Here is a 139,642-nt window from a genome sequence, read left to right on the forward strand (position 1 = left end):
TTATGGTTGGGGTGATATGGGGAAAGAAGTAGAACTGTCTCCTACCAGTTGTTTCTGGAAGAAGGCACTTCTGAAGGACTTAGTACAAGAAAGTTTCCAGTTGATCTAAAGTAATGATGGTGTCACATTCTGTTCCCGTTCCTCAGTCTCTCCATGCACTGGTGTTTCTTACGCTGGATGTGGCTGTAGAAACAGATAGATTCTCAGTCCCCTTCCTTCTTCCTTTTCAGTCTTTTCAATTTCCAGCTGTGTTCCTAGCTTGTCACCTTTGTTATTGTAGGCCTCTGTGCGGTTGTGTTACTGTGATGTGACTATGGGCCAGTTTAGGTTGAAGTAGTTTAGGAAGTACTCCCTTCTCCTCTACTGAGCCACTTCTGGATCGAGCTGCTTTTCTGGCCTCTAGAATAGAGCAAGAAGGTATTGAACCCTTCCCACCTGAGGAGGTTTGTGATGACACAGGGCCTTGCAAGCAGGACTAAGCTGATGATGCAAAGGAGAAGGGTTTTCAGTAGAAGACACTGGAAGTGGATGTTCTTTACTAGGCTGACAACCATGGTCCACCCTGTTCGTCTTGAAATGTTCACATTTACGGGGAGGGAGGTAGACCCTAGTGACTCCAAAGTATATGAAAAGATGAAGAAAGCAGAGAGCAAACACAGGCTTTTCTCAACAAGTGAGCTTCTGGGCAAATAAAGAAGCTAGAGAAATGGTGGAGATCTTTTGCAGGGACTCGTGCTGCCCTAATGCTACTCTATGGCTCAACAGCAGGATCGGCAAATACCAGTTGTCTACTGTTTGGACCAGTCATAATTGCTGGCAAAGTATGCATGGGCAGTTCTGGCTCATGGGGTATCTTAGATCCAAAATTGTTTTCTAACAGGGCAGTGACACAGCCTTTTCCTTGGCTGCGGATCTGAACTGACTGATCAAAGAGGAGCGTGATAAGAGTGGGAGTTAAGTAAGCACGAGGTTTGATGGCAAATCTGTTTGACCCTTGCTTCTGAAAGCGAAGCACTCGGGATAATGAGTGAGCAAGGGCTGAGGTCCATACTCCTTGCTGGGCAAGGACCTGGACTTGACACAGCATCTTCCCCAGGGAAGCTCTGCTATAGTGAGGCTACAGGGGCACAGAAGGCAGTAGGAATTGCCTATGTCAGGCAGTCTTCACTGCTAGTTAAGCCTCGCTGTGGGTAGGGATGCAGTCGCTTATGAATTCCAGTAAAAGGCTGGTAGCTTTTTTGTGTAGTCATGCTGAGCCAGTTCACACAGCTGAACTTTACTTACAAAGTTTCCTGGATTAAGTAACAATGCTGCAATTCTGGCTTATTTTTCTTCCCAATCAGAAATTATGTTTTATGTGGTGACCTAAGTAACATCCACATGGTTTAGCATCTGAGCCACTCCCTCCACCATCCTGTTATTCTCACTGATGTCAACCTGTTGCTCAATCTGCACCTCCTGACTGGAGAAATGCTTTGTAAGAGAACTCATTGCAGCTGCTTCCCTTTCGGGCCTGATTTAACATCTTCACTGCTTCTCAGTGCCCTGGCATCTTGGCCAAACTCTAGGTGTTCAGCCTTTGCCGTTTCAGCACGACTCCCTGTCTGAGGAATGGCTGTCTGTGAGCTGTCTCCTCGATGTGTCTCATCTCCATCTGCCCTGCAACACTGAAGGTCCTAACCCTGCTACCACAGTGTGCTCAGTGCCTCGCTGCCATCGGAGCACATCACAGACCTGCACTGACTGACCCCTGTGAGCAAGGCTGTGGTTGCCTCCTGTTTTGTTGTTGCTTTTTTTCTTTCTTGGCTTGAAAACACACACACGCACAGAGACAGACAGACAGAGACACACAGACACACACACGAAACTTTAATTTCATTTGCGGAGGTGTTCTGGTGGGATCGTGACAGCCAGCAGAAATTCAGAGGGCTTGTCTAAACAGGAAGTTACATGGACCAAATTAGGCACAGGATTTATAGCCCATGCAGTTTTGGGAACAAACATTTTGGCCACGGCAGGTGTGAGGAAGCACCCTCTGTTTTCAGGAAGGGTGTATGCTAGCTCTCAAGGATCTGGCTGTGGCATTTGAAGCAATTAATTTCTGTCTCCCCGCTCTTCTGCTTCCCATTGCTACGGAGCTTGGCCGGCAGCCCTAATCCACCTCAGCATGAAGGCATAACCTGAATGCTTGAGCTGATCTAGCAACCTGCTGTCCTCCCACCCTGCACCTGATTCTGGAGCTTCTCAGATCCATCCATCCATTGGCCAAGCCAACCCTGGAAACTGGCCCAAAATGGTTCATTTTTCCTCCTCTGTTTTCTGCTAGGATCATGAGCTGAACTGGCCTGCAGAGACCTGGATGAACACTGAAGCTAGTGTGGGGTAAGCAGGGAGGCTGGAGACAGGGAAAAGAAGCAAATAAGGTGTGTGGGTGTGTGTATGTTTGTGTGGGTGCGTGAGGAATGCAGTCTCCCCTTTTTGACAGCCTTAGGCTGCGTGAATGTTTCAGCTGCACCCTGTAGCTTTACTCTGAGCCTACTGCTGTCCTGTGGGTGCTCTCCCCTGGTGTCCTGTGTCCTGCTGTCCCTTCACAATGGTTTTTAGAAGCAACCAAGAGCATCAAACAAAAGGCAGGGAATCCAGCCTGTGCTAAATAAGTGTGGAGCGGAAATCTTTTTTTTTTCTTGTCGGACTGGAAAGTTCCTGATTTGACTGGTTTCAGTCTTGGTCATCACTGCCTATTTAGACAGGTTTTGGGCAGTGTGGCGATGCATGACTGAGCAAGCCTACTCATAACATAGAGCAACTGAGTGGAAGAACTGATTCCTTAGACTAGGTGGAGCATTCCTCCGTCTTAAACCTGAAATGAAGCTGGCTGCTATCCTAGAAAAGTCTGAGAGCTTTGCAGACTGCCATCATTTGCTACCACACGAGACTGATAATAACAGCTTTTAGTGGGAGTATCTTTCCAGCATGCTGACCAAAACTACAGGGGAACATTAGCTGATGGCCAAGGTTTAAGAAGCTAGTGGTCTGCCTGGGTTTAATGATTCTTCCTAGTGTGTTCAGCAGAGCATGTGCCAGCATCTGCTACAGTCTGAAACAGCCAGATGTGATTTGCTAAGGAGTTTGTATACTCCTTTCTGTAGCAGCGCGTACTCCTGTAGCTGCCCTTCCATGTTATCTAGCTGACTGCATAGAGTGGGTGGCCTGCTCTGTAACTGGTTTATTGGTTGCTGAAATGTTGCTATCTGTGGGCATGGTGCAACATCTGCTGAGTTGAAGACGACGACTTACACATGGTCCTCGTATCTGATCCTATGTATTAGTATCAAGGTCAGGTCTTGTCCCAGTAGAGCCTGCTGACTGTTTTCCCCATTTTATTTCTCTCTCTGTCCAGTTTCATTGCTTTTTTTCCCCACAAATGCTGTGGTGGAATAAGTTTGAAAAGGGAGAACCAGGTTCTAAGGTCTTGGCTCTCCTTTTACCCAGTTTGTTCAGTATGCTGGGCAGAAGCGATTACGGCACAGGGAAAGCAGCAGTGGATCGCTTCCTCACCAGCTGCTGCTGGCTTGTGGAAGGAGCAGTGTCCAGCTCATCCAGGTGACTCTGCATTTCAACGCTAGCTGGCTGCTCCGCAGGGAGCACACGTAGCAGCAGATCCAACTCGAGCCCCTTGAACTGCTTTTAAACATTTTTACTGTGATGGCGAGGGGCTGGATGTGGCTTAGGAGGAAATTACACCCAGCAGAAAAGGTCTGCAAGTGGGTGTGCATGTGGAGCCTGCGAAGTTGTGGCTGCTGCATCTCAGCTGCATAAATCACATGAGTGTTTTCAGTGTCCCTTTACAGCATAACAGGAACCAGCCTTTCCCACAGGCTCTCAGAAAAACTCCCTCTGCTTTCTACTTGCCCTCACCAACCTATGCCTCACCTCTATAGAGAAAATCCCTCCAGTTCTTCTAACCCACCAGGATGATCTAATCTCTTCACTTCCTCTAAATAAGCCATGAAGTAAATGAGTTCCTGGAGAGACCTGCTCAACAGCAGCAGTTCAGAGGTGCCCCCCCCCCATCACCATGTCCTGCCTGTGAGAGATCATGACATGGGCCGCTGCTTGTTTTTCTGGTGGAGCTGGTGCTTTATCGGGCTGGTGTGTGTTCTTTAAGCTGGTGTTTAACTGCCAGTTCCCTGTAAAAGCTTGTTTCTTCTCATCGTGCTTGAAAGCATTTGTGTGCCTACCCCTTTTTGGGTGGCTAAGTATAAAGCAAACACCACCTACTCTGGAAGGCTTAATGCTGTATAATGTCTGTTCAAACTTGATGCTACGCAAACTGTCAAAATGGCATCTCGGGGATGAGCAATAATAACAAATATGAGCATGCATTGGCAGACGGATAGTCTGGTTTATGGGCACAGTCATGGGGTAGGGAAGCTTTGAAAGAGCTGCACGGCTCCACCTCAGCTCTGCGGCGTTGCTGCCTTACTTCCCCCACCAGCCTCTGTCTCTCGCTGACCAAGTGCAGTGCCACCACTTATTTCTGCTTGAGAACCCCTACGGCACGCTATGGCACTGTGCGGGGAGCACGTGGGCTCCCTATGTCGCACATGGGGCCAGGTGTAGTGCTGTTAGCGTGCAAAATCCAGCGTGTGTGCCTAAGACGCATGTGCATCCTCACAACATTAACTGATGGCCTCAGCTGACAGCCTGAGGGATAGAGGGGACAGACATCCGTTTAAAGTTTGTCTCTTTGACAGATTCCCAAATGAAACCTCATCTTTAAAAACCGACATTTCGCCTGTGTATCCTACACAGAATGAAAGCTGCCCGATCATTCATGAAGGCTTGAATACTGACCAGTGTTTTGCAGGGGAATTCATGATAGGAAGGAGGCGGGTTTTGATGTATTGAGAAATTTCCCTATGGTTGTTGACTTTAGCTGGGTGGTTCTGTTTGCAAGCGTGTTTTTTTCCCAGCTTTTCAGTATTTGAGGAAAAAAGTACAACAGAAATAGGGAACAACGATACCCACCCCCCACCACCCCCTTGTTTTTAAGACCTTGTAAATCTGAGAGGGGAAAAAAGTGGATCACACTACAAGAGGATGATGACAGTATAGCAGATGCTGTGGATTGTGGCCTGTGGTGGAATGTCAACATTAAACTCATTGAGGCTTTTGCAACTTGGCAAATCTGTCTTGTGAAAGTTACAGTATGTCCACTTAGTGCGCAGGCTGTCACTGGGATCCGAGCTAGAGCTTTTCAGTCAGAGATAGCGGAGTCAGTCTTGAAATTAGGTTAAAGGGGCTGATACATGCTAATAAGTTCACCAAATTCTGCTTCTGGCCATGAGAGGCAGACAGAATTATTGTATTATTAACATTGTTCTTCCTCACTCTCTTGCCTTTAAGCATATTTTTAGAGGCATGTCAAAGAAGAAAGATTAAATTAAAAGGGTATTCTGAACAAATTAGAGAACTGTAATCTCCTGCGGCATTTCGTTTAGACTGTGTGCAAGAATGTTTCAGAGAGAGAAAAAAACTGTAACGCAACTTAGAAAATGTTTGTCTGTCTAAAATGGGTTTTATATTACTTGTCTACCAAATCCTGTAGTACAGACTGTTACAGATTATTTTGTCTTTGGCACTTTTTTCCTATAGCAGAACAGCTTAGTGTTCAGTCATCTCCTAAGCAAATTTCCTAGAGTAATTTCAAATGTCCTTTGTCTTTCTGTCTTAGGACTGCGTTTCCAGGAACTAGCAGTTCTGCGTAACCCAGTCGTTTGCATTCTGTGCCGTAAGTACTCAGTGAAAACCTGTTGCCTAAAACCTGCGTTTCCCACATGTAGAAATTTGGGTACCTAAAAGAAATGACTGAAAAATTTGCACAATGTTTTGCCCAAGGAGCTAGAGGAGGAGTCTGCAGTTAATCGTGATTCCATTTTTAGGATATCTTACAGGACAAGTGGAGCCCAGATGTTTTTAGTAAACGGCTTTCAAAACTCACAGTTGAGATCAGTGTCAAATTTCGAGACACATGATCAACCTTGGAGCCAAGTTTAGGGTTGCTTTTGTGTTTACATAAAGCTTGTGAGCTGAATTACACTGAAGTTTGTGGGTGGAATGGAAGTTCTCCATAACAAATATTTGACTGGATGCACGGTTTGTCTTATTTACAGGACTTTGAGCTTTGAAAAAAGGTTACTGTATTTTTGTTGATGTACTATTCGAGGCATATTCAGCTCTCGCTCACTGGATTTGGAACAGTTGTTGCTTTTTAACTCAGATCTGTTATTATTCTAGCCATTAAAATAGCATGGCAAAAAGCAAGCATTTTAAAGCTAGAGGGGAACCATTTCTACAGATGATAAATGAAACTTTGTGCATTCCTGAACATTCTGGCTTGTCCAACTACAGTGAGTTCTCTCTGCTGGCACCAAGGGAGCCCTCTCGTTGAAGGTCTAGCTGGATGCCCAAGTCACATGCTAAGTTTTTGCTGAGGGACTGTATCGGCAAAAATCTGGCTTCTGTTTTTACAAGTTCAGCATTTACTTTGTGCAAATATTGTCCAGTATCTGTTTGAAAGTCATGTTTTCAGGCCACACTAAGATCACTGCCATCATTTGGAAAGACCATGCACAAGAAGGGCACAGGTAGAGTCAGTATGAATGGTATTAAAGTGGGTGTAAGAGTCATGGAAACTTTTCCTTTTTTTTAATAGCATACCCTAGGCCTTACCCTATGCAAAGTCTTTGCCGACGTCAAATGCTCCTGCTGAATGGTGCTACACATGGCCCTGTCTGTGCAAACTTGCTGTAACCATGTGTCTTGCCTTCTTAAAACCCCTCTCCGGGCTCCCAAACTAACAACTATTTACCCTTGGCCCAGGCTGGGACTCCCTCAGACAGACAGACGCACGCATGTGCATGCATACACACACACGTGCGATGTGTGCCACTCTGCTGAGATACTCCGAGGTGTGTGCAAACAGAGTCTTGGTGGATTTTTCTGCATCTAGGTATATCTTGACCACTGTCCACTAGTTCTCTGATTTAATAATCTTCTGTATATATATGGAAACATTTATCAAAGAAGCTCTGATTGTTTTTGCACACTTAAATTGTCCTCTCCAGCTGTCATATGAGAAAGCTAAGCATTACTGTCCCTAAATTGGCTGATGCTCGGCTCTGTGCTCTGTGTATAATAGCTAAGATGTAAACAACAAGAGAGCTTGCTCCATTGTTTCTGATGGGATCTTGTCCAAGGGAAAACAGAGATTGTCTTCAACAATTTGAAGCTTGTGTAGGCAGACAATACATGGGCTTTTGCCTGTGGGCAACACGAAGCATGCCTCTACTTCAGACCAACGAAGCAGCTGAGAGCCAACATGAATTCAAAGCAACACTGCGTGTGCACTCTGCTGAGAGGATGGATCAGTCCCTGGGCAGCTGTGATGTTGGTGTGTAAAACCGTACTGAAAGAAGTAATTTGGATTACCAGGCTTGTTTTTCCTGCATACACCGACACCTTTAATTTACTGGATCTGAATGAGAAAGGCCAGGATCCCCCCTCTAATTCGAACAGTTTAATGAATAACGGCCAGGCATGCAATTAACTATTAGATGCTGAAAATAACATGATAGAAAGTAGTGTGCAAAGCATTGTCAGATGCAAAAAATGAGCTTGCAATTACTGAATATGAATGTTGTTTGATGGGAAGTCCAGCCCGAGTATGGTAATGCTTTTAGCAGGCTTCTTCCCAAGAATGCTTGTAAATGCATTTTTCAGCAAGAAAGGCACAAGATAAAAGAAGGCTTAACCCAAGCCATAAGAAAACAGTATGAAATAAAGTGAAAATGAAAACACAATGTGACAGTAGTTTGAGAGAGTCAGTTGCACAATCAACAGGAAAGGTCTGGGTATAGCTGAACCTAAACTCTTGTAAGACCAGAGTGCTGAACGCTGTCCGTGTTGGTCACCAAGGTATCATGACGCATGGCTGTACAACCCAGTGTGTCCTATTCTGGCCACGTAAATCTGCTGTCATCAAAGATAATGCGTATTGTGCAACTTGCAATTGATCCAGAAAGCAGAATGTAGGACTTCCCTAATCTTACTGACGTTTAATCCTGGGTGGCACAGACTGTCCAAACTACAGAGGAAATATTCCTATTATTAATGGACTTTTTGCTCAATTGCTTACAAATTGTGCTGTTGCACAGCGTTTTCATGAAACAATGTAATGAGGATTGGAAAAAATAAACAGCAAAGGTTTGCAATCTATAAGCTGCTGGGCAATTTTCTTCTCATAGTTCCAAGCGTGCCTTTGTTGGTCACAGGCAAAAAGGTTAGGTGGAAAGAGAGCACAAACAGCAAACAACGTAGAAGAAATGGTTTAGTGTTTTGTAGGTTCAAGGTTAGTCTTTCTGGAATACTGAAACATACTCTGCAATGAACTGCCAATACAGAGTGTCAAGTTCTACGCGAGCCTGTGCTTCAGGAGGACAATACCTAACCTTTGGCAAGCCTCTTCAGCCAAACGCAAGGTTTGTTTGAGGTACCTGCAAGCTGGTGAAAATACTACAGTATGAAAACAGTAATGCAAGTCCGCCCAGCAGTTACAACTTTTTTTTTTTTTTTTTTACATAAGCATTTGTGTGGGAGGAGAACAGGAGATTTCAAATGTACCTGGCAGCCTGCTGAAGCGATAGGTATGACCCATGTTAACTTACAGATCTTAATTACTTCTGATGGTTAACCGACAGGAGCAACAGAAAACAGTAAAACCAAGGAAGCCATAAGCTGCTTGTTTCCTTCAGGCGTTCAGAGCGCCTCGAAAAGTGCCGTTGTGCTGGCACCAGACAGACACCTATGCAGTCAAGCATGGGAAATCACACGTTACCAGGAAGGTTCAAAGACGAAACAAAACTTTGTAGGAAGAACTGGTTAGAGGAAAATTGATTTAATCTGAGTGTACAGGCTCAGTAACTTGTCATATTTCTGATGAATTTCAACATTAACATTGGCTCAGTAAAAGCCAAGATTTTGGGAGCCCGATGTTATGGGATGATCTCAGTTTAAGTAGGACGTTTCTAGCCCTCAAGGTTGCACTTACAATCTGCTTAAAATTTCAGATGCCTGAAAGTAAAAGAATCCAACGTTTATTGAAAATAAATGACCGCACAAACTGAATGACTATGGTAGTACTAGCAGCTGAAATAATCATTATCAGAAGACTCAGGTTTTTTCTGTTTCACCTTTGATTTCTCAATTACTTATTACTTGGCATTATGTTTGAATCGACTACAGGCTCCTATCCTAAACCTCACCATCAAGCAAATCAAACATCTGAGGGCAAGAAATGTTAGTTTCTCAGCAGCTTTCTTGTGTATGATGCCTTTAGTCATCACTGGTGCTAACATCCAGCATGCTTCCTTCCCCAGGTCATTAGCAGACACCAAGAGCCATCGCTGCAGGTGGCTGTTAATAACTTGGAGCAACTTTGAAGAGCGATGGTGCTGTTCAGCTGTTTGTCCATTCATGTTTGGTTGGCTTGTCAGGCTAAGCAAGGATTTTGCCCTTTATTTAATCGTTTCTTGCATTTCTTAGGAGCATTTTTGAGGCAGAATCCAAAGGAGGGCCTGGTCACTGAAAGGAGGTCTGAAAACTCACTAGGTCTCACCGCTGAGTCACTAACTGCTTTACTGGGGTGGCAAGCCAGAGCCGGTAGCTGCCATTGACAGCCAGCCGAACTTTTATACTGGTTTCCAGCCCCAATTACCACTTTCAGAATAAGCGAAAGAAGGAAAAAACCCATCCACCACGGCATGAATTCCTTCCTTCCCAACGCTGCGTTCATTAAGCAGCTCGAACGTTTACTGTCGAGGCTTAAAAGCTCTAACGCTGTTTTTCGTCGGCGAACAAGCGCGTTGCTGTCTCAGTGCTCGCTGGGCCTTTGCCTGAGGCCTGCTCCTTCCCTGTGGGGTCGGGAGCCCCGCGCTCTGGCGGAGAGACACCCCCGGCCTCCGGGGTTAGGCTGGGACGGGGGTCGGCTAAACCTGGCCGCGGGAGGTTTGGCAGTTTTGGGGTGGCAGGCTCGGAGGGGTGGCGGTAGTGGGGGGGAATAGCAGGGCCCCCCCCAAACAGCCCTCACGGGCGGCCACAGCGGGGGCCGCCGCCTGACCGCCGCTCTGGGGAGGGGGCGCGCGCGGGCCCCGCCCGGGGCGGGGAGGAGGGGGGAGGGAAGGCACGCGCCGTCGAGGGAGGTGCTGAGTCACGCTGGGCTAGCAGAAGCGCGGCGGGAGGCCCCGCCCCTCCCGGGCGGCGCGCAGCCCGGGGCGGCAGCGCTGAGGGGCGGGGCCGCGCGCGCTGACGCTGCGGCGCTATAAAAGGGGCGGCGCGGGGAGGCCGCCGGTCAGAGCGCGTCGGTGAGGCTGAGCGGAGCGGGTTCCTGCGTCAACAGTGCTTGGACGGAACCGGCCGCGCTCGGGCCCGCCGCCCCCCACCACCACCACCGGCTACCCTTACCGTCGTACCCACCGACTCACCCCCACCCTTAAAGCAGCGCCATGGCAGCGCCCCCTTCCCAGGTGCGCCAGAACTACCACCAGGACTGCGAAGCCGCCATCAACCGCCAGATCAACCTGGAGCTTTACGCCTCCTACGTGTACCTCAGCATGGTGAGCAGCTCGGCGGGGGGGGTCGGGTGTGGGGCCTGTGTGGGGGGATAAAGGGAGAGGAGAGGCGTGGGGCGTGCTAGTGGGGGGGGGGGGGCGTGCTTCGGGCCTACCCGGGAACGCTTGTGTTGAGGTAGGGGCAGGGGAGGTTAGGCCGGCCTCGGGGGGAGGCGGGCTCACCCGGTGCGGCCTCTCCCCTGAGAAGGATCAGGGTCCGCCCTGTGTTTGGGCTCTGCCGGGGTGGAGGGAGGGGTGTCGCACCTTCTGCGTGAGGCCTGCCTGAGGAAGGGGGAGGGAAGGTATGGGGGCTGAGGGGGGAGAACTGGTATGAGGGAAGGCCCTTGGCAAGGGATAAAGGTGTAGCCGGGGCTGTGGGGCTGCCTGTCGTGTGTGCGCTCCCCACTCTTCGGTACGATCTCTACGAGGGACCGGCCTGGGCTCTCAACGCACGGTGGCCGAGCTGCCTGCCCGGCTTGCGGGGAAGGGGCGCGGGCAGGGCGGCGCGGCGGGGGGGGTCCCGAGTGGCGGGCGGTGCCTGCGGGCGCAGCCGCGCTCCTCCTCCTCCTCCTCCTCCTCCTCCTCTCCCCCGCCTCTGGGGCCATCGCAGCCTTCCCCTGGGGGTGGGGCGGCCGCTTGTTTTCTGTAGGTGAGGCCTTTATCTCGGTGGCGAACTTCACTTACACGTTAACCGCTCTCTGTCCGTTGCCCTTGGCGGACTCGTTATCAGCACAGCTCAGCAGCTTCCAAGCGGCTCTGCCCTTGGGGCTGGGCTGGATAGCAGGAGTTGACTTAACGAAGCGATTGGCACCTTTCCCACAGGCGTTCTTGTCTCTGAGGCAAGGTTTTTCGCTCATAGTTTTTGAAGTGAATTGGTAGGAATCCGTGGTTTCCTTGGCGCTGTGCTTACATGTCTCACTTGGCACGAGACTCCCATTTTAGCCATAGCTGAGATGAATAACTTTGGTCCAAACAGCAGCTCTGACCTCTGTGCAGCAATCTTGGTGCTTTAGACGTGCAGGTCACGTGAGACTTTCTAGTGACACTGTAGTATGTTGTGGCATGTAAGTATAGAACTTTACAGCTTGCTTCTGTGTTACTATGATGGTCTGAACCTCAGCTATGAGCTGAATGTAATTACGTTGGTGGATGATAGTGGTACACAAGCACCAGTGTCTTGCCTTGAACCTCCAAGCTGCTGGTTTGAGAGCAGAGAATTCTGTGGTAGTTTGTCTGGTAAATAACTGGCAGTTGACACAAAGCTTCCTATTGAATCCTGCCCGATGGCTCTGACCGAAGAACAAACAAGCTGTGTGATGGGTTCTAACTGCTGTTACAGGTTTTTTTGGCTTTCAGAAAAGATGATCTTGTATTTGCTATGGAATATGTATTTTAGTTCAAGTTATCTTTTGTCTTTGAAATATGATGCTAATTTTTTTTTTCCCAAAGTAGAAAGTGTACTTCTTAGTTTAATCCCTGATAAGATACTTCTGCAATAAAGCTCCCATGCTTCCCTAGGCTTCAAGTTGTTGGCCACCCTTAACTGGTATTGCAAGTCAGAACCTTGACTGGTGATCGTTGTAAACAAGCTCAGGCAAACAAAGGAGGGAAGACTTCCCCTTCTTGAAAAAGGGTTTTCAAGTCTGTTATGTTTAAGGCATTTGAATGGTGCTCAGAAGAACAGGTATCTTTGTAGGGTGTGGGGGTTTTTTGTATTTTCAGAACTGAACCACAAATACCATTTATTTGTGTCCCTGGTGTTTGTGGTAGGGATACAGGTTAAAATTTAATCCTAGTCAGGAAAATTTAACTTGCTACTAAGGGAAGAGTTTTCCCACACTGCCTTGCTGTCATCAATGCTACTGCTAGCCTTAGCTTGGACTCCAGCCATCTTGAAGTAGGGCTGATAAGAGACGTATCTGAAGTCACAGTACGGACTTGGCTTTGTGTGGCTGCTGGAGTGAGCTTGGGGTTTTGAGCATATGAATCCTTCTTTTTCAGTCCTACTATTTTGACCGGGATGATGTGGCTCTGAAAAACTTTGCCAAGTACTTCCTGCATCAGTCCCATGAGGAACGTGAGCATGCTGAGAAACTGATGAAGCTACAGAATCAGAGGGGTGGACGCATCTTCTTGCAGGACATCAAGGTGAGGAGTGGAGCTGTGGGTTGTCCTATCTAATGCAGAACTAGACTTGTGGTCTGTCTCCAGACTGGAAGGGGACGAATTTCCCTGTGGGTCCTTTCCCAGAAGGAGCAGCAGCTGACAGTGGATAAGCATGCCGCATTGCTGCGATCTGTGCGTGGCACCTGGCCCGAAATCTAGAGGTGCATAGTAATTAGATAATTTGCTGATCGACTAATAAAAAGTACTTCCTGTGCAAGAAGAGGATGCCTAGCCCTACGTGGTTTGCTTTGGGGTGAGGGTAACTAGAACACAACTGGTTCATCTACCGTAAATTTAATGGCAAGAGTGTTCTCTACACTGTTTTGGAGAACTCTTGAGTGGCTTGCCGTGGGAATATGAAATCTCAAGTTTCCAATTGCTTGTTATGGCTCACTGCAAGATTTCATAGCACTGTTTTCTTGAAGTCACTTTAACTAGAGTATTCGGAACAGCAGAAAGTAAGCAGTGTCATAGGGCCAGTTTAATGCAAGACAACTCTTCATGGGGGAAAACAGCAAACAAAGTAAGTGATGGGCACTTGAGAAGAATTCCCTTGCTTACTAGTAAGTCTGAGTATTTGTAAACACCAAACTCTATACTAGGCAGTTCTGAGCTGATGACTAGACTTGCCTGTACTGGTGTCTTAACTGCTTCATTTCTGAGATTGTGCCCATTGCCTACTTAGGTAGGCAGATGTTTAAGCCATTAGGTTATAACGGGAGGAGGAAGACAGTAGCTCTGTTAGCTGTCTTGCCTACAAGAGCTCAGAGAACATAACATGAGGAGAACCTAGGGAATGGGGACAGGTCTGGGACTTGGAGCGTGCATTCAGTTTTGTTCTGAGTGTGCACTGTGTGGCTGCCAAATTTTTGAAGATACCTAAATGCCTGAACTTGGTCTAAACAGGCTTTGAGACTGATCTAAAAGGCTTTGCTCCCTAATGGTCTGTGGGTACTTACAGAAAATGTGGTCATGTGTTTTCCCCTTCTAGAAGCCAGATCGTGATGACTGGGAGAATGGACTGACTGCAATGGAGTGTGCCCTGCACCTGGAAAAGAACGTGAACCAGTCGCTGTTAGAACTGCACAAATTGGCAACTGAAAAGAATGACCCACACGTAAGTGGATGCTGAAGCTGAGAATGTAGCTGTGCAATGAGGGGGCTTCTATGTGTCTAATAGCGTGGGTTTGGGGGCGAGTTGTGTGTTGCTGCCGTTCCCTAAAGGTGAAAAAAGGGTCTGAACTAGTGGTGCGGCCTTTCCAAAAGGAAGATCCCGGGTGTCGGCCTGTACCTCAGCCATTTGGTAGGGTTATTGCCATCTTTTTCCAGGAGGACCAGTTGCGATGCGTTAGGGTGCCTGAGGCCTGCCTTACAGAACAGTGGGTGCATCGCTTTGTTCAAACCCTTCTGTTGCTCTCGGGAACAGCGGGCACTCACGTGAACAGCATTTTGAAGAGAAGAAATGTATTGAGCTCTATGGGGAAGGCTTGTTTCTGTGGGGAATGAGTTCTGACTTTAAACCAATGGATGCCTGTAAGGCTTTTTGTCATGAGGCTTTTTTGTCATAAAATTTTTGAGTCGCTTCTTCCGAATGTTAAAAGCCCTGACACTTCAGAACACAGTGTCTGAAAACACAGGCTTCTTCACAGATGGAAGTTACTGGCAAGGCTGGGTTGAGGCTTCTTAGTATCGGGAAGTGTCTGAATTAGTGTGTGTCTGAATCAAAGTACTCTTGGGAGTGTCTTGCATAGGTTAGGGGGACTTTTTTAAAAATAACACAGCTGGACCATTCTAGAGGCGTAAATCCTCACGGTCATGAATTCAAGTGCTGTGCAGGGGGGGCTTCTGAATATGTTCAGAAACTTTCCTGTTGCTTCTTGTAGTGAGGAAGAGGGGAGGCTTCCTGAGCTGACACTGTACTGCAGGGTTCTGGAGCAATTGTGCCTAGATAAGCCTGCCTCCCTTTGGTCTTGTTCTGGCATTGCTGAGGCAAAAACTAAAGGCTTCTTCCTCTTGGGTATCTTCTGCAGCTTTAAAATTGTCATTCTGTGTATTCTCCTTTCCCTAGAGAGGATTGGTAGGACTTCAGATGCTGCTTCAGCAGGATAAGCTGTGTTCAGGCCTAACTCTCAACTCTTTTGTCTCCCTTTCAGTTGTGTGACTTCATTGAGACTCACTACCTGGATGAACAAGTGAAATCCATCAAGGAGCTGGGTGACCATGTGACCAACCTGCGGAAGATGGGGGCACCAAAATATGGCATGGCAGAGTACCTCTTTGACAAGCACACCTTAGGGGACAGTGACAATGAGAGCTGAAGTCTTGCCAAGAGCCACCCTGTGGGTTTCAGTGGGACTCCTACTTTACTGTCCAGCCGTGCATGCATCTTCAGCTATCTAGATAAACAGTTCTCATACTCTGTACCAAATATCCCCCCTCTTTTCTCTTGTGTTATGTGTATTGCCCTCCATCCAATAAAGTGACTTGGTTCAAGTTGGCTTTTTCTGTTTCTCTCAGGAGCGGGAGGCCTGTACTTGCAGGGCTGTGCTCCATAGTCTGTTGTGACGGTTGTCTTAAGTTGGGCATGGATGAAGGAATATATTAGAGGGATCAGGTTTTATTTGCTTAGCACTTTTATAAAAATGACTCGTTTTTGTGGGTTTTTTTTTTTCCCCTCCAATCCAGTGGGATCCACCGCAGGAATTGCTCAGTGACTAAAGTGTTTTAAATACCTTTGCCACCGAAGCTGTTGCTGTAATGAGTGCGTGAGGAAAGGAAGGCTTGAGTATCTGGGCTTCCTGAATTGGTCCCTGTGAATTTAGATGAGGGTGCTGAAGGAGAAGGGGGGGGTTAGCGCCTCACTCTAGGCATTGTGCCTGTCTTAACAAATGGCACTACGCTTGTGTACGGAGAAAATGTACTGTGAATCAAGACTTGGGAGCTGTGTGCTGTAATCGGGCTGGACTGAAAGCAGTGCTGCTGGCACTGCCTGTGTTGGGAGTTGCAGCGGGTGGCGGTGACATCTGCCTAGGTCTAGCAGCTGTACTTGGAAGGCAGAGAGGGTAGGCAGCTGTTGTGAAGGCATAGGAAGGGATGTGGGAGGTAAATTTGTCACGTGCCCCCTGTGATATGAGAGATCTGCAGCTGTTTCTGAAGACAGAAGTAGGAAAACTTCTGTGGTTTCTCAAAATTCCTATTGTTGCATGGAAACTAAAATGAGGAAACGAAACGGATGGTCCTGGACTTCAGCCTTGCTTTTATTTTCTTAGGGAAGACAGTAAAAACTCATAGCTGTATGGTGTCTGCTACCATCCAGATGACTTCTTCTCTGAGCACTGTCAGATCAGTGGCAGATGTGATGTGGAACTTCAAAAGGAAGCAATGTGCTGGGCAAATACCGTTGACTGCAGCCACCTGTTCTAGTGGACGCTTGCCCTGCCTTATCCCATTACTTTTCCAGTACTGGAAAACACCAGCTAGACATGACTTCAAGAAGCACTGTGGCTCTGCGTCACAAATGATGTGACTTGCTTCTAGTCCCTTACTTGCCCTGGAGTATCTTGTCAGTAGCGCAAGTCCTGCCTGAGACTTGGGATGGCTCTTGTGACAAATGTTAACATAAAGCTCGAGTTTCAATTCCTGCTGTGATGAGGAGGAGGGAGGCATCCTTATTAACTATATTCCTCTTCTGCTTTGGGCTACACTGGTTCTTCAGGCTGGTACCGGCTGAGCTATTGCTCTGCTGTTGGGTATCTGCAATACTTAATGCTCAGAGTCTTGTTCTTTTGCTACAGATGTAGAGGGATTTTTGTTTGGTTTTGTTATTGTTGCAACACTGAAGTTGTGCCTGCTACTGTCCCTGCGGCCGGTAGCAGCGTGTCGTTAGTGCTGGCTCTAGCCTAGGCTGGGCTCTAGCTGGATGTTCCAGCGGTAGGTGGTTTGGCTGCACTGCCCTTCTGTTTGGGTGAGTGCCAGCGTGGCCGGGTGTAAAGATCCTGCACCATCACTAATATGACAGGTATCTCAACGGAACTGCGTGTGCCTCTTGGTCTCCTCTAGCTGTACTGATCTATCTGCTCTTCACATGTGCTTTCACTGGTCTCCATGATCACCTCCATCAGCCCCACATAGTCACCTTCGGCTAGAGAGATGCCAGAGTCATTGGGGGATGGAGACTCTGCTCTTCTTGGCTCTTTTGTAGGGGGACTGTTAGTGCTTCCATTTCCAGCATCTCTCGTGTTCCTGGAAACCTCTGCTGGATGCTGGTCTGGAGCGCTGGCTGCATCTTCTAAACTTAGGCTGCGAGCATCGGGGCCCATGTTCCCCATGTGGGATCTCTCCAGCACTGGAGACGTTACAGGGGTGAATGAGAAGCAGAGGGAGGCACTGCCTCCGGGGGTTTTGTTGCTGGGGGTGTGAAAGGCGCTCGAATGCTCAGAATTGGGGGTGGCTGACGCTGTGTTCTCCAGGGTTAGCCAGGGTGGGTGGGAAGCTTTCAAGCTCTTCAGACTCTTGAAGCTACCCTGCTTCTCGTGATCTGGGGACTCTGCTAAGAAGGGGAACTTAGGGCTGTCTGATGCTGTGGACCACGCTCCTGGACTTCCTGTGGTGGCAGCTTCTCTGCTTTTACTGTTAGAGTTGCTCTTTTCTTCTACTGTTAAAACCAGTGAGTCAGGACCTTTGCTCCGATCTGTTGGCCAAATAAATGTTTCTTTTGCAGCTGAGCCAAGTGAGCTCTGGCTCTTGTACGTATCGCTGACTCTGGAAGGTGAGGAGTTGACAATGACGTCCCTAAGAGAAGTCGAGCATGCAGCAATGCTGGAGAGTGCAGGAGGCTTCTTGCGGCTTTGGCGTCTAGAGGGGAAAATCATGGGGATAGAGCTGATCGGTGTCTGTGGAGCACTGTAGAAACCAGGTCTCTCATAAAATGGGGTTGACATGAAGGCGTCAAACTCCCTTAGTTTTCCATCTTCGCTGTCCCACTGCTCCTGTGAGCTGGAGTCTCCCCTTGGCTGATTGACGCTGCAAGGGCTTCCAGACTTGCCCATGTCTTGGTACGTATAATGGGAGAAGGGGGATGTGGGGTCTCCTCGCCTGCGCAGCAAGTTCATCCGGGAAGAGGACCTGGAGAAGCTGGGTGACTGGACACCGAGGAGGCGGCCCAGGTGTCCCAGTAAAGGTGTGGAGTGGTTGGCCTCCTCATTCTCTTTAATTTGCTCCAGGGGCTGGAACTCCATCTCTTCTTTCTGCATGCTGGGGAAAGGCAAAACGGGCTGTTAACCGCAAAAGGAGGTGGTTTCTGGTGGAGAGGCTGGCAGCACAGGGAATGCTGCTGCCAGTGGCAAGCCTCTCTCTTCCTGTATTGCCATTAGATATGTTAGGCCCCCCAACAATAGGGGTGCTCATAGTAGAGGGGAGGGGGGAAAGAGGTCGGAGGCATCCTTTTCTGCGGAGGATGTTGGCTATTGTCTTTGGATGAGCCTAAAAGTATCTCAGAGCAAGATTTCACGGACTATGGAGAAAGATATTGCTGCTTGCTCTTACTCCTCAAGTATAATAGCCTGCACAAGACCTGATCCGAGGTCTAAATGTGGACTGTTCTGACACCCTGTGCCTGCACCCACCTGATATCAAAAGTTGAGCCAAGGAATGATGGGCGCTTGTACTCAGCAGTGGCTGCGGTGTAGGGTGGCTGGGGATCAGGCTCGTTCCAGTACAGGTCCTTTTCCAGAATGGGTAAATCCTGATGCATCTCATCTACTGCCATAAGGGAGACCTGCAGGGGACAGCAGAAATGTCATACGGGGTGAGCAGCATTTCGTGTGCCTGTTATCGGTCGACAAAGGAATACAGGACAAGACGAAGCAACGGAGCACAGAAGCGAGGCAAGTGGCTGGGTTTGCTATGTGGTTTCCTGTCGCTTGGGTCGTTTCTCACACGGAGAGATTTAATTAATTGGAAGGAAAGTGATGCTGAAGGAGGCAGGAAAGCAATATGCTCACTAGGACAGAAGGGCTCAGTGTTAGGAAGGGCTGAAGGCGGAGAGTTATTGCATGGAAGAAAGCAGAGGAGGCAGTTTTAGATAAAGACACAGGGTGGAAAAGCTAGGGAGAGGCAGGAATGATGTGTCGTTCAAAGGTAGCGAGGGTGTGAAATGAACAGTCTGGATCCATCGTGTGTGCCAGAGCAGGGACTAAAGCTGCAATCAGTCTCTGTGTACAAAGATTAAACCAAAAGCCCTGTCTTCCCTGCTGTGCATGGGGGGTCTTCCTGGCACAGGTCTTGCCCCACGTTCTTCCTGGAGCCTGGGATGTCTCCTTGGCTGCTGAGGGGGAACACTGAACTGGCCCCCTTCACCCTTGGATTTGTTGGGAAGCCTTATGCTCTCCTCCTGCTCTCCTGGCCATCTCTCTCTGGAGATCCCAGGCTCCTTCTAAACATGCAGCCACTGACACCTCAGGAAAGCTCAAGGGCAACAGGGACTGCTTCTCCGCTCCGTTGCAGGCATGGGAGGTGGGTGGCAGAGGTGTTTGTCCTGGTTTCGGCTGGGACAGAGTTAACTTTCTTTTTAGTAGCTGGTACAGTGCTGTGTTTTGGATTTAGTGTGAGAATGATGTTGATAACACTGATGGTTTAGTTGTTGCTCAGTAGCGCTTATCTTAAGCCAAGGACTTTTCAGTTTCCCATGCTCTGCCAGCAAGCAGGCGTGCAAGAAGCTGGGAGGGAGCAGAGCCGGGGCAGCTGACCTGAACTAGCCAAAGGGGAATTCCATACCATGGAACGTCATGCCCAGTATATAAACGGGGGGAGTTGGCCCGGAGGCGCGGATCGTGGCTCGGGAACTAACTGGGCATTGGTCAGCGGGTGGTGAGCAATTGCATTGTGCATCACTGTTGGTTTTTTTTCTCCCCCCCTCCTTTTTTTTTTGTTGCATTCCTTTTCATTACTATTATTATTATATTTCATTATTACTATTGTTAGTATTATATTTTACTTCAGTTATTAAACTGTTCTTATCTCAACCCACGAGTTTTACTTTTTTTCCTTTGCTTTCCTCCTCCTCACCCCACTGGGAGGGGGAAACGGCTGCATGGTGCTGAGTTGCTGACTGGGGTTAAACCACGACAGTGTTGCAGGAGAACTCGGTGACTGCACCGATGGGGCTTGCTAAACCCTGAGGTGCCGTCCTGCCTCAGTGTTCCTCTGCAGGTCAGGCTCATCTGGAGGATTGTGCCTTCGCTTTACCTGCAGGTTCCTGTCGATGAGCCAGTTGGTTTCAAAGTCGTCATCGTCCTCCCCGAAAGGGTTGATGAGTTGCTCGGCCACCTGCATGTGGAGAGCGCATAGCAAAGGTCATCATGGTCATACCTGCCCCTTTGCCTGCAGGGGGAAGGCCTGTGGGGCAGAGTCAAGCGTGCTGCCCCCTGAATTCGGAGCAATGCTGTTCCTCCCAAAAAGGGGTCGGTTAAAAATGGAGGCTTGCTGGTGGCTGGGAGACATTGGTACACACAGATAACTGCCCCTTGCTCGCATAGCCCTCCTGCAACTGCAGACCACCGCTGCAGGTAAAGCGTAGCCAATTGCCTCTCTTTTTCCCCAAACTCGTCAGGACCAAAGCTTAGGAAAGGTGGAGCTGATCTCCAGGGTGAGACACTCAGAAACTGAGAAGGTCTTGGCAATACCCTCAGCCCCTGTTGGCTTCCCATTTGTCTGCCAGCGCCTGGCACGTTGCCCCCAGGCCAAAGAACACAGCTGGGTCCCTGGTGAGCTCACACCGGGAAAAACCCTTGGCTGGGTCCGATTCCAGCTCCAGGCATCTTTTCTTGGACTTACCTTTAACCAGCCAGCATAGAAGAAGAACTGCAAAAACGTAAAGACAGGCACGAAGAGATCTAGTTCATGGCCAGGATATGCTTTTTCTGGATCCAGGAACTGCCGCCCGATCAGACAGGCCAGGAAGAAGCTGTAAACAGCCACGGTCACCACCTAGGAAAGATGCCAGGGGACACACCAGAGGAGCTCGAGTTCCTAGCTTGCTTTCCCAGCATCTCTCTTCAGTTCCACCCCACACAGCTCAAAGAGCGGCAAGCTGCTGCAGAGCTGCTAGCTCTGTAGCCTTTTGAAAGCCTTGCATTCAGTTATGAGAGGCTTCTCCTCTGCTTTTTGCAGGAAGATGCATTCCCACTGCAGAAAGCTTTAAATACGCCTTTTGCCCTTTGTTGTATTTCATTCCATGCTGTCCCTGGAATGCCATCTGTGTCGGCATCACAGAAAGATAGTGGCAGAAGAAAGCACGTGACATCCTGGATGGAAAGAGCTTAAACTGACACATGGCTGCATGGTTGTTCTGCTGCTGAAGCAAGGGGTGCTGTGAGCTCTTTTCATTCTTGTCCTTGCCTCTCCTGAAAGCTGTCTCGAGCCTCTCGTGGCTCAGTCCATGCTGGCAGGCCGCTTCCAAGTCAGGGAGGGGAACCCTGGCAGTGCTGCCAGCTGTGAACTAGCTCCTTCCTTCCTTCCTGCTCATCACGCTTGGCCTTTTTTATATTTGCCTGCTTGCCTGCCCAGATTTCAGGCTGCAATGAGCTTTGTGCTTTTCTCGGTAATCGTGGGACTGGAAACTTCCCCTTTTCAAATTAAAAGCAGCTGAGATTCCTGCGTGGTCTCTTGATGCAACAAGCAAGGGGGTTCAAAACAAACACCCAGCATCACAAGACTCTCGAGCGAGCCATGCAGTTCCTTGCAGTGAACAGCGCAGGGCTGTTTCATGATGGGCAGGATAGAGAGTGCCTGGAATGACAAACTTTGCATTGTGGATGGGCACCTATAAAAAAATGGGTTGTGTACTGCAGAGAGGGCAAAGACACGCTACGATATTGCTTTTGCTCCTAGTGTGTAGGACACTGGTCTGTGCAGGAATGTAGTTTCCCGACGTGTTCCCCGTTAATCTTCAGCGCCGCGTGAACGGTAGCAGTTCCCGTTTCATGGCGGAGTGCATTAGTGTTATCTGAGCAGCTGGATTCCATGAGACAAAGGAGCAAGTTGGTGCCGAAGCGTCTGTCTGGGTTTGCGTTGAGAGAGCTATGAAACAGCCGAGTACACACACACAGCTCGCTCTGCTCTCACACACGTGGCGTAACTCCGTCAGGGCTGCCCCTGCCTGCTGGAGCAGCTTTGCTGGCAGGCAGATCTCAGCTCTGCTGAGTAGGAAGAAACTGCTTCGGGGACGTGCTCCCTGCAAGGCGGCGCAGGGAGTGGGTCCGTGTGTGTCTGTGTTTTCCGTGTAGCCGTGTGGCACACATCGTGGTTAGTTACCCCTGGGCAGTGGGTGTTTCTGTAGAGGTAGGGAAATAAGGCTGGGCTGGGTGCGTGCCGCTGAGCCACGGATGTGAGAGAGCCGACGTGTGTAGGTGGGGATGAGGGGTCCAAGTGTATCTTGTGTCAGCGTGGTCCATGTGTGGGTGAGGTCTGGGTGTAAATGGGGGTGTCCCTTGTAGCATAGGGCAGTGCCCACAGGCAGGCAGCGGAGCAATAGGTGTGGGGGATCCCTGCTCACCTGAGTGTAGACCAGGGGGATGCTGATCCAGTCGTACCCATAGAGTCGTCCGCACTGGCTGCGCAAGGTGTTGAGCTCCTGCAGTGGTGGGGAAAAGGAATGGCCTGTCAGCATAACTTTGCATCTCCTTGTTGGGGACACTGAGCCTCTCCAGCCCCGTTGCCCTTCGTTGCTCCAGCCCATTCCCTCCCGCTCACACCTCCTCTGGAAGGCAGGGCTCAGCCAGGATTCCTGCTCTGTTGGTGTCCAGCCTTACCCCAGCAGACCACCAGCAAGGTCTCACGCTTGCCCTGGAGGAACTCCTTGCTGCCTGGGTGTCTCCATCTGAGCCCAAGATCCCTTCCTAGCTCACTTCATAGCAGAGTTTATCTCGTCACAAAATGAGCAGCCAACAGGTTAGGCAAAGAATGTCTCAGGAGCATCCATTTCTCTCTCCTGACTATATAGTGAGTCTAGATAAATAGCACAGAGGGAGATCTCTCCCTCTGGGCAGATGAATCTCACTCCAGGCAACAGAAACAATGTGACTTTTTCTGCACATGAATACCAGGAAGGATGAGCTGCTCTGGACCTTTTTTCTCTGCAGCTGGGCAGGGATCGTTGCCAGATCTTGCCTGTGGAGCATGGCCTGCTTCCCAGGACTATCTAAGAGTTTTCAACAGTGAGGTTTTCTACAGGAACCTTGGTTGCTGGCGATGCTTTTGACCTCTCCTGGTCTCTTCCAGATACATGCTTCCTTGTGCTTCCTTGCGGCTTTCCATCTGTATCCTAGAGACCTCCACTGGCCACTGTTGTTGGCTGCTCTGGAGTGCATGAAGGCTGGAGGAAGGCTGATCAAGGACCTGCTACCTGGGTGTCTCCCATTACCACACCTAGACGTGAGTCCCATGGTTCCTCCCAGTCCCACATTTGAGAAAGATGTCACATTCCCCTCACCTCTAATATACGTGACGTTGCTACCATGTCAGCAGGCCATGAAAAGCTCTCTTCTGTCACAAGCTGGAGAGTGGCAGTGGGGGCATTTCCCATCAAAGTTAATGTAATATCCCCAGGGGACAGGCTTGGCTCACTGTCCTACCTCACCATTCCTATTCCTTGCCTGACTCTGGAAATCTCTGTAGTTCTGCGTAGAGGACTAGATGAGGATCTCAAACAGTTGCCTATTGCCTCTCTCACTCACATTCAGGATGCCTTGAAGCAGCACGCTGTCCCGAATCCTCCCCTCGTTCCTTGCCTTCACAGCCAGATTGGAGAACCACACGCACGGGATCCAAAACTTGTTGTGAGGGGAATTCAAGCTCTCAAACTTCTTGTGCTCTTCTGGTGTCATGAGGCCTGGGTGGAAAAAAGTAGATGGGAGAGGGATGGCCATAGAGGGCAGAAAGGAATTGATCTGGTCTGAAATGAAGACATCTAAATCTCAGGTGATCACCTTAGCTCTCCTTAAAAATCACAGGAAAGACTCAGGCACTCAGCCTTTGGGAGACACATAGAAGGAGGACAAGTCTTCTTGTTAAAACGTTGAGTTATAGCAGTGTGATAGGCAAGCTTTATCTCATTTCACTTTGGATGTCTGCAGCATATCTGACCAGATCACAGTCAGCAGGGAGATAAAGTACTGCTGAGGGTGCAATTGCCTGGTGTACGTAGACGTTTGTTGAGAATGGGATAACCTGTGTCCTGGAAGTGCCTGTTTCTCTCTCTGGATTGCAAAGGGAACCCAGTTGACTAGGGCAGGTGCAGACATCTCCCTTTGGGCAGACTGGGAAATGTTGTACCTTGAGGAGCATCTTCAGAGAGGATTCAGGGAGCCCAGCAGTTAAGGTCGGAGGTCTGAGGCTCCAGTTCCCACCTGCCCAGTGCAAAACTGTTGCCCTGAGGGAGGACAAACATACCACTTGGCAGGGGTCTGCTCGTACTCTGCTATGGGTCTGTGCACAGGGTCATTTACTACAGAGAGCTCTTCTCTTCCCATGCACGCTTTCAGAGCAGCTCCCAGTGAAGTCGTTGCACCACAGTTACCCTAATCTGATCAGGCAGGGCTGCCCTGTGACCTGCAGCATATCTGCATTCACAAACCAGATCTCGAAACTCTCTTTACGTAAAAAATTTGGGCAGAGACCCTGCATCTTTCAAACAAGCCTTCCAGTCACCAGTAGGAACAAGCATGCTGTGCAATGGGGAAACATAAACAGTTGGTTATTTCAGAAGAGCAGAGCTAGGGCATGAGCAGACGCTTAGCACCTGCTGCAGACATCAGCTGAGCCCATTGCAGCACTATCCCATCTCCAGTCTGGAGGCCATGAGGCCCCTTCCAAGACTCTTTGCCCCAAAACCAGCAGCAAGGTGCTGCTGTCTGCTTGGTGCCAGAGCTGTGCAGAAGGCAGTCCCAGTACTGACCTGCCCTCACGACGTGCTCCATGCTGGGGAAACGCTTGTAGACAGCAGTGCTGACGGAGCGCAAGATCAGCACGCTGCACAGGTTGCTGTAGCGCATGAGGGTGCGACGCAGGAGCCGCCCGTACTCGTCCTCCCCATCCACGTTGCAGGAGACCAAGTTCATGATGCGGTCAGGCCATGGGATGCTCTCGTACTGAGCCCACCAGCGGGACACCACCAGAGCCACGTAGAAACCTAGAGGTGAGCTGAGCAAATTAGCCGTCCTAAAGGAGTGGGAGAGGTAAATGCTCGTGTCTAGGAAGGCTGGTATTGCTCATACGGGGATGGGCGCAGGCATGCCTGGAGGGCAATTCAGATCTCCATGCTAAAGTTAGAGTCTGGGTTTCACGGTTTATTTGGTGCTACTTGGTGCCTGCCCTCCTGGCAGGACCCAGAACATGGTAGTACATCTGGCCAGTGCAAGCCGTGTGCTGGGGGCACACCTCGGAGCTGTGACGTGAAATTATGTATTCTGCTTGAGGAGTTTTACAAAGGCAGAGGGAGGGATCTGCTCACCGAATCTTGCCTGCCTGCAGAGCTATATCAAACCAGGGAGAAGAAATGCTGTCCCTTTCCCCTCCCTGTGTGTTCCCAGACAGAGCTCCTTACCCAGCACAAAGGACACGGGGATTAGCTCAGCATAGCTGTTGCAGTAGAGCGCCAGCTTCTCAAACATCAGCCTTTGGCTCTCACTCAGGATCAGCCTAAAAGGGAGAAACAGAAGCATCAGCCTCAAAGAAGAGTCTGTGCCTTGTTGCGCCTGCTGGGATAGGAGTCTGGCAAGGGAAGCCAAGGATGGGTACTCACGATACTGCCACGCCATGAGTCTGGGGATGATGTGAGGGAGCAGCCCTCGCGAGCCTGGGGCATCAGCCCCCTGCCCCAAAATACCCTGCTGACTAGTCCAAAGGAGCCAGAAGTGGTCACTGGTGTGGTAAGTGATGCAGTCTGATGTCAGGGACCACCCCTATTTTTCTCACTTGGGAGAGCGCTATGTGGTATCAAGGGTTTGCCACAGAGCTTGGATGTGCACCACAGTTTACTTAATATCCTGCAAAACGTCAGTCCAAGTTCTGCTCCTATGTGAGTTCCTGCCTCTTTCTTAGAGCTGCTTTCCTACCTCCGTGCTGCGTCTGTGATTGAACCAGCTAGGGGAGCTCCCTGTCTTGCCTCACCAAAACCAGACCAGCCACAGAGTACAGTTGCCTTAGCACGGATCCGTGGCCCCAGAGCTGATGTCTGCTCTCAAAAATGTACCCACGCTATTGCCTGTTGTGTAACAAGGGAAACTCCCTCCTAAAGCTCCCCACTGTGAGACATCTCCAGTGCTAGTTCAGCCTTCGTCTCCACTGATCTACACACTATTCTTCTGTAGGTAATCATCAAATGCAACTCTTCATCCCAGGGAAGAGAAACTGTGTTCCTTCCCAGGACAGAAAAAGGAGATTTGTCAGCTGCTAAGCCATATTAGAGCAGTGAGGAAGGACCTTTCCTTTCCTCCTGTGGCTGGTGAGCGGCTGGCCAGCTCCTCTTCACCAGGACCGCTGTCCCAATGCTTTGTTGCTCAGTTGTCCAGCTCCAGGACAGGCTGAGAGTGAGAGGCTGTGTTCGTGTCGGAGTGTAAGGATGCTTACCTGTAGACAAGACTGATGGTGAAGTAGAGAGAGATGAAAATAAGGAACTCGGAGTAGAGAAGTTTGTAGATACTTCCTTTCCATTGGAGCAGGAGCTGTGAGAAGGTGCCTAGGCGGGCGTCAGCCACACGGTTGGTGTATGTCACTGTCATCACAGATCCTAGCGGAGACACCAAATGAGCAGATGTTGAAGCTGCCAGCAAGCTTGCACGGAGGGAGGAGACAGGGACACTGCAAGTGTCCCAGCAAGCAAGCAAGATGGAAGGAAGGAAGAGAGAAAGAAACAATGAGTTGAGATCAAAAGACACGTAAGATGAAGTCAGTGACAGAGAGAACCAGGAGGAAATTCATGGTAGGCAATTAATTTGACGAGCTTGCCATCTTTTTCCTCTCTTTGAGCTGCATGTGAGCTGCTACAATGACAGAGAATATACTTTCTGGTGGAGCCCTTGGTTTCTAGTGTTAGATTGTCAGCATTCAAGTGGGGCTGGTTGGTCGGAGTGGACAGAGCCCACACGCCACTCCCTTCCACAGAGCAGTTCTTTAAGGTTAATTCTCGGGGTCACAAACTCCAAAGTGGCTTACTGTATCTTTTTTTTCTTGTAGTAGTTGCTTCAAATATGTTGTTTCTGTAAATCTGCTTGTCAGGAAGTGTCTTCCTAGAATACTGCTAGCAAAAAAAAGAAACCCGAAGGAAAGCAAAAACCCCAGAAAGGAGAGATTTCTTGGTACTGATCCAGATGAAGGTACCCCGGGAGATCTGACAGTTTTCATAGCACGTGCCCAACAAGGATAGCTGTCTTTAAATTTGAGCTGAGGGCCATGCCTGGACTATGCTGGTCCTAGTCCTGCAGGCAGAACAGCCCTCCCTGTTAGAGAACTGAGGGACGGAGTTTGGCCAGGCTCACAGAGCACAAATTCCAGTAACTCCACCTCCCCTCTCCTTCAACCATACGTTGCACAATAAATCACACTGGATTAAAAAAAGGCATTCAGGCTCGTGAAATGCTTCCCAGTCAAGCAGCGTCCCCATCACACTTCTTCTAGTCTAACCTTAGATAAATAATTCTTTATCATCAATTAATAATCAGACTCACATTCATATAAACCTGAAGTTGTAAAAAAAAACCCACCAGTGTAATCCCTGCCAGGCAGATAGCTGATTGATCCCTTTGTTTATAAATAATTATTCAACGTGAAACTATTGGTATTTCTAAATCTTAATGTGTTACCAGGGTGTTACACAGACATTGCTATTTAACAGAGCCAATGTTAATAGTTTTGGGGCCTTGGGCTTTTCCCTGAATGATGGAGACAAAGAAGCACTTCAAGGGACAATTCAGACTTAGTGCTCTGTAGCAGGAGCTGAAGGCAGGTAAGTTTGTGTCCATGCTCCTCATTTAAGCATCTCAGTGAAAGACCTACAGTTAGGTGGGGACAACTCAGGTCCCAGCGAGCTGGTGCTGTGAAGAAAAACAACAAAGTCTGTTTTGTTGGCTACTTCAACCAAACAGCATCTTTGTCCTGGCTTTGGCTTTTCGGTGCTGCTCCTCCTTTGGGTTTCCCTGTCATAACTCTCCCCGAGTCCCCTCTCACAGGTTCTATCGGAGGAGCAGAGCTGGCACCTGCCCGGCCAAGGGCTCCCCGGCTACACAAATGCACCTTTCACTAGAGCCTCGTGTACATTCATGCCGTTACCATATGTATTTCTGGCCAGTGCACAGGACCTAGAAGAGTGGTTTTTAACTGCCCTAGAGACTGCACACACATGGGCTATACAGATGAGAAATGTATGCAAACACCCATAAATGTGTTGGGGTGCTTACAGAAAGCTGGCTGTTTTCTCTACGCTTTGGGTCTTGAGAGCGCTCAAGAGAGGGAGCGCTCAAGGGAGACTCTTCGTTGCGTAATGCAAATACAGATTCACTTTTTACCAAACATGGAAAACTTCAGCTCTTGTCCATGTAAATAATGGATGTCACGCACCTCTATGCAGTTCTGCTCTGGCACGGGATATGGGGCTTTTCCCAGTGCTTTTTCCTCCGGCCCTGAATGGTTAAGGCACTTCCCTGCCCACCTGCCAGCCTGTGCGGGACTGCTCCGGGATGTCACTCGGCAGCTGGCACACTCAAAATACCATTTGGGGTTGAGGGACGTGGTAGGAGGTGACTCGCTGCAGCACCGGCACTGGCACACCGGAGTCGGGATGGGGACGAAGAGTGATCCATCCCCTGTGCAGCGCCCGCGCATCCTGCTCCCCAGCGAGCCGCTGCCTGCCGCTGCCTGCATCTGCCTGCCTGATCCATCCGGACTAACCATTGCACCCGGAGCTCGACTGACACTAATCAGACTGTGGGAGCCCACAGCAACCAAGATCCCGCGACAGCGAGCCTGCGTCAGGTACGTTACCCACCGCGTGAGACGGCAAACAGACACGAGCAGCTATCGCAAAGACGGGGAGCAAGCAGGTAGAGCGGACAGACGGAGCGAGAGGAGGTCACGGATAGGCAGGAAGATAGATCTTTGAAGGAATCTATCTGCTCTTGGGAGGACTAGATACTTACAGTCATGGGCTCCTGAGCTGCGCTGGAGGCTGTGGAGGTTTGGTCCCGCACGTGTCCTTGCTGGGTCCTTTGTGGCTCACGCCACGGCCCGCCTCCTCGTGCCCCCTTGGCTCATGGGGGGGATTGAACCTGACAGACACGGTGTGCTAAGGAGCCTGAAACCCACTTGGGAGCTGCAGCCGGTCACTTGATGCCATAATCTTTCCTCATTACAAAAGAGACTCTGTTGTCTTTTGCCCTGTTCCCTTCTAATCTTCTGAGTAAGCCCTGCGTGTTTATAGAGGCGGCCGGAGGAGGGGGAGGCAGGGCTGGCTGCTCCGCAGCTGCTGCTGCTAACTCCTGGCACAGCCATGGTGGCTGCCAGAAGAGAGGCATTTTTCCTCTAATTCTTTCCTGTTTGGTCCCTTTCTCTGTGTCACAATCTTACAGGAGCCCCAGGAGATTAAGCAGGGCTGGAATTTTCCACAAAGGCTATAAAATGTGTCGCCCTTGGGGGCTGCGCAGCCCTCTCTTCCCTGGGGAAACCCCTAGCTCCCTAGGTCAGTGACAGACCTGGCCCATGCTCTGCCTGGCTCTCAGCGGATGTTTCTCTCTAGCTCCTCACTGTCTCCGCTGTCCCTGGATGAGTTTGCCATCTCTTCCAGCTGTGGTTTGGACGCTGGGGACTTCCACTCTGCCACTGGCTTCCCGAGACTCTTTCCAGGTGTTCACTTTCTTTTCCGCTTGCTTCTCCAGCAGCGCTTGGGGGCTGTCGCTGCTCTTTCTTGCATGCTACCCTGGGAAACACCAGTCCTTGCCTTTGTCCTCAAGCCTCAACGAAGTCAGAGAACTCCTTGCCTCTGTCTCTCCAGGGTCCTCAGTCCCTTTTCTGCTCCCAAGCTGTCCCTCACAATTGTGACCATCCTTCTCTTCCACCATCTCCTGCAATCTCTCCTGTCAAGTCTTTAAGACATTCCCCTTCTATGAGCCTCTGAATCAAGATCCTTTCTTACCGAATTAGTCTTGCTGTGGCATGCACCCCTCACTGTCAGCAGGCTCCTGGGCAGCAACCATGTGCCCATAGGCACAGGACTTTGGATAGCCCACGGTTCTTCACGAGACCTCCGTGTCTCTCCATCCCCTTTCCGCTCACTCCTTTGGGAAGTTGTCCGTGTTGTCCAAGGTAATAGCGTCTGCCCCCTAGGCACCAGTATTTCCTCCAGTCAGCTTTTGCCGAGCTGCTACAACATTGAGTGTCCTGGAGACAAGGAGCTGCTCTGAGCCTTAAGCCAAGCCAAGGCCCTCTCTCACCACCTTGGCCCAACTTCCTAAGCGTGCTGTGATCCTCCTCGCCTCCATCCTTTAGCCAGCTGTGGGCCACTGTGGAGGGGGAGCATAGGTACCCGATCCCCGCAGGTAAGAGCAGCTGGAGACCCAGGCTCCTCGGTGAGGCTCTGTGGGGTTGCCACGTGTGTTTTTTCACTGCTCTTTCCAGCTAGCAGGCAGAAAAGTCTCCAGTGAAATTAAACGAAGAGCTAGTTCTTGTAATAACCTACTTTCTCTTGTGCTGGTCTGCGTGCCTGTGCCTTTGACACTTGTTTAGCATCAGCAGCGAGGATTAATTTGTGCAAACTGTAGGTTTCTCCTTCCTGTGTGGCTGAGCCTCGACAAGGGGAGGGTGTTGTTTCACTGCTGCTCTGAAGCAGGTGCTGCCCGGCATCTGTCTAATGTGGGGTTTGTGGTGCAGTTCTGGGAATTGCTGTCAACGGCGGGGAGACGATAGTTTAAAACATGGGACTCAGTGCCAGCATCTCAGGTTTTAATTCTGGTGTGGGCTGTAGTGTGTTGGATTACCTCTGGTCCTGATTCCTTTTCAACAAAAATGGAGGGAACAATCCTTGCTTCTTCTGCCTGGCACCAAAACCATGGAGATCTCCTGACTTCTGTTAGTCTCTGGCTAGAAGCTGCTCTGTATTGGATCGCGTGACGTGCAGAAGGACACGGGCACACATCTGGTGGGAGTAAGTTACAACATCTGGCTGTGCAATTGGGAGGCTGCCACACTATGCATTAGGAGAATGGGTATAATTGCAGGAGGAAGGGATGGACCTGGAGCATTTGGCCTTACCAGAGTCCTTCCTGCATGAACACTCTGCATCCCTGGGTGTGCTGCAGCTCCCTGGCCCCGGAGCCCCCCCACCAGCGATGACTTGCTCTGGGTAGGTGGGAGGGCAGTGCAGAAAAGGAAAGGCAGCATGATGCTTCTGCAGTGTGAGATACAGACCTGGCAGGAGAAGCAGGGGCACGTGGAAGGCCACTGGGAGAGCCTCACATTCAAGGTGTGGAACTAGATAAGGGCTCTTATCAGCGGCCAGAGGCTAGTGAGTACGGGGTTGCCTCACTGGCCCGACCACAGCAAACTCATCATACTGACTGAAGGAGCACGTAGGTTTGTGCCTGTCGTCATGAACAGCACGTGCCAGCTCAGGGGGAAAGAGAAGTGTCCCCCAGGACCAAAACACCCCAGCTGTCCTCCCTTTCTGAAGCCTTGCCCTGGGCGAGCAGCGAGGCAGGGGTGCTGTTTCAGACCCTGGTGTGGCTGCCCCTCTGTGAGTGGCATCTGTCTGGGACAGGAGGTGGGGTGCCCTGGTTTTGCTGAGGCTCCGGGACAGTCTTGTCCCTCACAGGCGTACTTACTGTGTTATCTGCTCTGTTATGGGGCTGAGCTTGCTACGAGGTCCCTGAAACTTTGCTCCTAGGTTGCGGCTGCTCCCAAAAGACCCTTTTATGGCCAGGATCACAGGGTTGGGACAGGGTCCCCAAGTGATTCAGGATCATGACAATGTCTTGAAACACCAAAGAGCTCTGTGAATGGGGGTAAGAGCTGGGAGAGCATAGGGATGGACCCTCTCTGAAGGCAAGGTGGTCCACGCAAGGGTGCTGCTCCACGGTTTGGTCCTCCCCTTTGGGGAGGTATCCAGAGAGAAGGAATTAGTGGACAGGCAGGCTGAGACAGTTCTCGAGCGTCTCAGTGCCTGAGCCCTCATCCCCACACATGGCAGGGGGATAAAAATGGTTCAGGTGAGATATTTGCTGGAGCTGTTGGGAGTGGTTTGGGTCCTGCTGGGGACTCTAACATGAAAGAGCAAAACCTCAAGTGTCCAGCTCTTTGTGGAAAGAGGTGCTGGCATCTGGGGGACTCTGCTGCCCTCCTCTGAGAGTAGCTCAGCTGGCAGCTCGTGTGGTTCAGAGCTGCTGTTAGGACAGCATGAAATATTTGTGGAATTTTATACGAAAGTAAATAACTGAGGGGCTACCAGCGTGGCAGCACTGCTTGGATCTTTTGTCACGTCCCCTGCGGCCTCAGTCCTTGCAGGCCTTGAGGAAGATGCCAGTCTGAAAGCCTGCCTTGCACAGAAGCAGAGGAGGAAGCAAGGAGGTGCTGACATCCATCCTCGGTCTCACAGTCCTGGAATCATTCTCATTTTCTCCGTTTTACAGATGCGGAGACTGAGTTACTGAGATGGGAAGGGAATCCCCACTTTGGGAACCTCAAAGGGCCACTCTCTGTGCTGAGTTAGCTGCAGCTGTCTGGGAAAGGCACGGTGCCCTCCTTGTTGTCTCCCAGAGAATAACAACTGCTTTTCTCAGAAGGACGCCGTGGGTCCCAAAGCTTGGTGAAATCCCTTTCCCTTCTCCAGCTTCAGTGCTGAGAGAGACACAGAGGCGGCTGGCATCAGGGGCATCTCTCAAACTGACATTCTTCCCTGGAATCTGATGTAATTAAAAAAAAAAAATTAGAAAAAAAAAGTGGAAAGTATCTGAGGAGGTGCTGTTTTGCACAGACAGGATTTACTCTGAGGTTTGAGCTGGGCATGAACGTTTGAAAAGGATGCAGTGACCCTCAGTGCTTTTGTGAGGACCCCCAGACTTCTTCCCCTTATGTTATTCACTTGTTCATCGCTAATTTTGCGCCATCCTCGGGGGGCCCTGAGAGTTGGGGGCACGCTAAGGGTGCTGCCTGTCCCCCGCGCAGCACTCGAGCTCAGCGTGGCAATTTCTTTCTTCGAGGACTACTTCGGGGGTCACTTGCTGCTCTAGTGGAAGAAGCCATGTCCCTGCCAGCTCCACTGCTTTTTATAAGCGTCTCTGGGGTTTTTTTTCCAGCTCTGTGGCAAATCGAGAGCCATCTGGTAGCACTAGGCTCCCTATTCCTGTGAGGCAGAGTTGGCGTGTGTGTGTATAAGCAGCCATTTGGGGTGGCACAGACCAAGCTGCAGGATGCCTGGGAATCCTGGACAAACAGCTCCGTACACAGACAGACTGACTGTACTTCATAGCCTTTTTTTTGCCATCGCTCCCTGACACATCTAGATATGTCTTTGCCCAGGAGAGATCAGCAGTATATGAGCACGACATCTCTCTATTGCTTTGAGGTTTCAGTGCCAAGCTCTGTATCTCCCTGCAAATCCAAGTGCAAATCTCTGTCTGACCCTCTGCATTTTATTTTTCAGGGGCCTGGAGGGTGACAAATCTCTCCCTCTTCCTCTGATGTTGCATAGTTCAGTTTGTACAGACATAAAAAGGAGGGAAGAGTCCTTAGCGAGGTTCCCCTTTTCTTGCTTTAGCCACCGTGGTGGGGATTAGGTTCCAAAGGGAGGACCAAATGTGTCGGTCCTGGACGTCACTTCTAGGGACTGCCTGCCGCCTCCTTGCAGATGTTGTGGGAAGGATGCAGGACTGAGAACCTTCTGGTTGGATAAATGGTGACCAAATCAGCCAGCAGAAAGGAAGACCTTCCTAAAAAGCTGAGGAACAGTCCTCCTTTTGCTCCGAGTTTCCCAGCTGCTCTTCTTCCTTTTCCATCTGGTGTCCCTTCCCCTGGGTTCAGGCTGAATCCTTCCTTCAAAGGATGCTGCTGAGCGTGAGGTTGCTCTCCGTCAGCTGTCTGCAGCTGAGAACCAGCAGGAACAGCAGTGTCTTTGGTGGGTCTCTGCTCAGTGCCGCGATGCGACTGCTCTTAGCAGCATCCCTCTGAGCAATACAGCACTGTTGCCCCAGGCTAGCCCCCTCCGCTCTTCTGGCTTTCAGTCAGGAGCTGAGCATTATGCTTTTTCAGTCTTTTCACCCTGTTGCCCTGGAACAGGGGCTGCACTTTGTTGGGTGATCAATCTCCATGAAACGGAAGATCTTAGACCCTGAGATCCCAGAGGACCCTTGCTGATGCTCTTCCAGCCAGTTGAGCAAACATGCTGCACAGCTGGCCGAGACAGGCGAGAGGGAGGGGAGCGAGTGGGTGGATGAAGCCTGGAGTTTTAGGCCATTTGTTTTCATTCTCATTTTCATGGCAATAACATCCAGTCTGGGTTTGCTGGGTCAGGGGTATAGTCCTGCTTTCCAAGCTCTAAGATAACCCCAGTTTCTCCTTCCCTTCCCAGCCTGGGTCTGTTTTTTTCTTTTCTTTTTTTTTTTTTTTTAAATTGTAGTAGGATCGGAATCCATGAGCAGACAAGGCAACCCAGAGGAGGCTTGAGCCCTCTCCCATGACTGGGAAGCATCTGTGCTGGGCAGGGTGTCCTAGCTGAGAGCTGCTTTTGCTCTGCAGATCGGTCTTACACCTTGTTTGAACCAAACTCAGGATTTTGAGTCCTGCTCTTCATTTATGACCCGTTCAGAGGAAGATAAGGGCACTCCAGGAGAGAATATGAAGGATCAGGATGATGTGGAGGCAGAGAGCTTCCTGTCTACAGGAGGCAATTAGGACCACCAGAAACAGATCCCACCAAATGGGAGTCTCTGCTTTGCTCTGGTGGTTCCCCAGTTGCCCAGTACGTGTGCATTAGTGTCTGCCTCCACACAGCCTGGGCTGCAAGGAGGGCACCGGGGAATGGTGCGGAGGGACTCCAGAAGTGACAGGGGTCTGCTCGGGGTGCCAGAGGAGGTGTTCAGGCTGGAGATGCAGAGCTGGGTCAGAAGACCCAGTGGGGTGCCACAAGTGTATCCCTGCGTCTGAGAAACCCAGAGGAAGGATTGGGGGGGTCCTTTCCTGTGTGAAAGAGCTGTGGGGAGCAAGGGACCTGACTGGACCTGACTCTCAAGAAGACACAGAAAGCATTAGCAAGATGCTTCTTTGCCCGGAGGAGATGGGAGGATGAGAAATAAAAGGTGAAGAGTCAGGGAGGTCAGTAGCTTGGCAAGGTGGATCTGCAGGAGGGATGTGAGAGCCGGGGGGGATGAGTGGGTACAAGTGATGGAGCAGGGGCAGTGGAAGTGGGGAAGATACGGGGGGAAAAAGGGTGACTGAAAACGCCTGTGGCAGTGGGGAGGTACCATGTCAGGGCCTTCACAACGGGTATGTGCCTTTCTGGGAGACTTGCAGGAAGCAAAGTGAATTTTATGACACTTCATTACTCAGAGGTCAGTGATTTTTTCAGCTTTCATGAAATGTAAATGGGAAATAATGTGGGAGAGAGCAAGGTACTTCCATGGTGTGAGACAAGGGCGCTGGGTTAGAGCTTCCAACTGCACCAAGACTTTAAGGTGGTCTGGTGGTTTGTTGTCTCTTTAAACCAGAGGTAGGAGCTGGGTCTGTGTCTCACCAGCTGCTGGGTTGGACACTTTGGGACACTTCACAACACTGCCGGGAGGACAGCTAGCCTTGTGCAAAGGGCATGGAGAAGGCAGCAGCTTTTCCTGCCTCAGGGTAGCTTGCATGATAACCCTCAGCTTGGGAGTGACACGTGCTGAGTTTTGCTCTGCTGGCCCAGCCCATTCATCTGGTTATGGAGAAATCTCAGGGTCTGTCCAGGCTTCCTCAATAGCTCTGCCTGTCCTTTGGGGCTGGGAGCGAGGGGGAGCACATGCCACTCTCACCTTGCGAGCAGTTTTTTTTGCAAGTGGCTGGGATTCAGCATCCCCAACACATCCTCTCTTAATGCTTCCTGTCAGCATTATCAGTTCTCTTTCTTCCTGCCTTTGTTGGATCCTGGAAGTTCTACCTTTCTAATCTGAGGACCCTCCGTCCCTGCCAGCCAGGCCTTGGGAGTTAATAATTACAAAGACTAATTACTTCTGGTGCTACCTTGCAAAACTGAAGATCTTTCCCCTCCTCCCAAAAGTTCCCTGGAGATAACAAAGGTTACAGCCATCGACACAAACTTCTCGGACACTTCGCTCCGAGACTTCAGAGCATGGGGTTAGCCTCTATTGTCACCCATGGATCCTGGCCATGAGGCAGGGCAGGGCCATAGATGACATGGACACCCAGGAGAAGCTGGGCCAGGGAATTGCTCCCCGTGTAGTATCTACAGCAGCGCTCTGCAATGGATACAAGGATCACCATGTCTGACTTGCCTGCCTTTGGTGGTGTGTCTGGCAGCGAGGCAGAGGATGGGGCAGCTGAGACCAGGGGGGCAGCTGCCCCTGTGTGCGAAGGCTCGGAGGGGATACCGCTGCCTGGAAGAAAGCCCAGGGCAATGGCAAGGTAGGACGCAATGGGAAACGTGGGGGAAGGACCAATCTGGAAAACATAGTCGGAGGGTGGCCTGCGAGGGCAGGGACAGTTTTTGGCCCAACGAAGGCACTGTCACCAAAATCGCAGTGCTGTCAATCCGGAGGTGGCTGTGGGATCCGCTGTGGGACTGGGGTAACAGCAGGAATGTTTTGCCCTTTTTGTTCCCAGCAGGCAGACATGCCCCCACGGGCAGGGACAATGTGCTGTGCGCTCCCTGGAGCACTTGCTGGGGAGGTGGGAACCTCACAGTGCTGTGAGCGGCCCACAGCGACGGACAAGATACAAAATCCTGGGGAGAACTAGCCCATGGCAGCTCCAGCCCCTTTTATTGCTTCTGCTCTGTGGCCCAACGGGAGACACACTTTACAGCTTTATGCAGTTGTCTCTCTGCCTGTAGGTAATGCCCCAGTGAGACGGTGAACTTCCTAGAACCGTGGCTCCTCTTGATTTCAGTGGTGGGCTGTGGAGTGGATCGGTCATTTCCAAATGCCCCAGTAATCACCTGGGGCTGACTCTTTTTGCCCCTCTGTGCTAGCAGAGCAGAGCAAGCAAGGGAAAAGCTTTCAGGATGAGTATGCCCTGGGCAAAGGGGCTCCTCCATGCACAGGTGGTGATGCAGGGGGGAGGAGAATGGGTGGACAGAGAACGGTGTGTTCCCACTGCTTTGCAGAGAGGATGTAAATCAGTGCCGGCGCCTGACTGCTCTCATCTACTGGGAGAGCTGCCCTGCTCCGTCAGCCTCCTGGAGACGGCGAGTGGAAGGATGAGCTAGCTAAAAATTGGAGCCACAGCATCCAAAGTTCAAAGCTCAGTAACGACGAGACCAACTTGTCTCATTCCTGTAAGGGTATGGAAAGCCCAGTGCTTTCCCCGAATGCGGAGTTTAAAAATCCTAGTCCAGTCCCACTGTTGCCCACCACTAACAAGCACAGGCCTTTCTCCCGCCCCCGCCAGGTTTCCCCCACCCTTTCACCTTCCTGTATATTATCACTTCTTTACATCCCAGGCTTCCCCACTGAGCCCACAGAGCTGTTTCAGCAGGAGTGTGAGAGCACGCTGCATGCCAGGGAGGGATGACGTATTTATGGGGAGCATAAGGGCGTTATCAGCTGCTGGTACCAGTTTGAATCCCTGGCTGAGCACACACCTTCTCCCCGGGCCCCTCCAGCTGTGCAGGCTGTAAATCGTAGTGACATCCACTTGCATACAACTGCTTCCCCTGTACCAGCATCATGGCAGGGGTTGGCTCTCTGCAACCTCAGCTTTGTAGGAAGGCTTTGCGTCTCACCCCAGCAGTGCACATCTCAGACCTCATGAGTCAGGAGCCCCAAACCAGGACACTGATTCTGAGGTTTGTGTTTCTGATGTCTATCCCCTAGGCCTTTCACAGGGTTTGCAAACTCTTCCATGGAATCACAGGTCTGGAAACGTCCCTGGTTTTGTTGCTGAGAAGGGAGACTGGCGTGATTTCCAGCTCGGGCAGCCGCAGCTCTAAGGAAAACACAAAGTACTGATAAAACCATTATACCTGGCTGAGGGAAGGGGACGGCACGCCGGCCCCAAGCGCAGCACCACCCGCCGGAGCCGCTCCGGGCAGCCTCGAAAAGGCCTGCCGGCCGCCAAACCGCGAAGGGCCCCCCCCCGTCCCCCCACGCCCCGAGGCTGGCCGCTCCCGGGGACACGGCGTCGGCAGCCGACACGCGTGGCCAGGCCCTCTCGCCCGGGCCGAAGCGGCGGCGCGCAGGCGCGCCCCCTGCCGCGCGAGCCGCGCCGGGATCACGTGGTGCCCCCGCCGTCCGCTTCTCCCCCCCCCTCCCTCCCTCCCTCCCTCCCTCCGCGGGCGGCGGGAGCGCGTCCTTCAGGCGGTGCCGCAGGGCCGGGCACGGCTCCGGCTTCGGGCATGGGGGCGGCGGCGGCGGGCGCTCCTCCGCCTCCGCCGTGAGCAGCAGCAGCGGCGGTGCCGGCAGGACCCAGTATGCGGCGGGGGTAGGTCCGGGAGTCCGGCCCCGCGGGGCTCAGGGCGGCGGGGCAGCCGTTAGCGGTGGGGCCGGGACGCGGGGCCTGGCCGGTGGCGGGGGGGGGTAGGCGGCCGGGCTCTGCGGGCCGGCGGAGTCTGGCGCCCGGACCTACCCCCCGCTCCGAGTAGGCGAGGGTGGGGAGCCGGGGAGCTCCGCGGGGGTCGGGGAGGGCCGGGCCGGGCTGCCCCCGAGCCTCGCCGCCTGCGGGTGCTGGGACAAGGGCGTCTCGCCGGGAGAAGCCGGGCTGAGTTTCCCTTCGGACCTTCCATTGGGTTTGCTTGTTCTGTTGTTAACACCTTGCGTCCTTGCAGCCGAAAGCCTCACGGCTCGGTCTGGTCTCAGAGGGCATGTGTTTGTGCATGCAGTTGTATGGAAGTCAAGTAGGGAGACAGAATGAGGAGATACCGTGTCCACCAGCAACCCCCAGACAGGAGGACACACTGGGTGACTGCTGTCTGCTGAGGCAACTATAAGAAATACAAATTGCGTGTTACGCTGTAATAAAACACCACCATATGCTTTGCCAAAAGCTTTTGAGAGGCACGTTCCCGAGCGCCTGGTTGGTGAGCAGGCTCTGGAGCGACGCCGCTTCATGGCGGTGCAGAACGGCAGCCGTCAGGCTTCTCTCCTGGTTGGGATGGAAAAGTCAGGTCCTCTTCACAAGCCTGAGGGCAAGAGTTTAACCTGGAGAGACCCACAGGCTGTTCATACGGGAAATAACTCTGTCAGATCAGCACTGCAGGAAACATGTGGGGCCCGCTGGAAAAAGTGCGGATCCTGCACATTTTTTTTTTTGCTTTTTCTACAGAATCCAACTTCAGAAGGTTGTGGGGTGTTGGGTTTTTTTTTTTTATAAGTTTGCATTTCTTGTGTCAGTGTGGGATCTTTAGGATATGATACATTTTTCCAAGGAAGATAGCCACCAATCAGACCAGTAATAGCAAGAGAGTGTGAGTGTATGTGGTGGCCCTTTGGTCTCTGGGGGGGGTGTATTTCAAAGCCCCAGCTGGACACTGGAGATTGGGGCTTGGCTGGGCAGAAGCCAGCATAGCCAAGGCTTTCGCGGGGATTCTGTTTGCACAGCGTGGAGAATGCGCTATTCCGTCATAGAAGATGGGATGATTTTTCAGGATAGGTTTTTAGGTCTCTTGGCGTTACGGAGTGTGGGTGGGACTATTTCCCTCTTCCGTGTCCTCGTTTTCTTCCATAGCGCGTGGAAATACACTGGAATACCTGTCTCCCAAGACAAACAACTTTCATCTGAGAAGTTGAGAGTTGTAAAGAAACAACGTTGTTTTTTTCTTCCGGTTATGTATGGGTTCGATTGGCTGTCTTAGTAGTTTAGTGGACTGTTGAAATGTCCCATTTCCTTGCTGCTGCTTTATTTTTTTTTTACTAGCTGCTTGGTTTTGAATCTAGCTTTTCCTCTATGCTCCGTTTCTTTTTTTCCCTTCTGATCACAGAAGCTGGAGGTGCTCAGACTGGCTGGGGCCTTTCTGGTGTGTTTCCTCTCTAATGCAGGAGAACCTGGAGAGACGTATTCTCTGCAATTTACCCTGTCTAATCCCAAAAGTCCACAGCAGAGAGGGCTTCCACTATGCCACCTGAAAAACGATTTAACTGTTGAACAGACCTCTGTGTTTGGCATTCTTCCCTGCTCTGTGGCAAATCCATTGCAGAGAACCTCCCCTGATCTCTGGGATGAATTGGTCTCATTACGTCCCCACCTTCCTGTAATGGATTTAAATCCTTCCTTTGGGTCATTCTCTTGCTCGATCCCTCCCCTTCCTTAGTGTTTGGAGCCTTTGGAGACCTCCTCATCCCGTTAGTGGTGTCACTGTTTAGGTAAGTGATCCGTGTTAGCTAATCTTGACCTTTCTAAACCATTTTCTTTCTTCTGTGCAGTTCTGCCTTTCCTCTGCTTAACCAAATGTGCCAACAGAGCAGCTGAACTGGACGGAGCAGGCACTGCATGCTCTGGACACCAAGTAGTTTGCACTTGTGCGCTCTCTTGCACCTCAAACTGTAGATGCCTGCCCAGTCTGGGAGTTCCTGTTGATCGTGGCTCGCTCATCAGGTGTATCCCTCCATGTTTGTGCATACTCCTTTTTATCAAGCAGTCCCAGCATGCTGAATAGCTCAAGGTGAATTATCTTTGCTTGGAGGCACTGTCTGTCCTTTTTCCTCTGGCCAAAACTAATTTTATTTTCTTGCCCTTTCCCCAACGCACCCTTTTATGTTATTTTCCACACTTCCATATTAAGTAGTATCACCAGGATAAGGCTCCCCTTCTAGATCTTCCCAGTGAATGTTCAGTAAAACCAGGTGAAGTCAACGGGATGCCGGTTCGTTTCTGTCCTTTCCTGCCTTCTTAGCACTGCTGTGTGACCGTCCTTCTGGTGCTTTCACTCGTTCTTGCTCAGCAGAGAGGTCAGCAAAACCTGTGATACCGACTGCGTGTCCCCCACCCCCAGTTCTGTAGTCAAAATGCTGTCCAGTTGGCGTGGCATGGCATCAGGGATGATCTTGTGCCCTTCATCTTCCAAGCTTTCAGAGAGTTTTCCATGTGTGCTTTTCCACGTGCTTTCCTGTGGTACCTGAGCTGAATTAGCTGGTAGCTGCTGCCTCTTTCCCTCCTTGGAAGATGACTGTGGGCAACTGTTGCTCACGGACAGCTTGGGGCGGGGGCAGAAAGGGAGCAATTTGGGTAGAAAAGGTGGTAGCACCATGCTGTTGCCAGGTGGCATAGCCTAGGAGAAAAAGGCCTGTCAGTAGTTGGGCCTCATGGGTGACATGGCCAAGGAGATAAGCCCAGTCTGTGCTTTGTTGTGCAGTATGGTGCTGGAGTCAGAGCGAGGGGGGAGTGTGGCTTGGCTGGAATACAGGAGGTAGAGCAAATTCAGGAGAGGATTGGGAAAAGGGAAGAAGAGAAAGTGAACCTAACCAAAAGAAGGTGATAGCTTCTCTGCAGGAGAAGGTAGTGAGCAAGAAGCAGGAGCCAGAACGAGTGTGTGGGAGGAGGGATTGAGCTATGGTGCTATCCTCTTCCATGCACAGCGTCAGCTAAGGCTTGTCACCCAGAGATAACTGGCAGGAGGTTAACCGGCAGTGCAGTGTGTGTGTCCTGCTGAGTGGCTGGACATGATAGAAAGCTTCCATGTGTGCAAGGCTTGATCGCGTTCCCGCTGACTTCAAATGGCAAGTGACCACGTGAGGACAGTTCAATGCATGAAGAAGGGGCGATGCCTGCGCTCTAGACAACACTACGATTGCAGTGCCCTGTCATGCAGGCACTCAAGCCTATGTTTTCCTCTCGTAAGACCCCAGCAGCTGCAAAGCCTACTAAATTCATCAGCCTCTTCCAGGGTCTGTGTTCGTCTGTTGACAGTTGGCAAAGTCCTGCTGAGCACTGGGGAACAGCGTCCTGGGTGACTCTTCTGGTTTCCTCTTTCTAGTACATCGCTACTTGCCAGCCACTGAAACTAAAAAACAGGGCTTCGTCTCAGCTCAATGCGCTGTTTTAGACAGCTCTGTGGAGGACTTTGGTGGGAAACCAGTAGGTTAAAAATAGATCCTTCCCCTCTGAAGCAGGGGTGGGGGGGGAGAGGAAGGCTGGGTTTGCAGTGGAGGGGATTAGGGTCTGTATATTGCTAGGGAATGGGAGAGCTGTACTTGCTTTTTCTTGCTACTCTCAGTGTCTCTGAACTTAGGTCTACTGGGTGTATACCGGAGTCCTAAAGAAGCCATCTGCAGTCTGTTTCTCTCTGAAAGCAGGCAAGAACGGGATTCCTGGAGCAGCTGTCTTTAGTTCTCCTGCTTTATCCTGAGTTAATAGTATCTGGGACATGCTGGTTGAGAAGGGTAAAACTAGGAGTTACTAATGGCATTGCTTTGCCTACTAAGTTTTGTGTGTCCAGAATTATCTGTGAGGGAGTACTCGCTGTTAAGAAACCAGCCCTTCTTAGAAGGAGTGCAGGCTGGGCATCTCAAACTAGACTTGGTGTGATTCTTAAAGATCCCAGGATAGGAGTGGAGATTTCCCCCAAAGTCTTTATTTTAGACCGTCATCTCCTCTTCTGTTGCTGGTCTGGAAGCAATCCATGCCAAAAGGGTGAAGCACTTCAACAGGGAAGCAGTGCCTGCCTACAGGGTAAAGGAACTGGTGCTGCTGCTGCTGGACGCAGAGCAGGTCCTCTAAGCCGATCCTGGCCTCTTCATACGCCATCACCCTCCCTGCCTCTCTTCAGTGCCTGTGAGAGGCTGGAGGTGGATGCGTTGTGAGTGTTAGAGGAAGGCTGTGAATTGCCCCCATATAAAGTTTCACTGTGCTGGTACCCCACAGCCAGGCCAGTTTTGAGGAAGACAGCCAGAAGCAACCAGCTGTGGGACACTGGAAGACACTAATGCCATCCAAAGGCAGCAAGGAGGAGCCAGAGAGTGGATGCCAGGATGCTGGAGGTGTAGATGAGACCCAGTCCACCGAGCAGCTCAATGTGTCACGTCTACGCAGCTCTTCAGTGGAGATCCGTGAAAAGGGGTCTGAATTCCTGAAGGAAGAGCTGCACAAAGCACAAAAGGTAAGGCCCAGAGTTTGTGAGAACACCTGAGGATGGCGGCACAGATTTGAGCAGCGGAGGTTTTCCTAGAGGTGGTGCTGAGGGGAGCAGAGTCTGAATGTGGCTGTGCCGCAGCCTGGAGCAGGCGGAAGAGGAGAGAGATTGAGCTGAGGTGGCCATAAAGTGCTTCGGAGCAGGACATCAATTGCTAGGTTGACCCAAAGCCTCCGTGCCAACATCCAAATTAGTCCTGGAAACCTGCTGCAGAAAGCAGCTTGAGGCATGCAGTGCTTACTATGGAGCCTCCTCGCTAATGGCAAATGAGCAATTCCAGCCCGAAAAAGCCTGCTGCAACTTGTGGAGGGATGCCTTTGGTGACATGGAGCGTGGTACAAAGTTTAGCGACAGGAGTTTTGGGCCAGGGATCCATACCGTGGTGGGGAGGAAAAGGTGTGATTGACAGGCGGGGGCAGGCAGGCATCAGCACTACTGGGGCCTGCTATGAGCTCACGTGGCCATCTCCATTTTCTCAACAGGAGCTGAAGCTGAAGGACAAAGAATGTGAGAGATTGTCAAAAGTCAGAGAACAACTGGAGCAGGAACTAGAGGAGTTAACAGCTAGCCTATTTGAGGTACCACCCTCTTCCTTTTCCCATCACTTCTTAAGCTAAGCTTATATCCAACTCCTTTAAGACAGGCTTTCCCTGAACTTCCAGCCATCTCCTCCCACAGTTTCCTCCTTTCCCCTGTTGTTCTTTCCCACTTGGAGAAGCAGAGCTGGGCAGTGCTGCAGGCAGAGCCTCAGAGCAGGGGCTTGTACCTGCTCCTGGGGAGCATTTGCATGCATTTCTTTCCCCTTCTAGCAGCTGTGGGGTGGCATAAAGAGCACAGTAGTTATGGGTCTGTACATCTGGTAGCAAAAACAGTTGTGGGGATGCCTGTAGCTGGAGCTAAGCATAGCTCCCTGTCGCTCTCCCGTGCCTGCTCTGCAGTCTGGACAGCAGCTGCTGTGTAGTAGAGATGATTCCCTGGCTCGCGTCAGCCCTTGCTTGGGCTGGGAACAAGCTGGATGTCCTCATATACACTGCTCCAGTGAGCGTTCAGAAGGCCTGTTGGTTGGGTTTTTTTTTGGTAATGTGATTCTTGCCAAGCTCTATCCTGGCAAAATCCCATTTACTAGCAGCTCGAATGTCTGGATCTGACTGGGCAGTGAGGAAAGCCAGAGCCCACCTGTACCTTTGAAACACAGGCTGGTGCTGAGTGTGATGGCCAAGAGAGCATCCCCCTCCTGGAGACTTGGCTGCCTGGGCTCAGGGCGAACTTAGAGATAACGTAGCTGAGGGCTGTCCCCTTCCTTTGGTGGCCTTGGACAGACTGCTTTCAGACGGTGCTGCGGGAGGCCCCCGCTGGGACTCACACCACTCCCCTCTTCCTGTGGGAGATGCTTTTAAGCTAGCCTCTACCATCTGGCCCCCACCTGAGCTACAAGCTCCTGTTGTGTTGCAGCCGTGCCCAGAGCAGTGAGGGCTCGCCGCTCCGCAAGGGAAGTGGGAGCAAAGTGCAATAACAAGTCAGGTGAGAGCAGTGACCTCACCAGTGAGGAGCCAAGACATGGAGCAGCAAGTCTGGATCGGGATCTGTGCCACAGACAGCGATCAGGGTCAGAAAACAGTCCAGTGATCAACGAGCAAGTCTGCAGTGACAGTGCAGGCCTGAGGTCAAGTCAGGAAGCCATGCCAGTGGGTCTGAGTCGAGGTCAGAGCCACAGAGGTATTGGACTGGTCACAGACACAGCTGCTACACTGCTAATGTTAAAGCCTCAGCTTTAAAGCAATTCCCAAGGGCGAGGAGGGGCAGGCCCTTGCTTCCAGCTTTCTTCACAGCAGCCCATATCAGTGAAAGAGATGACCTTGGACTCAGCCAGCTAGACTCTTTAATTTAGCCAACTACGCTTCTAGAAGGGGGATGCACTCCAGGCTCTGGCACTGAGAGCCTTCTCTGGGAAATTCTGGGGGAAGGCTCTTCACAGCTGACAGAGTAAAACCCTTGGATGTAGCAGTGATGTCTGTCCCCCTGCTTGCTTACCCGGAGCATGTGATACGGCAGAGCTTTGGCCTGCCCTGGTGGCTTTATGAGTTGGGGCTGCAACAGGCAGACTAAAATTCTCTCTGGTCCAGGAAGCGCACAAGATGGTGAGAGAAGCAAACACTAAACAGGCGGCGTCAGAGAAACAGCTGAGGGAAGCACGGGGGAAGGTGAGAACTGCATTCTCTCTGACTTGATCTCTGTGCTAGGTTGGTGCCATCCCTGCCTGGCCTGGCCATGGTGCTGTTTGTTGGCTGGAGGAGAATAAAGTGCCTGCAGCTCGGTCTCTCTGAGATGCTGCATTTGCTTTGTTCCCTCTCCAGCAGACACTGAGTGAGGGGGAAAAAGGCATCCTTGCAGTCTGCTGCTGATCCAGCTCCCCTTTGAGAAGTGGATGCCGGGGAACCGCAGAGAAGCGATATGCTGTTTAAGTGCCACAGCTGTGGGGATGGTTAGAGCAGGGAGCTGGGGAGTTGGAATTTCCTGACAAGGCTGCATCACAGGGCTGCTCAACTGGTTTCTTCTTGAGGAGAGAGAAATTTCTTCTGGGTTATCGGGTCTAAAAAGAGCCTGGAGCAAAATGTGCTCAGACTAAGGAGCAGAGGGATGGGTTCCCGAATAGCTGCTGTTTAGCCCTGTTTAAAGTTCTGGGTGATGGTGGGCATTTGGGAGAATGGGGAGAAGGCCTCATGACTAGCTTGTAGCTGATTCCCTGTGGCTTTAGTGTTTGTTGGGGTGCAGCAAGCTCGAGCTTAGTGGGTGCTGAAGGTGCTGTTCACTCTTGCCTTGTCTCCTCAGATCGACATGCTGCAGGCAGAGGTGACAGCCCTGAAGACGCTGGTGATCACATCCACACCTTCCTCTCCAAACCGGGAGCTGCACCCTCAGCTCCAGAGCCCTTCTAAAGCTGCCTTCAGGAAGGGCCACGGGCGAAACAAGAGCACCAGCAGTGCAATGGTCTCAGCTGCCAGCCAGATTGTGACTCCAGAGCCAGTCAGTCATGAATGCAAAGAGGTGGGTGAGGGCCATTCACTGCATCGGCGTTGGAGCCACTGCGGTCACTGTGCTCAGGGAGCTGTGCGGTTTCTGACTCAGGCTTCCTGGAGAGCTCTGTGGTTTCAGTGTTGGGAGAAGCTGTCTGTGCAGTAATCTGGCTTGTTCCCTAAATTTGTGCTGAGGCAGGGTTTCCATTTGTGGAGATTTCCCCTTCTGGGAAGCATGTTCAAGGCTGTGTCAGGACAACTGCTAGAGGAAGCAGTTGAGGGATCCCTGGAGGGCATGGACAGATCCAGGAGTTACCAGTGCTGAGAGTGGATCTGTCAGGAGTTGCTGAGCAGAAGCCAGTTGTTCTGCTGCATCTTGGCAGCTGAGTCCACTACCTGCTCTGGCGTGATTTGCTGTCGTTTCATCTCTCTGCCTAGTTTGGCTTGGACACCAGGACACCTCCATCAGCTTGTAGTCTCTGTCACTTGTTCTGTGTTCTTGGGCATGTCACTGTTCTTCCTCTTCTTTGCAGAGCGTGTATTTAATTAATTATATTTAATTCCTTCCTCACTGAAAGGAACTGGGTAGAGAAGCATACAAGGCATTTGTGAATATCTTTCAAACAAGCCCTGTTTAATGCCTTTTGGTGATCCTTTGATAGTCCCCCACCTGCTGTGACCGTGGGCGTAAGTAACGCTTCTGCCTGCTAGCAGGACCTTTCTGTCTGGGAACTTTCCGCTAGCCAGATGTGTACACAGCTGTCCTGAGGAGCAAAAAGGAGGCAGCTTATGGCACTTGGTCAGGAAGAATGAAAATGAGTGAGAATGTGGTGGGGGAATATGTCTCACTAATGATTTTTTGGGAGCTGCAGCCTCTGTCATGAAGAATTGTTGAGGGAACACGAAGGCACCTGGTCACTTGGCTTGTGTGAGAACATATGCCGAAGGGCCACTTGTGAAATTAATACTCTCACCAAACAGGACTGTGCTGGCACCACTGGTAACGTCTGCTTTTGGCAGTGGATTCAATGAATGTGCCTTGTCAGCTTCTGCGCAGTGCTCTTGTTGCTAGAGTTTGGATGAAATGCTTCAGGCAACGTTGGCTATAGCCATTGTCCTGAAACAGCAATAGCAACAAGAGATGAAGATCTTTAACTCTGTTCACAGGCAGAGAGGAACAAAAGCTATGTCAGAAAGAAAGCCAAAGGAAAAAATCAGTTCAGTAACTGTGAAGGGCTGATGCGCTGGTTTCTCTTGGTCAAGCAGGGAACAGTCCAGATATGCTGGAAGTCGGAGTCAAAAGCAGTCAGCTAGAAGCTACTTTGAGGGCCAGGAAGAAAAAGGTTTTAATCTTTTTAAGGTCCTGTGACCTCTCCCAATGCTAACCATTCCTCCAGTCAGAACAGAGGCGCTCCAAACTGAGAGCCCAGTTCAGTGAACCACTGACTACCCTGTAGGAGTTGCCCTGTGCCTACAGTAAGCAGAGATAACTTTTGCCTACTGGGTAGTTCATTTTGCTGTTCTTGGCTCAGTCTCAGCAAAGCTCGTGTTGATGATCTTCAGAGAAATGCTAGCTCTTGTAAGTGACCTGCTTGTTAAAGGTTTGGACCTGTCATTTCTTTGTGTAGGTAACTTCCACATGGTGCAGATATCCTGGGGCTTAAAATCCCAGGGCTACAGCTTCCAAAGTTGACTGATAATTTTATATATCAAGGGTGGGGTGGTTTTTTGTTAACTTGTTAATTTCCGTCTCTCAAATTCCTCAGTGGCCTACGTGAGAGGTGATAAAAGGGAACCTGGCGTTCAGAGAGTTGGTGCTTGGTGCTCTCTGGAAAAAAACGTGCCCTACCTTAAATTGAGCCTAAAAATGACAGGATTTCTGTTCCCTTTTTGCACCTCAAGCTGAAGTCAAAAGGTGTGGCTTGTGGCCCTGTGATGTCTTGAGCAGCAAGCTTAGTTCCCTGGAAGGGAGGACTTGAGCCTTTCTTTGTATCTTCTATTTTTGTCTCATGTTTTTTACCTCCCTTTCTTGCTTGTCTCTCTAAACCTTTTCCTTCACTGTCTGTCTCTTCCTCTGCCCTCAAAGTCTGGGTTACCTGCTCTCCTCTCTCTGCTCCTTTGTATCATCCCTGGGAAGGCTATCCACATCATCTATGAACCAGGCTGGCAGGCCTTGGGGGCAGATGCTTCCTCATCCTTGCGGCAGGTAACCTTTCTGGACGGCATTGGGGAGGGGTGGGACCCATCTGCCTCTCACACTTCCAGCCTTTCAGTTCTAGCTTCCTTTTATGCTAACCTCCTTTTTTTTTTTTTTTTTTTTTTGTGTTCTTCTCAATTTGTTTTTCCATCTTGTGGCTCTGAAGCTGTCTCCTGGTAGCAGGTGAGCAGTCTCCATAGCATAGAGCAAGTGTGCTAGAACCCAGACCTTTTTCAGCTTTGTTCATTTACATTCTTTGTGTTGCTCAGCAGGGTTTCTTTAGTTTTGTTTTTCCTTTCAGCAACTTTAACAGGCTTTGCTGGCCTTTTAAGGAGATGCCCCGTCAGTCAGGTTGGTGGTTCCACTAATGATCCATCTGGAGTTTAAATGTCAGGTCCAAGGGAGTCTCCAGGACTGAAGTATTTTCAACCAGGCAGGGATGGAGGGAGCAACCTTCCTGCTGGCTTAGGGGATGGGAGCAAGCTTTGTCCTGGGTCCCTTTCTGCTGAGCAGTGATAATGCTTGTGGGCCCAGCTGTAAAAGGCGATGAGCAGACATTAGAATGGGGAAAGCTGTTCCTCCTCTTTGAGTTCCCTTTGAGAGAGCTCCTTTCCTACACTCAGCTTGCCTCTGCAAGCCTATGTGGCTGCCCAGCATTCCCATTACTTCTGCAACTCCCCAAACACCAGAGTTCTGGGCTTGGAGTGGTCTTTAAAGGGCTGGCATACCTTGTGAGCTCATACTTGGGCTCACTGAATGTAGTCCTGCTGATGGCTGTTTATTAATAGCTTTTTCCAATTCATCCTTTTCTGTGTCAATCCCTTCCTTACAGAAGGGTTCTGCCTCCTGCGTCCTGGGTGCCCTTGCCACTGTGCATTGCCATTCAGCTGCTTTCGTCATTCCTGCCATGGGCTGAGTGGGCACTTGGTCTGTTCGGTGGTTGTGTGGTGGCTTTCCTGCAGCAGAGGTGCTGCCCTGTCCTGGAGGAAGATGGGATAGAGAGGTGCCTGCAGGTTTCTGGCAGAGTAAGCCCAGCATGGCTGTGTCAGTCTGGCACAGAAGTGCTGATGGGTGGGAGATGAAAGATCCTTGGAGCAAGCCAGCTTCCCTCAGACACTTCTGTGATGTCTGAGCCTTTCTAGATGCCAAAGCAGATGTTTTGTGGTTAGGTTACCTGCATAGTAACAGATACCTTCTGATATGGTATCTCTCCCTCCACCCACCTTCCCTCTTCCCGCTCCTCTTGGACACTTGCTGCAGGTCGACTCCATTTTATTTGCTGAGTTCCAGGCCTGGAAGGAATCTCCAACTTTGGATAAATCCTGCTCCTTCCTGGACAGAATTTATCGAGAAGATGTAGGACCTTGTCTGGACTTCACTAAGCAGGAGGTGAGTGCTGGAAAAGGAGGACAAAAACTGCACGGTCTGGCAGCACCAAAGTGGCACCTTTATGGAGGTGACCTTTGCGCGTTCATATCTGCACTCATTTCTCCTTGCTGCAGCTGTCGGAGCTGGTGCGAGTGGCTGTGGAGCAGAATACACTCACCATTGAGCCAGTTGCTTCCCAGACACTGCCCGTGGTGAAGGTGTCAGCAGAAGAGTGCGGTGGGCCAAAGTAAGGAACCATGCTTGTGCTCTCTTGTCCTCTCCTTGCTACTGGTCTTTTTGTACCATCTAGTGGAGTTTGGCCAGGCCTTGCTCAGTCAGTTGACTTGAACAGTTCAAAGGGCTCAGCTGAGTCTTCTCCTAGCCTAGGACCAGTGGTAGTTCAGCTCAATTCTTTAGGTGAGAAGGGGAATAAGCTCAGCTCAGCTGCTGTACTGTAGTTGACTGTTTTGGGGGATAACCTAGTGATGTGTTAGTACCCTTGGCTTGGGAGAGGGTTTTTTTTTGCCCCCTTAAGTTAGCACCTTGTTTAATGTTCTCTGAAGGTGTGTTTGTGCATAACCTAGGGTGAAAGGATTAAGTCAGAGCTGCATTCTCTCATGTTCTTGCATCTTGTGAGGTTTGAGCTGACCTTGCTGGTGCACCAGGTGGCTTTTAGCCTAGGTCAGAAGAGATCTCCTCTTGTTGCATATCATCTTCCCCACCTGATGTTGTCACCTTGCCATCAGAATTGGGGCTATGGCTGCTCCAGAGCTTGCGTGACTGTATCTGATGTGACAGACAACTTGAGATTGTCTCGAAGAAGAGAGGCACTAGCAGGAGTAACGTGATATTCCAGACAAAGATAGGGGACTTTATTCAGCTATTGAATTTAAGTTCAATCAGGGCTCTCTCTCTTTTGTTCTTCCCTCCCTTACCTTCAAGCAGAGCACCTTCTAAGCGAAGGTGTTCCTGTAACAGTAAATGCTGCTCGCATGCAGGTTTCCTACCACTCTTTTCTGCATTTTCTGTCATCTCTAGGCAAGTAGTTCCACGAGTATGTGTCAGGCCTGTTCCAAGAACAACCCATCCTGTGTTTATCCTTATCGGTTTCCTTTTGATTTTTTTTTTGTTTGTTTGTTTCTTCACAGTGGGTTCCGGTCACAAATTGTAATGTAAGTGAAGTATTTATTTTTTAGTCAGTGATCAAAGATCTCTAATCCATTAACAAGTTACTAACTTAGTGCAATTTAGCAGCTTTGAGGCTAGAGCTGAACTAAGCTAACTTTCTAACTCTGTTTAATTTCCACCCAGACAGGTTGGTAAGGAATCTTGCTATTGGCAATAAAGGACCCAAAAGGAATTTGTTCCCCTTTGTTTCCCAGATGCAAAACACTGATTTTTTTATGGCAACTTTGGACATGCTGTGGACCAGAAAGGAGAAAGCTGGGGTCCCTGCCCAAGCTGGGACCTACCAGACCTACTTGTCTGTACCCTACTGTACAGAATTCAGTGCAACGGTTCGAGGAGCCTAGACAGGCAGGGACTGAGTTGGCCACTATGTGACATTGTCTATATAGCATCAGAGCAGAATGCTGGCCAGGAGGTGCTGAGGACAACTGGCTTTTGTGATGGCACGTCTGGCACAGTGCCCTGGGGTGCGTAGAGTGCTGAAGGGCAGGTGGCCAAATGCTGTGGTTTAGGTTACTTCTAGCTACAGTTATGATAGCTAGAGTTACACCAAGTTGTATCAACCAAGCCAAGAGTGACCAGCAGGAGTCTCTCTTTTTTTTTTTTTCCAGTGCGCTGCAATGCTCAAATTTAGGACCTCTTAAAGGTATTTTGTTTACAAAGGTATTGGTCATCCTGCACCTTCTGAGGATTTGATCCCCGTAAGTTGTGTTAATATTTGGGCAATGATTACTTCTCATTGCATCTGAACACTTACAGCCCATGCTTCCACTCTTAGCTGATATTTGTCTTAACAGCAGTGGAAAGCAAGCAGCGAGACATGCTCAGAAGCTCTCTGAAACATCTGCTCCTGTGTGTTGTCATCTTCCATGGCCCACAGAGCAATTTTTTGCAGTTGGGGAGTGATGTCCCTCTTCCCACCATGCAGGCACTAAGTCTCCGGGCAACGTGGTAATGACTATGCAGCAGAAAATTCTGCTTTACTGCTTTAAGTGGTGATGAAGGAAGGGCAACTGGCTGGTGCTGGGAACCATTCGTCTTGCAAATAACAGAAGGAAACGGCAATAAAATAGAGGCATGCTGCACCCTTGCTGATTACATCTTTTGGTGGTCTCCCTGGGAGCTGAGCTGTCTTGAAAAGACTATTTTCTTCACTTGGTCTGAAATCTCCTTACAATTGTGAAGCCAAGCTTCTTCCCTGTCTGCGCAAGAAGGGAGTGGCTGCTTCTTAGGAACTGCAAGCCTTGTCCAAAGCCCCCTGAAGTCAGTACAAAGTCACTCCATGTGGCTTCAACTAGAGTAGCTTCGAATCAGGCCCAAATTAATTAATAAAGGCTGCAGCGTGGCTTGTTTTGAGTTCTCAGCATGAGCAAATTCTGCTCAAATACTGGATTTACCTGTTTTGAGACCAGGTTTGGTCCCCAGCCAGCACGTTTGCATCCCATCAGGAAAGCTGATACACCTGAGCAGAACTCCTTCAGCAAAAGCCTTGCCTGGAACATGGAGGAGATGTGCAGAGACCAGATGACATTTGTTATACTCTGCTCCAGCCTCACCTCTTTAATATTTTCTGTGGTTTTGTCTTGAGCTCTCTGCCAGGGAAAGGGTACAGCCTTGGTTTGCTTGGGCATGGAATAATTCATGGTTCCAGATATTTAGCCTAAGGTCTCCTAAACTTGCCATTTATGGAATCTTTCAAGGAGCAAAAGGCTCATATCAGCCAAGGTTTTTTTTTCTTCTTCATGCTGAACTGACACAGCGTCTGGCTTCTGAGCTCCCACTTCCATCTCTTGGGGATAGTCGTGAGGTTGTTGAATTGCTGTGCCACTAGATTGTTGAAGGCTGAAGTGTCTTTTTTTTTTTTTTTTTCCTTTGTCTGCAGGAAATGTGCTCTGAGTGGCCTCCCCAGGACCTGCAAGCACCGCATCATGCTGGGGGATTCTGGGAATTACTACTACATTTCACCATCCTGCAGGGCCAGGGTGAGTCCTTCACCTTCCCAGGCTGCCTCGGCCCTCCAAAATGGTTCCAAGCCCTGAGATGGAGGAGCTCTTGAGGGTCAGCCCTCAAACTGATGAAGACCTGTGGGGCTTGAGTTTGTTCCTGAAGTTGGGGTGGCTCTTGGTCGATGACTAGGGTGCAGGTCTCCAGCCCTGCCTCAGGCTCCAGTGCTCTGCCTTATCTTCCTTCAGGCAACCTGTCTTCAGTGTGTTCGCTTACCGTGGTTTGATTCAGTACAGGGCTTTGATTGTTTTGCTTTATTATTATTTTTTAATTCTCCTTTGTAAAACAGAGTAATTTTCTGCTCTTTAAATGCTGGCTCTTGTTACTGTTCCAGTACAGATCAGTGACTCAAATGGTTATGAGAACAAGCTGTCCTTTCTTTGGAGGGAAAGGAGAAGGTGAATGATTTGTTAATGTTGCTGTTGGGGCTCTGATTCAATGGAGCATTTTAGAAGTTTATTCTTTCCTGAGTTGGATATCAGAAGAGCTGATTCTGCGACATGTGACTATTTCTGAGACAAAATGTTGGTTTTGTGCATGGACTTAAGTTGACTCAATTTTTGTCACTTGCACCAAAGCATTCTAATGTGTCATGAATGCCCCTACCTCCCTGCACACGTGCTTTCTGCACAAACCTTTAACCCCAAAGATTTTCAGTCAGTCAGAGAACAGTGCTCTTCGAAGGAAGATCACAGGCTTTGCTGCCACATTAAGTAGTGATCACTTATGTCTTAAATCTGCAGTAGACTGGAGTTCCTGCACAGCGTGTCTCGTGGATAGTGCAGTATCTTGGGATGGGATTGCAGATGCCCAGAATTCTGACTTGTTTTTTTTTTTTTACCAGCTTTCTTCCTATCTCTTTCCATCTGGTGGTATGTAGTACTGTTTCTCAGGTGCTGAACACTAAGAGCTCTCCTGCTGGGTGCTCTGCAAGTCTCTCGACAGGCAAAGCAGTTCTGTAGCTGACTCCTTTTTCTCTCTCTCCCTCAGATCACAGCGGTGTGCAACTTTTTCACATACATTCGCTATATCCAGCAGGGCTTGGTGAGGCAGGACGGTAAGAGGGGATAGTAGCTGGCTGCGGTGGGGGTGTCATCTGTGGGACATTGGGAGGAATTAAGAGGTCCTATTCAGCGTGACAGGAATGGGGCAAGCTTGGGGTACCCTGAACTCCCTGTGTCTTTGAGGAACAGTTAAATGGCAAAAGAGAGGCGTGAGCGGGAGGAATAGATGGACCTATTCCTTGCTCATCAGCTTGTTGGGAGCTTTCCCCGGGGTGGAGCTGGGAAGGGGTAACCTAATGGGCCTGTCCTGCTGGACCATCCAGCGTGTCTGCTTCCCTTGCTTTGGGGATGAGCCTGGCTGGGCTGCACTGAAAGCACGGCATAACATGAGGTGGTGTCCAGCTATGCCTTGCTATACTGATTTTTGGTTATTTTTTGTTTTGTTTTGTTTTTCTCCTCCTCTTCCCTACCCCCTTTTTTTTGCTGTGCAGTGGAGCTGATGTACTGGGAGGTCATGAGGCTCCGGAGGGAGATGTCTCTGGCCAAACTTGGGTTTTATCCCAGTGAGATCTAAGCAGAGGCCCGAGCGTGGAAGAAAACTGCTCCTGTACAAACGGCTTGTCAAACATCATCTGCCAAACAGATGAATGCAGTGCCTCTCTTGCAGTGGGCCTTGCTCCCTCCCCACCCTCCCTCTGCCTGAAGCTGATCAAGGAGCGAGAAGCACAAGTTCCGCCTTCAGCTGTCCCGCTTCTCCGACTGTGACTGGAATGCAGCTGCCAAGCTCCCCCCTCAGAGCTGGGCTGGCCCTGGCTGCTTTGGGGTGGCCGCCTACAGACTGTCCTCTATGGAGTCTCCTATATGCAGTGTATATCCATTTTTTTTTTTTTAAACTTTTGTTTTTATATGCAGTCTGCTTTGGCATAGTCTGAGGCCAGGCCTGTGCAAGGCAGGAGTCCTGGACCTTCTTTGTAAGCAAATCTTTCGGGACAGACGCTGTCTGTCTGTCCATCTGCTCCACTCATTCTTTGGGGTGGAGGGTGCTGTGCCCAGCTGTATGCCTAGGTCCTGCTGACCACGTACTCCTCGAACGGCCCTGTAAATGCCAGTAGCACGCAATAATCTTACGGAGAGCCATGAACAGCCTGTTTCCAAGTACTTCCTTGCTCCTTTTAAAGGAGCCTGCAAGAGAAGCTTTCTGCCAACTGAGTCACAAAGAGGGATTTGTTTCTGGTTTTAGCTTGCGATTTGGCACTGGGTAATCCAGGCTGGGGGAACAGCCGGAGCAGAGGCCGGAGCTGTGCACCTGGGGCCTTCGGCAGAAGAAAGCGAGCAGGGAAATTGCATCACTCACAGCTGGCCGCAGCTCGGCTGCAGTCTGCAGGATGTTTTCTCCTGGTCTAGTGAATCTGCTGCAGTTGTCACAGGCAGATGTGGACCTTGACGGGCAGTGCCCTGTGACAGTCCTTGGTGCAGACGTCCCCCATGGTGCTCTTAGATACAAACCTTACCTGCAAACAGATGCCTTAGAGCTGTTCCTGTTCTGAGGGAGCTTTGGGCAGTGCTGTTCCCGCTGTTAAGATAGAAACCATGGTCCCAGGCTGGGTTCTTTGTCTCCAGAAGGAGCACGCCCAGGCTGGGCAGTGTCTTGAGGCCCCGAGATTTCCTCCCCGGTATTATGTCAGACCTAGAGATGCACATCCACTGGGAAACCCAGCTTCTACTGGGCTGCCATCCCCAGCGAGGAAATTTGAGATGTCTCTGTGTGCACATGTGAGGGATGTGGCTGTGGTTCCTGTATGCCTCAAAGCGTGCTGGGGGAGGATGTCGCTAAAGCTGGTGGAAAGCAGAGGCCCGCTATAGCTTGAGCTCAGGCCCGGGCTTGTCTGTACAGAACTGTGTTAAAGCCATGACAGTGTTTTGTAGCCAATTTAGCCTTTTTTTCAGTGACTCTGGAATCAGCTCAGCCACCACCCACCCTGGAGGTTTCATCTCGCGTGGCATTTCTGCACTCTTGACTGGCATGTCACCCTGTCCCTTTGCCATCATCATAACTCCCATCTTAGCAAGTTGGTGCCCAGAACCAGATCACCATCCTCAGCTCCATTAAGTTTCATCCTGTCTTGGGAGATGCTACAATAGGATCTCTGTACCTTCAGGGGAAGAAAATTAACTGAGCTGCTGTGTTTTTGTCCAGGGGAGGAAGGAATAGATGGGGAAGACAAAAGTTTTTGGTTTGGAACTTAATACAAGGACAGCTTCACAGCAGATCTGAGAACCTTCTGTGGAAGACCCCCATGAGCACAAGCTTTCCTGTCACTGAGCACACTCACAGTATGCTGCCGAGTTGCTCTTCAGGGGACTCCTTTCTTTATAGCTATACTGGCATATGGTATTGTTTGCCAAGGGTTAGTAGCTATGAGAAACATGAGTCGTCATCCCCGGAGCTGGGAGAACACATTCCTGACAATACACACTAGCTTTGAATCCACCACCTTCAGCTCAGAAAGGGCTGACCTGCAACTCCAAGTTGTTAACACCCCAGTTCTGCTTTTGCTTCCCACAGCTGAGTGCCCCAACTGATGCTGCTCGCCCTAGCTAGATGAGTGCATACATCTGCTACTCTTCACCAAAGGAATATGTTTCAAATGTGGAGTAAGACCCTGGAAAATACATCTGTGGGTAAGAGTCTGGCTGGGTCTTGAGCTAGCGATAAATCTGCACCTCTTTGGTGTCTGCAGACTTGTGGCAATTTGACATCAGCTTTTCCAGAGGAGAAAATAGAAATGTCTTTTCCCAGCTGCAGATTTCAGCTCAGGTAAACTCTATTCCTGGCAGTTTCTCCTTGTATCTATTCTCCTTGACCTTTTGATCTCTATGTGTCATCCTGTGCCATTAGCTGCTACATTGCACAACAGACGTGGCTGCATTGCAGCACTGGGAATGAGATGATCTCTCTATGTAGGAGACGTTTTGGTTTGTGGGATTTTTTTTTTTCCCCCCAGTGTCACTTTGTAAAGCACTTTGAGATGAAAGGAATTCGAGAAATGCGTTGTATAAGGTTGTCTTACATTTAAAACAAAGCAGAGAGAACAATTTGTAAATTAATATGAAGTCACTCCGTTAACAGCGGGATGGTTGCACCCTGCTCTTTAATAAAGGAAAATAAACATTTGTTATTAACCTCTTTAAAGGTCTGATTGCAGTTCTAGGGTTGGGTTGGTTGGGGTGCGTGTAGCCAAGAGAGAAATCGCGTTTTGCTGGCATTGTGCTCTGTGCTTCTCTTGTCACTGTGTGCCCTAAGGGACTGGGGTTTTAATGCTTTTCTTCATCAGTCTGCCCCTCCTGTAGCGGGCTGCTCCCTGACTTCACCAGGGGACTAAGTGACAGTGTTTTGGTAGCAAACAGAGGTTTATCACAGGTATTTCTTGTGACAAGGCAGGCCTGTGTGGTTCTGGCTGAGCAAGGCTGAGGTCTCTTCCAGCTCAGCTGTGGTCTGGTTCAGTTTACTGGCTTGAAGCATTGCGTGGGATATGCTGGCTGTCCCAAAGGCTGGTTAATTCAAGGATCTTCTTCCTTCCTCTTGCAGGGCTGAGCAGTCTCCTGCTTTTCCTATCAGTAGGTGGAGGCAGAACTGGGATGGGAGCCTTTCAGAAGCTGCCATTACCAATGCGCCCTTAGTGGTGTAGAGTGAATGTTTCTCTTCTCTGGAAACTTTTGGATCATGGACGACTCTTTGGCAGGTCTGCCCTTGGCTGCACGGGGGCCTGGGGCTTTCGAAGCAAAGGCAGGAGCTGGCAAGCATGAGTTGTAGCAGCACCGGGGACTGAACTTGCTCCTGCTGTTCAGGTAATTCCCCCTGCTTTTAGCTGCAACTTGGTTTGAAAGAGGCTGCCTTTTCGTATCAAAAGGTAGATCCAGCTCCTGCAGGTCCTTTCTTCTCCTTTATAGAAGGAGAAGGGGGACTGTGGCTGGGTTCCCCTGGCCCCAGCCCATGTGCAGCTCCCCATGCCACAGCAGAGGCAAGCACAAGCGAGGGATGCCAGCTGGTTGTGGGCGCAGCGTGTGCCTGCCCTGCAGCAGCAGCAGCTCTCACACTCTTCAGGTTGGGAAGTTGGGTCACTGTGGCTTCACTAAAATAATTTTTCTCTCCTCCTGTGTCTAGCTGTGAATGTTAACATGAAAGATGTCTTGCCATCATCTTTTGGTGATGGCAGCGGAGGGAAAAAGCAAAATCAAATCCCTTTGGGAAATGAAACAGAGGTACAGCCAGAGTAGAAAACAAAATTAGACCTGTCGTGGTTTAACCCCAGCCAGCAACTAAGCACCACGCGGCTGCTCACTCACTGCTCCCCCCTCCCAGTGGGATGGGGAGGACAATGGAAAAAAAGAAGTAAAACTCATGGGTTAAGAATGGTTTAATAACTAAAGTAAAATATAATAATAATATAAAGTAAAATATAATAATATAATAATAATTTTAATGAAAAGTAATATAACAAAAAAAAGAGAGATAAAACCCAAGAAAAGACAAGTGATGTAAAATGCAGTTGCTCACCACCTGCTGACCAATGCCTGAGCCACGATCCACCCCTCCCGGCCAACTCCACCCAGTTTATATACTGGGCATGACGTTCTATGGTATGGAATAGCCCTTTGGCTAGTTCGGGTCAGCTGCCCCGGCTCTGCTCCCTCCCAGCTTCTTGCACACCTGCTTGCTGGCAGAGCATGGGAAACTGAAAAGTCCTTGGCTTAAGATAAGCGCTACTTAGCAACAACTAAAACACCAGCGTGTTATCAACATCATTCTCACCCTAAATCCAAAACACAGCGCTGTATCAGCTACTAAGAAGAAAATTAACTCTATCCCAGCCGAAACCAGGACAGACTTCATGGTGGCAGTGGTTCTGGGACCTGGGGCTTCTCTTGCAGTAAAGGTAAGCTTGCATGAGGATGAGTAAGAGAAAGACTGGCCCCAGGGAACCTTGTGTCTCTGGGTGAGGCAGGGTGAGTGCGCAGTGCTGAGGTTCTCCCCAGCGTGGGGCAACGAACCTCTGAATCCCTATGGGCTTCTTCTGGATTTGTGCTTGATGCAAGGCCTTCGCCATTTTTCCAGTTTGCATGCCATCCTGGGACCCAGTCACTGATGCTTGCTGTGACAGCGTGACAGAAACAGCACCATCACCTTCTCCGCGCTGTGTTTAAAGCCAGGACCCTCCCTACTCAGAGTGCCCTGAGACACTTGAGCCAGGCCCCCAAATCTCCCTGTCATCCTTTTCCCTTTCCATTCCTGTGTAAATGTGGACATTATTGCCTTCCTCCGATGGGATGAGTGGCCTCTTGCTGCTGCTCTCAGACTTCCCTGTCCTGTTCAGGTCGGTGAGGGTGCATAAGATTTTTCCCTGTCTGGATTCGCCCTCACTGGCATTTGACATCATGGGAGGGAGAGAAGAAGGGCACTGGAGGCAGCTCAGTTTCAACAAGTGCCCAGAGAAAGGGGCTGCCACCTCTGGGATGTGGAGAACCCCAACAGGTAGCAGCAATGCTTACCCAAAGGTCCTGCGCCTCTTTCTAAAATGACATTACCGGTTTTCAAAGGGTGTTACCATTTTACAGGACGAGTCGTCTGGGCGTGGAGAAGGAAACCAACTGGCGATCGCGAAGCAGGAGCAGAGCTGGTGGTGTCTGCCCGTCCTGCTTGTGCCCTCACTGCCAGTGCTGGAGTAAGAGCAGGGGTGTGAGCAGGGAGGAGCTGCCAGCAGAGACAGAACAAATTCCCCTGGATGGATGGGGGCTTCAAGGAGGAGGTGGCAGGCAGCTGCCGGGGCCAACAGCAGATACGATGGAGTAATGAGAAGGGCTGTCCTCCTGCCAGACTCAAAGCTGTGTCCTCATATCCCTTCCCTGATGGGTCCGGAGTGGGCTGCGCTCAGGTGACTGTAAAGTTGCTCTGTGCTTTTCGGCTCCTGAGCTGTCCTGCAATAAGCAGCTACGTTTTGAATGGAGAGCTGTCTCCAGAAAGGGGTATAATTTAATTTTTATTTATTTATTTTTTTAGGATCCTATAGAGTCTGTATTTAAAAGCAATACAAGAATCTTCGTTCTTTGCAAAGGAGAGCAGCCTCTCCTCTTTCTGGAGGTTTGGTCCTACCCTGTGCAGCATGGTCAGGCAGCCACAAGAGGGCACAGGCAGACCAGGCAGGGACTGTCCTCCCTGGCTGTCCACCCTGCATCTCCAGGGTCCTACCTCGCTTCTGCTCCTGCCTCTGTGAAGGCATCACACCTAGCTGACCTGTCTTCTGCAGCCTCTTCTCAGGTGTATTTCTGCAGCCTTCCTCTGCTGCTGGCAATGGGAATTGGTGTTAGATGGGTGCCGTTCTCCTTAGGCAACTGGAGAATAAGTCTGTGATGTGGAAAGGAAGGATTTGGATTTCTTTAAGGGATTCTTGGTTAAGCCTGAGGAACGTTGCAAAGCACTGAGGATGGCCAGGTGAGAGACTGTGAATGTTTTGCGATGTCTGGGTCTTTAGGTGTAATGTTCTCGCTAGAATCAGTAGGGATTGCTGTTCAGAAACTTTCCTGTGGCTGGGAGCTGAACCATGAGGTTGGCTCCTAAGCTTCTATGGTCTGAGAAGACATCAGCCCTGTCCCTTATCCCCATCTGCCCGCCTCTTCCACCAGAGCTTTCCTGCTGTTTTCCCTCTCAGAAATAAACCATAGTCCAGTTGCCAGACTCTCTCCATGTCCTTTGAACAGAGTCTCTAGGTCCTCTTGTATATGCTGCTGTATGAATAGCATTTCTCCTTGCACCCATTTGCTCCACAACATGGGGCGTGCTAGCCTGTCCTGGGCCAAAAAAGAGCTTCAAAGGGGTGGTAGTTCAAACATCTGCCTTCGTAGATGTGTTTGACTTGCTTTAAGGACAATGAGCAAAGCCATCGGAGAGGATTTTGTTTTCCTTCTGCTCTCTCTCCTAGATCCTTTTTCCCTGCTATAAAGCATCAAGGTGATTTTATATCATGTCTGGAGTTGGGTGTCTGTAAATCAGCCTTTGTGCAATCCCCCTTGCATCCTCATGCTCTATAAGCAGAAAAGCATGTGTGTGTGACCTCGATCTCTTCTTGGAGCTCATGAGGGAGAGGGCAAGTGGGAGCTGACTGCCTGTTTGCCCTGGAGATGCCCTAGTAACTGTAGGACCAGAGAAGGGTGTGCTGTGAAGGACAGCGGTCCTCAGTCATCCCTGTGACAATTCATGCAGAGGCTCGGCCAACTTAAGTAATAATGTTTTGTGGTAGTACTACAGATATATAGATGCACCAGGACAAATGTACACATAGCTTGATAATATGTCCATTGTGCCACCAGCATCTTCATCAGCAGCCCCTGACGTTTGTTAGTATTGTCATTAACCAAATTTGCAGGATGTGAGGCGTTTTGGCATGGCACCAAAGCACAACTAGTCTGGCAGTTCCAGCAAAAGGGACCAGAGATCTTCCTGTGGTTTTTTCCTGCACCAGTCCTAGTGTAGATTATCCTGGGTGGTATCAGTTCAGCCACTTGTCTTGGAGCTTCACTTTCCCCGTCTGTCAAACTGGGAGATGATTAGGTTCCACCATGAGGTGGATATTTGGGGCCCACCATTTAGGACAGCTTCTATCTAGAGTTCTAGTAGGCGTGGTGATGTGTGTGTATGCTTGATATATTTGGTCTGCCTGCATGTGGGGCTCTGAGCATTTGTGCATGTATTCGTGGCTGGAAGGGATAAGGGTCTGCAGGTCCAGGATGAAGCATCTTAACCTGGACTGCAAAGGAGCTTGGGTTTGGAAGAGAAAAGGGATATTTTGTATCTCTGATGGAGGTTAGTGTTGTGCACAATGAGGTGCTTTTAGGTACTTAGATGTTAATGCATGTTTAAGCGCAGATCTCAGAGACTTTGAATGGCAAGAAGAGAGAAACCAGGATAGGGGACCTAGAGATTTGGTTGCTCAGGGCAATTCCCTGGCTCTGCTGGTCCTGTCCTTTACCCTGCCTTCAAGGTTACCCAAGGTTTGCACAGGGCTGTAAATCAGGCTGTCTTTGCACAGTCGGTCAGGCTGTCCCCACATGCACAGAGAGATGTATGTTTCCAGGAACCAACAAATGAAAGATTTTTGTTTGTTTGTTTGCTTCAGGTGCAGGCAAGAAGCGAGGAGGTAAGCAGATGGCCTCAAAAAAGTCAGCTATTTCAAAGCTTTCATGATGACTAGTAACCTTCTTTTATGACAAATGTACCAAACCAGTGAGGATTACTGCAGAATAGACAACACTATATCAACCGTGGGGAAATTCCAGTCATTTCAGAAATTCGGGGAGCGTGGCCCTGCCAGGAAGAAGTCGATGTCCTGGCACAACTCTCAGTGTGCACGTGGCACTGAGGGCTGGGGCTGGTCAGCTCTGCCAAGGCAACACGTTCCTTATAGGAGCAGTCCCAGTGGTGCCACTGGTGCTGGAAGCCAAGAGGTCAGTTTTGCTATTTATCATGTCAATATTTCCGTGTTTGTGCGAGGGTTATTGGACTGAGCTGAAAGGAGCTGAAACGTTGACTTTAGCCAACCTGTTAAGGCAGATGGACTTTGTGCTGGTTTACATAACATTCGCAGGATTGTCAGAAGCTGGAACAGGCCCCCCGTGGAGTAATTCCTGTTTGCAAGAGATAAGTTAGATAGATAGCAAGATGCCTTCTAGCCCTGCTTACTCTGTGGCTGCAATGATACCCTTTCAATTTTGGTCACCAGTGAAATGCTATAGTTGCACGCCTGTTGCTGGGGGCTAGGTCAAGCAGAAGGCTGAAGCGTGCCATTATCTACTTTGTGTTGAGGTCAACAGTTGAGGACAGGGCTCAGTGGACAGTGAGGTCCCTTCTAGGAGGGCTGATGTGTGCCACAGGGAACTGCGGTAAAGCAGCTGCAAAGCCTGGGCACCACGGAGCTTGGCTAAGCAGCAAAGGATCTTCAGCATCCTCTTCACAGCAGGTGTCCAAAGAGACCAACCCCTCCCTACTTATTGAGTAATAATACATTCTGTGAGCCCCTCCATCACCGGGGATCTGGGCACACAGTGTGGCAGAAGGCATTGAGGTGAAGAACAGGGAAAGCTTTGAATAGGGTATTTAGTGGGCAGTGTCAGGAGGCAAGAGAGGGAACGTGAAAGGAGATGAAATCAGAGAGAAGAAGCAAGACTGAGCGGCATGTACGCTTGGAGGGGAACTTGTGCTGGATCGCTGGTGCGACGGGAGGTGGTGGGAGAATTCATAGCTCGGTGTGATTTCACTGGTGGAGATGGCAGGTATGCAGTGCACAAGCTGAAAAAGAGAGGAGTGAAAGAGCTCATTTAGGGGTGGATTAGAAGGGAAAGAGAATGTAGAGCAAATGAGACTAAGTCTAGTTGTGGGCTGGATGTGAGGGGAAGAAGGGCAAATCTGAGCTGACAGTGATGCCTTGGCTCACGAGATGTGATAGCACTAGCTCGTATGATGGAGCAGAGACAGCAGGGAAAGTTTGGGAAGGAAAAGGTAATTCTTAGCTTTCTTTTGGCCAGGTTGAACTTGAAATGGAGAAGATATCAGACGGGGTTAGCTGAACAGGAAAAGTTGAGTCATTGGTACATGTCTGGTTACTTACAAGTAACTTCAGTGATGGAAAAGCAGTTCACAGCAATTTGTGCAGGAGTAGTAGTAAGCCCCAAAACAGCTCCCCATGGGACTGTCTCAGAGAGGGGAGCCGTGAAAAGGAAGCTGAAAGAGAAATTGGAGGTGGTCCGTAGAAAGCTTTGCAGGGAAAACTCCAGTACTCGTTCACGTGCTACTTAGAGAGCTTTCAGTGATATTCGCATGGGCACACTGAACCTCATGAGCTTTTTAACTCAGCCTACAATATCAGAGACTTCGTTAATGTTTCCTATTTATGCTTCCACTTGAGCTCTGGGACTGCAGGTTTTCCTCTGGCAGACATAGACGTGGTATTGGCTCAAGGACAGCTCTTTGCCCTTAATTCCCCTGGCTCGTTGTGCTAATTCCGCTCTGTTAATCACCTTAAGAGTCAATTTAAGATGCCTCATGCCAACGGACACGTGTCAGTCAAGGCTGAAAGACATCTTTGCTCTTTCTGCATCAGAATTGCAGCTGGGGCTGGAAGAAGTGACTTGTCCATTGCCTTCGATGACCTTGCCCTTTGTCAGGCCACCCGCTGACTGCCAGCTGGCAAAAACGATAAGGAATGAAGCGCTAATCCAACTTTCAGTCAAACTGACAACAGTGCAGTGAGCTTGACGAATAATGTTTCAGGGGGAATTGCAGCAGTGCCTAATGGTCCCACGAGTGGATGACAAGAGTGCTTTTGGACAGGTGAAGCGTTGGGACCACCCAAAAAGCTTGACAGTTCTGGCTTACGTTAAGCCTAAAGGCTCTTCTACACTAGGAACGCTAACAGAGGGGACATGAGGACCAAATCTTGTTCATCTAGCACTGAAATGATATGCATGCGCCTGAGAGAAGACCTCATGTTTAACCACCTGTGTAGGTTGTCTTTCCAGCTCCCCATTCTTCTGACCAGACCACTGCATATCCCTGGGTTTAGTGATACTTCACTCCTGGTTTGCAAAGGGACTCCTGGTGTGACAACTAATTTAGATGCACCAGACACTACAACAAGCTCTTTAAAATCCTCAGTGACTCTGTGAAGATTTGGGAATTTCCCTGTGGCTCACAGTCCTCCAAATGTTTTGGCTTGGGCTGGTGTTACTGGGTCCATTACTGACTGATGGGATAAAACTTACGTCCTTTGCGGCAGATGGTTCTTTCATTTCACAGGATATTTGCACAGAGGGAAGAAAACTCTGGAGGTAATTTAGTCCTACTCCCTGCTCGTCGCTGGGCTACATTTGAGTTAGGTCAGGCCAACCAGTGCCTTATCTGACTGAGTTTTGAAAACCCAGAAGTAATTTTGCTGTTGTCAGCAGTAGTGCCGCTAGCTTCTCTTCGTTACGCTGCTCTTAAAAGCCTGGCTTTACACGTTCAAAATGGACGAATATCGTAAACCCTCTTACTGCAGCATGTGTGCTACCGCACTGTGACTTGTCACTGTCTTCACAACACCGCATCTGTGAGAGCCTTTCTGAAACTTAGGGACATTTACAAAATATTTCAGTAGAGACCTTGAAAATTGTCCCTTTCTGTTTAGAGGTGGTTACAGAGACACTGCAGAAAGGAAATTGCTGTTTCATCTCTATCCCCCGTTTTGTGTGTGATTCGTTTGCGCATCACAGAGCAGACTGATGCAACATCTCTTTTCTTTTTATTTATGGATTTTCAGTTATGCAGACAGAAATGTTCATAGAGTCATAGAATGGTTTAGTTTGGAAGGGGCCTTTAAAGATCATCTAGTTCCTGACTTGCCCAAGGTGAGAGACAGAATCTCATGCTGCAACATTCAAGCCCAGACATTTTGTTATTAGGCAAATTGTTGATTTTTTGCAGGGATGTGAAAGGAGTCATAATGCTGGAATGCTGCGACGAACACTGTAGCTTTAAAGTCATCCCGATGATGCCTTGCCCTCTAGTAACGTTGGATTGCATTTCAGTTACATACCTTTACCAAATCAGATGTTTCATTTTAGCATTTTGTGAGCTTCAGCATGATCGGGAGACAAGAATGAGCAAGGGATTGGAATTGATATTGGCAGCAGCACCTTCATTTATGTTCCCACTTTATTCCCCCGCCCCGGGTGATGGTGAAGAACAGACTTTGCTGCTTAGGTCCATTTGGGGTCACGAGTATGGCCTAAAGGTCTGTTGACTTGCAAAGGGTGATAATTTCAACTCTGAGTGATTTATCTGGAGATGCTTATAGGACCAGGCAGGAGGAGGAACTGGCTCCAGCTGAGAAACCAACAGCATCTTCTGCAGATTCAGAACCCAAATTTTCAGGTTTTATCAGGCATCTGTAAGCAAGGATTATTATTTTTTTTTTAAATATAGTTTTTTCTGGACTAATTCTAATGGTAATATCATCAGTCTAATTACTCTGCTAAGCATGTTCTTCTGGTCTCAGCTGACACTTTTACATCTCCATGAGCAGAGACTCCTAAAATCACTCACAGATCTCTTCACCAGAGGTGCTTTCCTGATCCGGGATGGTGTTTGGCACAGAAGGGACCCAAAACAATTTCAGAAGCTGTTGTATAGGCTTCTGGTAGAAGGGCAGTGAAACGGCACAGACAAGGCCTGACATGAAACCCATGAAGACTCCCAGTGAAGCAGGTTGATTTGGGCTGGACCCAAAGACTATCAAGCATTCTTTGTAATTAGACCCACGCACACGTGGGCTCTGGCTTTGTGCTCGTCACTACGAAAATAAGGGGAAAACCACAGAAGAGAAAGTGCAGTGTGGTTCCTATGTTTTATGTAAAACGGGTCACTGCTTAATGCAACAGAGGAGTGCAGATCTGAGCGCAAGATAATTGAATTAAATGAATCAGACAAGTAGGCCAGCCACACCCATTCACACTAGGACGTGTGCAATCACAAGCAATTACTGCGATTAATCTTCTCATTCTCAGATACAAATTGAGCACCTGGCCAATAAGCTGTGTAGTTGTCTAATTGTGCTGAGAACGATGCTTCAGGCAAGGGTGGTGCTTCTATGTGAGGATCCTTCTCATTGACCTCTTTCCCACTCGTTTCCTGAGAGTCTTGAATTTCTGCTGAGCCTCCCTTGGCTTCTTTGGCTTGACCTGAGGAGCTTCGGGTTGTTAGCAGTGGGTGGAAGAGCTCTGTTACAAAAACCCAGGGTATTGAAGAAAACGGTCATCATTCGTACTAGTGGAGCTCATATTTGCAACCAAGCAACCTCCATGGGAGTTAGATAGCACCTTTATTTGTAACACAGCTTGCTGACTTGGGTAGAGTCCCCAGGTATAGGTACAGCCTAAGAATAATGTCTTTGTCTCAGGATCAGCACTATGTGTAGTTGTAGCAGGATATTGTTATTCGTGTTAGCATCCTGAGTACTGGATACCCTTATCCTTTGGTCGCTCACAATTAACCCCAGGCTAAAAAAAAAACAACCAACTTTCCTCCAAACTGACTGGCTAATTCTGATCAAGAAATGCAACAGAAGTTAATTTGGGCTCCTCTGGGTTTTGGGGTTTTTTTGTTTGTTTGTTTGTTTGTTTTTTCTCTCTTGGGCTTTCTGCTTCTCACCAGACATTTGGAACTGGGTACACATGCTGTCTAATTCTGCAGCAGGCTGCTGGACAGTTTGTCTCGCTGGAGTGCTAGGAAAGGCATCTTGATTCAGAGCAAAGCTGTAATCCAGGATTTGTTCAGTGACTAGAGAAGGCTTTGAATCGAATGCCTGACTGACAGGGAGTCCATTCTCTCACTGAGTCTAGAAAAAACATTGACTGGAGGTAAAAAGTTGGAACATATTAGTTTTATGGTTCGATTTTATATAGCTGTCTACACACAGCACTTGTTACCGTGAAAGTCAACTTATCAGGTCCGTAATCATCAAACTTGCACCGTGATATTTTAGGAAACAACCTTAACTTTCCATATACATCATGAGTTGGCCTGCGTATCGTAGACTAGGATCCCAGATATGAGGATTTTTCTGCTTTTCGTCTTGCTGGTCACAGCTGGGTGTTTGTGGCTTGTTTTTGCTGGAATGCATTTTAGTAGTTGTTTCCCTTGAGCTACGCTTGCCAACAGCTTTCTGTCTCTGTTCCCATTTCCAGTAGTTAATTTCACTGATATTTCTAACACTGGTTCTTAGCACAGGGCTGAATGCTCTTCTGTGAGGAGCTGGAGTGACTTTGTCAAAAAATCTAATTGCAAAAAATTGATAATGCACTGCTCATAAATAGATTTATGTGTTTGTTAATATAACTGATATGCTATAGTAATAATTGGACTGAAACTTTGGTCCTTTTACATTGTATTTATAGGAGAAAGAGAAGTATATGGTGAATTTATTGAAGCTGTTCTTCTGGATCTGTGAACTTTTGGACTACTATCACTGTATTTTCCTATAAACCCACATAGAAGTGGATGTCTGCTACATATCTTTATTCAGGATTACAGAAGACTTTTTAAATTAAACCTTTTATATGACTCAGATTCTCAGCTTGAGTACACTGCTGTTGCTCAGAGAAACGAGATGAATTTAGACAATTCATGGACCAGTCCATAATCCATGTAGAAAAGATTCCTTTGTAGAAAAGAAATGACCTACCCTGCAACCTCAGCAGCGTATTTATGTTCAGACTCAGTAGATTTCTCACTCTGAATTGGGAAATAAATGAGCTTATCCTGCAGCTCTTATTGGAGTAATTGTTTTCATATTGTTTCTGGTCAGTGTTTAGGAAACAAAGTCCACACCTATCCTAATTCTGTCAGCAAGTGAAATGTGAAAATAGTAACTTCTGTACACAAATGAGACCTTTTCATAATTATCTCCTCCTCCCTGTCTCATTCATCAGCAAGAGGCTGAGCAGCATCATAAACTTCATCCTCTTTGAAAGGCTTCTTACCACGGTTCTGAAAGGACTCTGTAATCTCTTCTCTTCTCCTCCTCTTCTCCTCCTCTTCTCCTCCTCTTCTCCTCCTCTTCTCCTCCTCTTCTCCTCCTCTTCTCCTCCTCTTCTCCTCCTCTTCTCCTCCTCTTCTCCTCCTCTTCTCCTCCTCTTCTCCTCCTCTTCTCCTCCTCTTCTCCATCTTCTCTGTTAATGGTCTAGTCAAAGTTCTGCAAAATGTTCCTTGTTGTCCTGGTTTCGGCTGGGAAAGAGTTAATTTTCTTCCTAGTAGCTGGTATAGTGTTATGGTTTGGATTTAGTGTGAGAATAATGTTGGTAACACACTGATGTTTTTAGCTGTTGCTAAGTAGTGTTTATATTAAGCCAAGGATTTTTCAGCTTCTCATGGCCAGCCAGCAAGAAGGCTGGAGGGGCACAAGAAGCTGGGAGGGGACACAGCCAGGACAGGCCAAAGGGATATTCCATACCATATGATGTCATGCCCAGTATATAAACTGGGGGGAGTTGGCCGGGAGGGGCAGCTTGCTGCTCGGGAACTAACTGGGCATCGGTCGGCGAGTGGTGAGCAATTGCCTTGTGCATCACTTGCTTTGTATATTCTAATTCTTTTAGTAGTATTATTGTCATTTTAAAATTATTATTATTATTATTTTCTTCCTTTCTGTCCTATTAAACTGTCTGTATCTCAATCCGCGAGGTTTTTTTGTTTTTTTTTTAATTCTCTCCCCCATCCCACTGGGTGAGGGGAGGGAGTGAGCGGCTGCGTGGGGCTTCGTTGCCGGCTGGGGTTAAACCACGACACTCGTGTGTCTTGCTTGCCCTTCCTGGCTCAGCTCCTGGCTTAGGTGGTGACTCCCTCCAGCTGAATCACTGGATTCCTGCGGTGGCTGGGGATTGTGGTGCTTCTAAAAACACACACTTTCAGTAGAAAGTGACTTCAGGTTGTTAAACAAGTGTCTGGGGATCATGGAGGATCTTAACAGCTTGCTGAAGAACAGGAATGACATCTTGATTCAGACCTTAGTATGCTTGAATGGCGAAATTTCTGGGATGCTGGAAGTGTTGTGTAGTGTTTTTTACCATGGCTATGCTATGCAAAGGAAAAGAATGTTAAATAGATCTGTCCCAGGACGGTGTTAGGGTTGCCATGGGGGAATGATTCACCTTCAGGCTTGCTTTTGAATTCTGGAATTCTGTATTATTCCCTTAACACTATTTATAACATGGTTTTCAAACAAATGATGATTCTCTGTCTGGAAATGTGAATGAAATACGTGCCTTACAAGAGGCTAGCAACTTCACCTATACCCTATTCTGTAGAAACTGCAAAACAGCTAGGAGACAGGGACAGTATAAGTAGGACACAGTATGGAAATGTTTTTATATTATATTTGAGGAATTCAGACAGATTTTTCAAGCTGCCCAATAAAATATATGATATGATGATATAACCCTAGCACAAATGCTGAACTAAAAATTGAGTTTCTTCAGAGGCTGAACTTGTCATTGACTTTTCTGAACAGAATTTAAAAAACCTGTTGCAAGGAGGGAACTACGTGACAATGTACCTTCTTGCGCTATCATCTGGGTAAAAATTGTATGTATGAGCACCACGGGCACATTTCTTATCATGTTGATGCTGCATGCTAGGTATGTTGTGAAACATACAGTTTTCTGAGACATCTGGAATTGGGCCATTGCAGAGTAAGTAAAACAGATTTTTTTTTTTTTTTAAAGTAATATTGCTCATGGATGAAGTCTTCTTTATAGATCTTGCCAATCATAAATGTCTATTTTTTTAGGCCATTAAGTAGCTTAAAATAGAGTTGCAACTGATGAGCTCGGTGCCTGGCATATGAGTATTTAACATAAGAATATTAGACGCATTTTATGTTGATTTCATGCCTTATATTCCTTACCATCCATGTGCTAATTTCAAGGGAGGGAGGGAATTGAAACGGCTTAATTTCAACTAGCCCATGGAAAGTTTAGTCTGTCACAACTTACTGACACTTAAAGTCAGATAAATTAAAAAAAACACAACAAAAAAGACAACCCAGCCACTGGTACTACTGGGTTCACAGGGGCAGCGTGTTTCCCAAGTTCCCAGCTGAAGGATGAGCTGAATTTTGGATAAGCTGAGCCTAAGCTTGTGGAAGATAAAACTTGGAAAACTGGCTAGCTTGCCACATTTCAACTAATGCCTGTGGATTCCCAGCAGAGGTACAAGCCCTGTGTAAAAGCAGAGAGGGTTTTAGTATGGCTGTGAGATGTGGCTGGAGTGTGGGCATCTCAATCCAGTATGTGAACTCAGAACTATCGGGACCTTGTTCCCCTTCAAGCCGTGTTGCCTTGGGATGCTCAGAGGTTCTAGCCATGTTGCCTTGGGATGCTCAGAGGTTCTGGGAACAGTTGTACTCTCCCAGGGAAGAAAGCCAGGTGATACCTCAATTTGTAACAGTTTATTTTTGTGTAAGAGCTCCCTGTGTTTGTATTAGAGGAATGTGTTTATTCTAGGATCAAATAAAAGTCCTAATAATGGGGCAAGGTAGGGTCATTTTCTGTTTTGAGTTCTATGACTTCTCATAGAGTGCTTTCTGTGCAGAATGAGTTTACCTATGAAGCAATTAATGTGTACTCTGAAAACTGTAGTATTGATTGAAGGTAACAGATAACCATAGACTGGCCTTCCCCGACTATCGTTCTGTTGCCTGACCTAGGACAGCCTATACGCTTCCTAATCACGGCCTCTGTCCGTTGTTGTGTGCTTCTCTATCTGCTGATACGGTTCAAATGGGTTTATTTGCAAGAACTAACGGTCTCACAGTTCTGTTAAAGCCTCCGGGCTGACCTAAAGCCCACTGAAGTTGTTGACCTAAAGCCCACTGAAGCATTGGATCAAGTTGTCGGTTAGAAAAGCTGCTGCAAGCTGCTTACCATACCTCTGGATGAGCCATGAATGGGCAGAAAATTGAGTTTTAGGCAAATTGTAAGAAGCTTCTGTGGAAGTTTTCACATCAGTTTTGTTGTCAGTTGCCTCCCCGAATGGCCTGGAGACTGAGTTTGAATGGCCGGGCAAATCTTTTTACAGGAAGATCTCTTTTTCTTTGGTGCTTGTTCCCAGGATGAGGGTAAGCAGCGCCATTGTTCCTGGGCTGCGTGAAGGCTGATAAAGAAATCTATCTATGCTATAAAAGTCAATGCTATAGAAGTAAGTTCACTAATTTCACCCTGTGAAGTGGAAAAAGGACTTTCCACAATCACTAGCTTAACAGCTCCTCTATAAAAAAACTTAGGAAAACCAAGGGAAGCCATAATCAGCAAGTCTGATCCCAAATCCTTTTCTAGAGTTTGCTTCCACAGTGTTCTTACAGCCTGTGGTCTGGGATCTGATTTTGACCTGATAAGAACAGCAGTTACAAGACTAAAGCTGAAATTCAGTCTTGAATCACCCCTTATGCCAAATCCTACCCTGAGCCTTTAGGAATTCTGAATTTGAACGTATGTTCTTGATCTCGGAGCCTGACCTGGATGGTGACGTTCACGCCCTAGAAATGTCCTAGCTAGCTTAGTTGGCTTCTCCATGTTACCTGCTAGTGGGTTTGTATTGCAGAAGGTGCCCCGAGAGGAAACAGATTCTTTGAGCACTGCAGTGACTCTGGATGTGACTGGAAAAAACACATAAAGCATTTTTATGGTCAACAAATAGTCATGATTTTATTGAGCGGCAGAATACACAAGAAAAAAATTATTCTTTTTGAGTTACTGAAATATTTTTTTTTAAGAATGAAATAATCAGGAGCTGTCCTATAAGAAATGTGGTTTTGATGTTTTAACAACTCCTAGAAAACATTTGAGATGTTAGGGCTTTGTTAGGAAGGCTTTCTTAGGAAAGCATCTACTAGAAGAGGCCATGGCTAGGACATGGCAGCTTGTTACAGAAGGAAAAGGATGTCTTTGCCCTAATGAAAACCCAAAATCCAGCCAGTGTGATCAGCCCTTGTAGCAAGGAGGGACGGTGCCTGGAGATACATCCTGATGAGGCTCTGCTGGTGCTCTGAGCCTCCCAAACCCTATTTCAGTAAGCAGTTGGGATCTTAGACTCCTCCAATCCATGCCTAAAGGAAAAATCTCAATGCAAATCCCCTAATTCCCCTTGTGCCTCTGCCTGGAAACATGGGGCTAGATTTCATGTCAGTTCATAAAGCTGGCACAGACCCGTGGCCTTCAGTGGAGCGAATTTTTGTTGCTGACGGTCTAGGCTACAGCTCTAACCTGCTCCAGCCAGAGCGCAGGAGAAGCACGTGCTTTGGGGGGGACTGAAACGCGTTGTTGAAGGGCACCGTGTGTGTTACCCCCGTACTGTCCCTGCTCTCAGAGCTGGGGGAGGGCGAGCTCAATGCAAGATCCAGCTCACCACGAGGTGCCTAGTGATGTTGCCAGCCTCTGCCGTCTCCTTCGAGCCTGTGCTCTGCCCTTTCTTGCCTCGTGTCTCTAGCATAAGCTGTTGTCCAGGCGGATACTAGCGATGAATGGGAGAATATGGGACACCTGATTTCAGATTGTTTTTTCTTCTCTCTCCACCCCCTTGGTATTTTTTCTCCCGCTCTGTCATGCATCCCTCCCCAGCCTGTTCCCTTCCCGCATTTCTCCCATCTCTGTACTTCTCCCAAAACACATGCCCATCTCTCTCCTGCCCAGAGGCTTCTCTTGCCTTCACTGCACTTGCTTCAGTTAATGCCTTTCCCTGCCAACTGTCTTTGACCATCCTGGTCCTCCAGCTTCTACTTCAGTCCTCGCTAACGAGTGACTGAAGAGAAGCAAAGCCAGTCCTTTCCTGCCTATTGTTTTATTATCTGCCCTGAAACAAACTCTGTGTTTCCAACTCGTGGCCTCTCTCTGTTGCCAAGTGCTCATGTAGCCAGTGATGTGATTTAGCTGGGTTAAATAAACCCTGGCAGGCTCCCAGCATGTTTTACAGTTTTTTTTTCTGTGTGTTTGTGTCTCATTACGGTGCAAATGAATGACCTTTATCAAGAGAGAAAGTGTACAAGATTTCACCTCATTATTTTCAGAGAAACTAGTTAGTTACGGTCCTCAGAAAGCTGGGCAAAACTGTGCTTAAATTTCTGTGTTTGAACCATTTTGATGGCTAATTGTAACCTGCAAGGGAGGCTCATGCGTGATTGATTGCTGCATTTTGCCCAGGTTGGAGACAAAGCCAAGCAAGGTCATGTGAACTTTATATCCACCTAAGTTTGCAGTTGTACTGAAACTTCTGGAACATCTCCTATAAACCTAATTTCACTTTGGCGCTACTTAAAATTGTAACAAAGCAGTTTGCTCCAGACTTCCAGGGCTCTTTGTCAGGGATCTGTTTGACCTGCTCCAGATAAAGGATGGAGAACTTGCACATCAAGGTACGTATGAAACAGCTTGAATTCCAAGATAGAGGGCTGGGATTTTTTGGAGGGAGGGGAAGAAACTATAGGAGCCAGAGAGGCTTTGTCTGAAAAAGTAACCAGCATCTTACATGTTCACCAAACAAACTTTTTGCACATGTAAGTATAATGAATGAGAAAAATACACGGCTAGTTACAAAGGGTTGGTGAGCTATTCTTTGCAGAACAGACCTTTTTCTCTTGCAAGAGCAAGGACAATGCATGACACTTGGAAATCAGTTCTGACTACAACATCGCACAGTTTTTATTTCTGGATTTGAGCAACTGAACATTTTTCATGAAAAGGGAATTTTTCGAGAGTCTGAAAGAAGCAAGTAGCTGGGGAAGAGTTAAGATCTCTCCTGTTCCCCCCTTTCTTCCCTTTGGTATCTTCTGCTAAGGTCTTGGGGAAAAAAATTGCCCATTTGCCTAAGAGCTGGTCTTTCCTTCTGCAGATCACTGCAGCATGGTTGCTCTCCTTGAATGTTTCAAGTTCTTTCAGTCGTCATCATCAGCAGCTGCTGTCTCCTGTTAGGCCAGGCTCTTGTGTTGGCAGTACTTTGGGTTTTTAGCAGAAAAAACAGTCCTTCCAGTAGACTGGTCAGTGGCAAGCAGGAAAGTCAAGCTGCTAAAGCGGGACTATTTACCTAGGCTGAGCTACCAGGTTTCTGCAGTTTCTCTAGGTGTTAAAAAGCAAACAGTTCCCCAAGAAGAAAGGTAAGAGAGAGAAGAGGGAACAGCGTTAAGGAGGAAAAGGCATCTGTATCGAGAAAATATTTGCTCTGGAAATAAGAACCGGAGGGGTGAAAAAATATGAACTGTCAGAAAAATAAGCTGAATATTTAAAAGATTGCACTGCTGATGCTACTGTGTGCTTGTGGTCATCCTTGCTGGAGCAGAGACAGTAAGATACATTCAAGGAGTCGGAAGGAGATGCACATATTAAGGCAGTCTTAACAATGTTAGCCACAATTCCAGGCTAGCCTGTTACTATCTGTTTGGGACATCTGTTATAGCATCCAGAAGGACGTTATTGTTTATGCTATTAGAAATCAACTATAAAATTTGCTCAAAGTCTGGTCGAGCTTCAGACACCCCGGAGAGACTAGCTTTTCAGCCTAACCGCTCCTAGTGATATTCAGGTATTGCCAGCTTAGGGGTGGGCAAGAACACCAGAATAAGCCCTTTACAAACCTTAAGTATTACTAGCTAGCTTAAGTTGCAGTCCTGCCTATGAATTTCCTGTCTGTAAGCAAAGATATAATCTCATCTTACTCTCCAAAGAGGGCGAGGGGGGAATCCATTTATTTTTTGAAGTGGCTAGCCACAGCCCTGGAGTCGTCTCTGTTCATGAGGCACCTTGCTGATTTTGTGGGACTGTTAGCATTCAAGGATTTGATAGAGAAGATCCAGTTTCAGAGCTGAGCAAAGTAATGAGGCGTGCAAAGTCGTTGCCTAATAACTAGAGTATCCCTATTGCGTGTTATGAGTTAGCAATGAGACAGCTGTTGGAACTGGAGACTACTTTTGAAACCATGGCCCTTTATCATAAACTAAGGGGTATGTCTCTTCTGTTGTATTGCAACTGAATCTAAAGCCCTTGATTTATTTGGGATCAGGTTGCCTGTTAGAGAAGCACCTGGAAGCTGTTCAACCATACCTCCTGAGAAGCCGTTAATGGATTTTGGTAATTAGGTGTTGGGCAGAAATTAGAGTTTTGGACGACTTGCAAGAGGGTTCTCGTATCACCGGCACAGCGTGGTCAATTCTGTTTTCAGGTGCCTCCCCGAAGGGCTGGGGGGGCAGGTCAAATGGCTGGGCAGCTCCTCCTTTTGCAGGGAGAACTCATTTTCTTCGCTTATTGTTCCCAAGAGAAGGGTAAACAGTGTCGTTGCTCCTGGCCTCTCGCAAGCAGAAACAGGCTTGGTTTCTGCCAGACGTGTGCAGACAGGCAGAACCGTGTGTTTCTGCAGTACAGTGCCTAACTGCTCTGGTGAAAAGACCATTTGTGGTTACACTGGAGCACTCACGAGCAATTAGTTTTGCTTATGTGACTTATTTTGGTCTTTTGTGTAAGTTACTGACAACCATAATGCTGTGCCAGACCTGTTGCTCGTTAAAGAGAAAATAGACCCTCTCCCAAAGGAGACATTTTGCTGTATAAGCCCAAAGATCTTCTACAGACCCCTGGAAACAGGGGCTGGTCATGAAAATAGAGCTATATTAACTGAGAGGTGGTTAGACATTAGTTGTGCAGGATCAGTATCACAGCTTTTACTAAGTGATGCTATGATTAGAGAAAGAAAGGAGGGAGAGAAAGGAGGGAGCCCAGGACAGCGGGGCTCTGGGCAGGGCTGAAAGCCCCATCACGGTACAGCAGCTGCCGGTCCCCGTGGGGTGCGATTCCTGCAGGCAGGGCTGACGGGCAGCGCAGCGCATCTGAGCTCCCTGTTGTGATGGTGATCACGGACCATGTTATTTTTTTCCTTGATAACAAAATGAAACTCTGTGCTGAGCTCCTCTTTTACACAAACGTGGGAAAGAAGACAGAGGCATAAGCTGACTGGGGGTATCCTTGGGTTGGAAATACTCACTGAAGCCTAACAACTCTTATGTGTCTGTGAATCAGGGGCTTGTGTGGTTTAGGTAGAATTAGAATGAATCTTGTGAAGAGAAGGTCAAGGTCGGCTATTAATGCCCCTTTTTTTAAACACTCCTTCTCTCCATCCTCTCCCAACCTTCCGTTTTGTGCAATAGTGGCATCGCTTTTCATCCTCTGAACCACATTTTAAATCTGTCTGTATTAAACAGGTTGCCTGAGCCCGTACCAGTAGCAGTTGACAAGCCAGGAAACTCCCCTCCAACTGTGCACGTAGATATAAACTGAAATCTGAGCGTACAAGATACACGTGTGATTTCCCCCCCCCCCGCCCCACGCACCCCCCCAACCCTCCCAGTCACTCACACCTCCCCATTAAGATTCATGTTCACTTATGGAGGTAAGCATCCAGCCATAGATCTCCAGATTTCTTTAGGGACCTGTGGAAAGAAAATGAAGAGAAGGTTGTTTGGCATGTGAATCTTGCCTCCATCATTTTTTTCCTACAAAGAAGCCTGTCACCGAATTTGAATATGAATCCTTAGGACACCGAATGTCTTTCCCCAGTATAGCAGATATAGCAAGAAGAGCTAGAGTGAGCAAGAACTTCACCTGATGCCCGCTGTGTTATCTGTAGTCCCTCTGGCCCTGAATAAACAGCAGAGCAGAATTGCCTGGGCTGACCACATTGCACCTCTGAAGGAGTTTCCCCACTTCCCCCAGGAATTCTCCTGCAGAATTTCCCATCTGCATCAGCTCCGCAAATAGTATGTGACAGATCTAAGCTGGTTTGGGCCCAAAAGTCCTCTGACAAACAGAATGCGGTCTGGAGGCTGGAAATGTAGCTTTATATGGTTTACGAGAGATGATCCTTCTGTTGGGAGGGCAAGTAATTGCTGAGATGGTTTCTGAGAACTTGTTTAGGGACATGGGCTCTGTATGGTGGGATGCTGGGCATCACCCCCACCGGGTCTCAGTGTTGCGTGCATTTTTCTGTGCTAATTGGATAAGAGGACCAAAGGAGGTTTCGAAACAGTTTTCAACCCTTCTGCATGTTGGGGCCAATCCGCTTTCATTTGCATTTGCTTAGAATCATTTGGGAGTGGAGATCCCTGGCCTGCAGAATACTTTCTCATGTTCTCTGTCATGAATTATTCCCCTTGGAGTAACTGAGACAGAAACGTTAACCCAGAGTCTGCCTGACACGGACTGTTAGACTAGGCTTCAACTATGTCTATGGGGAATAGCCCTTTGCTGCTGGCAGGGCTCAAATGGGAAACAGCATGGGCTGTAACCCGACTCGTTCCCCTTTGATTCATCTCAGTTTGCAGCCTGAAGATATGCTGCCAGCTCCTGAAAGCAAGAATCATCAGCTGTCAGAAGAGCATTTAAGAAGGTATTGTAAAAAAGGTCCCCATTAGATCGGGTTAGTACCCATCTAAATGCTAAGTCTTCGGTACTTTGATAGCAGTGCTCTGGTTGCAGAAGCTGCTCTGGGGGACAGTCGCTTCTTCCCCCATGATGTCGTGAAGCAGCTTCCCATCTGTTGTCACCGGGCGTTAGTCCGCTAAGCCAGTGGAGCTGTGTCATTTCTGCTGGGGGTCAACATTGCTGCAGGTGTTCCTTGGACCGCGATATGAAGATTATTAACCGAGTGACACCAGATTACAACATATCGACGTGGTATTTCTGAAGGGTCTATAGCGTCCTGAATTCTCTGTGCTAGAAAATATAGGATGTTCACGTAACAATGAATTGCAAGCTGCAGATGATACTAGAAGGACCTTACCCAACGATGTCTACGAATGCTTTTCCAAGAGGCTTCTCTTCATATTGGACTCCATACTTGGCACACAATGACTTCACCAAAGGTTTCACCTTCCAGAAGTTGTGCCGTGGCATTGTTGGAAACAGGCTTGAATAGAGAAAGAGAAAACAAACCTGAGAAAACTCAAGAGACTAACCCCGAGGGATGGGCGTCTCTGTCTGCCTCCTCATAGGGGCTAATTATTAATGCCTTCTCCTCAAGCTGTAGAAGCAGACAAAAGAAAGAGCGGCACAGAGAGATACCCACGCTTTAAAGTCCTCTGTTTCAAGGAGGCTTGTGAAAACTGATTGCATTGATTCTCCTGCCACTCTGCCATGCCTCAAAACAAAGCTGTGTTCAAGAAAGACAATGAAAGTCAGTTCGTGCAAGAGAGGACGCTACAAGTGCAATACGAGGGAAGCAGGAGCGAGGAAACAGCCTCAGTCTGCTGAGATGGCTGCCCATTTCCTTTGGGCAATACTAATTGTTTCTTGCCAAATTGAATTCTCGGTGACCCCCTTTCCCACCTCTGGAAGCTCATGGAACAGAGAAGCAGGTAAAAAAGAATTTGGGATTGCCTTGCCCTGTGCTGTTCAATGGAGATTTCCTAAGTTGACTTCCAAACCAGTCAGCTTTACCCTAAAAGCCGTCTCTTTTACATTTTGTGTTGTCACTGGCAACAGACTCTCCATATGGCCCTGGTTTTAATATCTTTCCTGGAACCCGGTACCCAGCAGCGTACGCAGTCCCACACAGCTGTCACACGCTATAAAACACTGAAGTGCTTTCAGGGAGAGGAAATCTCCGAAATGGATACCCAAGTTCAAGCAGTTAGCTTAGGATTTGAGTCCATAGCCATTGTCACTGGTAGATACGTACTGCTGACTCCTAATTAAACCCCAAATTAAAATTGTGAGAGTGAAAGCTGAAGTATTTGGTAGCAAGAGAGAAAGATGTAGTAGAAGCAGACTATGATCCCCAGTAGTCTGGGACTCTCTTTCCTTGGCATATGGTAGTGCTCCAAAGAGCCTGCCCCATCCCACACATGCGCCTTTGGCAGACTTTCCCTCCCCTCAAGTCCAGTGTTGTGACAACCTGGTAACGGCCAAATGACGCTGGGTCCATACTCACTGGTGCTCGATTTGAAAATTCAGGTGCCCGGTGAACCAGTCGTTGAAAAAGGACTGCTCGATATTGCAGGTGGCTGCCACCTGCGAACGCAAGAAAACAGCGGTGAAGATGAGCGAAGCCTCACCCTAAAATCAGAACGAAGCTCCCCTTGCCTGTGGCAGGGGCCGATACGCGTCTTACTGCACTACTGAGCTGTCAGAGGGCAGAAGACCGCCGTGCTGAGATAGCTGGTTGCAGCAAGGGGAGCTTTAAAATCCTCCTTCGGGGCTTACTGTCAACTGTTGTGCTGACCGTGTCTCCCCAGGTTTGACCGGTGGTAAAGGGGACAATATAAGGAGGCAGTTTGTGGACATTTGGTGACGAGTCACATAGCAGTCCAAGTATAGACTCCTAAATCTCAGCCTCTCCCATCGAAGACCAGATGGTTAGCAACAGTACCAAGGTGGAAAATGGGGGAGGAAAAATGCATGGACACAGAAAGCCTGCTTTCCCCATCCCATCTGGTTATTGCCCCGTTTGCCTTAAGTGCAAGGTCTGAATATCCTGGAAATATTTCTTAGCTACTCTTGCTGTTAATGATTGTAAAATTAGGTAGTCTTTCTTAAAATCCTTTTACACTCTGAACTGGCTAAGCTCTGATTTCTACATAGTAACCATAGGAGATATACTCTCCTCACACCCCCCAAGATGCATCATAAAACCACATCAGTGCCAAAGAGGCTTATCTCCCTCTATCTATACACATTTTCTCTCTCTCCCCTCCATCTCTCTCTTATAATCCCCCTCCCCAAATCTCTCACTCTCACAAGCTCGCTACCTCTATTTACAAATTCCAGTTGCATGAAGTGCTTAAGCAAAAGCTTAAGGTGAACATCTGAATGCTCCCACCACTTCAGTGAATCTATTCACATGCTTAACTTAAAACAAATGCTTAGGTGCTTTCCTGAATAGGGCTTTTAGCACTTTTTTTTTTTAGTGCTTTAGTGTTCTTAGCACAAGGGAGAGAAATCGACTGTCAGACTTTGAAAGCTCTCCTTCAAGGCCCCATTAACAACTACAAGTACTAATTGTACTAATTAACACATGAGATTGCTGCTCTCAGCTCAGTTATACCTAATTCATATGGCCAGTGTCAAAGTTGCTCTCATTCTCCTCTAGGTCTGAACAGGACTTGGACCACTGTAAATAAGAGGTATCCTTTCAGCACGGTGGATTTGTCTGACCAGGCGTTAAAAATATTTAGAAAGCAGCTGGTTTTCATTTCAGTCCTTATTGCTGAAATATAAACTTTAGAAATATATTGAGCTCTCTCTTCAGCTTTGATTATCATTGGGGCTCTTCTATTTGCTCATATGTATACGCCAAAATACACCACACAGGAAAGCCAAATCATGCTTCTTGAACCTGATACTGCCTCAAATCTGAAGGAACCTTTTGATTGTCAAATTAATTATAGAAGTTTGGATTTCCATGTCTTGACTCAGCACTGCTGGTTCTGGGGAGAACGTCTGTATGGGAGGGGTCACGGACAGAGACCATATACTAGGACCTGGGGATAGTGGTAACCCATCTGCTCTTTGAGTAGATTTCTAATCCATTTTGGGGTGAGTCAGGGGTATTCTTTCCCCTCCCAGTTACCTGAGAGCTAAGCCAGTCTCTGTGCTTCTCACAATCAATTTCCATTGGAATGTGATTCATCTGAGTGACCCACACAAACCAGTGACTCTCCAGAAACCTTCAAAAACAAACAGGCAAAAAGCATGACAATTTATATTGCAGATCGGGATATGAGGTAAATAAATAGAGTGGGGTTTACAGGCAGCCGCAGGAGACGCAACCTGTGAGGAAAGTATTTCTCTGAGGTATTGAAGTAAGTACCTCCCTTTCTATGGAAACCAGAGAGAATCACTTCTATGATGAATTTCCCTTCCCCTCTTTATATCTCTGGGACTAAGGCAATTATGATTAAAGGAGGACATCCTACTGGGCTATCCCTCTCCCTCTTCCTCAGAAGTGGATTGATCTCTCATGCTACTTTTGCCTTTCGGTAAATCAAGATGATTCAACTCCCTGAAAAAAACCAAGCCCCGATTTAGAAATTCTCAGAACCGTTTTCATCTTTCCTGTTGCTTGATGGATATACATTAATTTCAAAATCCACCTGCCCATTGGTGTTAGCTTTCTGGGTGTCAAGCTCAGCACACGGGAGCTTCCCAGCTTCCCTTTGCTCTCTCAGTACCTTTGCCATAAGTCTTAACTCTGCCCCAGGCTGGGTATCGCTTTAGAGCGGCTTGTTTATTGCTTATGGTATATAACTGCATTTTTAGCACCTGTACAGTAGTCTACAGAAATGCACTTCCTTCTCTTTACTCAAAGCAGTTTCTCTATGCTGAGACTTAGATGTATGTTGACAAAGTAGTTGTCCAGAAGCATCCTTGTTCTAGTCTTTAGGCTTGTTTTCCGAAAGAGCAGATGATCTGAATCTGCAATTTTGCCTTTCTTCTTGCACTTTTAGCTTAATCAAAATATGGAAGTTTTGGAAATAATGGGTCGGCTGTCATAAGTTTTTCAGCTTGATTTCAGACTGAAAGGTTGGCTAGGCACTTACACAAATGTATGTCTTTTGAATCTCCTCTTTTCCTTAGGTCCAAAGTGTTTTGAAACTATGAAAACTGAAGTCATGAACAGTGACATTCAATTTTGTGGAGGCAAAAGTTCTAATATTGGGATGGTCTTTGTACATCTGTTGCCATTTTTTTTTACTCAAAAAAAGAATTATTTTTTTTTTAGGAAATGTTTTTCACTGTGATGAAATGTTTTCCTAAAACTAATGCTGACTGTGGGACTCAATGCCATCCTTTGGTACTAGCCAGTGTACAGGCCATGCAGTCTTCCACACTGGGAGAAGTGGTGAGCATTTCACTTACAGGGGAAGCACGTACAGTGCTCAGGAGGGCTCATGAATTACCTTCCCAGTAAGCTGGGAAGAGGGTGGCCTGAGGCACTCTGGAAAGGTCCAGCCTTGACCAAAGTGGAAAAGAAATGCATAAATGTGTTGGGATTGGGCAGCATGTGAGAACGGGGAACGAGGAAAGAAAGGAGAATCCTGGCTGGACCATCACAAGGGCAGGGGAAGATGCGGGCAGGGGAAGATGCTGAGCACCAGAACCAGCTCTGCTGCGGGGAGGTAGAACTGGGAGATGATAAGAGGAAAGTGAAGCAGTGGGAATAGCCAAGATAACGCACAGTGAGGTCAATGACTGCAGAGAACCTAAATAGGGAAGGCCTGTGGGGCACAGCAGAGCTGAGACTTGGTTCGTCTGGCACTGGAGGGAGGGCAGAGCAGCGGGGATGCCCTTTATCTCCTACCTGACAAAAGTGAGGAGAGACAGGGATCCCAGAACGCCATAGAATGGGATGTATGTGATGAAGTAGCGCATGTAGTAGCTGATGGCCCAGGCTAGGTCCTAGGGGAAGAGAGAAGACATTAGGCATCACTTTGCCTATCTCATATAACGTGTCCTTGCTGGTGATGTTAGGGGCGCTGGGTAATTAATACAGCAAAGTGCGATCCCTGCCCACTGGCCTCCCTCCCTACTCATGTGTGATTTCTTACAAGCCAGCCGGATCCCATAAAGATCGAGGGAACATTTCACTCACCGCCCAGAACCTGCGCCTGATCATGGTCGAGATGATTTGGATTTGGAAATACACAGGGATGAGCAGAGGCGGGAAGACTGCAAAGCAAAGGGAAATGTTTTGGCCATCAGAGGGGTGGAAAGGCGTGTGACATGAGTGAGCCGCTGATTTAGGACCGGTTCTAGGGAAAGGCTGCCTAGCACTGGTGACAGAGGTGAGGTGCTGGTGATGAGGGGTGGTTGCCTTTCTGTGAAGAAAGGAGGCTCTGCTGCACACTGGTTCATCTTGACTTACCAAAGAGCATTGACTGGCAACATGCATTTTTTCCGCACAGCCTCTCACACAGAGGTTATTTCCCAGTCTCAGCTGTTTGCCTTGCTTTACGTGGCCATGCTGGCAACGTTCAAGATGCTTGGATATCACTGAAGAATACACTGAACTGATTTTGGGACCTGCACAGGGGATGGTGGTCCTGAGGAAGGGTAGGATGAGTTGAGACTTAAGGAGTTGCTCTGCTAACACAGTAGGGGCTGGAAAGGTCAACTGGCATACAGGGAAAAAGGAAGAGTGCAGGGCAGATACTCACTGAGGAAGAAGTACTCGTGCTGGTGGTTGTAAGGTAGGTACTTCAGCTTCTTCTTGCCATACTGCAGGACACAGAGGAGAAAGCTCAGGTTTGGATTATGACACTCACATGTAAGAGAAGATTCTCTGCAATACTTCTTTACTTATTGACTGGAGAGTTTTGACTAAATTCCCACCACCAGGTAAAAAGTGTTTTGGTACGGTTAAATATCTTGACTTTGTAATTGTGCTAGATGTAAATTCCTTTTTAAAGTCTGCTGGCTTGACATTCAGATAATTTCTGTTTACTTGAGAGCCTGATGGCATTTTAATGCATTTCTCCACCTTCTGCCATGCCTGTGGCTGTGATAAGAGCTGCTATCATCTCCATCATTACCAATACAAATGCGATGATAGGCATAAAGTCTGACCTTTGGTAAGTCACTACACGGGATGCCAGTGCAAGACGATGATCCTTGGGTAGTCTTCCATGCAAAATGTCCCAACCATTGATCCTTTTTGACTACTGCAGCTATCAGCCCCGATGAACTCCTGCCATTAGCCAGGTCTTGTAAAAGCTTACTTTACCAACAGTGGGAAAATTAGCGCGGTCCTTAGCTGTTAGTACGGCAAGTCACACAGACGTGTTTAAATCTAGAATGTTGTGTCACTAGTTTGACATGTAAGTGATAGGAAATAGAGTGCTGTCACTGAGAGCTATCCTGCACTGATTCCTGTATCACTGTGGTCCACCTACAGAGAGCAGATGCAGAGAAGTTTCTCCAAACACAGGTTCGGACCTTGGATTGTTGCATTTTTGCAGGTGCCCGTTTCTTTCCAGTGAAAAGAGAGAGCCAAGAACATCTGGTGTCCTAACCTCATCTCTGTAGTGAAATATCTAGAGCTATACAGAAGTGTCTCTTTTGAGCTCCAGGAGTGTTCACACAAGCAGCTAACGCATGGAGAATCTGGATTGCTGTGAACTTTCATTTTTGCTTCCAGCATAGCAACTTCCCGATGAAGGTAAGTCTTGTAGCATCAATAAATCAGCCACATCATTCACTCTGGTCTGAACTCTGAAAGCCTGTCATCTGGAACAGGATTATATACAAGTGTGAAAGAGTATTGGGATAGACTGATGCTGGCCTAATATTTCAGATGTTTTGTAGGAGGGAGATCCAGTTTTTGTTGTTGTCATAAAAGTTTACATTCTTAGTTTTTCCTTTAAGTCGTAGAACCACAGTCTGCTTTTAAACCCAGTTATCAGGCACAAGATTTTCCAATGGGTTGTACCCACACATTTAAGAGCATAGTACTGATTTACATCTTCTAGATAATGGCTTTTTTATACCCCAGGAGAAGACTTTCATTCTAGTCATATATAAGTGCCCTTCTGCCTCTTGAAAATTCTGTGTGTGCAAGACATTCTCTATACATGTCCATATACCAGTATGATTGTCCCCTACATGTATCTGGAGTTACTTTCTCAATAGTATAAAAGCTGGCTGAGAAACCATTAACTTTTTAATGTTGTATTCCCCTGCGTTGTACTTGCTGCAGATGTTTCTTTGTTTTCTTTGGTTTGCTTTTTGTTTTTAGAACTAGAAATCCTTGTTCCATTCTAAAAAAGACCAAGGATGGTACATGGTTTAAGTCCTTTGTGTAGGTTTTTATACAGTAGACATAAATATTTTGGCTCTAGAAGGACAAATTGAATTAAAATCCCCTAACATAGCCTGTTATTTCATGTGCAGCATGTCAGTACGTAGTTAATGTAAGACAGTAAAAAAGTATTGCTTATGCAAGCAATATCCCCTCAACTGCATGGCAAAGGCTTCAGTGGAGAGGACCTTGTACGGATTGTCTGGGGGACAGCTGGATTGACTAATATTGGAAGATATTTTCTGTGGAAGTGGAAGATCAGGTTTGAAATGTTCTTGATGAAGTACTGAGGAACACCATATTTTCCCCTCACGTTGATATTTCAAGCCAGCAGGATGAAGTTGTCTTTAACGGCTTTCTACTTTCTTTCCAATCCCATCTTCGCTGCTTTTCCAAAGCTACCCCAAAACACTTTCTCCTGTGGTCAGTATAGGAAATGGATAGGGAATTATATAGCCAGTCTTGCTCTCCAGCCCAAGGTTTGGGAGGGTGTGGTGGCCAAACTCCTGTCAGACAACACAGACAGATTAAATCCCTGGATGAAGCATTTCCTTTTTTAGCATTCCTGGAAGTCTTGACTGTGTAAATCATGTCTACCAATACTAGCCAGCTCCTGGTTTTGCACAAGCATTCTCTGAAGCCCTTGAGGACAATGGTTTTCCATGTTTTACCCACTTTGCCTTACCTCAACAGGCTGCGTATCTCCGAGGACAAGAATATGCAGCATGTTCACATCTGGGTCCTTCTTGAATATGTTGGGCTTGGCGTGGTGTTGGAAGTGACGATGGTTCCACCAGTTTGCAGAGGCACCCTGGGCAGATACAAGAACAAGGAGTTCATCCATGGGAAACTACAGTTCCTCTCATGGTAGGATTACTGATTCATTTATATAAACTAAACCAGTGCAACTCAGATTACGGCCAAACTGTTATTTGCTTTTGAAACAGCAATAGGCAGTAAGTGGCTAAGCTGGCAGTTGCTATGAGACTGCTGGTTTCAGAGGGCTGGTTTGCCCTCGCTAAGGATCATCCATATTGAAAGAACAGGGAATAAATATACTCTGAGTTGCATGTCACCGTGTCTTCCCACATGTGAAGTTGTTATTAGTAGCTGAATCATGGAATCATAGAATCATTCAGGTTGGAAAAGACCTTTAACGTCATCAAGTCCAACCATTAACCTAACACTACCAAGTCCACCACTAAACCCTCTTGCTGCCTTACTATTATACTGGTTTCCCTCTACTGCCTGTGCCTGTGAGGAACCAGGCAAGACGAAGCGGGTTTGGGAGAAGGGGCAAAGCTATGTCCTACCCTCTATAAGTTCCTACTGCAGGTGGATGCTGAAATGCCTGGACTGCACTGGACCTTACCCACGATAGAAGTTCTGAAGGCTCCTTGAATGGATGGGATGTAGCAGGATGGGACATTTGAAAGATATTATACCTTAGTGGAGTGCATGGTGAAAATATGACAGGATGTTAAAATAGGGTTTTATGCAATTTAATAAGCTTTGTCCTCAGCTGCTATAAATTGGTGTGGTTCCACTGAAGCTTGTGGAACTACCGTGTTCTGTAACAGCTATGATTACGGTCTCTTATCTCTTCTGCACAACAGCTCCATGTGCAATGCTCACTCACTTCTCCTCTGTGCATCTGCTCACTGTGGAAAGCCTTAGAGCTGCAGTTTCCTACTTTAACATAGTCAAAGTGACTGCAGTTGTTTCCACAGTGCCCTCGGTCCATAATGTCCTTTACCTTCAGGTGTCCAATGACAAACTTGTGGACGATGTGGTTCCAGGAAGACTTCTTAAAGACAGAGAGATGTCCAAAATCATGTTGCAGCCACCCTGCCTGCGCCTGGGATGAAGGGAAATCAAGTTGTTTGTTAGAAAGCTGCTTGAAATCAGAGCTAAGCACAAAAGCAAGTGGTGATAGAAGGCAAGTTGTGAGTGTGAGGAAGAGAGGGAATTAATTGAAGTGAGAAGGTGAAGATCTGTTTTCATTCTGGAGGGGAACATAGAATCATTTAGGTTGGAAAAGACCCTTAGGATCATCAAGTCCAACTGTAAACCTAACACTACCAAGTCCACCAACATGTGGAAGGAAAGGCCAAAGAGGTGAGAAAAATATGTGAGCCACAATCAGCAGTGGGTAGGGGTGGCCAGAAGGCACCACAGTGGCAGGTATGTTGTGAATATTTTTCACTGGTGTGAATGTTTTGCACTGGTAATTAATCTCATATGAAAAGTTCAGCGCATGCTGGCCGCCTTCTGAGTGATTTGCGTAGCCGGTATGCTTTGTGTCTACTATTTCTCACCTGGGAAGCCGTAAGGATGCAGGCGAGGATGAGAGTTGTGATCCAGCCAGTACCGAAGTATGAAACCATTAACCAAGCCAAAACTTCCATTGCAATAATATGGCCCAAGTAAAGAGAGAAGAACAAAGGATTTGCTCTGAACAAGTTCATGTCCTCTGCTGTCTTCCTCAGGGTCCGGAAATCCTCCACCAGCTGAGACTGCAAAAGAGACATGCAAGACACAGTATGCAGCTTATAAGTAAGTCTGAATGTGTCTGAGGAAGGAAGGCCATGTTCCATACTAAGGACCTTGGCTGTTTCTTGCATTGGTTGGCTACTCCACAAGTAAGGAAGGACTTGCCTCCATATTCACCCTCTATTCTAGCTTTTCGTAGCACTTTGCTATGAATAAACATCCTGGCTGGTCTGAGCCCACATCCTGACCTTTTGCACCTTGAGCTAGGAGAGTAATTCAAGCCTGCTGCTCTGAATCAGCGGCACTACCAGGCTCTGTTGAGAGTTACATCAGCTGATGATTCTCATCTGAATGAGCTTTACAAGTATTAAAGAGGCAGCTGGAGAAGGAGATAATTCAGTCCTATTACTTATGCATAATTCCAGAGCTCTGATGATGAGTACCGAATATCAGAGCACCCGTCACCGATTTAATATGTGGGTCAGCTACTGTGCAATCATTCATGAAGAGCATTCCCGGGTTAATGCGGGTTAGCATCGTCTCGTCTATTGTGAGTGATACAGATATATCATAATCATGGCCAGTCACAAACAACGGGACAGGATTGAGTTTCGTGGCAAGAGCTAGTCATGCCATGCACTGTGCCTGAATAATGAATGAACGGACTGTCTGGGAGGGATACAGAGCTGCCCTGAGGATGCCGAGTGGCTGGAAAAGGTACTTGCTGGGTTGCTGCTCCTTAAGAACAGCCACCGAAATGAGACATCTAGTTCACTTCACCCATAGGTACCTACTGCTCGTGCCACGCATGGCACAAACGTGGCTGCTCTCCAGAGCTTTGCTGGTACTGGGCTCAGCAGGATAAGCCAGTTTGAGTCTCAAAGAGGTATTTCCCTGGGAGTAATCTGTTAAAGGGAGCTGCAGAGCAAACGGTGAAAGAGAGTCAAGTCTTGTTGAGGTGGTGAGCAACTTGTTTGGAAGTCTTTTCAGACTTCTTTGCCCACTCCTCTCCTTCCCCTGTAACAGGCAAGCGATGATTTGTGTTTTAGAGCTCGGTCACCAGAGAAGGAATAGCAGAAGGGACACCAGTCACAAGAGCTGGTGCTCATTTCCCAGTCCACATGCCTCAGCTCACATTTCCCTTCAGTAGGGGGTCAGTCCAGCCTGGGCACCTGGAATGGGCTGCTAGAAATGGGACATGATTACCATAGACAGAGCTGCTGGTGGCTCTGTGGGAAAGGAAAGGCTTGTACAGCCATTCTGAATGTGTCGTCTCCCTCCCACACACAGTTTGACCTATACTGGGATGTGCACATTGCTACCTGGAGGTGTTCAGATACTGAGTATTCTCCCTCTGTGGAGCTGCCTGTAGCGAAGAGACCTTTATAATCTGCCTGCCTTTGACCTGGAGGACATCCCGAGAGGAAAAAAATGATGGAACATACCCATCATAAACTCCAGCTCAGAAACAAATACTCACGTTTTTATCTCGGTCCTGGCTAGGTTCCCCTGGAGCAAGCTCTCCAATAAGTAATGGCTTGAGAAACTTTTGCACCAAGGTGGGATTGATGTGGAAGGCCTGGAATGCATCCTGGAGTGGAAATATGAGTAACTGTGTGAGATTCAGAAGTAAGCTGTTGCTTCCTACTCATGATGTCATTCCCATCCATCATCTCCAGCACTGTCCTTCTCTGCAGTCGTCCCTGCCATGTTACTGTGAAAGAGGGATGCCAGCCTGACTTCCACCTCTGTGATCGCTGTTCAGTGCGGTACTTCTGCTAGAGGCTGATGAATTTGCTTCTCTAGTAGCAAGCGAATGGTGAGATCTGGCATGCCATCTAGACATATGGTGAAAGGCACCTCAAGAAATTTTTTCTAAGCAACTAAATACCTAAATCCTGTTGATTCCCTTAGAAGGTAGGCAGAGAGGAATTTGTGCAAATCCCCGCTAGGATATAAATACCCTTTGAAAGTCTGCTGTCTGGAGGCAATTCGAAGGAGAGGGTGACTGTGGTGACTGAACCTGGACATGACTGCAGACATTAAAAATATTACTGGATGTTTTGGCCAAACCCAAAGCACTAACACAGCTGAGCAAAAAGTGGTGACTCTTCATTTTGGAGACTGTGTTTCTCTTTTTGTTCTAGAAGATGAGTAACTGAATGCTATCTTGACTCTTCTTTATTCTAGAACCATATTCTAGATACAGAGATGATTCTATCTCCATGCAAGTCCAAGTAAAATGCCTTAGAAAGGAACCATACCAAAAACTTGGTTGTATACCAGAACTTTAAGCAATTGCTTCAAAGTGCTTGCTATCAAACTTTGTAGTGGCTAGGACCCTATTCAAAAAAGCACTTATATCAAAAAGCAACTTTATTCGTTACTCTGAAATATGCTAAGGAGTTTAATGGTCTTGAAAACCTGACAGTTATCAATACATGTGATAAGACTTCTTGTCAGTTCTACTGCGCTGTGGTATATGGCTGCTTGTCCCCGTAAGAGGCCCATTAATCTTTTGTGAGACTGCTTGCATGTTTTGTGTTCAATACGTCTTAAATGTTGGGTACATTTTATTGAAGTCTCTCCAACATGTGATAATAGACATAAATAGCTTGTTAAGTTTCAGCAGCAGAATCTAATTGAGGGATGAAACTCAATGTTGAGGGAACTTATGAAATAAATCCTATCCCGTATACTCCTGAGGCTGGAAAAGCAGGAAACTCAGCTGGAATAATATTTTTCTTACATATTTTTAAGTCTTCTTCTAACATGGAAGGACAATGCCTTATTTTTAGAGTCTTTTTGATCCTGGCATTCATGAGTTTGCCTGGCTTTTCTTTTGCTGTACTCCTTCCCCTTTCCACATGTTTTTGTCTACCTACGTCCTACTGTCTTGGTTCCGGCTCGGATAGAGTTAATTTTCTTCCTGGTAGCTGGTATAGTGTTATGGTTTGGATTTAGTATGAGAATAACGTTGATAACACACTGATGTTTTTAGCTGTTGCTAAGTAGTGTTTCTACTAAGTCAAGGATTTTTCAGCTTCTCATGGCCAGCCAGCAAGAAGGCTGGAGGGGCACAAGAAGTTGGGAGAGGACACAGCCAGGACAGGCCAAAGGGATATTCCATACCATATAATGTCTTGCCCAGTATATAAACTGGGGGAGTTGGCCAGGAGGGGCAGCTTGCTGCTCGGGAACTAACTGGGCATCGGTTGGTGAGTGGTGAACAACTGCCTTGTGCATCACTTGTTTTGAATATTCTAATTCTTTTATTATTATTATTATTATTATTATTATTTTCTTCCTTTCTGTCCTATTAAACTGTCTTTATCTCAGCCCACGAGGGTTGGGGTTTTTTTTCCGATTCTCTCCCCCATCCCACTGGGTGGGGGGAGTGAGCGAGCGGCTGCATGGTGCTTCGTTGCCGGCTGGGGTTAAACCACGCCAGTCCTTTTTGGCACCCAACGTGGGGCACGATTTGTGGTAGCGAGGGACTGCATTCGTGCTCTCCCCTGGTTTTCCCAGCCAACCAGCTACAGAAAAAACAGTCAAAAATAGAAGTCAGGAGTACCACGCTTCAGCCTTTCCACCTTTGTCCCATTGCCTAACAATAGTAGGGACCAACTAAAATCTCTACTTTTGGCTCTAAACAGAAAGGTCAGACTGGAAAGTGCTCACTGTGTCCAGGTGACCCTTCTGGGAGTTGACCTCCATCAGAAATCTAGCTCTGGTGTTCAAAAATACCAGCCAACAACCTTGGTCCCAAAGTCCACCAAAATCAATAGAAACTTTCACCTGATTCCAAGACTTTGGATTGAGCTTTAAAATAATACTCTGACCATAGAAGTTTTGCTGTGGGAGGCATATAAGGAGAGAAAGTGAAAGTTGATCTGAGGCATTTAACTTGAAGTTAAAGAAATGATATATGAGAAGTTAGAGATGCAGCATTGGGCGGGGGGGAGCAGGGGGGAGATGAGCTAGGTGCGGGAGAGAAATAAAACTCTGTGGAATGATTTAAAGATTATAAAGGCCATAAAATGCCAGAGGCTATGGGGGAAGAAGTAAGGAGGGGGAGGGGCGAAATTATTTCAATGGGGGAGGCAAACCAAAATGCCAGAAATGAAACTGAGGTGCACTTCTTCTGTAAAGCACCAGAATTTCCTAGTTACTCTCAGCTCAGCTCTCATGTCAGTACCAAAGTGCCCAAACTATCCCCTTTTGCAACCAGTTTCAGGGACAAAGTGATTCCTGTTACCCCAGGGGGAAGTTTGGATCAATTTGTCCAGGTCCACTCATGAGGACTGCATCACTGGCAAAACTTATCCCAGTAGGAGTGAGACCAGTGCTTTTTGACTGCACTGGGTTAGCCGCTGGTGTTACTTTATTGGTGCCAAAATGAAGGTAAAACTCTAGGACCAGCAAAGCTCTTTCTAGAGCCCTGTGCTGCAGACAGTTTAGAGTTTCCCATGCACAGAAATACTTGTCCTGAATCATCAGCTTCCTTCTCTAATTTGAGGAATTTAATTTGCTTTCCCATAATTTCTGCATACTTCACCCTCTCTGGTGTTATCCTCACAGCCCATCTGAGGTTAAGAAATACTGTCCTCTCCCTTCTACAGAGGGGATGATACACTCAAGGACTGACTTGCCCAAGGTTACAAGGGGTAGCAGACCAGCCTTAAGCCTTTTTCACTAGTGCTTCAGTTATTGTAGCATTTTCAGCTCTTGGACCCATAAATGTGTCACTGAAATGTTAAGTCTGGTTGCTAGTTTCCTTCCCTGGTACAATTTGCAGATGATGTGACAGAAGAGGGAAGAGCAGAATGAGTGGGGAAGCAAATAGCTGACTGTACCTGCTGCAAGGTTTTGCAATTTTGGGCGAAAAAAGGGGAAGAAGGGGAAGGAGGGAGAGGGTGAACACATAAGAAACATTAAAGAATGTTGACTCAATATTGTTTAAATAAATAGGGAAAAAAAAGTCTTTGGAGGTCTGACCGGGTACTGCCTGATCACCGTGCTGGAGATCTCACTGATTTGTGTTGTATTAATTGGGGGGTGACTCAGAACAGGAGCTTCTGCCTGACCACCTAGAAGGTATTTTTGTCTACCTGGGGCTTCCCTGCCAGTAGCCTGTTCTCTCAACACGCTTATAAATGCTCTGTCATGACTTTTCCAGGGAGAGTTCTCCTCTGCCTCTGAACTTAATAGCCTCACTTCTTTCTGGATGGGCTGAAAAGTAAAGGTTGGAACCGGTCAGAAATGCAATCATGCATGTCAAAACACAGTTGTTACTCAAAACTACACTACCTATCTGCCACTTGACTGCTATCGCAAGCCTATGCCATGAAGGAAATACTGGCAGCAGGAAAGTTTTACCTTCACTGAGAAGTAATACACGTATATGTCATTGGCATATGTAGAGAATGGGCTTTTTCAGTATAGCCGCCAAGCAGGAGAGAGAATAACATCTCCTGAATACACTTACCATCGTCAGACAGACAGCTACAGTGATGGAAGGATTGCTTTTTTATTAGCTATATCTCATGCATCTTCTTTACTAAGAGGTCCCGAATGTAAGATACTACCTGAACTTTGGAATTGTCCTCAGTTCTGTACTAGAGGAGATATAAAAAGCAAAAGGCAAAAGATAGTCTCTGGGAAGTGCCATGTGACATTTACACCCGACCTCCCAACTTTGTGGTCTACTGGCCAAATAAACTGAAGTGTCTTCTGGGAAGTGGGTGAGTGGGAATTATTCCAGCTGCTTTTGGTGAAAAAAGCTTCGTATTATTGAGGTATGAACTGTACCTGAGCATTGGAAGTGCTTAGTGCAGCCAGTACAAGGACGTTCTTTCACATCCTTGAACATCTCTGAAACAGAGAGACTGCCAGGTGCCCTTGCATACTCTTGCCTTCATTTTCTGAAGGCAACTGTGCATGATGTGATACCAGAACAGGTTGTCCCACACTAGTATGCTGTCTCAGGATGTTAAAGCATGGCCTAAAATGAATGAACGCTCGGTGTTGTTAGTACCTGCAGGGGAAATTTGTGCGTAAGCTAGCCTGGGCGCTCCTAACCTGCCCGGCATGAGCTGAGCACGCTGAACATACCAGCTGTCATGGAAGCTTCTCAGTTAGCTGTCTTGTGAGCATCCTGAGATGAATTAGCTTCCACATCACCAAGCAGGGTATCTTTAGGGTGGCCTGGCACAGATGTGGAGTTCAGTGAGTGTGTCAGTGGGCAGCTTGTGGTAGATGGATACACACGATCCTCTAGAGGATTGGTCCAAGATAAACGGACAAGATGTGGAGGTTCCTTTGGTGCATGCTTGCCAGACTGGAGGTCCTAACTACATGTGGTGCTAAGGAGAATCTGAGAAAGATGGAAGCCATGTATGAACTAGGAATGTAAACGTGTTAAACTGAATTTTTATCATTACCTTTTCCTCCTCCTAAACTCTTCCGGTTGCGATATCTTGCAACACAGAATGAAACTTGTTAGTTAAGCCTTGACATGGTCAAGGCCAAGGCTTTCTCACCCTGAATGAGAGAGAGATTTTTTTGGCAGTAAACTGTTATTCACCACAGGGAAGCTGGAAACCAGATGCCAATTCTGTTTTAGTGCTCAGAGCAGTGATGAACAATTTCAGAGCGTTCTTAACACCATGCCTTCATGGAGCATGCTCTGAGTATAGTGGAATGCAATGTACGCTGGGGAGGTGGGAGGAGGACCAGCAGAATCACAAACCTGTGTTTCAGTCTCCCTTGTAAGGATTCGAGACAAATGCAGTAGCAGATGCTTTTTGGTTTCTAGTGGAGATACTGGAGTTAAATTCTTAGGGATAGGAGTCAAACTCCTTTGGTTGCATTTAAGCAGCTGAAAGTAAAACCTGGCCCATCTTTTTGAGGGAGAAAGCTATTCATTCAGAGGATTTATTGGAAGGGGACAGGAACACCAAAACACATCCCAGTGTTTCAAGGAAAAGAATGGAAAATAACCACAGACCACAGGGAAATGGAGACGGATGGAAAGGAAAGGTTAATTCTTGCCAATTCATTCCGCCACACAGAGCCTGCTCCTTGCTAAGGTGTTAAGAGCCGTGGGAGACGAACAGTTAATATTACAGCTTTGGTCTCTCCTACTGCTTACCATGCACATATTCGGAAAAGCTCTGAGGCAGTTTAAATTTTATTAACTATGGGCTAATGCCCTGGGGAGAGCACATGCTCTCTGGATGCACTTCTGAAGAAGGTGGCTTTGAGGGAAACCGCAGACAACAATCTCTGAGGCAATTTGTTCCTTTTTCAAGGTTGGTTTTGTTTGTTTGTTTGTTTTTGTTTGGTTTTGTTTTTTTTTAAGTTGCTGAAACATGAGAGGTAGCTGAACCCAGCTATGAAGTGCAGGAGCAGCAGCAAATGGTTTTCTTTCTTTTTTTTTTTTTTCTTTTCTGTAGAAACCTGTAACTAAATTCTCTAGAGAATTCTCTCCTGGGGAAAAAGCTAAAAAGCTCCTTGTTTCAAAGCCTCAAGCTCACCCTCCTCACAGAAGCAACTTTGAAACACAGACTGGCCTCTCGTTAACCCTTTCTTGTGCTCGGCTGCTGTGACTCTGCATGTCATAAGCTACCCAGTGAAGAGGGGAAGACTTGAGACACTTTGCTCGTGAATTCAGAGCTCCAGGCACAGCACAAACAAGAGACAAAGACAAAACAGCAGGACTCAAGCAGAGCCGAGCAATCTCTACCAACCAATCTTCCAGATGCCGCGAATTGCCATGGCTCAACGGAGTTGATTGCCAAGGAGCTGCATCAATTCGGACCAACCTTTTCGCTCCTAAAAGCAGCGAAAGAGATGAGCTGGGTGCACAGTAGGTGTTAGAGAGATTGGGGGGGGGGGGGGGGGGGGGGGGAGGAGAGGAGAGGCAGACAGCCCAAAAGCTGGCTCACTTCTCAGTAACCACCAGGAAGGCAAGGACCTGTCAGAGGTTGCCGATGGGAGCTGGGAGGCAGCCGCGTGTGTGTCTGTGCGTGGGTCCTTACCGTGGCATCTTCGCCGGCGCAGTGGCTGATCACTCGTTGACCCCCCGGGTGTCTGTATGCCCACTTGGTGACATTATAAACCTTTCGCTCTATCACCAGCCACTTGTCCGTCCTCAGGTTGTGCTTCTGGATCTCCTCCCAGGTGTAGAAGCGGATCTGCGCCTCCGGCTCCCCCGACTCCCCTCCTTTCTCACCCCCTTTCCCCATGGGGCCACTTGTTTCTTTGTCTTCTTGCCCAAAGAGGGGGGTGGGGGGTGGGGGAACCTGTCCCTGCACTTCTGAGGGATGTGCCGGAGGGGAAGAGCTTTTCTTGCGTGATTTAACTCAGCTGATCCTCTGTTCTCTCCCTTTGCCTTCGCTCATGTCCTCCCTTCTCTTTGTCTCTCGCTGCCTGGCCCTTGCAATCTCTCCGCTCCGTCGCTTGCTCGGAAGTGCCCCCTAGGCTGGTTTTCCCCGTACTGATGCACTTTCTCCTCGCACATAGCCCTGTTTTCTGGGAAGCTCGGCCCCTTCCCTCCCCCCCCCCCCCCCCCCCCCCCCCCCCCAGCATCCTCCCCCCCCGCATCCTCCTCCTCCCCCCTCCAGCATCCTCCTCCATTCAGTACCGATGAGGTTTCCACAGGGATCAGCAGAGCTCCTGCACCAATCCCGGCCCTCCCGCCGCCGAGCTGGTCCCTGCCATTGGCCCTGGGCGATCTTTCGAAGCGAGAAGCCGGCTGCCGGCCAGGCCGGGCCGCGAACCCGCGGGGGCACCGCCGCCGCCGCCGCCGCCCGCTCCCCCCCGCCGCGGGGGCCGTGGGACGGGAGGTGCGGGCACCCCCTCTTCGCCTCCTCTTTCTTATTTGCTTCTCCTCGGGATTTTGGCTCCTGCTTTAAAAAGTCGTCCCCTCCCCCCCTTTTTTTTTCCTTTTTTCCCCCTTTTTCCCCCCTTTTTTCCTTTTTCCCCCTTTTTCCCCCTTCCCCCTTTTCCCTCATTTCCCCCCTTCCCCCCTTTTCCCCCTTCCCTTTTCCCCCTTCCCTTTTCCCCCTTCCCTTTTCCCCCTTCCCTTTTCCCCCTTTCCCCCCCTTTCCCCCCCTTTCCCCCCCTTTCCCCCCTTTCCCCCCCTTTTCCCCCCCTTTTCCCCCCTTTTTTCCTTTTTCCCCATTCCCCCTCTTTCCCCCTTTTTTCCCCCTTTTCCCCCCTTCCCCCCCCCTTTTTTTCCCTTTTTTTCCCCCTTTTTTCCCCAGAATTGTCACCTCACTTCTTAGTGCTGGGCTTTGAAAAGAGATTTTGGTATTCTGCCTGAAATTAGCATTGTTTTGCTCTATTTTGTCACGCTCAGTTCCCGACTCAATGGCTGTCAGACTTAACAGTTTTCTTTTGTCACAGGGAGAGCTGTCTGACGGCAGGCTCAGCCAGAGACCTCCTGCTTAGGGCAATGCTTTTATTAACAGGTGGGGCAGTGCCATCTTTTCTTTGCCGCGGGGCGTTTTTATTATAAAATAACCCCTGTCATTAGGTTATGCAAAGTGTTGCGGTGCAAAGGCAAAAACAATGGCAGAGCATTTTCCCTGCTGTCTTTCTCGTGTCTGAGGGTATCTGTGGCCGCTCTCCAGGGCAAGGCGGTTGTGACCCGCAGCTTTCCTGGTGACAGGTTATCTTTTCTTGTGACCATTTTGCAGTAGTAAGTGGAAGACTTATTAATCCTTCCTGTAGTGGCACTGGCTGAGTTTAAGCAAATTTAATATACAAGCTGTTCAAACATTTTAGGGTACAGACTGCACTCCCTAAGTTACAGCATTCTGTTGTATGATCAGATCTTGGGGTTGGAGCAACGCTGGCTTCCAGTAGCTCGCTATGTTCTGATCTGGTCTGGAAAAGCAGGGGAAGGAACCAACAAATGTTTTAATTCACACTGTTTATTTGCTCTCTAGCTAACTATCGCATCTTGTTGTTGAAGGAGGGAGCTTATGCATGGGATAAAAGACCACCTCCTTCAGTGAAAGCAAGAAATGCCTCCAGTCCCGGTGCTGCTGTGCTTCTGTCCAGCCCCAGCCATAGTTTAGAGCAGGCACAGACAAGGGTGCTCTGTTTTTGCCTGCTGCCATTAGCCTGAAGGAGCTGACAACAGTGAATATCTACAAATTTCTTGCTCCTCTCCTTTTCTCCACCCGTGCTCCCTACACAGGCAACAGGAACGGAGATCCAAGTGAAGGAACGTGCACCACTTCCATACCAGTAAGAATCACTTTGTGCTGTCTTTATACCAAGGCATGCTATAGGTTTCCTCTGCTTCTGCCTGGTCTTATTGCTGCACAAGGACTTCAGCCTATTAAACAGTTTTTTCCTGTGGTGTGGGGTGACGAAAGTCAGAAATGAAAGGAATGTTTTCCTAAGACTTGCTAGTTTTATTTAGTTTGGTTCAAAATAGACCTCTGACAAGGATAATAATAAAAAAGTCAGCAAGACACTACATTAAGGTGGACCTGAAGCTCATCGCTTGTGATGTGGAAAAAGTTTACCATGACACTTTCTGCACTGAGTTCTTTGAATTTCAGGATTTTAATCCTGTAGGCGTGTCTGCATAGCATCTTGGATGCTTTAGCCTTTGTAATGCCTACGGGTGTTCCCTCGGTAGCCTGCCTTTCCCTTGTAACCACACACCTGGAGGCTGCTGTCGTGGTGCTTTTACTGTGGTATCCAAGTGCCCTTATCCTCAGGGCCTTGCACAGATGCATTCGGATGTGTTTTTCTGTCTGTTATGTCTGGTTTCTCCTAAAAATTGATTACCATGGGTAAGTGAACCATCCTTTCTTACCCTAGTTTTTTACCCTTTGCCTTGTAGCTTCTAGTTTATGATTTTAGAGCCTACTGGATAATACAGCAGATAAATAATTTACATGCCCAATAAATATTACTCAGTAATGTACATGCAGAAAGCTTGTACATTACGTGTGCATGGAGCATGCAACTCCTGCACGTCATCAAGTGTGTGCCAGTCAGTGCCTACATCATCTCAGGCAGGAGCAACCAGTAATGAGTTTAAGCGGGTTTTGATGAAAACTGTATTGTTACTGTTGGAAAACTGCTCTGTGGACTCCCTGCTCCACTGGAGAGGATGTCCAGAAGAGAACAATTGTCTGGAAGAGCCCATTGCTTCTGTTCCTGGGCTGGTCACTGGGAAGGTGGTTTTCCTTCTCTCTTTTTTTCTCTCTTTCTTTCTCCCTTTCTCTCCTTGTTTTGGTTGTGGGTTTTTTCGGTTTGGTTTGGTTTTTTTTGTTTTGGGTTGGGGTTTTTCATTGTTTTTTTCCCCCCTAAAATAGCTTTGAGGTCCATGTATGCCATAAATTTTGGATTCAGCTAAAAAAAAAAAAAAAAATTGTGCATATCAGCCTGTCTCAGCTTTCATTGTGCACCATCCTTTGCAAAATCATCCTATAAGCAAAATTAATCCATGCTGGTTTATAGGAAGAAACCTTGCCACCAGCTCATTTATCTGTTCAGTCTGGAGGGTTTGGGGCTTGGAGATGTGAAACGTTGAGCAGCCTCATTGACTGAGCAGTGCAGTAATGACTTCTATACCAGTTACTGCATCCTGAAAGGGAGGCATATGTAAGATCACCTAATAGACAGAGTACACAGGAATTTAGTGTTGAAGTTGTACTTAAAGAACTCCAAATGCAATGAAGTGAGAAATTGTATCTAAAGAAATATAAACTCTTAGCAGCAGTGAAAGTCACGAACCCTTGTCATGAACATACATCCCTGCCTTTTTTTTTTTTTTCAGATCATCGCTTCTCCACCTTTTGCATTCTGTAGATCTTTTTATAAGAAAGCACAATCAAGGAAGGTGAACAGAAGGAGGCAGGGTAGATAACATGGCAGAATATGTTTAATTTAGGTGTAATTCTGAGACACCGCTAGTGTATTTTTTCTTTGATCCTGTTGCGTGACGTATCTATTGACACTCTGCTTTTCTCCTTCTAAGTATAGTGTCATTTTGTTATGCGTTATTTGAATTGTCAGGCTACAGCTCTGAAGCAAGGGCTCTAACTATGAAAGTCAGGCTCTTCTAAGCTTTATTTGTTAAGAAATACCGTAGTACTGTCCCTACACCAGGCCTTGGCTCGTGTCAGTCATTGTGCTGGTCTGGTGGAGGAGAAGGAGGAGAGAGCTGCTTCCAGCTCTGGGATTCCACGTGTAGAAGAAAATCCCCAGGGAAATCAGGCTGGCCGTCAAATCTATATTGACTAGCTCTGCATGGCAATCAATTGCTGCTTTGATTTGTTATCCTAGCAAGGGATCCATGTTTAGCGAATTTAAACTTCTGTGCTATAGATATTTTTCCCAGTCATCTTTGTGGAACCCCTACGCAGTGGTTCATGGACTCCAAGCAGTCTGCAGAGCTCAGCTTGAAAATCACTGCCTATAAAGATCTATTATCATTTTTCATCTGTAATTTATAGCATATCTATTGGATGATGTGAATTACTTTAACATTTCCACTTCTGGTAGCAGTTCAGAACAAAGACCCAGCAACATCTCTTGCTCTGTTCCTTCTGCAGAGTAAAATAATGTACAACTGTAAATTGGTGAATCCCAATGATTTTCCTGTTACTGGCAGCTGAAGATCTGGTTCTCTAGTTTCTGTGACTGTGCTGAGAGGGACAGTAGCTCTGCTTTGAGCCAGGAGGTTGTATTGTAGCCCTCCAGAGGTCCTTTGCAAACTATATTACTTCATAATTCTATATAGAAGAAGATTGCAAAGCTGAAGAACATAGAGATGTCTAAGAAGATGGAGAGGGCCACTGGGCAACACAGAGAAAGGAATACGAAAACATACTACAATTAATTATTTTAGGATGCATTTCTTCAAGCTTCACTAATGGTATTTGACTGTTAGAAAGTAGAGGGGATCCACTGCAAAGCCAGATTTTTTGAAAGGAAATTAATTTGCAAATTCATGAAATATTTTTACTTGTTCAGTGTCCTAATTGAAGGTTGTGTCCTCTAGGTCCACAACTAGATTGAAAGCCATGACTTCTTTTGACTTGCAGAGATAAAGATACGTATTATTGGTAACTCACACTATTATCTGACAGTCAGAGTCCCTCAGGTGACTGCTCCACAAAAGGAATGTATTAGTGTTACTGAAATTCGTGGTTGTTTTGTATGCAACAAGCTTTCTCAGTCAGTCCATGGAAATTCATACTTCAGACCTGGTGACTTTAAGCAGTGGATAATCTATGCAGGGCTGGCTATATATGCAAACGCTGGGCTTGAATGGTATATTTGCCTGAGCAAGTCCTCCCTCCTGAGAAATGAACTGGTGAGGAGGTGGATACATTTTGGCATCGGCTCTTGTACCTGTTAGATGGACATAGACATCAAGTCTGCACACAGAACTCCTCATCTGGATACTTCGCGTAGTTAATTGTGTAACAACTTCATGACAAGTCATTGAAAGGTGTCTATCAAAAAAACCCCAGCGCTATCATCTTCTTGCAGCACAGCCTGTAACGCTGTCAAGGCTTTATGCGGCACTCGTTCTAGGTTTTTTTTTGGCTCCTGGGGCACAAACCAGCCACGGCAATGAGAGGAGAACAGACTCTCTTCTGTGGCCAAGTAGGTGAAAGGCTGCATTTGTTGCGTGGTGTAGCTTTAATGGCACAAAGAGCTTGTGTAAGGGACATAAAAGCCCTGAGTTTAATCGGGTGGTCACGAGATGGGGCGGGGAAAAGGTGAGAAACACGACAGGAAAGAAAGCGTGGAAAGGGGGATACAGAGAAGTGCAAAGCAGAAGAGTTTTTGTAGGGTGCACACGTAGAAGGGGTATGTCTGCATTTCAGGGTAATGCAGAAATACGTAAGCTAATGAGTAAGTGAAGGATGTCTTGCTGGGTTAGTCTGGAATGGGGAAAAAGCAGGGCAAATTGGTAGTTCAGGTATCTTTATGCTGTGTCATGCAGTGATTCGTTAACATAAAAGAAACTGAGACCCTGAGGAAAGCGTTTTAAAGATGTAGTAGAAATCACAAGTTTTGTATTTGTCGTCTCATCCCTTTATTGAGTTTTATGTAGAAGTTGGTAAGATCAGACAAGATCCTTTTAATCTGCCTTTTAGAAAGGATTAGATTCTCCATTAATACCTGGAGGATGACTTTGATAGCGGCACCCAGCCTGGCACCAGCACGTGGAAATGCACTGCAGCTGCGCAGTAGTCCTCATGGAGGCGGGGAAAATCCTCCTTTTTCTCCCAGTTTGAAAAGCGTCAGGTCCATCACTGGCGACTTGGTAAGGCCGGGTGGCTCCGTGGGACGTGGCGGGAAAAGGAGGCAGCAGGAGAGAGCAGTGAGCAAGGGGTGCGTGGGAGGGACACGGAGCAGGTATGTGAAGGGGAGAAAGGGGATGGGCTAAGGCAGAAAGTGGGAACTGAGGATATTGGGAGAAAAATAGAGTGAAGATCAGATTTAGCTGTATCTTTAGACTTTTAGCTACCTTTAGTTACTCTGCCAAGGAAAAGTACATGTAAGGAGAGAAAGGACCCCAGGCTTTCCCTCCCTTTCACTAGAAGGAAAGGCTGAGGAGCTCTGAACTTGGGTTGAGATGGGTGAATAATAAATTCAAACACAGTGGGAAACAGCTAAATGACATCCTGATGGGGCTGGGGAAAGGGGTGCTGGAGCATGGAGCCTGAGGTGAGGGAACCCAACGGTTAGGTAGGGATGCCATTGCAGCATCACTTTAATAACAAAAGTAAACTTCTCCTCCATCCCTTAAGGGTAGACACAAACTCCTCCTTCTTTCTGTCTCTCCCCTGAAACAAACTTCTAGTGCTTGAGAAGCAATCGGTTAATGGCTCTGAGGAGGAAACATCCTTGCCCATCACCGTATAGAACAGATGGGTGCATGAGGGATGATGCGGTTCTGCATATCATCGAGATATATGATTCTGCATCAGGGGAAGCTGATTCAAGCAGAAAGACACCCAAGATGCTGAAGTAACGAGCAGTAATTTATCCAAAGGTAAGCAATAACTACTGTGTATTTCACTGGATGAAGACTAGATCCGTGGCTTGGGCTTTCAGGATGGAGTATTCTTCCCCTGAGGAGAGAAAAAACAATAATCAGTTCCATGAGGATATCATGGCTCTTCAAAAGAAGAAGCTTTTTCTTTGAGCATCTCGGAACTTATGTGTACTCACAAGGAAAACTCCATTTGCCTTTTTCAAGAGGAGGGAAAGACATCTTTCCTCACGTTAATATTTAAAAATGGGATCTCGACCTCATTTCTATCTGGAAAGTAGCTTGGGAATAGTGCTACCATTTTCAAAATGATTTAGGCATCTTAAACTATGTTATTCTTAGGTCAATATGAAGCCCTCAAGAAGGCTGGCTGTTGCTGAGTGACAGTGCTCCCAGTTCAGAGTTTAAATGTCCCTTACTAATACATCTGACTGCCACTGCCTCCTCATTGCCTTCTGTTCTTCTGCCAGCCACCAAGAAAGTTTAAGAGCAGATATTTATACAGCACTTTGGAAAACAGGGCTGTGAGCAAGGCTTTTAGGTATTAAAACATGTAATGAAGAAATAATAATTAAAAAGGAGAGCGATATTTTCATACCAAACTTAACAGTCTCTTACCACCTTCGGAGTCCTGCTGGGTTTCCACATCAGTGCTGGCAGAACTATTTTATTGCCATCCGGGTCCTTGAGATTCCTTGCTGGACAAAATGTTGTTTGTGTAAATGTATTTGTTAACTTGGATGTTTAGTTAGAGTTGCATGAAGACTGGGGATGTGGGAGGTTCAGGATGAAACCCAGATACAGAATACGCAACGTCAAAGTGCAAGGAACCCCCCAGAAGATTTCCACTATTGATTAACATGTTCTGAGTCTATCTGCAATTTTTTAGGATACAAAAAGAAAAAAATAAAAATCAGGAAATTACTTGCTTATGGAGTGGAAATACCCCTGTGAAGAGGAAATACCAGAACCAGTTGATTTTTAGCCTAGGAGAGACCTGTAAAACAAAAACCAATAAATATTTGCTAAGTCAAAACCAGACAAATTAAATTTTTAAGGCTCAAAATTTTAATAGCTAAGCAGAATATATGCTAAGAATATTAATGCATTATCTTCAAGTCAAGGCTACATGCTTTTCTGAAGCGTGTTTTAATCAAATGCTGCTTACCATGGTAAATAAATTATTTTCTGTTCCTTATCATATAGAACATTAGACCATTAAAAGCTCCCTGACCTTTAAAAATCTGTGAAAAGGAAAAAACATGAATGTCTTAGAGTCATTGTTAAATCTTCTTTATATTTCCATTGCATTTGAGTGTAACTTGAATCAGAAAAATGTCTATTGGAAAACATAGTTTTCGATATAATTTTTTTCAGATATTCTGTATAGTATCGATCGTTTTGCTTCCTCTGCTCTGTTACATAGCTCGTGATCATGTGCTACTAGAGTTGGCTGATTAAGTTAACTGATAGATTTAAAACGGAGACAAAACGCTATCAAAGATGTGTTTGATTTCTTTTTTTTTCTCTGACATATTCTAGCATCTTGAGTTGGCGACACTTTTTCTGGTCATGGGACAGTGGCTGAGAGCTGACTAACTTTACAAGGCAACCAACCGACCAACAAACAGAAATTCCCATTGTATTGCCATCGCTGGCATGAATTTCACATTCTGCAGCGGATCTTGGGTTGGCCATGTGGGATTATCAGGGTCAGGGCACAAACTGGTCTGGATGCCAAGGAAGCAGAGTACATAATCACCCTTGTTAAGTAGAGAAAGCAGCAGACATTGCAAGTACCCATCAGGACAAGAATAAGGAGAGGAAGGCTCTGTTCTTAATGCTGCCTTGTCAGTCTAATCTCATTTGTAATAATTTGTAATGAAAAGTCCATCCTACTGATGTTCTCCTGTTATCATCAGATTCTTTCCTTTTCTCTTTACTCAGACTTTGCTTTCAAATCTGAAAAACCTCTAAACAGTTACTGCCTTACTCCCTCAGTTACTAATCTTAATTTACATCTTCCGGAGGACAAAAAAGACGCTTATTTTTATCGCAGCAACCCCACCCCTTATGTACAGTGATTCCTGGTTGCTTTTTCTGGCAAGATGTAAACTCCTCCCAAATCACAGTCTCCCTCTGGTAGTCTGCACTATAATATATTCATTCTTTCCCTCTGTCATGTATAATTTTTGCATCTAAATTTTAACAGTCAGTTGTTAGGGCAGAGTACCAGAGCAAATACTCCACGCAGTTAATATGGGCTGAAGAAACACTGTTTATATGCAAACCCAAGAATTTATTGTCGGTGTAAAGTGTTAGCAATCCAAACAAATAGTTCTAGGTACAATACTAACTCATTTAGTCCAAATTATTCAACAATTACACCTCATTCCCAATAATGCAACAGTTGACAAGAATAAAGGAAATATTTCTAGTATTCACCCCTTTTTCTGGTGTTATGCTAATCCTTCCAATGCACGTGTGGATCCTAAGCCTGGTGTAGGAGTGGTGTTACAGTGAGCTGTCAAGAGTTTCAAGCTCTTCCTTGCAAGGAGTATGATGCTAAAATTGGTGGTTTCCTCCTGCATTTCTTTCATCAGCGTAGCTGTTTTAATTGCACTGGCGACAGCCTGCATCTTGTAAATCTCCACACCGCAATTCCCATGCACCCTGCATCTTAAGCTTTTCTTAGGCTGAACAAAAGCCAAGAACTGATTCTTCTTTTAGACTTTGCTATTTTAAACTGTTTTTCAGCATTTGTTAGTGTTCTTTTAAAATTTCCTATTTTCTATGGGTTCAGACCTCACCATCCATTATTCTAACTCATTTTCCCCTGCTTCAAGATGGTAAAATAAAGGCTGCCATCCTTTCAGTCCATCTCCTCTATTTCCCTGTATTACTGGTTCGGTCACCAGATGCTGAGTGATCCCTCATCACCCAGGTCACTTAGGTATTTTAAAGTATGCTACAGCCAAATCATGGTAGTGACATAAGGAGTTTTAATATATTTTCTCTGACTTTTTGGTGATCCCCAGTCATCTAGGACGTTAAGAATGAATGGCAGCCAGATCAGAAGACTGAATCAAAGAGCATCTCTTATCTCCCCTCGGATTTTCGATGATCCTTGACAGCCTAGGAAGCTGGGTCCCAGCTAGATCATGTAAGGTAAGGAGAACTGGAGATGGGAGTCATGGAGGTAAAACAAGGAGTCAGAACACTGAAAAGAAGAAATGCTGTTGGAAGAGCAGAATGGCCAGGTCTGGTTTTACCTAGTTAATTGTCTTCCAGCAAAGATTGACTCTCTGTTAATGCCAACGGTCGCAGCTGGATGCAGGATGCTAGTGAGTGCGTAACGGCAGCTGGTTTTCCCTTGCAGCCTTTATTACAAAGATCTCATTCTTGCCTCTGTGAGATCCGTTGAGATCCTGAGTACGGCAAGTGTGGGAGAACCAACCACTGTTGACAACCGGCAGCTTGTAGCAGGACACGAAACCCTTCATTGCTTAGAGTTGGATGATTCAAGTAGCCTCCACGATGTCTTATCTTGGGCTGAGTCATCTACTGAGGGGAAAAGAAACAGAGCCGCAGGTTTTATGTCAGAAGAAGCTTTGAAGGTAATTCCTGTTGTATAATTTGTCTGGGAAAATCTATTAATAAGGTGTTAACATCCCTTATGGCTTCTGGTCCTGCTGAAATCAGAGGAGGCATATAAGGGGAAAAAGGCTGCAGTTTATCAAGCTCAGCGGTGCTTTTTGGCTATTGTTAAGATCCCTTAAAACAAGTTTCCAAAGGTTTAACTTGTGTAGGAAGATAGACTTCTTCTTTTAATGTGGTGTATAGGAAAAAGAAAACTGACTGGTGCCCCCCCGTATTCATGACGAAAAGTCAAACTGAAAATATCAACTAAATTTAGGACAACTATTCTTTTGTGCAATAGATAATCAGAAAAAATAGAAATTGAAATAATTACTGCACCGTTCTGAATATAATGGTTAAATGCTAAACATTTATTAATGTCTTTTATGGTTATGTTTGTGAGATGGTCAGCAGTCAACATACAAAGCAACTTAATTTTTGCTGAGATCGGGAGAGAACCTTTTCTTTCACTGACGACAGCACAAATGTGTAGAAGCAGGGATGCCTTACTCGATGTATTAGGTGTGGCATTGCTAAAGGAAGGGAAATAAAAGAGGTTCGAGCCAGTGTTTTGCAGGCAGAGAATTCCAAGCTAGAAAGACGTGATGTAGCAATCAGGTGATGTTCAGAACAAGAAGGGATGCAGTCTGGTGGTTCTTTGTTTCTATGGTTACATTCAACTGGAATTGCTGTAACTAGGTCAGGTTGGAAGGTGTGAATGAAAACAAAGAAATTCGGAATTGGTAATGAGAGTTCAGCGAGAAGACTGTTGCTACTAGGGAAAGCAAGAAGGCGTTTTAATGTACATTTGTAATGTATATGTATGAAGTCCCACACAGATGGATCTATTTTAGCATCGTTCACTCTTCTAGCATTATGCAGTAGTCTATTGTATGAAGAATCATCTGCAGACCACCATCAAGCAGGCATATTATGTGATATACCTGCGGTGACACCTTTCCTCCCTCTGGCTGCATATCCAGGCGGCAGCAGCCAAATGCAGCCGTAGGAACAGAAGAGGCCGTGGCAGCTGAAAGGGAGAGGCAGGACAGATGGAAGAGCGGGAGAGATTTGCTGGAAAGGGGAAACAAAACCAAGGGCAGGGAAGATGAGACATCCTCAGCCCAAAAGCGAGGAGAAACAGGTTGCAAAAGTGGTCTAAAAAGATGCAACTTGAGTGTGAATCGCAGTGCAGAGCCTACACGTCGTTCCTCTGTTGATGGCTTGGGTCCTTGGCTTTTCTGCTTTCTCCAAATCCTGTTATCTGGTTCATGATAGAATTTTCCAGGCTGTGTCTTCACCTGGCATATATCATTGACCACCAAGCCTCTGTCCTTTCCAACTAGCAAGTCACCTAGGACCAGCCACTTGGTATTTTGCTCCCTTTTTCATGTTTCTTACCTCCTCAGTAAGCAAACTTGGCATTTGCTCATGTTGAACTACTTGGTGTTCTTGTCAGCCCGCCCATCTTTTTTGCCCTCCAGCGTATCAACTGTTCCCCCCAGTTTGATACAATCAGGAAATCTATAGAAAGGTGCATCTATTCCATTTCCCTCGTTGGAAGGGAAGGCATTTAAACAGCCCTGGCACCAGCATCGACACCTTTAGGAACGCATCGTGTAACCGGCTACTTCTTGAGCAAGCCAAGGTGATGAGGTCTGTAGGGTGCCCTCAAATATGTTCAAAATAATTTTATCCTGTGCCTACGGCTGCACCAACGGTATATTACAGCCCATAATTTATTACAGCCTGGACAGCCGAAGATGCCAGGCAGCTGCCTGCTGCGGGGGCCCGAAGTTTCCTCCTCTTCCGTGATTTCCACCACCAAACCCCACGCCTGCAGCCACGCTGCCTGCACCTCTGGGCCTTGCAGCCACGCTGCCTGCACCTCTGGGCCTTGCAGCCACGCTGCCTGCACCTCTGGGCCTTGCAGCCGCGCAGCACGGCTGGGCTGCCCGCCGCCCCGCTCGCAGCCCACAGCTCCCCGCCCGGGCAGCGCGCGTCTCGCCACGGGGCGGGCTCAAGGCGAGCGAGGCCCAATGGGCTTGGGGGACTCGAGGGAAGGCGTGGCCTGAGGGCGCGGGGAGCCAATGGGAGGAGGGCCAGCGGGCCGGTTTGCAAGAGGAGGTTGGGAAGGAGCGCGGAGGGGGGACTCGGGTGGCGCTGGCGGGGAGGATCCGGCCGGCGCGGTGCCGAGCCGAGCCGAGCCGAGCCGAGCCGAGCCGAGCCGAGCCCAACCATGGAGGACTCCGAGGCCGGCCCGGTGCTGCGGCGCTTCACCTGGGAGGAGATCGGGCAGCGCACCGGCCGGGGGCCGCCGCCGCAGGAACGCTGGCTGGTGATCGAGAGGAAGGTGTACGACATCAGTCACTTCTACCGGAGGCACCCGGGAGGCTCCCGGGTCATCAGCCACTACGCCGGGCAGGACGCCACGGTGAGCGCGGCGGCGGCGGGGTGTCCGTCCCCGATTCTTGCAGAGCATCGCGGGGAGGGATGGAAGAGGGATGGAAGAGGGATGCTCGGGGCAGGGGCAGAAGTGCCTCCCTCCCGTGCTGCAGGCAGCGCGAGGAGGGGTGGCGCGCGTGGAGGAGGGTCACTCGGGACAGAAACACGGCGGGGGGGGGGGGGGGGGGGGGGGGGGGGGCAGGGGCGAGCGGCCGCCGGAGACGCGCCAGGCGCAGTTCAATGAGGAGGCAGATACTCGGCTGGGTTGTACACACGGACGGTGTTAGCTCGTACGTGCACAGCTCGAGACTGGATTTTACCGATTTTGCAAGGTAGCGTTTCTGGAGGAATAACAAAAATGTGCGCAAATAGGGGGTCCGCAGCCGGGCAAAAATCTGGGGAAAAACCCCATAGTTTTTGCACACATGCAGTAAATAAGAATACTTATGTCTGGCCACAGGCCGGATCTGAACAGAAACACCCCAAGTATTCGTAGTGACGCTGGTGCGTGCACAGGTAGACTCGTTTTTTGCAACTATTACGAACGCATTCAGCCTCCTCTAACTTGAAGAACCCAGCACAATGTTTCCAAGAGATGGCACCAGTGCAAAATATTACTGAAAGTCGTATTTCAGTCTTTTTAAAAAAAAAAAAAAATCAGCTATGTCTGAATGCCAGTGACTATTGCAAAGCGGCGTAAATGTTGTTGGAATTGGCAGCAGGGTGTGCGGTAATTTTGTCAGCGTATTTCCTTCCTTTGTCTGGTTATGTCTTTCACGAAAGAAAATGCATTTCTCCAAATGTCAGTTTTTAGACCCAAGGGCAGATATGGGATGTTGAAGCTACCTCAAGAGTGTTTTTCATGGAGTATGTTTCAGTCCAGTTTTGTCCTGAGCAGAAAGGATGAAACTTGAGATCTAGTGCTTTCCTTCACTTCATCATATGCATATAATTTAAAGCCGAAGATAATAGGTGGATTTGCACATATTTCATGAGGGCAGGATGCGCAGATGCATTTTTGAAGCCCCGTTGCCGTTGTGTGATCAGAAATGGGTCGGTCACAGTGGCCAGCACACAGGGCTGCAGACAGTGAGATGGTCAGATTGCAGCCAACTGCATTCTTTAGGCGTTATCATCTGTGTCACTGCTGGGTGCAGCTGAACTGCTGACCGCTCAGGAACCCGAGCCAAGTAAATTCCAATTTTTCTAATAGTTTTTTCCTGGAAATGAAAAGAATCGGGCTCCTCCGAAACAGCGAAAAATGGAAAGTAAAGAAAGAACACTTTCAGTTTGCTGAATGCCATTAGAGTGTTCTGATTTCTAGAAGGTGCAATCAGCAGTCCCTTAACCTCCCGTTAGGATTGCACTGCCAGGTTTTACAGCCTCCGTGGAAAGGATTGGTCTAAACGTGTGGTACCATCCTCCTCTGATCTGCCCACATACTCCTCCCCATTTTTTTTTTTTTCCTCTTCCAACGAGAAAATGCAAATGTACGTTCTCCTCTTCTCTTTCCCTCCTTTAGTCACATAAGCCTGAGCAGAGAAGATGCTACATCTGAAGTGCAACAGGGCTGACCCAGAGCTGGCAACATCAGCTGCTTTTTTAACCCCTTTCTTGACTAGAGATCTTTTAAAAGGACAATTTATTTTGAAAGCATGCAATGATGACCTAGTAGTTATTGTGCTGAACAGTGCATGGTGCAGGAAGCTTACAAATTGATGCGCAGTGGGCAAATATTGTCTCAGAAAAGAAAAAGCATCCTTAGGCTGAGGGAGATTGTAAAATATATGCTCATGTGGACACTGGGAGAGAAATATGCAAAAGGAGGTAAATGGGAGATCTTCAGTAGAAAGTAGATGTCAAACTGCTGTGCTCAGGGGATTTGTAATCTAAATATAGTGATAGAATCTATAGAGATAACATTGCTAGTGATTTTTTCACCTGGCTGCCTGGTTGCCATGGAGATTGACATTACATTTAAATGATAAAGGTAACTGATTTCCCTAACAGGGACCTTTTGAATGGTAAGGATGAAAAAAGGCCTTTTCGTGGGGCTCTTCAGAAACATGGAGGGGAACCAGGTGGGGAACAGGAGGCAGGTAGCAAGAAAACAAAACCATTCTAGGAAGATGTGGCAGGGTGGGCATTGGGGATTGCCAAGGAAGCATGTTTGGAACAACGCGGGGCTTTTGAGAGATTGGTGTGGGTCACGAGAAGCTGCCGTCGCCTGTCTGTGTCCTGCTTGTGCCGTTATTTTTCCCAGTTCAGGTAGCTGATTCAGTTTTTGTGCTAACGTCTTGCCCTCCTCCCTAGTCAGACTTTCATTTCAGGATATGGGGCCTGAGGAAAAATAAGATGGAAGGTAAAGACAAAATAGAGACGGAGGAGTATGTGGTTGAGGTGATATATCTTGAGGTTCAACAGGATATGAAATTTTCAGATTCAGAAGTAGGAAGGGAGTGAGCCCATATTTCTTGGTGACCTGTACTTAACAGCATCCAGATAGAAAATGATACAGAAAGTTCAGCTTCAAATGATCATTTATGGTCTGAAGAAAGCAGTAAGATTTGTGGCAGTAAAATCTGGTCCAGCCAGCTCCATTAGTTGGGTTGCTTTCTGCTGAGTCAAGGATATCATGGAATATATTTCTTTTGCTGCCACCTGAATGATTGTTTTCCTTCATCCTGTTCCTATATCTGTGTTTCAGGATCCTTTCATAGCATTTCATCTTGACAAGACGCTAGTAAGAAAGTACATGAGCCCACTCTTGATTGGGGAACTGGCACCAGATCAACCCAGCTTTGAGCCCAGCAAGAATGTAAGTATCTTAAAAACTTGGGTATTTGGGTTGAAATTGTGGTATTTAACTTCTCTTACTGGCAGACAGAATTCCCTGTACGTAAAATGATGGTATCTCCTGGAGTCACTGTGTTGGTCTGAAGCTTCCCCTTCACTTCATGTCATTATTAGTAGTCTTTGTGAAGATTGGTCTCCAGGTCACCCTCAGCTTTTCCCCATTGCCACAATAGCTCCTTGAGAGGGGAAACCGAGCTCCTCTTTTTGTTCCTGAGGCATTTTCAGACCAGCAGATACTCTTGGGTCTCCCCGCAGAAAAAGCTGGTAGAAGATTTCCGTGAACTCCGTGCAACCGTCGAGAAGATGGGGCTTCTCAACCCCAACCGCACGTTTTTCATCCTGTATCTCTGTCACATCTTGGTGTTGGATGTTGCGGCTTGGCTCACCATCTGGTATTTTGGAGCATCCACGGTGCCTTTCCTCTTCTCTGCAGTGCTTCTAGGCACTGTCCAGGTAAGCAGCTAGGCAAAAAGAAGCCCCAGAAACACCAAAGGCAACCCTTTGAGACTTAAGTGCTCATTGCCATAAGCACAGGAGAAATCTTATCTTCGTGGACTTCCCAAAATCCTCCTTCTCCCTGGGTTCCACCGAAGGGGCAAAATTACAGTGCCACGACATGCTGCTTTGGTGGAGCCGGCTTTGCCCTGCTTTCTCCTTCCTGTAGTCCGTCAAAGCCCTCCTTATTCCCAGCCTTCTTCATACAATGAAAGCCATGCTACGCTTCTGAGGTCCCTTGTGCCAGAACTCCAAGGCACTGTGCAGGGGCCAAGCCACCGTGTTCCCATGGGAACTTGCAGCGAGTTAGAGGAGAGGGCAGAGCAGCTCTCAAAGCCCCAGCTATTTCTCCTGTGGCCAGCTGATCCCCTTGGAATTACAAGTACTCGGAGGAGGCAGCAGCAAGCTGCTCCTTAAAGGAGACTTTGTTGCCGATTTCAGTGCAGTTTTGTAAGAGAATAAATGCTGTTTCTGAGCTCCGTGACTTTTTTTTTTTCCCCCCACGATTTTTTCCTTCCTCATGAAAACAACTATCTGGGACTAAAAGTCATTAGGCAAAGTCTGGACTGCAGTGGTATATAGTAAAAGATAAGTGTTTGGACTGGGTCTTAGTAGTGGAAATGCTCTTGCTATCCAGGGCTGTGTTGCGAGGAGCGTGGGAGTGGGAGAAGAGAAAGCCCTTTTCTGATGCAGAGCCTCCTGACTCTTCTTTTTCCCCAGCAGCACTGTTTTGTTGTGTTTTTTTTTTTTAATTCCAGGCCCAGGCTGGCTGGCTCCAGCATGATTTTGGACACCTTTCAGTCTTTAGCAAGTCCAGATGGAACCACTGGGTGCACAAGTTCGTGATCGGCCATCTGAAGGTGGGCATTCAGTGCTGAGAGGGACTGCTAGAGCCTTGCCCGGGATGCTCTGCACTCAAAACCAATCTCAGTATAAGAAGAAAGCAAATGCAAGGAGCTACTGGGGAGGGAGGACTAAGGGCAGAAGATACAACTTCTTTACGGCACTCTCTTCTCATCCCTTCCTGCAGGGAGCACCAGCCAGCTGGTGGAATCACCTCCACTTCCAACACCACGCTAAACCCAACTGCTTCCGAAAGGACCCTGACGTTAACATGCACCCCTTATTTTTTGCTTTGGGAAAAACACTCTCTGTAGAGGTGAGACCTGGTGAAGGCTGGGAGGTTACAGCATGAGGATTCAGATTTGGAAGGCTTCAGAGGGCTTGGAGACCAGTGACCAGTTGGTTTGGTCAATGAGCTGGCTCAGTATTTCGGAAATTTGGAGAAGGTGCAGTTTGGCATTAATGGCCTTTGAAAAACAAGAAGAAAAAAGATCCTGACACATCACTAGCTTCCATATACTTAATGTTGCAACTGTTTTTTTAATGGTTTTTGCCTTAATACAATCTTGCTATGGGTTGGAATTTTCCAAATTTATTCTGAAGGTTTTAAAAAAGCCACCAAAACTGCTTCTGTAAAATGAGAAGTACATCCAGAAAATGATTTGAGTTGACCTGCTATTTTATATAGTCCTACATTGCCTTCCGCTAGTCCCTAATATTCCTTAGTAATACTTCACTACTTCTGAGATTTTTATATTCTTAAAATTTCAATAGAAGTTATTTTTGGTATATTTTAAAATAAGAATGAAATATTTGTCACAATTACAAGTTCATGTTTCTCTGCTGAGAGACTTGCAGTTGAATGAAGATTGGAAGTTGTTCTCTACAATTAGTCAAAGCTGATCTTGTTGAAGTGTTTTGGGAAATGAAGCAGCAGATGACAAGCAAGGGCTATCTGGAACTTTTACAATTACTGATCAAAGAAGCTGTTTCAGTGGTCTCAGTCTGACAGTGGGTGTCAGACCGGGTGCCATCTGGAGTCCAACTTTATTTCTGGTACAACTCTGAAATTAACTGAACAGCTTTAGTATTTGCCAATCCTTTTAAAAAATAGTTACATAAATTCATAGTGTCACCTGGCTTCGATGCTCTGATTTGCATTGAAATTAAGGGAGGGCTGCTATTTGGAATTGGTTTGGACGTGTTCAGGGATATAATGGAGTTCCTCAAGGAAGTCAGTGACATGATCTGTTACATTTATACAGTGAAGACTGAAAAATTAGCAGTCTCAGAGGGAGGATAATCTATTCACCCCTGTTCCTGTGGACACAGTTTAATGTCTGGATGCTCATTTCTCTGCTTGGAGTAGGTGGGAGTTCTACACGCTGTCATCTTTATTAATAGTGTGATAAGTTGTTCTTTTTTTCTGAAGCTCTATATTGGCAGCAAAGTGTTCTCAGTGCCTCATGTGGTTTTCGGTTTAGCTGTTGTTAGGCAACTGTGCCCTCTGTAGGGAAAGAGCTTCCAGAGCATGTTACCTGTGGTACAAGGGACTACCCAGCCTCTTGTGCGTCCAAGGCAGGGATGAAAACTGACCATAGCAGTCATAGACCGAAGTTCCAGGGGATGGTGAAGGCAATGGCATGGTGGAAGCTGGCACGGTTTGATAGGACATCTCTTTCAAAGGTTAGGAGGTATCTAAGTACACATTTCTTTGAAGCAAAGGTAGGAGTGTATGCACAGATGTCTTTAGCTGTCTTCATGGCCTGAGTAATTTGCTTATTTTAACAGCTTGGTGTACAAAAGAAGAAATTCATGCCTTATAACCACCAGCACAAGTACTTCTTCATCAGTGAGTAACCCTACCCTTTTGCAGTTCTATGGACGGCATTCACTCAGCCCCTTCCTTTTCCAGCCCATCTCACTGGGATAAGAGGGCACAGTTAATGTCTCTGCAATCTGTTTCTCCACTCTAGTCGGTCCCCCAGCTCTGGTGCCTCTTTACTTCCAGTGGTACATATTCTACTTCGTGGTACAGCGGAAACAGTGGGTGGTAAGTCAGCTCCACGTTGCCAGTGGTGACTTCTCCTTGTTTTACGGATACATTTTGGTGCAAGAAACTACTGGGAGGAACTCTGAGCTGTGTATCTCTGTGGCAAGGGGTGTGGGTATACGATCTGGGAAATAATGTTTGCTGGGGGAGAGAGGGTACCTTCCACACAGCCCTTCTCCTCTGTAAAAGATCCATTCACAGTTGGGTTACAAAAGATGTTCTCTGATGTTCTGGCTCGGTCCGGGGTGTGTGAGTGTCTGGAAGCATTCCTTCTTCTGCAGAGTTGGTGTTCATACAGAACTTGTCCTTCAGGTAGCATGAGAGTCTAGTTTAAGGTAGAAGTGGTCATTCTGGCCACTCTTTTTTGTTTTCTAAAACCAGTACAATAAAAACTTGTGGGCACAGAAAAAGGGGAACAGTAGCAGAAATCGGGGGGGTTGGAGGAGGATTCAGAGTGCCTCCATTTTGCAAAATGATAAATTAAAAATCAAGTAGCTTTCAGGTAGCCTAAAACTGAATCCTCACAGTTCAGTGTGCAGTGGAATAGGGGATGTGTAGTAGACTTTAGAGTTGTTAGGAAGGTAGTTCATTAGGGGAAAATCTAGGACCCTGAGAAATAACATGTTTTTTTAGAGACTTTAGAAAAAATGCAGAAAGAAGATGACTCTTCTCTGAGATGTAGGGGTTAGAGACAAGGCATCTTGGCTGTTTTATTTGTGCCTGGGACACGAATGGGACAGCCAGGAGAAAATGAACATGGGGGAAATAAGAGTTTGCGAGAAATGTGAAGAGGAGCAAAAAAAGGATGACATGGAGGTAAACCAGAGCTCTTTATTCTTCTAATTGGCTAGGTTTTTGGTTTTATCACTGCTTTCTTCCTCTTTAGATCCAGAGGAAAATGTGATGCTTTAGAGCATGTCCTCTCTAGTGTTTGCTCTGTGCTGGGCTCATAAGACCAGGATAATTCCCGAGCGCAGGAATGGCTGGGCAGTGACTATGTGTCAGATTGCTTTGTGATGGGGCTGGGGAGGAAAAATCTATCAGTAGAAGATATTATGGGAGGTTTTAAAGAGAGTGGATGGTAAATTCAGAAGCCAGTAATTCTTCCTCTTAATGAAGTTTTATCTGTTCCCTATACTACAGGACCTGGCCTGGATGCTGACCTTCTACATCCGATTCTTTCTCACCTACTTGCCCTTACTGGGAGTGAAGGGTATCCTGGGGCTTCATCTGTTAGTCAGGTATCATTCAACTTATAATTCCTCCATTTTCTTTACCCAGTTCCCATCGATCCTTCCTGTCAGCTTTTCTTCAGCCTCCTGGTTATCTTTCTCATCGGCTCCCTATTCTTCTGTCTCCTTATGCCTTTCAGCAAGACAGAGGTTGTTGTCTGTCAGGCATGTGTCTTTAGAAGATAGAAAGTGTCGGTGTAGAAGCTAGAAGGTGTGTGTAGGTCTGATCTGCTGACCAGATGTTTGGGGCTCCTGGTGTTCATTTTATCAAGCAACGACTAGCTTGTATGTGTACAAGCGTTTTGTACTGATTTGTTACGGCATAGGTGTGAGATCAGTGATGGTTTTGTGTGTGTTTGTATGTACAGGTTTATAGAGAGTAACTGGTTTGTCTGGATCACACAAATGAATCACATCCCGATGCACATCGATTACGATAAGAATGTGGACTGGTTCTCTACCCAGGTAAGACCTTCTTTCCAGAGACCTGTGACTTGGAAGGCGAGAAGTTATAGTTCTGGGTATGTAATGCTCAAGAGAGCTGATCGCAGAAGTGATGGGAATTGAGAGAGGAAAACATAAGCAGCTTGTCCTCACTGTGTGAAGTGAGTGATTAGTGCAAAGAAAGAAGTTGCAGAAGTGAGATGGAGGCTTCAAATGCTGAGCACAGATGCCTCAAGGAAAATAATTAGAGATGCTACAATGCTCTTCAGATAGAGAGCTTTCCATGCATGAAGGATGCAGATCTCTCTTGTGTGCTCTGTTTTATGTTAGTTCTGAAGCTATTACACAGGTTTTTTAAGTGAGAGAGGTAAAAGTCGTGGTTGTTATGGCTTATCACACTGGGGAAGTCAAGTCTGTTCTCCTAATTATGTCCCTAACAATTGTATATCACAGCATGGCCATCTCGTGTTGACTGGAGATAGCTGTATTCAGCCAGAAGGCATGTGATGATAAGGAACTTGTACCTGCTTGCTGTTGTGTTTGGCACATGTAAGAGAAGAGGCATTCCTAAAACAACACTTAAATGTTACTGTTTTTTCTCTCAGCTCCAGGCAACCTGTAATGTTCATCAGTCCTTATTCAATGACTGGTTTAGTGGACATCTGAACTTCCAAATCGAGCACCAGTGAGTTGAAGCATGGGTTGGGAATGTGAGGGAATTTCAAGGAGTGCTAGTTACACTAGGTCTGAAGAGCCTGCAAGGTCCCTGTCTCTCTATCAGCTAATACAAGAACAAAAGATAATGTGGGTAAATTTTGTGCTCTTTATACGGGGATGGAATGGGAACTCCAGGAAACTTTTTGGAGCACCGGTGAGCACCAACACCACTTCAGATATGAGTAGCATGGCACAGGAGTGAGAATTACCAGCCTCCTGGTTACTACAGCTACTGACTGAAGTGACATGAGAGGGACCGCTACAGAGCACTAATGGCTGTGGGCACAAGAGGAGGTTGAGGCACTCCCAGACTTAGGCACAGAAGAGGGGCAGGAATTCTGTGGGGTGATGACGGATGCCATTGAATCACCATATTCTTTTCCCACAGCCTTTTTCCTACAATGCCTCGACACAACTACTGGAAGGTGGCCCCTTTGGTGAAATCCCTGTGTGCCAAACATGGTATTGAGTACCAGTGCAAGCCATTGCTCACCGCCTTTGCGGACATAGTGCAGTACGTATCAACCCACTGCATTCCCTAAGTGAAAGATTTTCCAATATTACAGAGTGAACAAGCGAGGGATGTGGGGAGGGGAGGGGCAGCCCGCTTGGATCACAGAAATTATGTGATATAGCTGTAGATAGTATAAATGACTATGAAAGGAATTGGAAAACTTCAGCCATGGCGCTGGTTTCAGTAGCAGCAGACAGAAGGTGTCAGCAGGAACGACCTAATGGAGAGCTCCTTTTCTTCAGCTCTGCAGAGTCAGAGGTCAGTAGGATGCCAGGTCTGACATCTCTGTCTCTGAGTATGCTCCAGGGAAGGAGGTGTTTTCATAAAGATGAGTTTGAACTGTCATTCATTCTTTCATTTTTCTTCCTTTCTTCTCCTCCTTGCCCCCCAGATATTTCTTATTCCATTGAAAAGTCATGTGGCTCTCTTCTGCCATGCTTGCTCCTTTTGTTTTCATTCTAATTAAGTTGTTTGCTTTAGCCTTCCAGTCTTTGTCTGATGTAGCCCCAGTGGTTTGGTTCTTCTTCATCTTTCCAAGGAGCTGTAGTCTACATTGCCTTGCCTCTGAAGATCTCTGAGCAACCTGATCTAGTTGAAGATGTCCCTCCTCATTGCAGGAGGGTTGGACTAGATGACCTTTAAAGGTCCCGTCCAACCCAAACCATTCTATGATTCTATGATCTCCTTTGCTTAACCTATAGATGGGAATTCTTCCCACAAGGCTCTGTTCCCTGGACGCTGTATTTCATTACCTTGTTTCTAAGGAAATGTGGTTCTCTCTTGGCAGCTCTTTGAAAGATTCAGGAGAGCTCTGGCTTGATGCCTATCTACATAAATAAGCAGCAGTGGATCCTTACCGAGGAATTCCCCACCCTTGTTGCCTCCTGTGGTGGTCACCATGAAGATACTACACAGAGGAGAGAGAGCTGGCTAAGCCAGAGGTGGGGAGGTGGCGCAGCGTAATTGCATTGATGAATGTGATTAATATGATTTTTTTAAAAAGATGTGTTCTTAATTCTTCTTGTGCTTCTTTCATTCTCTTCTCTGGTGCTGAGTTACGGGGAAAAGCTGAACGGAGGAGGTTTTGTTCCACCAAGCTGGAGGCAGTGTTGGGCCTGGGAACAGATTCCTTTCTGTCTGCTGATACTTCATTTGCTGAGTCTATAGGAGGGAAGTCTCTTGTCTAACATCGGCTTTTGTGAGGTGGCTCTCATTGTGAATGTAGCGAGAGAGTTGAGACAGTATGAACTCAAAGAACACGGGAGTTATTGTAATGTGGAAGCAATAAGGAATTGTGTAGGTACAGTATTTTCAAATACCTATATGTAATTAACAGTGGCAATAGAAGTGCCCAAACCAAGGGGCAGTGGGGAGCACATGAGAGCCCAAACCAGTTTGTATGTATGTGGGTGAGGCAGAGAAGGTGCAGGCAGCAGTTCTGTAGGAATAAGCATGAGGAAAAAGACCTAATTAGAGCCCTAATTGAGGTAGAGAAACAGGAAAGTGGAGGTTATTCCGCAGGCATGTAGATATGGGAGCTCAACATGCCATGCTCTGTGGGAATGCTGCCCTCCACATCTCTTCTGTGGTGAAAGCCTCTGGGTTATTTGCCCATTGGTAACCTCCCATGGAGTCTCTGCAAGTGGTTTCCACAGTGTCATACTTCTGAGTGTTATTGAACCCGTTACTGAAAGTCAGAAGGGACAGAAATATGGCACGTCCATACTCGGGATCCCTACAAGGGTGACTAAGGAAGCAAAAGGGTAATCGGTCTGTGGTCACCTGAAGCTTCACTCTTTTTTGAGTGATTTGTTGAGCAGAGAGAACTCATGACTTCTGGCCCATGGAGCAGGAGGTGCTCCTGTCTGAGCTGCAGACAAATTTAATGAAGGTGTAAAAGTATTAGGGGTTGGGGTACTGTTTAAATGCATTTAACTTTTCAGTCGGCAGAAGTCAGCGGGCTGCCTACCCGTAGGCACACAGCAGCCAATACGTTGCTGGTCTTTCTCTGTTGGATGATGTGCCTTCAAAACACACCCCAAGAGAGCATGTACTGTATGATTTATTGGAATGTGAATTAGCCTTACTGCATTTCCCGGTGTCTTTTCATTTACTACACCAACGTTACAGATGCCAAACTAGGATATAGCCCCTGGCGTAGCGCTAATGCAGATGGCTCCATCACCCTGTTACCTCAGTGACAGGTGGCTTTGTCTCCAGAGGGATGGGTTGATTTTGAGGAAGATATGGTGCTTTTTCTGATTAACATCCGAAAGGAGGATGGCTTGTGAGGGAATGGAAGAAATGCATCTTCTCAGGCCAAGAGTGTCATTAAGCACACAATGAAATTGTAATGGAAATAATAAAGTAATCATTAAATCATTGATACTTGTTGATCAAGTTTCCACTTGGAAATGGGCCTTAGTTACTCTTTTACCTTGTTTTTTCCTGCTCTGTTTCTTTCCCTCTTATTATTAGAACTGTTGATGGAGGAAAGTCTAATAATAAAATTCCTTATCTTACCAATTATTGCTGTCATCAGAGTAAAATATGTCTGCACAAGAGTCTGCACTCTCTGAAATGTGAACAAATGCCTGTCCACAGCTGCAGAGAGAGAACTGTCATAAACCTCAGCATTTGTATTTTGGAGGAAGGGAATCAGCTCTGTCCTTTTTCACTTGTGTGAAGTATGCAGTATAAACAATTAAACCAAAATGAATCCTACCAAACAAAACATACACCAAAATGAATCCTACCAAAAGAAAACTGTACACCAGTTCTTCCTCCAGAATGAGGAGGAAAGGAAAAAATGAACTACCCCTGACTTCTGGAAGTTGCATTACTTTATACGTAGCAAGGTACGCATGTTTTATGAAATCAAGAGCTGCTCTGTAAGGACTTATATTCAACAGGCTATCAGCTCTCAGATGAAAGTTCAGTGGCACTGCCAAAGTTCCCTCTGACCTTGGAGGGTTGACCCTCAGCCACAAAGGGACAAAAGTCTTGTTATGCTGGTCAGGAGAGCTATTCAGCATCTCAGCTCTGTAATGGCATCCCCCAGGCTAGGCTCTTCATACGTACGGAGAAAGCTGGACAAGTGGGGAGCTGCTTAAGCCAGACAAGATAAAACACTGAAGACAAGGAAGTCTTCAAAAATGCTCTAGAGGCATTCTGTCTCCCTAACTCAAGCTTCACAACTCTGAATTTTGTCCGTCAGATAAAACCATGCAGACTGTCCTGGTAGCAGGAATGCTTCCATCTCATGTTTTGGCCATAATTGCCAGGTTTGAGAAAAAAGTTCGCTCCTGCTCTCTTTCTGTGGCCCAGTGAACCTTTAATTTGGACATGCAAGTAGAATGGTTTCAACAGGCAAGGAAGGTACTCTTCCTCTTTTGTCAGGACAAGTTCTCAATCATCTCTGACAAAAGAGGGAACTGAGCCTAAGCTGCTGTGGTTGCTGGACGCTAGTGCTCTAGCCACGGAGATACTTTATGAAAGTGCAAGTACTTCCAACATGTTTTGAAGGAAGACAGCTAGACTTCAGCTCGGTTCATGAAGCTTTGAAAGTACTTGCCAGACGGATTGTGACGAGTGAGGTAAGTAGAAGAAACACTGCTTGTAGGTCAAGTGGGCCATAAGTGTTCAGCAACGTTGAAGCGCTTGGTGTTTCCCAGCACGTGTCTTTTTTTGAATGCCCAGAGTCAGAACATTAATTATCTGGATGTTTAATTTTGAAAATTCAAATACATTTAAGCTACCCCCAGGGCTAGGATGATCTAGGAGTTAACAGTTTTGAAGAGAATAATGTGTCTAAGTTCCACCTTAGTGCCTAAGACTTTGGAGACTCTTCTTGTGTTTTCTCTGCCACAGTAAAGAGGAAACATCCACAATACAATAAACCAATTGCCTGACTAACCAGGAAAAATAACGTGATGAACTGATTCACAGTCCTAAAGGGTAAGACCGAAAAGGGCACCTGAAACAGCATAAGCAAATCTGAGTATTTTGAGATTGCTAGAAGTTCTCCAGGTGTATGACAGCTCAGGAGGAGAAATAAGCTGTATGAAAACTTCAGTTTCTGTGATTACTCTGGGCTGTTTAGAGTCCGCAGTGGCAGATTACTCTGAGACTTCTAATATTGGAATTTTACAATATTCAAATGCAAGTCCAAAACCCCTTTGAGGTTCTCTGAACATGCATTGGGATACACCTTTTTGGAACAACACCACCAGTCCCAAATTTGCCATTTAGTGAAAGTCCTTTGGCTTCACAGTTCAGCCTTAAAACATGGAACTTGAACATTGTGGAATAGCCACAGGATGGCAGTCAGGCATCGGAAGGGAAGGAGGACATCCAGCCTCACTGGGAACTGAAGCATGAGTGTTTAAAGGCTCTCGATCTTGCTATTATCGTACTTTTCTGTTCACTTAAAGGAGGTAAATATGAAATTAATGTGCAGCTCAAAGCAACTTTCGGCTGATGTGAGAATGGAACTCCTAAAACTCACTAACCAAAGCATTATATCCCCATCTAACCCTCTGTAATAGGTAAGACTATGTTAAAATAACCTTTGCCTGTGAGGAGGAGTAGCTTGTGGGGCCTTTTGCTTTTGGGTCTTTATTTTAGTTCAGCCTAAACACTAGGAAACGAAAGGTATGCTAAATATCTAGTACAGATTTAATAAACATAAAAATTCATTCTCTCTGAAGATCTCTCCAGTGGATCTGATCATGAGGGAGGGGAGAGTAATTAATCTTCTGCTGTTGGTAATTGTTCAAAGCCAAGTGACCATTAAGATGGTAGTTCTGAAGTTCTGTGTGTGCCATTCACATATCCTGTACTTACGTGCTCTTTTTCTGCTACAGTTGTGGCAGGTTAGGCAATGAAGTATTTGAATTGCATGGTGTGAGGAGAGATTTAATGAATAGGATAATTGTTAGAAAAAACCTGGCACTGTAGCAAAGCTTATGTACGGGTGAAGACAGAGTATTTACACCCAAGGTGAAGCCTGTTAGTCTTCAGTCGCTCCATGGGATTTGGATGTTGGGGAGGATATAGTCCCCAAAGACGTTCAAAGGAGAACAAATTCATCAGGCATTTGCATGGGGTCTTAAAAACTGCAGTCTGAGGTTCATAAGGCTTTGAAGATTATCCAGTTAAGTGGAGTATCATTGGACAAAGAGGTGGCTCCAGCCCAGAATAAATTACTTTTTTCAAATCAGGGAGGAAGATTTTCAGCATGGAGCAGCTGGAATTATAAAAACATTAGGGTGATGTTAAAACAGTTAAGGGTGATGGGGCAACTGGAAGAGGAAAATGCTGTATTTTCCCTTTCCCAACACCCACTCATTTTGACTTGTTAATATAATGCATGATCTGGATTTGCAATCCTTGCCTAAACCATGCATGCGTTTGCTTCCATTATCCTGAATTCCTGAAGAGGTGAACTGTGTTGTTTATAGAAATTTCTCCATCTTTAGAAAAGAAGGAGAAATGAAGATGATTGTAGGTCCATGCAGGATAGGTAATGGATGCAGCTGAGCCACTCGGCAACAGGATGATTTGTTGCTTCCCAAGATAGGTTCTTTTATAAGGAATATAAAAAGGTATCTTAACAGGTCAGGTGTAGAAGACTAATGTATTAATGCAACACTACTCATGGATGGGGAAAGAAAGAGGATTACGTTACACTGGAAGAGAGTTCATTGACATGAATGTGGTTTCTGTGGGATTTACATCTGCTACAGAGACTAATATTAAGTGTTCAGAAAATGGTGAGGAATTTCTACAAAGAAAGTTTCGAAACAGCAATAAAAACTAATGCACCAAGGAGTGCTTATATGAAAGGCTGATTATGATGGTGTCCTTTAGGCAAAATAGTTTGCTTCTGTGAGAAGCAGTAGTTTTGTAGAGTTGGAGGATCAAGTGACACAATGCTTTTTTTCAGGAAAATTAGCTTAAAATGTACCTCAGTAAATAAAATGTCATCTAACAGTGCAATTCTAATCACTGGAATGCTTGTCTAAGGACAAAAGAGTCATTAGAACATCAAATTTACATGTGTCTGACACCTCCACTAGATGTTCTAGGAATACTATGGGGACATAGTCAGTCATCGTGAAAATTGCCCTTCCGTTTTGGTTGCTGGAAGCTTTGTTTCACAGGTTCTGCAATACAATGGTAGCAAATGTGTGATGCTTGCCAGTCAATGACAAAGTCTCTCAGGTCTTGTTGAGATGGGAAAACTGGAAAATGTCTCTCATGTTGAACGCAAAACAACATTTGATCCCCAGAGGCAAAGAAAGGTGAAGTGGAATCACTAATATAGAGGAAGCTGTTAGGCCATTTCCAAAGGTCTGACTGATCCATAGTAGTCTGTCATGTCTTTGGTCACAAGAACTAGCTTGGCTTTTTGATTTTTGCAGCTAATCATTTGGGCTCTTGCCAGTTTGGTGATTTTAGATATATGTGTATATATAGATTTGTTATTTATTTTTTTGGAGGGGCAGTCCTGCATGCTTACAAAGAGTGCAGGGGCAATTCAGTTTTCTACAAGCAATTAGTTTTCTTGCTTGTTTGCAAGTAGATTTCTTCGCTGAGTCATCCACCCCAAGAAACAAAGTCTCTCTGCATCCTCTGAACCATGGTCACCATGTCTTGAATGATAGCTTATTGCTGTTAATGCATAGAAAGGAGGTCGAATGTTTGTGCCATTAAAAATAGAAAGAAAAGTGCGTCACACAGCTCTAGTTGGTTTTAAGTAGGTTTGTCTGGTGCTCAAAAACCTACTTGATAGCTGAGCATGTGAGCAGAAGCACATAGCCTGATGTAAAAACAGGAGGCTCTTAGCAGAATATTTTTTGTGATGCTCCTTCCATTTTGGAACTCCTTTCTGGGTCTGCTAGAGGCCGAGTTTCTTACTGTTTCGCCTCTACTGCCAAGCCTGTCCTTTTTTCCATCTCCTTCTTCCCCCTTCTACTAAGGCTTTGGAGAGTGGAAGTGGAATCACGTAGGGCTATTCTAGCAGCTTCGTGGGAATGTTGTAAAAGTTGTTCTAGCTTAGGTTAGGATTAAACTCTTCAAGGTTATAACTATCTAAAAATTAAGCATTTTGGCTCCCTCTACAGCCATTGGAGGTAAAGGGGGCCGTTCCAGATGCTCTTTTAATTAAAAATCTAAGATAAATACAGTGAATTGCCTCTGGAGATGCTTGCTGCTCTTCAGGCTCTATAGGAAGAACATACACAACTAGTTCAGTCTAGATGCCTCACTTTGTATTAAACTGCTAAGGTTGAATGACCATTACTGTCAAAACTCAGTTCTATGGGAAGGAGATGTTTTCACTAATATATGTTTCTTGGTGTATAAGAGGTGTTGCTAACTCCTACAGCTACTGAAGGTGATCTCTGGACAGCCCAAATATGTCCTGTATGGATGCTAAAGGCAGTGTCTTTCTGGGCAGACAACAGGGCCTCAGGACCTCTGAATCATAGCATCATTCAGGTTAAAAAGGACATCATATATTTACGTATCATATATCATATCAGGGTCGTAAAGTCTGACCTCATGCTCAAAACAGTGTAAATACTGAATTCAGGCAAGGTTGCTTAGGGCTTTGTTCAGTTGGGTCCTTAAAACCTTCAGGGGCAGAGATCCTATAGGCTTTCTGGGCAATGTCTTCCAAAGCTTCATTATCTTTGTAGAGAAAACTTTTGTCAGGACCTCCCTTGTTTCATTTTGTTACCTGCTGCTTTCCTCGCGCTGGCTTAAGCCGCAGAAAAGGGAGCAAGATTTTGCCCTCAGTGATAGACACAGGCTCTGGTAAAAAGCACAGGAGGTAAATGAAGCAACCCTCCCTACTTGGAGTGTCCCCATGCAGAATCTTGTCTGCATGGCTCATTATTGAAACACAAAATTCTATTTCTCCTGAAAGATAGAATAATAAGAACAAGCCCATTCCACTGGGTATCTTAAACTCAATTCAAGGAGAACCAGCAGAAATTTAATCCATTTTGCTTTTCTGGCCGTTCCTAATTATCTCTGAGATAATTAGGAGAACAGAACAGAAAAAGGCATGGAAGTCATTGCATGTTGTCTGTTGCATCTGAGCTCCCAGCTCAATAACGCTTTCTGAAATGCCAAAAAAAGATCTGTAGGCACAAAGGCTAAAAAGGGAAAGGAATAGAGAAGAGTTCCTACCTTCTACATGGGTATGTCTGCTATGAGGATACTTTATTCAGGTGTGGTGTCTACAATACAAAAATATTGTTGAAGAGCTAGAGAGGATATAGGGCAGAGCTGCAGGAAAAACTAAAGCCTTAGGAAAGTTCCTTATAGTAGAAAAATAAATTTGTCAGAGCTCCCTGAGCCCAGTAAAAGAAGAGGCAGTGACTTGATCATAAAATGAGAAATTTTATGGCAGAGAGTACTTCAATCTGTCAGTGATAAAGAAATGCTCAGTAGCTGAAATGTGAATCAATACCAGTTCAAGCTATACAGAAGATGCAAATTGTTAGTACCAAGGTTAATTAGCCAAATGTTCGATATAGCAGGAGCAGTGGCAGATTGTCCACTAAGGGAAATATCAAAATTCAAGAATAACTTAATTTTCTAGAAGATGATTCCTTGTAAACTGTAAACTTTGCTTTGACTCAGAAGGAGATCAGGGCAGTCCTGTGGGCAGTATTATCATAATTAGCTCACCTCCTGCATAATAGACCTTTTGGGATGAACATGAGTGCTTCTAAAACAATCATTTAGATACATAGCCAGACAGAATGATAACTTCTTCTGGCAAGCAAAGATGCAAATGTCCTAACAAGTGAGTCTGAATTCCTTTCCAGGATCATCTCGCAATCAATTACGAAAAAGGAACAAGATGAAGTAATAAATGCTGGATGTTGCCCAAGTAAAAGAAAAGGCGAATGAGGATGCTGCCAATGAGCTCAGGTTATGTCTTGGTCATTTTGAGGTTCTCTTTATTTTATTCCCTCTTCTCCCCTCATCCAAGAGGAAGATCAGAAATACGTGACTTCATTTGAAACTAGAAAGCTACAAATATTTCTGTCTTGAGCAAATATTCCAAAGTTACCGAAATAGAGGAATAAATAAGGGGAAAAGGCCTGCTGGAGTCTAATTCAGATCCCGGAACAGACATTCAGAGTAGCTGGTTCATGTTATGGTCTATGTCTTATAGACAACTTCTAATTCTTGAAGAAAACTTTTCTTCTGAGAGAACAACAACATCACTTTAACAAAGACAGTCACCACCCATAACTGCTGTGAGGCAGAACATGTCAAGGCAGGAATAGACTAGGATAGATTCCTAAACTTTGTGTCATCAGATGCGAGACTAGAGGCAGAACATGTGGAATTTTTTTTCTGAAAATAAAAAAGAGAGAACTTGCAAAATTGCGGAAGTCATATCAGAGCAATAGGACTCATCGGGATTCTCTTCTGTCTTAGTTTGTTCAAGATTTTTGTACTGGAGGAACTGAAGCCATGGTGTCCTCCAGCCTGTTGTACCTGTCAATGAAGAACTTGTCAGAGAGAACCAGGATGATGTCTGGCCCAGGAGTAGAAGGAGTTGGGACTTCCTGTAATATGGGTGGAAAGCAGGATTGCCTTGGCAATGTCTTAGTCCTCAAAGGCTCTCTTAGGGGGGTAAAATTCTTACTCATGCTTTTGAAGCATGAATAAGACTGATGCTGGCTCAGACCATTTGCTGTAGAATTAACCGTACTTGGGAAGCTGACTACCTGACAGATGGATGTTCTAGTCTCAGAGTTAAAATGGGATCTAGCATGATGCCTTCTTGATTAAAATGGACAGCGGCTGAACTTTTTGTCATAAGACAGGCCTGCATGTCCCATATATGAATCTAAAAAGCCATACACCTGCTCCATGCTGCCTCAAATGTTAGGGTAGCGATGAAGTCTTAGTTTCTCCAGGGATGGAGAGGTCTGCGCAGTTATGTTTACTGAATGTGGCATGCTACCCCGGGAGACTACATACTTTATGGGAAACCTGGATGGAGAAAGTGGAAATAGATTGACATTGGACAGACCCTGCTCCTGCAAAAGGGAGCACCTGATGGTCTGAAGCATGGTGACTAGATTGCCTAGACAATGCCTGCCCAATAACACATTTGATTGCCCAGATATGAAAGCTCCTGATACTCATTCTAGGAGGAAGTGTCACACAGAGGTAGGATGCCATATGGTTTTCAAAATTCAAAGAGAATTTCACCATAGTTGTTGGAGACATGTCCAGAGCTATAATCAATTTGACACTGCCTAAAAACTGTCTCAACAGAGAACAGCTATAGTCAACAAGAACTCAGGAACAAACACAAAGAACTCTAGAAATAGGAGAGGAACGGGGTGTAACTTCCATGTATTAACTCCAAACTGGAGAGTTACAAGGTTGCTTACAAGGATTGTAGGTATTTGCCTGATGCTTGAACACTTTTCTGCTGCTTGACCATTTTACTTCACCAACCAGACATTCATGTACAGATCTGGAGTATCCTTTGTCCCTTGAAATGAGCCACTATCAAGACTAGCTTGATGCTGAAGACCTGTGAGGCCATGCAGGGATCAAATGAAAGCAATTCCTTCCCTTAAATATTCTTGTACTTTTAACAAAGAAGGGCATATGTTCTTGTTCTTGGAACCAAACTCCAGCTGGAGTCTTCTTGCAGGCAACTCTTGACCTGTGCTGAGCTATATATCAGCGCTCTTAGGTGTATAAACACACTGCTCACCTGCATCTGAGAGCACTTCTGCATGCTTCCCTTGTTTTCAGAGAGGTGCAGCCGATTTCCCTCATTAGACAATGATAGTTCTTACCAAAAAAATGAAAAGCAAAACAAATGCAACAGAAAAATACCAAGCAGTTTGTATTGCTGCAGTCTAGGGTCCCTGGGTCCTGAACATGCTAGACCTCTGCCCTAGCACATTTGCCATGTACCATGGAATATCTAGAAATGGGTCCAGAACTCATTCCATTTTTGTCTGAAGTGGTAGCGTAGTTTGCAGCTAAAAGTTATGATCTGCCACCAGAGATAAAAGAACTGGCAGTTAGGAGTATATGTGCGCCCACATCAGAGCTACGTGGCCCAGCTTAGCTACACTGGACTTGAGCCTTTCCTGCTTTTATTTAAGAGCAAAGTTTGAAAAATGAGAGAAACTGATCATTACAGTCAGCTAGAGTAAGGAGCTCTGACATGAGTATGGAGGACTCTTAGAGTATAAAAACTTTATGGGACTTATGTCCCGAGCAAGGAGGGGAGAAACAAATTCAGGAGAGCATTTTGAATTGATAAGGAGCTATCTCTGAGGCATAATGGGAATGCAAAGAATAGGGAAAAGGTCATGGAAGTGCAAGTAGGAATTGCTAAAGTGTCAAAGAAAATTAAACTTTGCAAAAGAAATTAAAGCAAGTAGTAAAAGCTTCAGCCATATAAATGAAAAATATGACTGATCTCCTTGTGGAGAGGGTAGGATGTCAAAGTTTAAGGTTGATGCACATCTCTGTGTCGAAATGCATGTGTTGCCTTGCTAAGAATATACACTGCAATATGTGTCTGAGGAAGGACAGTGTAGGAGGCAGATGGTGAAGGCCAAAGAACTGAATTAAGGTTGAATAGTGCAGGAGGCAAGTTGTTGCAGGATCCTTGCCTCATATGTTGCAGAAGTTGGAAGGTGGCCCAAGACCCACAGGAAGGACAGAAGGGAGAAGGTGCTCTGGGTGTAGACTGTGGAACCACCATGGGTGTGTCAATCCTTGCTTATGCCATGTTGTTCCTAACTGGTGTTGCACAAGCCATGTATTAAAAAAAAACTGTCAAGCATGGTCACCTTTTGTAGAGCTTTTCTTTTGTGGATGCACAATTTCGGATAGCCAGAGCATTCAGAAGTGTGTCTGCAATCAGTGGGTGCTCTGCACCGAACACAGAAAGTGCTATAAAAATGCTGACTAGTCTGAAAAAACCAACCCCAAATCTAAGACAGTGGGAAAACAAAATGGGTTTGTTACAGACATTTAACAATTTTAGCTTGAATCATTCTGTGTCTTATTTCCTCTTTGTAACAATATATAATGCTACCTGTGTGCTTGAGAGAGGGGCTTTTTAACAGCTGTTAAATTTAGAATTTATAACTTTAGATCAGCTGAATTTAGATCGTAAAGCCACAGAAGAGTCCCTGGGGTTCTGACTTCTGTGAAATTGGAGGATGCGAAGGGTATGTTTCATAGGAATTGCAAGTTAAATGAGATGCACGAAATGGAAATATTAAGTACGTGGTGATTGGTGAAGAGATTAATATCAACTCTCTTTAAAAAGAATTTGGGTGTGTATGTGCAGATGATGTGTGTATGAGGAGGCCACATCAGAATTACAATAGCAAATCATGTCAAGTTTTACAGCTTCATTGTGCAGCATTGCAGCATCTTCTGTGTAGGGGTTTTAGTAACTTCCACAGAAGCACAAAAAATGTATATAATAGAGTTCAGTGTCTCAATGCAACTTACTGTTCCGTGGGGAGTTTTAGATGAGAAGGTTCACAGTGCTTATTACAGAACCTAATTTTATACCTCATTATAATTATCATGGCATCCATCTTGGTTTTTTATTGTTTACCCATAAAACGCAACCCAAAGCTAGGAGTGAAAGCAAAGTTTGCCACCACCCAAATGGTAGTATTTCACAGGTGTTTTTTTTATCTTTTGCAAAAGATATGAAGATTTCTTTCACAGAGGAAAAAAACCCATGTGTTAACTTACTACTGATATCTGGATTAAGGAATGAAACAAAGTTAATCAAGACTTTGAATATCTGAGCAAACTAAACCCCTGAAGGCAGTGAAGAGAAGAGGGCCTCCATTGCAAACTTGACTCTGTGCCCTACAAAAAAAAGCTTGGTTTTGCTTTTGGATTCTCTTGCCATTTCTGAAAGTACATGATGTTCTGTTCCTAAAAAGTAGCCCCACCTGAGATACAGGGTGGTGTCTCATTAATTCAGAATATACTAAAAAAAGGAAAACCTGGTCCTTTTCTCCTCCTGACTGACGTGGCGTCTTTTAATGTTCTTGTCAAGCAACTAATTACTGGTTTTTTTTATTTCTCCAAAACATTTCTTCAAAACAAAATTTTGCAGTCCGCAAAAGTTATTGTCTCTTGAAAAGACTGAGGAGATGTTTCAGAATGTGGCCTTGTCCTGACTTACGGATTCCCAAATAAGTTTTGTGCCGGAGAGAAAATAATTTTAACGATTTCAGTTTCCTTGCTATATATTCTCACAGCATGTGTGACAGGCTTCATGCTTTCGTAGAAAAGGTGGTCAAAAGAACCATAGGTGGCATCCTCTATGACAAAATTACTTAGAGGACTTCTCTGGAACAAGAGATTTTCTTAGAAACAAGATGCTTCAGTGTATCTTAGTACTAGATTCTTTTTCTGGACCACTCTGTGCCAGTTTCTCTCCAGTGGATTAAGTGTAAATGGCAAACATTTACGTGATATTGGATAAAAATGTTGATGCAATAACTGCCAGTTCAGCAGTCAGGTACTGGCTTTCTGGAAATCTGGAAAACTATGTCAAGTGCCTGTGCAAGGAGACTCATAGTCACTGTCCTGGTTTCAGCTGGGATAGAGTTAATTTTCTTCCTAGTAGCTGGTATAGTGTTATGGTTTGGATTTAGTGTGAGAATAATGTTGATAACACACTGATGTTTTTAGCTGTTGCTAAGTAGTGTTTCTGCTAAACCAAGGATTTTTCAGCTTCTCATGGCCAGCCAGCAAGAAGGCTGGAGGGGCACAAGAAGCTGGGAGGGGACACCGCCAGGACAGCTGACCCAAACTGGCCAAAGGGATATTCCATACCACCTTATATGTCTTGCCCAGTATATGAACTGGGGGGAGCTGGCTGGGAGGGGCGGCTCGCTGCTTGGGAACTAACTGGGCATCGGTCGGCGAGTGGTGAGCAATTGCCTTGTGCATCACTTGTTTTGAATATTCTAATTCTTTTAGTAGTATTATATTATTATTATTATTATTATTATTATTATTATTATTATTATTATTTTCTTCCTTTCTGTCCTGTTAAACTGTCTGTATCTCAACCCACGAGTTTGGTTTGTTTTCCGATTCTCTCCCCCATCCCACTGGGTGGGGGAGTGAGCGAGCGGCTGCGTGGGGCTTAGTTGTCGGCTGGGGTTAAACCACGACAGTCACAAAAGCAGCGATGTAGAATAGCTCTGTGCACGTGTACTAGCTCCCAGATGCTTATGACATGGATTTTGGCAGGTGTGTGGGTAGTTGTTGCAGAACACCGAGTGTGGTGTAAATTCACTTTAACGGATGTCTCAATCGTTTCTGTGGGAGAGCATGACTGTGGCTTTCGCTATCTGTCTGGGCTTTTCCATGCAACTCTGAAATCTGTTTGGTGACCTGGGTAATATAGACAGAGACAGCTTCTGCTTTCAAATTGAGAAAGGGCTTGTTTGAGGCTTTTTAATGTAATGTAATATCGATGGGCATTACAGCACCGTCTGGATGGGATCTGACGCTAAATAAATTCAGACATGAAATACTATGCACACTGTTAATAATATCTTAGAGTTCCCAAACTTAATTCTTCTAAGTAACAGCAGTGGTTTGGCAGATACTGGCACCCACAGTGTGTGTTAACAGTGAGAGTCATGATTACTGACTGTGTGTGTATAGGCAGAGACATCCCGTATTTGTTCACTCCAGTATGTTCCTGGCTTTGTATTCTCCAGCTCCTTGTAGACCAGAATCTAAACCCACATTTTTATCTACTCCTTTTCAGGTAGCTGCTACATTTACAAGTCTGAATACAGGGCAATGGGAAGGTTTTTTGTACTTTCAGCCAGCTATGGAGCAACTTGAAATTTTTTGCATGCATATAAAAAACCCACGTATGCAGACATGTGCAACAACTATTGCATATTCTGTTACCACCACCTCAAGTACTGAACACGATTTATGTAAGACTCTACGCATATTCCACGCTAGAACATGAACACATCATTAGTGTGGACACTCTTAACTTTTATTTAGAGCAAGATAAAGGATTACAAAATGCAATGTGACAGCACAGTAGAAATTATTCCTCCCATCCTTTTATCACTGCTTTCTGATGAATACCAATAGTCACATTTCACTTTTACCTAGTGTGGTTCAAGCATTGCCACATATCAGGAACTTTTAAATGGTTGTTCTGGGCTTGACAGATTAATTTGCAAGATGCTACATGATTTAAAGAATTAGAATTGCATAATTTACAGTTCTGTGTCAGCCAGAAAGACTGCCCGCTCCATGCAGGGCTGAGGGCAAGGCAGGTGTCTCTGCTATGTGAGATTTCAGCTGTCTCTACCCAACTCTTTTGGGGTACTGTTAATTCACTGGGAAACACAAGGAAGACAAAAGCCAAGACTTCACATTTGCCACTGTGTTTGCAGTCTGAGACTTGCAGAGAGTGTGCTAAGAAAAATAATTGTGAGCTGAGAAGCTTCGTCATCACCTATAGCACAAATATCCTGTAAACTCCATTCCAGAGTCCCTTAAGGACAATCTCTTCAAAATAAAGTTCTTCTATATAAATTAAATGGTACCTTTCTCCTGATGCAGAGGACTATCAGATCATCTCTGCTTTGATCAGCTCTGGCCTGGGCTTCCTGCATGCCATCTGCTTGGGAGACGGGGAACGCAGCCATAATTTCACCTCACCCTGCTGAGGTACCTTGATCAAGAACATAGTCTGGCTTTCTTATCTTTCTGGCCTTCCTGAAGTCTGCAACTTCAGCTGAGTTTTTTCAGTCCTTCTCAGAACTGGGAGCTCGTCACAACAACCACTTCTCTTTGAATCACAGTATGTGAATTGTCTGTGAAACTCACTGTCACAAGAGATAGCTGAGACGTAGAACTTGTTAGGTTTCAGGCAGGGACTGGGCATCGTTGCAGACAATATTTATGGTTATAAATATAATAAACATATATAAAAAGTTTGGGTTAAGGTGGAAAACTCATGATTTGGGATTTAACTCAGTATTGCATTATAAAGGGATAGGATGGAAACCCAGTCAGGACAGACTATACCATATCTGCCACTGCTTGTAGCTTCCTCAAAAGCACCCAAGGCTAGTAATTTTGGATTAAAAAAATTTACAAGATTAAGAGAATCCTAAATCTCAAGTAGGGCAATATTTTATATATGTGGGCTTAGTGTTTTCTTGGTCACCTGCAAAATAGATGTGGCATCATAGGAAACACGGCGTGGCCTTCTCTTTGCTATTTATTGCAGCTGAGAACTGTTACCTCTTTACCGCATAGCAGATCCTCTCTGAACGTCGGAGATATTTGGACTTTGGCTCTACAAGAGTAATATTTAAGTAAGGTTAATTATGTAAACAGTGCCATTAAATAGTTTTAGAAACTCCTAATCTACAGCCAAACTTGGTGTTAACAGTTGTTGTTGTTGTTGTTGTTGTTGTTATTCTCAACCCCAAAATCTTTTAAAGTCTGTTGTTGACTTATGAATTAATTACTTGAACAATGAGATGATTGAATGACTGGAGTATACACAGAGAGGAAACTCTGAAAACAACTGTATGCAAAATATTGTCAGTATGCAAGCTAAATTAACTGGAGATAAATACTGTTTTCTTAATATGTTCTTTTTTACTCTGATCTGGCGGTATTTTGATTAACAATGCTTTTAGTTAAGAAAGACACATGGATTTAGCATGCCAGGGTCAACACAGAAAATTTCAAAGACCGAGGCCAACCTGAAGTTTTTGGGTAGTGACGAGACCGTTAAGAGATACCTTGTGGAGAGATTGCAGACCTTGGAGCATTCTGCTGTTTTCACTGTGCTAGTGTACAAGCTGGCTCCATGCCTTGAAGGCAGGAATTGCAGTTGAATGAGAGATGTTAGCAAACATATTTAATAGCAGCTTTTGGCTCACCACACAGGCTCCTTTACAGCTTTACATTTTGACGCTGTATGACATTATGAAGCTCCACTGTAAGGTAAATGTGGGATTTCCTGACGTTAGTGACTGAGTAAAGGATTACAGGATGCTGAAAGTGCTTCAGTTTTCTAAGAAGGTGACCGAATATTTGCTGCAGAAGAGCTGCCCGCAGCCTTCCTCAGACTTCTCTTCTGGCTAATCCCCACATTGACTCAGCAGTATGGAAGCAAGTTAATAGCTTACCTTATCCAGTTCCTGATGCTCTATGAACATGCTCACTTAATAGTCCTTTCTGTCATTTTGCCGCCTCATTTAACTGAATAACAGATAATCTTCCCAAGTTTTTCTATTTATGCATGTTTGTATTCAGTGAAGTAGTCTACAGTTCTCATGAGCAATCAGACCTTCCAAAGGCAACTCAGAAAGGACAAGAAGGAACAGGGCTTTTATTCAAGGGTGTGTCGAAGTGTCTGGTGTGAACGTGGAAGAGGAGGGAGCTATGGAAGGGTGTGTTTGGGCATGGGGAGCCAACCAGCCCTAGAAGCACAGGGAGTGGCTTGGAGCGGGACTGTATGGCTGAGATGGTTCACCCTCTGCCTGGACACAGTGCTGCAAAGCTTAGACTAGTGAATCTCAGTGCTGAGTGCACATCCACCAGTACAGATGGCTCCACAGACTGGCTCCACTGAAAAGGACAAGCGACCTGTTTCAGCCTTTCTACAGCTTTTCACCTGGGAAGAGATCAGAATCCACAACGGCCATGGTCGAGGTCAGGAGCAATGGCTGGTGATTGACAGGAAGGTTTATGATGTCAGCAAGTTTTCTAAACAACACCCTGGAGGCAGCCGAGTTATTAGCCACTATGCTGGGCAAGATGCTACGGTAAGATCTAGGAGGACAGCGGAGGAAGGTGGTTCCATTGTCAGGGCAGGATGGCATGGTGGGGCTCCAGCGGAGAGCGCTCGTGGTAGTTGGCCCTGTGCTTGGTCAGATAACGTAGTGGACATGTCCGTGCTGTCTGTAAAAATGCCCTTCTGGTTGCCTTCAAGGTCAGAGTTACCTGCTATGCAAATTGTAAAGGTCTGTTTGGGTTCATTACAGCCTGCTGTAAGCAAAGCAATATCCATGGAGGTTGTCTTGCCACTAGGCATGGTCGGGCAAGCTGTCTGCCAGGTGCCTGAAAAGTGTCTCTGTTGTAGCAGTGAGAAAGAGAAGAGGGTAGGAAGCAGTATGCTCAGTGCGTATTTTTACTTTAAAGGCTGCTTTTTCATGGATGTGATCAGTGATAAGCAAATGATAATCAAAGACAGAGCATGGGTAGATAGATAAGATAGATAAGGAGGAGGTAATATCCAACCATAAAGTAATTTTGGGGGCAGTGAAGCAAGAGAAGGGGGTACTCAAGGAATTGACAATATTTTGTATAGGCCAAGTGGAGGAGAAGAGAGTCTTGAGCAAAAAGGCTATTTCAAAGGAGGGGGGAAAAGAAAATACGGGAAAAATGACTGAGAAAGCAGCAGAATGACATTTGGTTGCAGAAGATGAGGAAAAATTCTACAAATAATCACTATTTGAAAATAGATTTTCTGAAGATTCCTGCAAAATTCTTTGATTTAGAGGATTTCTCTAAAATAATGTGTTGCTTGGTGACAGAAATAATAAATTCTAAGCAGATCTCACAGACCATTTACTGAAAGTAGATACTGAATTTCTGAATAGTCAGAAATATGTGCATTAGAAACATGACCAGGATTAGGGCATAAACTTGTGGTGTGGGAGACCCAGATTTAATTCTTGTCATGACAATACTTTTTGACTTCAAGGAAGTTGCTCAGCCTGTCTCATTCCTCAGGTTTCAGTCTGTAAAATGGGATAGCACTTCCTAACTCATGGCCCAAAATGGATCAGGTCAGTTATTTTCCACATTTCATTCCTTTCACCCTACTGGAAACTGAGGCAGAAAAATACCTAGTGTTCTCAAGTGAAGGAAAAGAAGGCTTCTGAGTCTCGTTGGGTTTCTTCTCTAGCTCACTGACTGGCAGATACAGCCCTGATTCAAAGAGAGGGTTGTGCGTCCGTTATGCAGCACCTGCATAACACGTGAGATTGCAAACAGTGCTGCACCAAGAGCTAATTGAAGAAGGGACACTAATCCTGCCCACCATACCAAGCCAGCCCAGAGATCCCTGCAGCCTGGTGCCATCTCCCGAAGTTTCTATTACTGGACTTTTACAAAAGGAGTCAAGGAATACAGAGTGCATGGAATGATTTGTCCCCAAGCTATGTCCTCCCAGCTTCTGCAGCCACCAGTGTAAGGACTTGCGTTTAGATTATTCTGCTTTAGAGACACCCAGGGGTTTTAACTGCAGTGAATTTGTCTGGTATGAATGAGTTTCAAGAATGACCTTTGATCTTACTTGTATTTATTATGACAATAATATTACACTCTGTTTTTCCACATTACTACTTTTGTACATTTTAAACCTACTTCCTGATAATTTCATTATTGTGTTATGAAAACAGTGAATAAATTTTCCATCATTTTCTCAGTGCTACTTATGGGTTTTTAAAACTCTTTAACTTGTTACCTCTTTTCCAAGGCAGTCTTCTAGTATGAAAGCTGTTCCAGAACTCTGTTCATCTTTTTTTGCTACATACAGTTGTAGTACATCCCTTTGAAGACAGAAGGACCAGAACTACATGCAGTAGTCAAGGTTGTGGGTACACTGTGGATTTACGTTGCATCATAACGACATTCTTCTGTCTTGCTCTCGATTTTTATTCTGCTAATCTTTATTATTCTTTTTGCTTTTAAAATGCTGCTGTGTTCATATATTCTGAGACATACACACTTTTACAGAAAAGCAGGACTGGAAGGTGTCTCAAAAGATCATCTGGTGCATGACTTTTTGCCTAAAGCCAGGATCCAGGATTTTTTTCCAAGTACTCGTGACTACTCTAGAGCTTATATATTGTATATATATGGTGAGAATTATCTTCCTCTAGAGCTCATAATTCTATATCTATTGTGAGAATTTTCTTCCTCTGTGTGGATTACTTTGTAGATGTGGACAATATGCATTGCAGAACATTACATTGATGTTGGAGGTTAGGTGTGTTGCAGATGATAGTCCTTAAAGTTAATCTCTCATCAGATGATAATCAGGGCCTAAGAGGAGGGAGGAGAAAGGACAGGTTGCAGGACTGAAAGGCTTGCGTTTCTGTGATAAGAATCTGTGATACTGGGGATAGGAAATTCTACTTAGAAGGATTCTGGCTCTTGTTTCTAAGCTGCAGTATAGATACAGCTTGACTCAGTTTTAGGATTCCTGGCAAGAGGGAGCTACATAAAAATGTATAAAAAACTGTAGGAAGAGGGGCACAGAATCATAATGGAAAGATTTCCCCGGTCCTCTGGGTCTGGACAGAGTTACTCATTTGTCACTGTGACAAAGGGCCACTAGATATCTCTAGAAAGCTCATCTGTCCAAAAAGTCACCTTGCTCTGATGACTTCTAAAGTACTTGGAGATAGGCTGTCTCTAAACAAGAGACTCCAGAGGAATGTCAGACTGCGCAAGGGAAGTCCTCTCTCCTCTTCCAGGGACTGAGTCCTGACCAGATATGTGCAGAATTTTTTTGTGTCATGATCACCCACATTGATTTTCAGAGCCAAAATCAGCAAGTACCTGGCTGCTCAGAGACTCAGGGTTTTGTCCTGTCTGCTGTTTCTGGAAGACAAAAGAGTATGGTCAGCCTCTTTACCTTTCTTCTGGAAAATTCACCGAGGACTTGAGCTAAAGAAGAGTTTTGGTTTATGTGGAATTTCATCCTTTATTCCATAGTTCATATTTGATTTTGAAACTGGTATTTCAAATGGTTCTTGGACAGATGTGTTTGTGTCACTCGTGTTAACCAGTTCCCCAAAACGTCAATCAGTCTGAAAACTTACAGGGAGCTGTAAGAGATATCCAGTTAGTCCTGCTGTGTATGGAGCTTCAGCGGATATTTCCTATGGCCCTAGTGTAATAAAGACAGAATTTTAAAAACATCCTCCTAAGCATGGCAAAGACACACCTCATTCATTGACGTGTTTTCCTGCTCCTGGGTCCCATCCATAGGGCAGGGCTGCTGGCTGGAGCCTTCTAGGGAAGGACTGTGCTGAAACAAGCAGATGAAAGAGCGTGTTTCCCTCTGCAAAGACCTTTTCATCAAACACTTTCATGTTTATTACCAGCCTCGCCCAGGTACTTTTATGAAATCTAGTTTCTTGAAACTTCTCCAGCTTCCTTGGGCCGAGCTCCAGTTGATGGCAAAGAACCACAGGAGCAACCAAAGGGACAAAAATGGACAAAGGAAACTGGATTATGTGTTATATCAAAGACCTGGAAAAAGGAGAGCCTCAGCATCTGGTGTTTAGTCACATAACTTTCTTATCCCTTTCCTTTGTGTGTTTCTCAGGATGCCTTTGTAGCATTTCACAATGATAAGTCTCTGGTGAAAAAATACTTGAAATCTCTGCTGATTGGGGAGT

General features: G+C 46.8%; 6 protein-coding genes across 6 annotated transcripts in view; 4 read left to right on the forward strand and 2 right to left on the reverse strand.

The window, feature by feature from the left end:
* The first annotated feature begins 10,448 nt into the window (after nt 1–10,448).
* Nucleotides 10,449–15,329, forward strand: FTH1 (ferritin heavy chain 1). The gene is made up of 4 exons (XM_050897398.1): nt 10,449–10,676; nt 12,672–12,818; nt 13,828–13,953; nt 14,990–15,329. Exons 1-4 carry the CDS (start codon nt 10,566–10,568, stop codon nt 15,152–15,154), a joined length of 549 nt encoding a protein of 182 aa, XP_050753355.1. The 5' UTR covers nt 10,449–10,565; the 3' UTR covers nt 15,155–15,329.
* Nucleotides 15,330–16,891: 1,562 nt separating this feature from the next.
* On the reverse strand, nt 16,892–29,084 carry LOC127016908 (bestrophin-1-like). Its single transcript, XM_050897723.1, has 10 exons — nt 29,027–29,084; nt 26,463–26,622; nt 25,438–25,532; nt 24,790–25,023; nt 23,570–23,724; nt 22,390–22,467; nt 20,670–20,822; nt 20,082–20,162; nt 18,461–18,612; nt 16,892–18,089 (listed from the first exon to the last, which is right to left on the reverse strand). Exons 2-10 carry the CDS (start codon nt 26,612–26,614, stop codon nt 16,892–16,894), a joined length of 2,298 nt encoding a protein of 765 aa, XP_050753680.1. The 5' UTR covers nt 26,615–26,622; nt 29,027–29,084.
* Nucleotides 29,085–38,415: 9,331 nt separating this feature from the next.
* RAB3IL1 (RAB3A interacting protein like 1) lies at nt 38,416–57,108 on the forward strand. The gene is made up of 10 exons (XM_050897192.1): nt 38,416–38,504; nt 42,879–43,113; nt 43,629–43,724; nt 45,270–45,347; nt 45,976–46,191; nt 49,618–49,746; nt 49,860–49,972; nt 52,796–52,895; nt 53,908–53,974; nt 54,413–57,108. Exons 1-10 carry the CDS (start codon nt 38,494–38,496, stop codon nt 54,493–54,495), a joined length of 1,128 nt encoding a protein of 375 aa, XP_050753149.1. The 5' UTR covers nt 38,416–38,493; the 3' UTR covers nt 54,496–57,108.
* A 19,791-nt stretch (nt 57,109–76,899) lies between these two features.
* On the reverse strand, nt 76,900–96,223 carry FADS2 (fatty acid desaturase 2). The gene is made up of 12 exons (XM_050897219.1): nt 95,871–96,223; nt 89,309–89,419; nt 87,654–87,851; nt 87,092–87,193; nt 86,021–86,146; nt 83,696–83,756; nt 83,131–83,207; nt 82,840–82,937; nt 81,109–81,205; nt 79,471–79,550; nt 78,322–78,447; nt 76,900–76,972 (listed from the first exon to the last, which is right to left on the reverse strand). The coding sequence occupies exons 1-12, from the start codon at nt 96,075–96,077 to the stop codon at nt 76,921–76,923; spliced, it is 1,335 nt and encodes a 444-aa protein (XP_050753176.1). The 5' UTR covers nt 96,078–96,223; the 3' UTR covers nt 76,900–76,920.
* Nucleotides 96,224–108,734: 12,511 nt separating this feature from the next.
* On the forward strand, nt 108,735–120,633 carry LOC127016609 (acyl-CoA (8-3)-desaturase-like). Its single transcript, XM_050897220.1, has 12 exons — nt 108,735–108,947; nt 111,666–111,776; nt 112,070–112,267; nt 113,068–113,169; nt 113,340–113,468; nt 114,944–115,004; nt 115,129–115,205; nt 116,349–116,446; nt 116,806–116,902; nt 117,487–117,566; nt 117,987–118,112; nt 118,900–120,633. Exons 1-12 carry the CDS (start codon nt 108,753–108,755, stop codon nt 118,949–118,951), a joined length of 1,326 nt encoding a protein of 441 aa, XP_050753177.1. The 5' UTR covers nt 108,735–108,752; the 3' UTR covers nt 118,952–120,633.
* A 15,139-nt stretch (nt 120,634–135,772) lies between these two features.
* The window catches only part of LOC127016776 (acyl-CoA (8-3)-desaturase-like), an 11,474-nt gene continuing 7,604 nt past the window's right edge, over nt 135,773–139,642 (forward strand). The window contains exons 1-2 of the mRNA XM_050897491.1: nt 135,773–135,991; nt 139,570–139,642. The exon at nt 139,570–139,642 is cut by the window's right edge and continues 38 nt beyond it. Of these exons, the coding sequence (XP_050753448.1) occupies nt 135,773–135,991; nt 139,570–139,642 (292 nt within the window). The remainder of the gene's footprint in view (nt 135,992–139,569) is intronic.

The sequence above is a fragment of the Gymnogyps californianus genome, chromosome 5, assembly GCF_018139145.2.
Source record: "Gymnogyps californianus isolate 813 chromosome 5, ASM1813914v2, whole genome shotgun sequence".
Lineage (NCBI taxonomy): Eukaryota > Metazoa > Chordata > Aves > Accipitriformes > Cathartidae > Gymnogyps > Gymnogyps californianus.

What these genes read in the sequence shown, in the direction of transcription:
- LOC127016908 (XM_050897723.1), bottom strand. Translation starts at nt 26,614, where the DNA reads ATGACAGTGACATACACCAACCGTGTGGCTGACGCCCGCCTAGGCACC. An exon ending in ACCATCAGTCTTGTCTACAG is followed by an intron (nt 25,533 to 26,462) that starts GTAAGCATCCTT and finishes TCTCCCTTTTAG; the next exon opens with GCTGATCCTGAGTGAGAGCC. An exon ending in TCTATGCTGGCTGGTTAAAG is followed by an intron (nt 20,163 to 20,669) that starts GTAAGTCCAAGA and finishes CTCCACATGCAG; the next exon opens with GTGGCCGAGCAACTCATCAA.
- RAB3IL1 (XM_050897192.1), top strand. An exon ending in TAACAGCTAGCCTATTTGAG is followed by an intron (nt 43,725 to 45,269) that starts GTACCACCCTCT and finishes TCTCTGGTCCAG; the next exon opens with GAAGCGCACAAGATGGTGAG. An exon ending in CACCATCCTGCAGGGCCAGG is followed by an intron (nt 52,896 to 53,907) that starts GTGAGTCCTTCA and finishes TCTCTCCCTCAG; the next exon opens with ATCACAGCGGTGTGCAACTT.
- LOC127016609 (XM_050897220.1), top strand. Translation starts at nt 108,753, where the DNA reads ATGGAGGACTCCGAGGCCGGCCCGGTGCTGCGGCGCTTCACCTGGGAG. An exon ending in GCACAAGTACTTCTTCATCA is followed by an intron (nt 115,005 to 115,128) that starts GTGAGTAACCCT and finishes TCTCCACTCTAG; the next exon opens with TCGGTCCCCCAGCTCTGGTG. An exon ending in GCCTTTGCGGACATAGTGCA is followed by an intron (nt 118,113 to 118,899) that starts GTACGTATCAAC and finishes CTCTCTTGGCAG; the next exon opens with CTCTTTGAAAGATTCAGGAG.
- FTH1 (XM_050897398.1), top strand. Translation starts at nt 10,566, where the DNA reads ATGGCAGCGCCCCCTTCCCAGGTGCGCCAGAACTACCACCAGGACTGC. An exon ending in TCTTCTTGCAGGACATCAAG is followed by an intron (nt 12,819 to 13,827) that starts GTGAGGAGTGGA and finishes TTCCCCTTCTAG; the next exon opens with AAGCCAGATCGTGATGACTG. An exon ending in CTGAAAAGAATGACCCACAC is followed by an intron (nt 13,954 to 14,989) that starts GTAAGTGGATGC and finishes TCTCCCTTTCAG; the next exon opens with TTGTGTGACTTCATTGAGAC.
- FADS2 (XM_050897219.1), bottom strand. Translation starts at nt 96,077, where the DNA reads ATGGGGAAAGGGGGTGAGAAAGGAGGGGAGTCGGGGGAGCCGGAGGCG. An exon ending in GCGCCGGCGAAGATGCCACG is followed by an intron (nt 89,420 to 95,870) that starts GTAAGGACCCAC and finishes TTTCCACTCCAG; the next exon opens with GATGCATTCCAGGCCTTCCA. An exon ending in TCTCTCCTCACTTTTGTCAG is followed by an intron (nt 81,206 to 82,839) that starts GTAGGAGATAAA and finishes TTGTTTTTGAAG; the next exon opens with GTTTCTGGAGAGTCACTGGT.